Consider the following 138,768-nt stretch of genomic DNA (forward strand, 5'->3'; position numbering starts at 1 on the left):
GTTTTTCAGTACATTAATCTATGTGGTTGTGTTATTTATGCGAGCCCTTTCTTCCTTCCTGATAAATGCTTGCATAGTTGTGAACTTTCCTTCTTGACACTGCTATTGCTGTATTTCATAAGTACTGGTGGCTCAAGTTCCATTCTCACTTGTTTCTAGGAATATTTTGATTTCCTGTCTAACCTACTGGTTTTTTAGTAATGAGCTGTTTAATTTCTAAGGGTTTGAGTTATTTCTCCATTCTTCTTTGTGGTTAACTTTTATTTTCAGTACATCCTGGTTTGAGAAGATAATTCATAGAATTTCTTCCCTCCCTCTGCCCCCTTCTCTTTATTTTTGATAGGGGGACACATCCAGCATGTCTCAGGGTTTATTCCTTGTTCTGCATTCAGGGATCCCTCCTGGTGGACTCAGAGGATTGAATGGGGTGCTGAGAATCGAACCCATGTTAGCTGCATGAAAGGCAAGCATTGTACTGCTGCACCATCATTCTAGTCCCAGTCTATACAGTTTTTATTCTTGACTTAATAGAGGCATGTTTTTTAAATTTAATTTTATTTTTATGAAGTTGTTCATACTTATTAATCCAATACCGATCTCACCAGCATTACACCTACCCACCACCATATTTTGAATATTTATTCCTCTAAACCCTGCCCCCAGGAACTAAATAATATATTTTTATTGCTTGTTATGAATAATCCACTAAAAATTGTCCAAAATATTTCCTTAGAGGAAAGTGTGTAAAGATTGTTTTATTTCACCATGGAGTCATTAAACCCTTGTATTAGGGACAACTAACGTGTGGTTAACAGTTGAGCCTTGTGTGCTTATATATAGAAATATATAGAGAAATCATGAAAGGTAGGGTATACATAGGTGGGGTTGAACATTGTCATAACAACAAACAGATGTAAAGCCACTCCTTCAGGGGAAATTCTAGGAGATTAACTCAAGGACAAGATCTCATCTGAGCATTCAGCACTCTAGATTACTAGGATATCCGCTCAAGGGTGGGATCTCAACCTAGGGTGAATTGCTTTCTCCTTTCCTCAGCTAGTAACCCACTTAACAAATCATAGTATACTTAAGTTCTTATACTATTTCTAGTCATTTTGTTTGAACACAGAAGAGATATATTAAGCGGAAAGTTTGGCTCTTCCTGGGAATATCTCACTATCTATCCCAGATTATAATCCTCAGGTCAGGTTTGTCTTTCCTGACCACAGTAGGATCCTTATTCAATTACTTCTTTCTGGGTCATGACAGAGTTTGTTTCACGGCCGTGCTCTTCACTTATAATACTTCTTATGGCACTTAACTTGTCCCTTTCTGATGTCAAAATATCTTACAGCTTTCCCTAGATCCATCCAGTCCCTTCTCAGGACCCTCCTTTTGGGGGTGTTAGGAAGTAAGGATAACTGAGGCTTAAGTCAAGTAAATATGATGGATGCCCAGGAGTAAATTTTATTTAGAGTCAATTAACTCCCATGTTACAAAAGCATAGCATCAACTTCCTTCCTGTGTCTACACAAAAAGGACAATGCTAAATAAATAATGCAATAATAGAGGAAAGAGAAAAGCAATATAGGATTATCAGTGCCTGATGGAGTTGGATGTGCCTCAGGGGCACTGCTGTGGAGTAACTCAATAAACCTAAGTTCCCTGAGGGAGAAGCAAGGACAAACCAATGTTATCCAACAGATAAGAATGCATTCTGATGGAAAAAAGTACCTGCCCAACGGTCACTAGGTTCTTCAAACAAAGCAGGTCAGATGCCACTCTCAGGGATCAGGGAGGTGCCCAAAGTCTGGAGCAAATGCTTTCATGAAGAAGGTACCATATGTTCCTCTAAGCATGGCCAGGAATGAACCCAACCCAGCTCCAAATTGGAACTTTTGTTTTTTATGTAAAAGATACTATTCCCTACTTGACCCCTCACCTAGAAACTTTGGGGCAACATACAGACTAAGTAAACAGCAGTCCTAAAGTTAGTGAGTTGTCTGAGAGACTTTGGATCTCATTTCTATTACTCAGATTCGAGCAGCTTTGTTTTTTATAGGGCACATTCCTGGCAGTGCTAAGAGCTACCCAGGTCACAATAGTGCTTAGAGACCCTAGAAATACCCCCATTCAGTGCACATAAGTGGGGCCAGGGAGTGTAATTGAAATACTAGGGAATCACCCCAAGAATATTCCAAGCATATTTTCTACCACTTGAACTTCATTTCATTTTCATTTCATCATCCTGTTAATCGTCGATTGCCTCGAGCAGGCCCCAGTAACATCTCTTTCATCCTAGCCCTGAGATTATATTCAGGGCTCTTTAGGAGAATGAGACCCATCATTGTTACTGGTATTTGGCATATTTGGTAGGCCACGGGGAGTTTGCCAGACTCTGCCCTGTGGGCAGGCTACATTCGACAGCCTGCAAGTTTGTCCAAAGTACTGGTGGTAGAAAATCCAGGCCCTTTAAGGATATTTTGAGTTCCTTCAGACCTTACCTCACCTAGCCTCTTGCCCAAGGCTTCCCAGATGGATGTCTCTTCCATTCCTTCCACAGCTGATGTCAGTGAAGAGAAGCTCTCGCACAGAACCACCTCCAATTTACTTTTTTCTCTGCTTCAGTGCCCCAACCATGATCCACACTCTCTGTTGCCTGGGATAACAGAGTAAGAGAGCCCAAGTCTTCACACTCTGCCTTCTGGAGAACCCAGGCTAAAATACTATAAATAAATGTAATCCATGGACCCACTTATTTCCCAGAAACATGTTAACTAACTAAGGCATATGGGCTCATAGGGCTTATGATTCTCCTGAAGACCCGTTTAAGCATCTCAATCTTAAGATGATAGGAAGAAGATACTATTTCTAAGTAGAATCACATTTCCTTTTATCTGACTCCAAAGTACCCTAAGAGTTGGTTGTCATGGTAGAACACAGCCTCAGAAGATCCTCCAAAAGCTGGTACAGGAGTTAGACTCCTCAAAAGACTGCTGAGGGAACCCAATCACCTCCATATTCCTGGCCAATCACCACAGGCTCGGGACAAGCCTCATACATGAGAACAAATCTGCTGGAAGACTCAAGTATGCACGTTTTATGACCAAAATCTCCAGGATCTGACGGAGTCAGGAATGGGTGACATCTCCCTGTTCTTATGAGAGCCTGGCAGCAGTCATGCCCATAAACAGTTTCTAGTCTCTGGTACCATATAAGCTCATTAATGGTCATGATCCAGAGACTCACAAATAAATTTCAGAAGAGAGCTACAAGTTGCAGAGATGCCTCTGGATCCCAAAGTCACCATCCAGTTAAAAATTTAACTCCAGCTATGTCAACCTATTTAAAATTTTAGACTTTCTGGAGCAAATCAGCCACATGACATCTCTACTCCATTGATATACCCGGAGTAGGCGACCACATTGGACAGGGTGTAAAGTAAAAGGCAACTGACATCATCTCAATGAAGAAATATAACATATGTATAGATATAGATAGAGATAAGCATACAAAGCTCAAGCTATAATAACATGTTATTAATTTCTTATACAATGGCTTAATGGTTCAAGGATGAGATACAACAATTTCATGCACTTTCCTCTAAGGAAATCTGTTTGGATAAATTTTAGCGGATTATCCATAATAAGCAATACAAAATAAATTATTTAGGATCTGCTTTGGGGGCGGGCTTGATTGTTGGTGGAAAAATTTGAAATAATGTTGGTGGAAAGATGTAATGGTGGTTGGATTGGAGTTGGAATATTGAATGTAAAACATTATTTATAAAAATAAAGGGCTGGAGAAATAGCACAGCGGGTAGGGCATTTGCCTTGCACGCAGCCGACCCGTTTTTGATTCCCAGCATCCCATATGGTCCTCTGAGCAACGCCAGGAGTAATTTCTGAGTGCAGAGCCAGGAGTAACCACTGAGCATCACTGGATTTGACCCAAAAAGAAAAAATTTTTAATTAAAAAAATAATACATAATATTTTAAAAAAATTTCAAAGACTGCTGAGGAGCCAGGTGTGGATTTGCAATGGATTTTGAAATGAGAGAAAGTGTTTCTCCCCACTTCTTCAACTCTTTCTTGGCCTTTTGTCAAAATGCCCTCAGGGGCTGGAGCGATAGCACAGCAGGTAGGGCGTTTGCCTTGCACGCAGCCAACATGACTGACACAGGTTCGATTTCCAGCACCCCATATGGTCCCCTGAGCACCGCCAGGAGCAATTCCTGAGTGCATGAGCCAGGAGTAACCCCTGAGCATCGCCGGGTGTGACCCAAAAAGTAAAAAAAAAAAAAAAAGTCCTCAGCGTCTTAGCAATAAGTATCAGTATCAGCATGATGAAATGTCCAGAAGACCAATAACAAAAAGAAACTGTCATTGTTGGTCTTACCTCCTCTGCCCTGCTAGGGTCTGTTTTGTGCAGGGAGTTATTTGAATCATTATGCCTGTTCCCGATTCTCCACCAAATAAAGAAGGGAAAGAAACACCTGGAATTGGTGCGGGCTTCTATATAGCACCAACAATGTGAGTATCACAAACAGACACATATTTGCCCTTTCAGAAACTCTGAAAGGAAAAATCACTATCCTTTCGCCTCTTCTCTGTGAAGAGAAACCTTCTGCTGCATCTGTACTTAAGAGGCTGGATGAGAAGATTCACAGGAACTGCAGTAGTCTTGGACACGCATGTTAATCATTCTAACATCCTGCCAAATGCAAACCAACAATGGCATCGAAAAGCCACCCACAGAATCCCAAGAGGCAAGTAGGCCTTAGGGTATGCCCAATGCTGCTGCTGAACACCTGTCTCAGACAGAGAAGACAGATGACTGTCAGCTTTTATCCACTCTAGCTCCTCTGAATACTTCTTACTCTCTTCACAGACCCCACTGCAAAGGCACCTCTGGGTCTTCACTTCCAGCACTGGAAGCAAGTGCCTGCAGCAGGACCTGTCACCAGCCTCCTAAGAATATCAAATCTGGTGGAGTTTTCTCCTACTCAGCCATAAATCCAAATGACAACCAGAACTGTGTGCCTGGCAAATGGGTTCTGAAAATCTCAGTCTCTTGGGAAACTCTCTTGATTTGCTGAATTAGGGATAATGCATCTGGAAACTGTGACTATCAGGCAGCATCTCTTTCCAACATTTTATTCAGATATAAGTTGTGGTCATCTCAGTAGACCCACAAGTATTTCATACCAAGCTACAATGACAATTCCTAGCAGCAACAATAAATAGCAACCTCCAAAAATTCAGGCCACACAGCTAGGGGATGGATGCCTCATTTGCCTGCCCATGTGTTTTTTCAAATATTTACTCTAAAGATGTACCCAGAGACTCACAAATAAACCTCAGAAGAGGGAGAGAGCAACACACCACAGAAATGCCTCCAGACCCTAAAGTCCCCATGCAGTTAAAAATTTAATTCTACTATGCAGCTGTTAGGAGAGATGAAGTCATAAAATTTGCTTATAAGTGGATAGACATGGAGAGTATCATGCTAAATGAAATAAGTCAGAAAGAGAGAGACAGATATAGAAAGACCATTCATTTGTGGAATATAAAATAACGTAACACGAGACTGACACCCAAGGACAGTAGATACAAGGGCTAGGAAGATTGCTCCATAGTTGGAAACCTGCCTCACTGAGGGTTGGGGGGGAGGGGGAGAAGGCAGCTGGAATAGAAAAGGAATCACTAAGAAAATTATGGTTGGAGGGATCGGTTGGGATGGAAGATTTGTGCTGAAAGTAGATAAAGGAGCAAGCATGATAACCTCTCAGTATCTGCATTGCAAACCATAATGCCCAAAAGTAGAGAGAGGATATGGGGAATATTGTCTGCTATGGAGGCAGTAGGAGGGTGGGAAAGTGGGGGTATAATGGGGATATTGGGGGTGGGGGATGTGCACTGGTGGAGGGATAGGTGTTTTATCATTGTGCGATTGTAACGCAAACATGTCACTGTCACTGTCCTCCCATTGTTCATCAATTTTTCCTCGAGCGGGCCCAGTAACATCTCCATTTTGAGACTTGTTGTCACTGTGTTTGGCATATTGAATACATCACTAGGAACTTGCCAGGCTTTGCCATGTGAGCAAGATACTCTCGGTAGCTTGCGGGGCTCTCCGAGAGGGGCAGAGGGATCAAACCCAGCTCGGCCAGGCTGGCTGCGTACAAGGCAAACGCCCTACCGCTGTGCTATCGCTCCAGTCCAACTCAAACATGAAAGCTTGTAAATATATCCCATGGTGATTCAATAAAATAAAAAATTAATTTAAAAAATTTAATTCTAGCTGCATCACCCTATTTAAAATCTTAGAATTCCTGGAGTGGAATCTTAGAATTCTTGTGGCCATACGACATCTCATACACTATAATAGGGCTTAATGGCTCCAGGGTGATACAACAATCTTCACACACTTTCCTTTAAAGAAAGTTTTTTTATTATCTTTAGCAGATTATTCATAAAAAGCAATATAAGGGGCTGGAGAGATAGCACAGAGGGTAGGGCGTTTGCCTTGCATGCAGCAGACCCGGGTTCGATTCCCAGCATCCATATGGTTCCCTGAGCACCGCCAGGAGTGACTCCTGAGTGCAGAGCCAGGAGTAACCCCTGAGCATCGCCGGGTGTGTGACCCAAAAAGAAAAAAAAAAACTGCATTCTGCTTTGGGGACAGGCTTGGGGGATCAGGATGGAATAATTGGAAATATGGTGGTGAGAAGGTGTGATTATGGTGGAATTGGTGTTGAAATATTCAGTGTAATCATTTATGTGAACAACTTTATAAAAATAAAATAAATTTTAAAATAAACAAACAAATAAAGATGCACCCATGAACATTTGTGAAAGCATGAGAATGGAATGCAGGTTTTCAAACTGCTCTACTTGAAAGCAAAGAGTGCTCATAGAATTCTCTATCAACAAATATGAACTGAGCACCTATTCTGCATTACATACTGTTATTGATGCTGAAATACAGTAGTGAATAGTACAAACAATCCCTTTTATGGATTCTCATACTGACAAAGACACCAGACAAGACTAATCTCAGAAGAGAAGCCAAACCAATGAAACTCATGGGTACATGGGTCTTCAGGCTGAAAACTCTGGGACCTTCTTGGGAGGGAGACAGGCAAGTCCATGCCCTGCCAAGGCCCCAACAGCCACACTCACACCCCACAGACTCCAGCATGTAAATGACCCAACTTCACTGCTTCACAGCTAATCTCAGAAGAGACACCAAGCAGATGAAAGTCCCAGGTATACTAGTCTTTCAGTTGAAAAGCCTTCCAGAGTGGAGATGGGCAGTCTTCCCCCACCCATCCTCTTATACAGCCAAAGCCCCACAGCCTCCAGCATATAAATGGCCCAGCTTTAGAGTTTCATGATTAATAAAGATGCCAAGTCAAAGAACTGTCCCAGTTCTGCAGCTCCTTGAGCTCACTACAACACATGCATCCATGTAACACCTCTAAATCCCACAATACTGACAGCCCAATAGGAGCACAACAAATTAGAAGGGAAAGTAGCATAGAAGACAAAAGTGAACGCAATAAGTGAAAACAACAACACAAAAGGCTCAACTAGCAACAAACAACTCAATAGATTTATGACTTTAATAGCACCAGAGCTATAACAATTTTCATAAATTTTCTTTTACTGAAAATTGTTTTGATATTTCTATTTACCATTTTGTTGTAATGAGCAATATAAAATAAATTATTGTGTGCCTGGTAAGGGGAAAGATTTTGGGGGGGGTGAGTGGGAAATTGGGGACAATGGTGGAAGGAAGATCACACTGGTGGTGGGTTTGGTGCTCGAACATTGAATGCTGAAAACAACTGTATTATAAACAAGCTTGTAAACCACAGTGTTTAAATAAAGTTGGGGAGGAGGTGAGAAAACACCAAAATTAAGTTGATTTTCTAGTAAACTAGAGAGTAATAAATACTGAGAAAGAAATAGAGCAAAAGCAGGTAGAGGGGAGGTTGGAACTTTAGATTGGGTTTCTAGGACAGCCTTCATAGAGAGCCTTTCCTGTAAGAGTCCAGTAACACAGCAGTTAGGGAGTGGAATGTGGGGAAGGGAGAGGATGGGAGGGGGACAGAGACTGGGGGTTCAGATGCAGGGTGGGAAACAAGGGCAGGAAGACTGGGTTTGGAGGGGCAAGAGCAGGGTGGGTTATGTCAGATAACAGAGCACTTCAACTATGATAGCCCTATTTTTATATCTGTTGTTTTCACTTATTGAGTTCACTTTTGTCTTCTATGCTACTTCTAAACACTAATGTGATAAATCACATTTTTTTTAGAAAACTGCTAACTGCCAGGTCAAAGAGACAGTGTAGAGAGTAAGGTTTTTCCTTGCATAATCCCAACTCAATCCCCAGCACCACGTATGATTCTTCAAGCACCACCAAAAGTGATCCTTGAGTGCATTCGAGGAGTAAGCCCTAAACACCACTGGATATAGCCCAACTACCCCCTCTTCCCTTCCCCTCTGAACCCCCCCCCCACACACACACACACAAAGTAAGAAAGAAAGAAAACGTCACTGTAAAAAGTGTGGGAGGATAAGTTTTTGAAATAACCTATGTGGAATTAAAAGCTTTAAGAATACATGGGTTGGGGGCTGGAGAGATAGCACAGTGGGTAGGGCATTTGCCTTGCATGCGGCCGACCCGGGTTCAATTCCCAGCATCCCATATGGTCCCCTGAGCACCGCCAGGAGTAACTCCTGAGTGCAGAGCCAGGAGAAACTCCTGTGCATCTCCGGGTGTGACCCAAAAACAAAAAAAACAAAAAAAAAAGAATACATGGGTTCAGGTCCAGGTTAGTGATTTTCTTGAGCTTCCTAGAACTCTCACTTACCTCACTAACCCTTCCTCCCCACATGCCCAACAAGAAACTTAGAGAAAAAACCCTTGGAACAGATTTGGAATTTGTCAGAGCTTGATGGACAATTTTCCTCTCCCTGTCCCGTAGCTGAGCATGAGGAATGTGCAGACATGGGATGCGTCTCAGGAAATGCACAAAGACACATTACATATGACTAACTGAAGGTTTTACATCCAGAAGCTAAAACGATTAGGATCACGAGAAAACCACGCCATGGGCCAGTGGTTAAGGGGCTTGCTTTGCATGTGGCTGACCCAGGATTGATCCAGGGCACCCCAAATGTTTCCCTGAGCCTACCAGGAGTGAATCCTGAGCACAGAGTCAGGCCTAGTGTGGAAAAACACACATACACATACAAAGGAGAAAGCAACCCTGAAAGAGGCCTGAGCAGAGACAAAGACTGTGAGGCACGAGATGAACAGAGGGACAGTAAAGCAGAGGAGGTGAAATTGAGCAGGCAAGATGGGTGTGCAGGCCAGCAGGAAACACATCGGGTGAAGAGAAGGCCCTGCCTTGACAGAGGGAAGAACTGGAGAGGTTCTGTAGTCACATTCTAGACACCCTCAAGGGCTGTGTCAATTTGTTTTTAGAAAAAGTTCTTGAAGATTTTAATTCAAGGGCAGAAACAATCATGAGCACTAACTATTCAGAGAAGCATAAGTCTGGATGAGCAGAAGTAAGATAAAAAGCAGATGTTGGGGAAGCAAAACACCTGCTAAGAGAGCTCAGACAGGGGCTGGAGCGATAGTATAGCAGGTAGGGCCTTGCATGTGACCAACCCGGGTTCGATTCCCAGCATCCCATATGGTCCCCTGAGCACCGCCAGGAGTAATTCCTGACTGTAGAGCCAGGAGTAATCCTGTGCACCGCCGGGTATGACCCAAAAAGCAGAGAGAGAGAGAGAGAGAGCTCAGACAAACAGACAAATTTGAGTAGTAAGTATGTCTTCTCAGGGAGTCAGATCCAGACATAAGACAAGGGTATGAGAAGGTACTGGAATGTTTGAGGGGAACTTTCACAGAGACTACTAGACAGTGAAAACGAGAGTCAAGAGGTCTGGCTGGAAGCTTGCCACAAGTGGTGGAGAGGGCAGTTAGGACAGAGAAGAGACTACTATGACAATAATAGTTGAAAATGATCACTCTGAGCAAGAACTCAGTGTTGAGAAGTGGTAAAGATACACTTTACCACTAGTGATAATCTTTCAGTACTTCATTACAAAACAAGGCCCAAAAGGAAAAAGGGAGAGAGAGAGAGAGAGAGAGAGAGAGAGAGAGAGAGAGAGAGAGAGAGAGAGAAGAGAAGAGAGGAGAGAGAGAGGAAGGGTGGAAGGGTGGGAGGGAGAGAGGGAAAAAGAGGGAGAGAAGAAAAGTGTCTGCCATAGAGACAGGCTGGGGGCAGGGTGGGGAGGACAGAGAGAAACTGGGGACACACTGGTGGTGGAAATGTGCACTGGCAAAGAGATGAGTGTTGGAACACTGTATGACTGAAACCAAATCATGAAAACTTTGTAACTGTGTAACATGTTGACAATTAAAAAAATTTTAATAAATAAAAATACTTTCAAAAAATGAAATAAATTAAATGGGATGGCTAGAGGCCAAAGAGATAGATAGAACAGTGGGTAGGAAACTTGCCTTGCACACAGCTGACCCTGGTTAGATTTCTGGCATCCCATAGCACTAAGCACCACCAGGAGTAATTTCTGAATGCAAAGCCAGTAGAAACTCCTGAGCATTACCAGATGTGACCCAAAATCAAAACGAAAGGAAAAAATGGATGGTTTTCAGAATAAGCAGGATAGGGCTCTTTAGGAAAAATGGGAGTTCTCAGGGTTAGCAGCACAATAATGTGCTTTTGACACAATTCCTCCTAAAGTGTAACTTGTAAAAGACCCTCCTTAGATTCTATCTTTTTGACTGTTTTATGTGGCACAAAAGAACAAATTGAGGAGTGGGGAGACGGGTTGGGAGGGAGAAGAGTATGAAAGAGTCATGATTTTTCTCCTCAATCCAAGCCATATTCCTTTAGGGTAATGACAGGTCATTGGGGGGTCTCACTGAAGCCCATTCTTTTTTTTTATGTAAGAGTAGTGCTATTTATTCAGCCACTGATTAGCTGATTAAATTGGGCATAAACTCCATCTTTTTTTTCATAATTTCATTTATCTATTACATTTTCTTCTCATATTTATTTATTGAATCACTGTGGGAAAAGTTACTAAGCTTTCAGGTTTAAATCTCTGTTACACAATGATCAAATACCTCTCCCTTCACCAGTACTCATTTTTCACCACCAAGAACCCCAATATACCCCCCCACCCCTCCCAATGCCTGTGAGGCAGATGATTTTCACTTAACTATTCTCTACATTGATTACATTCATTATTTCGACAAAAGATGCACCATTATTGTTTAGAATTTACGCTTCAACAATCAGAATTGCTGAAAAGGCATTGTGAAATACTTTGTTTTCTATAGCTGGTTATGAGAATCATATGATCTCGCATGGCCACAATAGCAGCCTCGCAATTTTGGATTTCTGCAAAGAGCCAGATAATCACGAGATTGGTTTCTGTGCGTCTGGTGCTATGGCTGTGCTGGAGAGCCACTTGTGGGGGGCAACTCGTGACCTCAGTAGGGCGCGAAGGACAAGCTGGTACCGCCCCCCCTTCCCATGCGACTGCAGTTGCCCCATCAATGCCGGCTCATACCTGGCTTTCTTATAAGCTCTAAGGCGGTGGCCACCTTGCTGCTGGGGGTTAGTGTGGGGAAGGCAGGAGGGAGCAACACCTTTTCCCTCCCGGGGAGGCATGGCGCCATGGTTTAATGCATGGTCCATTCACTTTTCTGTCGCAAGCTGCTGGGCTCTGGATTAAGTCCTTTTGCCTCTGGAGCCATAGCCTTGCCGGGGAGCCACTCGTGGGGGGGGGGGGCAACTTGTGACCTCCATAGTGAAGTCCATTCTTTATTTGTTCTTGTTTTGGGGCCACACCCAATGGCAGTCTGATCACAGGGATTCCTCCTGGCAGGGTTGGCGGGACCACATGGGATGCTGGAGATAGAACCTGAATTCCAGCATCAGTCACATGCAAGGCAAGCACCCTACCCACTGCAGCTATACTATCATTCTGGCCCTGAAGCTCATTCTTTCATTGGTACCCTTAAAGCCTTCATTCTGAGATACTAACCAGAGCCTGCTCTGTGCCAGGAGACTAGCATGCCCTCCATTGTGCCCTCCATTTCTTAGACACTAAGAAAATGTTTCCTATCCACTATTTATCAACAACGATTGGTGATCAAATAAAAATAATTGTGAGAAAATCAGGAGAGCCTTTTCTCAGGACTATGAACACTTTGGAGACAGCACACTCAACCACGGTGAAAGAATTTGAAGTTGACAACCTTTCCCTAATCCCATACTCACCAGGCAGCAGGTTCATTCACCTGATTCACCTAAACAGTTCTAAACTCCCTGTCCAAGCAGCACAGGATTTTGACTTTGAACCCACAGTGCCTCTATGAGGAATCTGGGAGAATTGCTCTATATTTATCTAAACCCTGGGAGCAATTACTGCTAATCTCTGGTCTTTGTGTCCTTTTTCACAGAAAACAAATAGGTTGAATGCTAGATGGGCTTCCCAAATCAGTGATCCTCCAGTCTGAGTATTTGGCCATAGGGGAAAGAGAAAAACACAGCTTCATTTCCAACTCTGCATACAGCCTATGTCCTTGAAAGGTCACTGGTTAGACACACACTCCCAGTGTGAACAAGAGATATACTTAACCATTCTTACAGGTTCCTGCCAGGAATTTGAAACAGAAATAATTCTGCTAATAGGGAGTATGGAGCTGTTCCACATCATCTCAATCCATTTCTGGTTACCAGAGTTTAGAATGGCTACCCCCGCTCCCAACCCCCCACCGCACACACACACATACACACAGAGTTTAGATTAAGGGAAAGGAAGGTATACAACATGTAAGTAGCATGCAAAAAGAACTACAAGTTATAAAATCAAATTGGGGGCATGGGGAAGGGGCTATTTCTCTTATTTAGCAATAAATCCATTTTGACTGCGGTTCTCTATAGGCTTGGAATTAGAATAGTCTTGGAAGGGGAAAACAAATGGAAGAAAAAAGAAAAGCACCCAAGAGTAATGAGTGGCACATGACACTTTTACCTAGCCAAATAGACAACACCAAGGACAATATTTGTGGGAATCAGACAGGGGACTAACTGGCTAGACAAATCATCAATAGCTTATTTCATGGCAAGCTCGGCCCCAGAGCCAGCACAAGTCAACTGGCATCCCTCTTCAGTTTTCAAGTTTTAATTTCAGTCAATACCAAAACACCAAAAAGTGCTGATACCAAAAGAAAACACCCCAAAAATAAATAAAGTAATAAATAGATAAATAACTACAGTTCTTCCTTATTCATAATAAGGAATAAGAACTATATTTCTAAATCAAAAACTGTTTATGCAGAAACCCTCAAAAAAAAACCCTTAAAAAGCAAAGAAGAAATTTTATGATGAAGCAGAAAAAAAATTGGCAAAGAAAATGCTCTAGCAAGTTCTAATTAAGACTTCCCCCCCCCCCCCCCCCCCGGAAAAGGATTTCACCAGAAAAATGGGTCAAAGAAAAAATTCCCAGTATGGTGTCAAATCAGCAGATAAAAAAGTAGTTGGATCAGAGTGATAGTACAGAAGGTAGAGCACTCAATTTTCATGCAGCCAGAAGCAGGTTCTAACCCTTGTACCACACACAGGAAGTTCCCTGAGTGAATCCTAATACCTGAATTCCTCCCATCTCAAAAAAATTACTTAACAACGTAGTTCAAATAGATGTAAATCAGAGAAAATTCAAATCAACAAAGGAAAGAGTAAAGAATGAGGGAGCAATTTTTGCTGAGAATTTGTCTGTCACATGTAAAATTCATCCTGATTAGAAATATATACGTACTTGTAATTAGAGTGTCGCTGCAAATCACTGAAAAGAAATAGAGCCCAAATTACAGATGGATCTCATATCAGGGTGGATCTAGCCTCTGAGATCTCACCTAGAGGCAAGGGATCTGTATTTGTGGAGAATTCTTGGATAACATTGGGTTGTCCTTGCTCCTCCTACAGGAAGCTTAGGTTTATTGAGCTACTCCCACAACAATGCCACTGAGGCACACCCAATTCCATCAAGCACTAATAATCCTACATTGCTTTACTCTTTCCTTTATGGTACTTGCATAATTTAGCAATGTCCCTTTTGTATAGACACAGGAAGACAGTTCATGATATGCTTTTATAACACGGGAGTTAATTGACTCCAGATAATATTAGTTCTTGGGTAGCACTGTAGCACTGTCCTCCTGTTGTTCATCGATTTCCTCGAGCAGGCCCAGTAACGTCCCAATTTTGAGACTTGCTGTTACTGTGTTTGGCATATTGAATACATCCCGGGTAGCTTGCCAGGCTTTGCTGTGCAGGTGAGATACTCTCAGTAGCTTGCTGGGCTTTCTGAGAGGGGCAGAGGAATTGAACCCGGCTCTCCTGGACTGGCTGCACACAAGGCAAACGCCCTACTGCTGTGCTACTGCTCCAACCCTACTCTTGGGTATCCATCTATATTTACTTGAATTAAGTCTCAATGGCTTTAATTTCCTAGCATTCCGAAAGCAAGGACCCAAAGAAGGAACTGGATGGACCCAGGGCTAGCTGTAAGCTACCCTGGCATCGAAAGGGCTCAAGCTAAGTACCATAAGCATAATAAGTTAAGAGCATGGTCGTGGAACAAACTCTGTCATAATCAAAAAGAAGTAAGTGAATAGGACCCTGCTGGGGGTTAGGAAAGACTAACCCAGCCTGAGGACTGTGGTCTGGAATATATAGCGAGATGTCCCCAGGAAGAGCCAACCTTTAAGCGCAATGTATCTCTTACTGTATTCATACAAAATGACTAGAAATATTATAAGAAGTAAATTTACCATCCTCCACCCAGATCCTCCAAATTCCAGTAGGCGGGGGTCACACCCAACAACTGGCCCCCTGGCGCCGTGTAATCCCATCAACGGCCAAGACTCAGAGACTATAAAAACCAGCTCCCGGAACCGTGCGGCTGCATTCGCGGCCACGCGACATCTTATTATGACATCTGTTATCTCATTCCTACTTTGGACAAACTGGCAGGCTACCGAATGTAGTCTGCCCACACGGCAGAGTCTGGCAAACTCCCCGTGGCGTACCCACTATGCCAAATACCAGTAACAATGATGGGTCTCATTCTCCTAAAAAGCCTTGAATATAATCTCAGGGCTAGGATGAAGGAGACGTTACTGGGGCCTGCTCGAGGCAATCAACGAATAACAGGATGATTTGTGATTGTGATTGTGAAATTTACTATGACTGTTTAAATGGATTACTAGTTGAGGAAAGGATAAAGCAATAAACCCTGGTTGAAGTCCTACCCTTGAGCGGATATCTCCTAGTAATCTAGAGTGCTGAACCCTCAGATGAGATTTTGTCTTTAAATTAATCTGCTAGAACTTCTCTTGAAGGAGTGGCTTTACGTCTGTTTGTTGTTATGACAATGTTCAACCCCGCCTATGTGTACCCCCACCCTTCATGATTTCTATATAAATTTCTATATTTCTGTATGTTGTAAGGGGTAAGAGGGGTAGAGGACTTTAAGGTCTACGAGGAAACTAGGATGATGGAACTATGATGACTGGGACTATGACCAAAATTACGGCTATGATTGTGCTGTAAGGGAGAGATCGACTATGCTGAGGAGGAGAGAGAAATAAACTGTCTACCAACAAGACTGGGGCCCTGTTTCTTTTTTCCTTCCTTCCTTCCTTCCTTCCTTCCTTCCTTCCTTCCTTCCTTCCTTCCTTTTTTTTTTAAATTTAGTGGGGTTGGAGCGATAGCACAGTGGGTAGGACATTTGCCTTGCACGCAGCCAGCCCAACTCACTTCCAGGAGTAATTCCTGAGTGCACAATCCAGGAGTAACCCCTGTGCATCGCCAGGTATGACCCAAAAAGTAAAAAAAAAAAATGTAGGAGTACTGCTATTTGTTCAGTCATTAAGCTGATTGAATTGGGCATGAACTCCACATTATTTTTTTAATTGTATCACTGTGTGATAGAGTTACAAAGATTTCATGTTTGAGATTCAGCCAAACAATGATGAAACACCCATCCCTCCACCAGTGCACATTTTCCACCACCCAAATCCCAGTCCTCATCCTGCCTCTATGGCAGACAATTTCGCCAATACTATCTCTCTACTTTTGGGCATTATGTTTTGCTTGAAATTTCCCACCACCATTCAAGCCTACCTGTCAGGGGCAGATGCTAGATAATTTATTTTCCATTGCTCATTTTTAATATCATGAGAGCTAGCATGGCCGTGATTTTAAACGTAAATTTCTAGATTGTAAATGGTTGGGTTCTAGAGACATCTCTGTATGGCACTAATCCATTTTGGGATTCAATTGGGAGTCTCTGGGCCAGCGATGTTGGTGCACTAAGATGGCGCCTGGAGGCAAATTGTGGGTGTGACAGCCAGTCTGCTAGGTGGGCGGGAACCCGGGGAGGGACAGCCCAGGTCCTATGCCACCATGAAGCCTGGAGATTCAGTCCTGGTACCCGCACACCTGGGCCTTGCTTGTGGAAGCTTTTGGTCACCAGGATTCCATCTGGAGTACACGTGGAGACTGCACCTGTTCCATCTGGGATGGGGCCCTGTTTCTACATTCCCCCCTGTCCTTTGTCTTTCTGCCACTGTGGAATGACCACTGGAATGATTCTCAGTCACCAAATGCTCTCATCCCCCTTGCGCCTCCATGCCTTTTCTTGAAATTCAAAGGGGATCTTTCATATAAGGTTTAGGTCTCAGTCATACAATGAAACACCCATACCTTCACCAGTGCCCATTATCCACCACCAAAATCCCCAGTATACCCCCATCCCTCACCCTCTCCCTACCTGTGGGGCAGATGATTTCCAAATTATTCTCTCTATATTTTGATATATATTTTTCAACATTTCGGCACCACATCCACCATTATTATTTTACCCCAACACTCAGATCTGCCAAAAAGGCAACAGTATACAATTTGTTTTCTATTGCTGGTTATGAATAACGTATGATGTCATGTGGCTGCAGTAGTGGCTGCACAATTTTGAAATTCTGAAATTTTAACACTTAAATCTGGAGGGATTTCTTGCCATAACCTGCTAGGTTTCGAGATTTGTTCCTGAGTCTCTAGGATCATGGCTATTAGGCAGCTTGATCAGGAGCCAGAGAGACCTTTCATGGGCAGCAATTCGGGGTCTCACTGGGCTGGAGAGATAGCACAGCAGGTAGGGCATTTGCCTTGCACGTGGCTGACCCGGGTTCAATTCCCAGCATCCCACATGGTTCCTGATACACAATAATGGTATTAATATTTACCTGTTACCTGAAGGTTACCAAGCTTAGCCCCATTGTGAAGATGTGAAAACCAAGTCCAGTGGGGGCGCTGTCCGGAGCCCCGCAGCTGGGCCTGGGAAGAGCTGGTTTTTAAGCCCAGAACTCTGGGGGATGGGAACCCAGAGGGATCACACCAATAGCAGCCAACTTTCAAGGACCTGTTTAATCTCCCTCTATCCAGATACAGGTCCAGTGGGGGCACCATCCAGGGAGTTATTCTCCCCCCTCCATATCCCATATAAACCATAAATTATCTTCTGAGGTGGAACTTTCACTAGAGCAGCCCGATCACCAGAAATACATTAGGCCAATAATTCATTAGCCCCACCTCAATTAATATTGCACCAAAAACATAACAGTAACAGTGAGCGTGAAAGTCTAAACCACACAGCTCACAATGGTAAAGCAATGCAGAAACCCACCAAGCTAACTTAGTGAAGAAACTGGCCCAGAAGAACCCAACCAGTAATGAAGCACTACACAACCTCTCTGACAAGGAATTTAGAAGGGAACTACTGAGGATGCATAGGGAGCTAACAGAAACAATGGAACACATCGCCAATAAAATACAAGAGGATTTGAGAGCAGAAATGAGGAAAACGCAAACAAAATTACAAACAGAAATGACAGATCTGAAAAACCTGTTAGGTGAATTGAAAAACTCAGTGGAAGGCCTCAGCAGGAGAGTAACAGCTGCTGAGGACAGAATCAGTGAGCTCCAAGATGAAGAGCAGAGATTCTCCAGATAACAGCAGAAAATGGAAAAGAGACTCAAAATGAACCAACAGATGTCAAGAGAAAATCAGGATGTAGGCAAGAGGAATAACATAAGAATTATTGAAGTCCCAGAAGGAGGAAAAAAATCCTAACGAAGAAGAAACTGTCAAAGACATCATTGCTAAGATGTTCCCAGAGCTGAAGAGCACATACGACCAGATTCAGGAGGCCTGTAGGGTAAAAGCTAAAAGAAATCTAAATAAAAATACTCCAAATACATATATATCCTTATCAAAATGATAAGGATATGGATTCTGATAAGGTATGGATATCTCATTCTGATAGAGATAAAATTCTGAAAGCTGCAAGATGAAAGAAAGAAATTTCTTATAAAGGCATCCTTAAGATAATTAATTAAGCCAATGAGGCGAGTGCATCAGCAGTTTCATGTCGCCTTCAGACTTCTAGATACCCCAAAATTGCTGCTGTGCCTTTGACCAGATCCCAAACACTTGGAGCAAAGTTTACCAAGAAAGTAAACGGCCAAAAGTTTACCAAGAAAGTAAACGGTTTGTGGGAGACACAACCACAAACCACCTCCAGCTAAGCTGTATAATTGGAGGCATGGCCTCTCTGGTTCCTAATTAAACTGCTTAATGGCCATCATCCCAGAGACTCAGAAACAAATCTCAAAACCCAACGGCTTTTGGCAGAAATGCGTCTGGCCTGTGCAGTAGGTTACTGTCGTCGGGCCACCCCAGGGGGGAAAGGGTGCTGTCCCTCTGCCTGCACCCCCTAGACAACTCGGTGGCCGCCATCTTCCAGAGGCCATCGGACAGTCAGGTTTGGGCACGCAGTGATGAGACACGTGGGTCCTCACGGGATGGGGGTGGAGGTGGCCCTTTCCTCCCCACCCCAATGAAACCCTGAGTCACTGCCCATGAAAGGCCTCTCTGACTCCTGATCAAGCTGCCTAATGAACATGATCCAGAGACTCAGGAACAAATCTCGGAACCTAGCAGGTTTGGGCAAGAAATGCCTCCAGATTTAAGTGTTAAAATTTCAGAATTTCAAAATTGCGCAGCCACTGCCGCAGCCACATGACATCATACGTTATTCATAACCAGCAATAGAGAACAAATTGTCTACTGTTGCCTTTTTGGCAGATCTGAGTGTTGGCGTAAAATCCCAAATAATAATGGTGGGTGTGGTGCCGAAATGTTGACAAATATATATCAAAGTATAGAGAGAATAATTTGGAAATCATCTGCCCCACAGGTAGGGGGAGGGTGTGGGATGGAGGTATACTGGGGATTTTGGTGGTGGATAATGGGCACTGGTGAAGGTATGGGTGTTTCATTGTATGACTGAGACTTAAACCTTAAAGCTTTGTAACTGTTCTCATGGTGATTCAATAAATAAAATTTTAAAAAATGGAAAAAAAAAGTAAGGTGGAGTTCATGCACCATTCAATTAACCTAATCGGTGGCTGAATAAATAGCAGTACTCCTACATAAAAAAAGAAAAACAAAAGATTGACAGCCGACTTATCTGATGAAACCTTCAGGGCCCAAAGACAGTAGTGGGATACAGTGAAAAAACTCAATGAAATAAATGCCTCACCAAAAATACTTTACCCAGTTAGACTCTCATTCATAACAGAAGGAACAACACACAATTTTACAGACAAACAACAACTCAGAAACTTCATAGACTCAAACCATAGTTACAAGAACAACTAACAGGCTACTTTAAGACAAGACAAGCCCCTCAAGTACACGAAACTTTGGCAGAAAGATGGGACAAAATCCTACAACAATAATCTCTCTCAAAATCAAAAAATGAGCTAAATGCACCAGCTAAAAGACAGAGAGTGGCAGGATGGATCAGAAAACTGAACCCAACATTCTGCTGCCTGCAAGAAAACACATTAGAGAAAATACAGACTCAAAATCAAGGCTGGGAAACAATTCTACAGGGAAAAAACTCCCTCAAGAAAGCTGGGGTCTACCCTAAAATTGCTCTGTGCCTTTGGCCAGACCCTAAAAACTTGGGGCAAGCTTTACCAAGAAAGTAAACGGCCAAAAGTTAGGTATGTGGGAGACACACCAACAAACCACCTCCGGCTCAGCTATATAATTGGAGGCACGGCCTCTCTGGTTCCTGATCGAACTGCTTAATGGCCATGATCCCAGAGACTCAGAAACAAATCTCGGAACCCAAAGGCTTTTGGCAGAAATGTGTCCTGTTCCTGCAGCAGGTTACTGGGGCTGGGCCACCCCAGGTGGGAATAGGTTTTGTGCCTTGGCCTGTTCCCCTTGGCAGCCCAGTAACTGCCATCCTCCAGAGGCCACTGGACAGTCAGGTTTGGGCCTACAGTGATGAGACATGCGGGGCCTCACCAGATGGGGGTGAAACCAGCCCTTTCCTCCCCATCCCCGCGAGACCTCAAGTCCCTGCCTACAAAAGACCTCTCTGGCTCCTGATCAAGCAGAGTAATGGCCATGATCCCAGAGACTCAGAAACAAATCTCGAAACCCAGCGGCTCTTGGCAAAAATGCATCAGGATTGCATACACGGCCATGGCTCCAGAGGCAAAAGGACTTAATCCAGACCCCAGAAGCTTGGGGCAGAAAAGTGAATGGACCATGTGTTAAACTATGGCGCCATGCCTCCCTGGGAGGGAAAGGGTGTTGCTCCCTTCTGCCTTTTTCCCACCAGCAACAAGGTGGCCACCGCCTCAGAGCTTATTGGAAAACCAGGTATGAGCTGGCGGTGACGGGGCAACTGCTGTCTCATGGGAAGGGGGACGGTATCGGCTCGTTCTTCATGCCCTACTGAGGTCACAAGTTGCCCCCACGAGCGGCTCTACAGCACAGCCATAACACCAGATGCACAGAAACCAATCTCGTAATTATCTGGCTCTTTGCAGAAATCCAAAATCATTATATGATTCTCATAACCTGCTATAGAAAACAAAGTATTTCACAATGCCTTTTCAGCAATTCTGATTGTTGGGGGGTAAATTCTAAACAATAATGGTGCATCTTTTGTCGAAATAATGAATGTAATCAATGTAGAGAAGAGTTAAGTGGAATTTATCTGCCTCACAGGCATTGGGAGGGTTGGGAGGGGGATATATTGGGGTTCTTTGTGGGGAAAAATGAGTACTGGTAAAGGGAAAGGTGTTTGATCATTGTATGGCCGAGACTTAAACCTGAAAGCTTAGTAACTTCTCCCACAGTGATTCAATAAATAAATATAAGATGAAAAATAAATAAATAAAACTGAAAGAAAAAAAAGTAAGGTGGAGTTCATGCCTAATTCAATCAGCTAATCAGTGGCTGAATAAATAGCAGTACTCCTACATAAAAAAAAAAGAAAGAAAGAAAGCTGGGGTGACCATTCTGGTATCAGACCACATTGATTTCAGACTGGTCACAAGAGACAGTGAAGGTCATTTCTTATTGATCAAGGGATCTGTACATGAGGAAGAACTCACACTCTGAGATGTATATGCACCTAATGAGAGACCAGAAAAATACTTAAAACTACTACTCATAGACTTGAAGAAAGACATCGAGGTAACACAATACTAGTTGGAGATTTCAACACCACTTATGACCTCTCGACAGATCAACCAGTCTCAAACTTAGCATAGACATACTTTATCTGAGGGAAGAAGTGGAAGAAGGGGGTTTAGTAGATATATACAGGACACTTCATCCTCAAAAAGCTGAATACACATTCTTCTTGGAACATTCTCCAAGACAGACCACATGTTGTGCTACAAAACATACCTCCAAAAAATTAAGAAGATAGAGATTGTATCAATGATATTGTAAGACCATAATGCACTGAAAATATAAGTGAATTACACAAACAGAAATTCAAATCAAAAAACCTGGAAGTTAAACAGCTCACTACTGAACAATGAGTGGCTTAGAAAGGAAATTGAAGAGGAAATCAAGAGATTCCTGGAAACAAATGAAAATGAAGACATGAATTACCAGAACATATGGGACATGGCCAAAGCTGTGTTCTGAGGAAATTTATAGCTCTACAAGCATTCCTCAGGAAGGAAGAGCAAGCCCACATGAGTAATCTAAACGCACAGCTTAAGATCTTGGAGAATGATGAACAAAAGGAGCTTAATCCAGGCAGGATTGAATCCAGGTTGACCACATATAAGGCAAGTGCCTGACCCACTAGATTATCTTTCCGACCTGAATAAATATCTTTTATTTCTAACTTTATTTAAACACCATGGTTTACAAAGTTGTTCATAGCACAATTGTTTGGGGACCAATTCCACCCCTAAGTGTGATCTTCCCTCCACCATTGTCCCAAGTGTCCCCCAACTCTCCAAGCCTGCCCCCTTCGCAGGCAAAAAAAAAAATTATTTTATGTCTCTTGTTACAACAAAATAGTACATTGTATCATAAAATTAATTCAGTAAAAGAAAATCTGTGGAAATTGCTACATCTCACAGTGGTGTTATTCAAGTCATTGTCTGGGAGCTGGAGCAATAGTACAGTGGGTAGGGAATCGAACCTGTGTTTGATTCAGGTTCGATTCCCAGCATCCCATATGGTCCCCCGAGCACCGCCAGGAGTGATTCCTGAGTGCATGAACCAGGAGTAACTCCTGTGCATCACCGGGTGTGACCCCCCCCAAAAAAAAAACAAACAAAACAACAATAACAAAAGTCATTGTCTGAAGATTCACTGAGGTGTTGCTAGCTGAGACTTCTCTCTTACTGTTTTTTGCTGATTTAGCTTAGTGGCTTCTATGCTACTTTCCCAACTAATTTGCTGTGTTTCTGCTGGATTGTCAGAATTGTGGAAGTTATGCAGCTGCTCATCCAGGATTTGAGAACTGGGATGATTCTTTGGCTTCATGTTTCTTAAGATTAGTAATGAAAACCGGGTTGATGAGTTTACATGGTGGCTATGGGACGTGACTTCCTCCCTTTTTTTTTTTTCCTTTTGGGTCACACCCGGGCGATGCTCAGGGCTGACTCCTGGCTCTGCATTCAGGAATCACTTCTGGCGGTGCTCAGGGGACCATATGGGATGCTGGGAATCGAACCTGGGTCGGCCACATGCAAGGAAACGCCCTACCCACTGTGCTATTGCTCCAGCCCCCCTCCCATTTTTAAAGGGGTAGCTTTTTCCTTATAAAGTTCTACTAGTGCTTTTATTATTATCATTATTGAATTTAAAAAGTGTGGGTGCTCAATGCTGTCTTCAGTGGCCGTGAACCACTTCCCTAGGATGGTCAACGGTGGTGGACAAATGAAGGAAGGGGCCACAGGCTGTTTGACAATCAGTCTTTATTTATTTTCATCCTTTACTTCTCTTTTAAAGCATAGAAATGGTGAAGGGTGGGGGTGCACATGGGTGGGGTTGAACATTATCAAAATAAACAGCTGTAAGGCCCCCCTTCAGGAGATGTTATTCTAGGAGATTAGCTATAATAACTTAATCACTTAACTTCCCGTTAGTCGTCGATTTGCTCGAGCGGGCGCCAGTAACGTCTCCATTTGTCCCTGTCGCGTGCTAGTGTAGCCCAATGGCATCTGTTTGCTCCGGGAACATGAAGAGCCTCAAACCAATCGTTTATGATCTTGACGAAGAAGTCTGACCATCTGATAGGTGGGCGGCCACACGGTCTTTTGACATCCCATGAAATCCAGTCGGTAACAGCTCTTGTCCAGCGGTCGTCTTTAAATCTCATTACGTGACCAGCCCACCTGATTTTTGACACCTTGGCAAATGAGACAGCGTCCCTGATTCTTGATCGTCGACAGATGTCGGAACTCCGGATTTTTTCTCTGGAGATTAGCTAAGGGACAAAATCTCATCCAAGGGTTCAGCAGTCTAGATTACTAGGAGATTTGGTTAAAGGTGGGTTGCCTTAGCTAGTAAATTTAATATGATTGATTAAATGGATACTCTCAGTAGCTTGCTGGGCTCTCCGAGAGGGGCAGAGGAATAGAACTCGTGTTGGCCATGTTGGCTGCGTGCAAGGCAAACACCCTGCCGCTGTGCTATTGCTCCAGCCCATATGTGTGTATATAAATGTATACACATACACACACACACACACGACAGCTTTATAATATATTCTGAAGTTGGGGAATTGAAGTCTCCCATCTACTTTTTTCTTTAGATTGCTATTCAAGGGATGTCCAGTACCATTTAATTGAAATTTTAAAAATATTGTTATAGGTTTATTAATAGGAACTGCTTTTAAGATTATCATTTTGATATTATCCTTCCAATCTATGAACATAGGATATGTTTCTATTTTCTATGCCCTTTTAAAAATTTTCTTTTGAAATTATTTACCCAATACCCTTCAGACAAGGGATTAATACCCAGGATGTACAAGACATTAGTAGAACTGTACAAGACAAAAGTCTCCAGTTCTATCAAAAATTGGGGAGAAGAAATAAACAGAAATTTCCTCAAAAAAAATGGCCAAAAGACACATGAAAAAATGCTTTACATCACTAATCATCAGGGAGATGCAAATCAAAACAATAATGAGATATCATTTCACACCACAGAGACTGGCACACATTAAAAAGAACAAAAACAACCAGTGATGGTGCGGATGTGGGGAGAAAGAGATGCTCTTTCATTTTTGGTGAGAATGCAACTGGTCCAGCCTTTCTGGAAAACAATATGGACATTCCTCAAAAAACTAGAAATTGAGCTCCCATTTGACCCAACAATACCACTTCTGGGACTATATCCTGAGGGTACAGAAAAGCACAGTAGAAATGACATCTGCACCTGTATGTTCATTGCAGCACTGTTCACAATAGCCAGAATCTGCAAACAACCCAAGTGCCCGAGAACAGAGGACTGGTTGTAGAAACTATGGTATATCTACACAGTGAAATACTATATAGCACTAGGAAAGATGAAGTAATGAAATTTGCTTATAAGTGGATGGACATGGAGAGTATCATGCTGAGTGAAATGAGTCAGAAGGAGGACAGAGAAAGACTGCACTCATTTGCGAAATATAAAATGACATAATATGAGATTAACACCCAAGGACAGTAGACACAAGAGTAAGGAGAATTGGATCACGATTGGAAGCCTCCCTCATATGCTGGGGGAGAAGGCAGTTGGGATAGAGAAGGGACCACTAAGTCAATGATGGTTGAGGGATCACTCAGGATGGGAGATGTGAGCTGAAAGTAGATACAAGACCAAACATGATGGTCTCTCAGTATCTCTACTGCAAACCATAATGCTCAAAACAGAGAGAAAGTACGAAGAAAATTGTCTGCCATAGAGGCAAGGAGTGGGGTGGCATGGAGGTGGCAGGAGTGATACTGGGGACTTTGGTGGTGGAAAATGTACACTGGTGGAGGGATAGGTGTTCGATCATTGTATGACTGAAACTCAATCATGAAAGCTTTGTAACTGTATCTCACAGTTTTAATAAAAAATTTAAAAAAAAATTTCAAGACATGTCACTGGACCCCGGCTAGCCTGAACCTCACACTGGGGCACCTCAGAGGGGGACAAGTAGAGAGATTCACCTCCCCTAACAGAACCCCTACAGTGGAAAGAATACTTCCAGAACTCTATCACTGCTCAAGGCCAATCTCCACAGGCTCAGATGAGCCTCATCTGTGAGTGCATCTGCTGAAAAACTCAGGCAGGCAGGTTTTGTGACCAAAATCTCCAGGCTTGCATGGCTTGGGAAAGGGCCACCTCCTCCCATCTCCCTGCACTTCCAGGAGCCTGGCAGTCAAACCCATGAACTTCCTCTGGTACCATATAAGCTCATTAATGGTCATGATCCAGTGACTCACAAATCTTGGTAGAGTGCAACAAGCTTCAGACATGCCTCTGGACTCCAAAGTCACCATCCAGGAGATGCATGCTGAAAGTATACACCGAATATGATTGCCACTCAATTCCTCTTTTGCAAACCACAGCACCCAAAAGGAGAGAACAAAAAGGAGTGCCCTTCCACAGAGGCAGGGTGGGATGGGGGATGGGGGGGTGGGAGCAATACTGGGATTAGTGGTGGTGGAGAACGGGCACTAGTGGAGGGATGGGTACTCGATTATTGTATAACTGAAACCCAAGCACAAAAATTTGTCTACAACTGTACCTCATGGTGTTTCACTAACAAAAATTTGTCTACAACTGTACCTCATGGTGTTTCACTAATAAAAATTTTTTTAAAGTTATTGTTCTTAGGGCTTAAAAAAAGATTATTGTTAATCTAACTTTCATTGATGCTTGATGGTATCATGTAATTGAATACTGTCAATCTAAGCTAAGCACAGTGATATGCATTACTTGGGCTTTGTCTTTTTCCCTCCCCTTGGACTGGATACTGATGTGTCCTAGAGGCCACATAGGACCTTTAAGTATGAAGTCACATCTTTCCGAATGGGGTACAGGTAATTGGAAAAAAAAAAGGTGACTTTACCTTTGGTAATGAGTCTAGTTTTATGAATTTTATCTCAGTAAAGTTATAGTTTTATTGGAAATTCTTCAAAAACCAAAATCAGAAACTTAAAACTTACAGATATGATTTTTCCTTGACACTGATTATGAATGTTGTTAGTACTTGCATTCATGTGCACTTGACCTTTTAAGAGAAGCAAAATAAATGAAGTTTAAAAGCAAAAAAAGTCACCATCCAGTTAAAACTTTAACTTCAGCTGTATCAACCTATTTAAAATTGTAGAATTTCTGGAGCACATCAACCATATGACATCTGTACTCCACTGATATACCAGGAGTGGCAGACTACATTCAATGGGGTGTAAAGCAGAAGGCAACTGATCTTCATTAAAAACTACATATAGTTTTTTTTATTAGCTTTTTTACTTTTTTTTTTTACTCTGCAATAACAATATTTATTTAAATTTTTATTAGTGAGACACCATGGGGTACAGCTGCAGACTTACAAATTTTTGTGCTTGGGTAGGAGAAAAGGGAACTCAGAGAAGGGAGCACCAAATAAAGGGTGTTGGGAGGATCCTCCCAGGATGGGAGAAGCACGCTGAAAGTAGACTATAGACCAAACATGATTGCCACTCATTGCCTCTTTTGCAAATCAGAACACCCCCCCCCCCCAAAAAAAGAAACCTATATATAGTTTTTTATATATAATTTATACACACTGGGCTGGAGCGATAGCACAGCGGTAGGGCGTTTGCCTTACACGCAGCCAACATGGCTGACCTGAATTCGATTCCTCCGCCCCTCTGGGAGAGCCCGGCAAGCTACCAAGTGTATCTTGCCCGCACAGAGAGCCTGGCAAGCTACCCGTGATGTGCCAAACACAGTAACAACAAAGTCTCCAATGGAGACGTTACTGGGCCCACTCAAGGAAACTGATGAACAATGGGAGGACAATGACAGTGACAATTTATACACACATATTAGCACACAAGGCTCAACCTGTAGCAGCATGTTAGTAAATCTCTTATACAAGGGCTTAATGTCTCCAGGCTGAGACAACAATCTTCACACAACTTTCTTCTAAGGAAACTTTGATCATTTGTAGCAGATTATTTATAACAAGCAATACAAAATATTTAGGGACTGCTACTGGGATAGGCTTGAGTGGTGGTGTGAAAATTTTGAAATATTGGTGGTGGGAAGCTGTAATACTGGTGGGATTGGTATTGGAATATTGAGTGTAATAAATTTATTGTGAACTTCATAAAAATATTTAAAAAAATAAAATTTTTCTCTTAGCTTTTTATTGGGCTGGAATGATAGCACAGGGGTAGGGCGTTTGTCTTGCACGCAGCCCACATGCTCAACCCGAGTTCGATTCCTCCGCCCCTCTCGGAGAACCCGGCAAGCTACTGAGAGTATCTCGCTGAATTGATGAACAACAGGAAGACAGTGACAGTGACAGCTTTGTATTAAAGCTGATTTCCAGGTATTTAATTTTCTGAGGTACAATTTGTCAAAGTTTGTCAAAGTAGGAATGAGATGTCATAATAAGATGTCGCGCGGCGCACCTACTGGAATTTGGAGGATCGGGGTGGAGGATGCTCGACTCCAATCCAAGTAGGCTTGGAGATCTCGGCCCCGGAACCCACGTGGCTTTGTCCCTCTGCCGCTACCTTCAGGTGTGCGGAGAGTGGTCTCAGCATGGTGGTGGCTGGTCCTGGAGGTCTTCGACTGCCGGGGCCCTGGCCAGGGCGGGGAGGAAAGCTCAACCCGCTCCCCTCCAAGGGGCCCCGGCGAGGAATAGCCAGGCGCGGAGGCAGGAGACTGCGCTCTTCTCCTCCAGGAGCTGGATTTTACAGTCTGTGACTCTTGGCCGCTGATGGGATTACACGGCGCGAGGGGGCCAGTTGGTGGGTGTGACCCCCGCCTACTGGAATTTGGAGGATCTGGGTGGAGGATGCTCAACTCCAATCCGAGTAGGCTTGGAGATCTCGGCCCCGGAACCCACGTGACTTTGTCCCTCTGCCGGTACCTTCAGGTGTGCGGAGAGTAGTCTCAGCATGGTGGTGGCTGGTCCTGGAGGTCTTCGGCTGCCGGGGCGCTGGCCAGGGCAGAGAGGAAAGCTCAACCCGCTCCCCTCCAAGGGGCCCTGGCGAGAAATAGAAAGAAATAGAATGGCGAGAAATAGAAATTTCTTTCCCTTCTTTTTCATGATTTTCATGTTTCAAGATCTAGAAAAGCCAGATTTCTGTGCATTGATTTTGTAGCCTGCCACTTCACTGTAAAAGTCTATTATTTCTAGAAATTTTTGTTTTGTTTTAGAGTCCTTAGGGTTTTCTAAGTATCATGTCATCTATGGATAATGAGCTTTACTTATTTTCTGATCTGCAAGCCATTTACATCTTTCTTGCCTGATTCTTATGAGCAGGACTTCTGATTATTGAATAGTAGTGGGCAATCTTATTTTATGCTTGATCTTAGAAGAAATGCTTTCATATTTTTGCCATTAATTACAGTGTTTGCTATGGGCTTTTGCTAAATTGATATAACTATGTCAAGGAAAGTTTCCTCAACTATCATTATATTGGGAGTTTTAATCATGAATTGATATTGGGGCTTCTTAAATGCTTTCTCTTCATCTACTGATATACTATTTTTATTTTTCCTGGTATTTATATGGCATACTGATTTACTTGCATATAAGTCAGCCTTGATAATAAATTCGACTTGATCATAGTATATGATTTCTTTTTATTGTTGGTTTCCATTTGCTAATATTTTGTTGATGGTCTTTGCATCAAGGATATAGATTTATGGTTTTCCTCTTTTGGTGATATCTCTGCTTTTTGTATCAGAAAAATGTTTGCCTCATGGAAATTGTAAGAATTCTTGTTTCTTCAACTTTCCGAATGAGTCTTAAAATGATTTTATGGATGTCTTATAAATGTTTGGAAGAACTCACTAATAAACACATCTGGTACTAGGGAAAACTTTTTTCCCCACACTGAACAGTTCTCAAGTCTTATTCCTGTCTCTGTGCTCAGAGTGGTGCTTTGGCATCCATATATGGTGCTGGCAGTTAAACCTGGGTGGGGAATATTCAATGTATTAATTTACTTTGGTTTGAGGGCCACACTCAGTGGTGCTCAGAGTTACTCCTGACTCTGCACTCAGGTATCATCACTCCCGCCAGATCTTGTGGGACCATATTGGGTGCATTGGATCAAACCAGTATACCTGCCTGCCAGGCAAGCACCCTACCTGTTGTACTATTTCTCCGGCTCCTGGGGAGACTTTTGATTGCTGTTTCGATTTCTTTAATTGGCCTGTTCAGGTGCTGTTTCTTCTTGATCAAACCTTGGGAGGTTGTGTAAGTCCAACATTTATCTATTTCTTCTAGATTCTCCTTCCAATTTCATGACACAATGGCTTTCAAAGAAGATCCTTGAAATTCTGTGGTATCTGTTGTGACTCCTCCCCTTTCATTTCTGATGGTTTACTAAGGTTTTCTTTCTTTGTGAGTCTTGCTAATGGTTTGTCAAACTTGTTAATTCTTTACAGAACCAGCTCTTGGTTTCACTGATCATTTTTTGTTTTGTTTTGATTTCATTAATTTCTGTTCTCAGTTTTATTATTTCTTACCTTCTGCTTGCATTGGGTTACTTTCTGTTGATTTTGTTCTAGCTGTTTAAGCTGTGCAGTAGGGTTTATGTAGTCTCTTTCTTGCTTCCTAATGCGTGCTTGCACTGCTATGCATTTTTTTCTTTACACAATATGATCCTAATTCATCCATTTACCTGAAGTGAAAAAGGCAAACTTCTACATAGTTCCTAGTAGGGAGAAGGAACACCAAAACACTGGATGGAGACAAAATCTACAACTGGGACAGACACAAGAAACTCTGCAATTATTTTATTTAATTCACTTCATTACGAGTCAATTTTCGGGGCTCTATTACAATTCTTATTACATTAAAAAAATAAACTTAAAAAGTACTCTAAAAATTATTGTAAAATACAGTAACATTACATTAATCCAAAGAGCTTTCCACATATGCAAGTTACAACATTTAAAGTCTTTCATTTTTTCATTCTTTGGAGCCAAAAGACATTCTACATGGAGCTAAAGACATGTCACATGTCTATAATGCAGTCTTAAGCAGTGTATCTTTTCTCTCCTTCGTGTTTCGCCTTATGGTACTTCATGTAATCATTGTAGAGCTCCTTAAAGACATCTCTCATTCCTGGATGCAGTGAAACTCGTAAGAACTGGATGTCACGCTCAAGGCAGAGGTCCAAGATTAGATAAATGCCTTCCTGCAGAAGATTTTTCACCGCTGGATACAAGGTAACCTTGGGAAGGAAGATACATCTTTGTAAGAGTAAACGGGCTACTATAGGAAGCTCTGGTAAGATTTAAAAGGAAATTTTAATTTCTACTCCAACCTGAGAAAACACATCCTTTAAAAAAAAATCATGCTGCAAAAGAGAGGAAAAAAAAAAGTGCCTGCCATAGAGGCAGGCTGGGTGGTAGGCAAGTGTCAGGAGGAAAACTGGGGACATTGGTGGTGGGAAATGTACACTGGTGAAGGGATGGGTGTTGGGACATTATATGAATATGCACGTTCATGAAACCAACTCATGAACAATTTTGTAACTATGTATCTCACAGTAATTCAATTAGAAAAAATAATAAGGGGAAAAATCATGCAGCTTGCTCTTCAAGCCCATGTTCTCCCTTGAACATGTATCTCAGTTGGTTGTTTCTATGTTTCTTTGCTTGTCTGTTCTGATTCTGGAACAGCCTGTGTTCTCGCTTGAACACACACCTTTAGCTTTCTCTCTCCTCACATCTTTCTAAAGAAGTTTCAATATAAACTATCTTGCAACACCTAAATCATGTTGAACATCACCTTAATTTCCAGTTTAAATTTTGTTTTGTTTTGTTTTTTTTGGGAGGAGTGTGTGGGGTGGGGGGGTGTATATTTGGCCACACCCAGTAATACTAAGGATACTCCTGACTTTGCACTCAAGAATCACTCCTGGCAAGCTTGGGAGACATGGGGTGCTGGGGATCAAACCCTGGTTGGCTACTAATAAGGCTAGCTCCCTCCCCACTGTACAATTGCTTGGCCCTAAATTTTTTCTGAGGGAAATAGAAGCCACTCATGCAAACAAAAACCTGGAATTAAGCATCATATGGATACGTTTCAACAAATGATTCTATGTATTTGCTAATATGGCACTTTAAAGACAAGTCTTTAGATTTAAAAAACCTTGTAGCATGAGTCACCTGCATATTAAATTTTTCCACATGTCTGATCAGGTTGAAGCTATACTAACTATGGGATAATGGCACCAACAGTTACAACATTATAAATGTAATACAGTCCACTATACCCTTTTCCATTCCAAGCAAAAGAGACAGGCAGGTAGACTTTGATACTCTCCAAACAGATCGCTGATTACTAAATTATCAGTTAGATCTCATCAGCCATCATTAATGTGATTTATGATAACCAATTAATAATTTTATTTCTGTTGACAATAGCACATAGGTTGTATATTCTCAAATAACCTAGAATGGTTGAACTGGACCCTAAGCATTCCCTCCCTAATACTCTAGTTTTGACTGAAACTGGCAGTCCACTTTTTAACAGAGTAGGCAGTCCACCTCAAACCAGGCTATATTAGGGTTTGGGGAAGTTTTGTTTTTCAGGGTATTCTATATGTGTGTGAACCAAGATAGTTTTTATTGAAGCTTAAAGATGTGAGAGGAGAGAAAGAGAAGTACTTCTACTCAGGTTTCAGCAGAAGCTGGTACTTCAGTGCAAACTCTGAATACCCCAGCAGCTGAAATATAAAAGCAGTAGGAAGGTGATAGCTGACAGATCTGGGCTAATTCTTTATTAATGTCCTGATGACCTGGAAGTATTAATGTCTCTCTAAAGTTTCTAGTGAAGATATATTTCATTAACTAGAAGTCTGATGCTCCAAGAGGATTACTGAGAGTTATGCTTCTAAAGAAGAGATTTGCTTCTGTCCGTACAATGTTGCTCTAATTTCAACTGCAAATCATTAGGGAACAAGAGGTAAGAAAAATAAAATACAAGAACAATCCTTAATTTCACTAGGAGGTAAGGAATTTTTAAGTTGATTGCTATTTACTCAATCATCAATCACCAAACAAATAATTTCAGTGCCAAAGATAAAAAGAAAATTTTAATTGCATGACTGAGATCTGAACGTAGGCAGTCTAAAGCAGAATCCAGAACCCACATTCTTCACAATTTCTTCCCATGGCATCTTGTATATGGAAGAACAACCCAGAGCACAGAGTTCTGTTGAGAATGAAGGCCAGTAGTATTGACCACATACTCAAGGCCAGGGAATAGCACAATAAACTACAGTTTATGCTTTGCATGCAGGAGGCCTGGGTTTAATCCCCAGCACCACACATACTCTCAAGCCCCTGAACACTGAGTAGCCCCTGAACACTGCACTGAGAATGGCCAAAAATGGAAGCAAAGAATACACAACCAATTCCCATCTTTATGTCTAAAAGATAAAGATGGGGAACAAAAAAGAAACAAGGGCAAGAGAGATGGCACAGGGGTTAAAGCATCTGCTTACACGTGGTCAAACCCAGCACTGCTGGATGGGGGTAGGGTGCGATAAACAGTTAATTTCTGCAACATAAGCAGGGTAAGAGTACTCCGAGTTACCAAAACTAAGGGACAGTTGTAAATTTGATCTACAGGCAAAAAAAGGTTAACAGGAGTCATCATTCTCATAATACACATTCCTCATGACACATTATTGCATGGTGAAGACAGGAACCATAGCCTCTCTTCACAAACGCTGTCCAATGCCCCACTCCTCAAAAACAGTAGGGGGGAATGCAAAGGAAATTAAGTTACACTTGCTATCTAGCACTTAAAATTAAAGGAGCTGAAGTGATAGTACAGCAGATAGGGCATCTGCCTTGCACAAGGCCAACATGGGTTCTTCGGCATCCCATGTGATCCTCCAAGCACTGCCAGGAGCACCTCCTAAGTACAGAGCCAGGAGTAAACCCTGAGCATCACTGGGTGTGACCCCAGAACAAATAAACATAAACAAAATTTTAAATAACTTTCTGGTCTAAAGAGATTTATGGGTTTCTCAGTGGAATCCCCTAATGCAAATGGACTATTTTCTTTCTTGCCAAATTAAGAATAAATGAATAAAATATAATACTGTCCTGCCAATGGATTCTGGGATACCACAGCTGCTTTAAATGATTACCCAGAACTCTGGCTTTCAAGAGTAAAAAGTCTTATAAACACACAGCCTTATGGAATTTTGAATCTAGCATACTGACATTCCATAATAAAATGACTATTAACTATTGGACTATCCAAAAGTTAGATTAACAGGGACAAGCATTTTGTTTAACCTAGCTAACAAACTTATCAGTATCTCTATGCCATCTACTTTGAGTGCCTGAGGTAGATTAAAAAGGGGCCTCAAAAGTCGTTAAAAAATTCCCAAAGTTCAGAAACCCCAAAACCCTTCTTTCCAATAAGCCTAGTTCACTGGAAGCTCCTGTTATTGGACCTGGGTAATATCTCATCTCAATTACTACTAATGAGGTAAAGTTAAAGGTAAAGGCCCTCCCGTTGATCGTCGATTTGCTCGAGCGGGCCCAGTAACGTCTCCATTGGAGACTTTGTTGTTACTGTGTTTGGCATATCAAATATGTCACGGGGAGCTTGCCAGGCCCTGCCGTGCGGGCGAGATACTCTCGGTAGCTTGCCGGGCTCTCCGAGAGGGGCGGAGGAATCGAACTCGGGTCGGCCATGTTGGCCGCATGTAAGGCGAACGCCCTACCCGCTGTGCTATCGCTCCAGCCCACTACTAATGAAATGAACCAAAATAGTCCCAGGAATTTTGTGCTTGAATATGAAAAGATAAGTTACTGGGCAGCTCCTATAGACCAACCAGGCCTGCAGCCCTTTGAACATCACTTGGTTTATTTCTCTCAGGGTTAACTAGAAACACCAGATGTCCCAGCAGCCCATCATCACAGTGAACAAATGATAATGGATAAAGAGGCACTGGGTTAAGAAGTCCTGCTACAAGCAACAATAAATGAAAGCAATAGGGAAGACAGTTCTGTTTACCTTCTGCACCTCAGTCAAATACTGGGCCACCATGAATGGGGAGAACACTGTGAACTCTTCGGTTTGAGCTGCAATATGGCTGTACATCCTTTCCACCAAGCGGGCACACTCTAGGATCACTGGCAGGTCATCAGTGCCTCCTGCAGAAGAAGTCTGTTTATTAGTGCAAGTCCCGTACATTTTAAGTATAAGTCTCTGTTTCTGTCAAACCATCTACTTTACTCAGAAAGTCTTGAACAGTCAGGGGGAGTTATGTCCTTATATTTTTGTCAATAACAAAGGGGAAGAAACTTAAATATTGAAGAGTCCATGGGTTTTTTTTTTTTAAAAAGTCTAACTCTAATAATTTTGGGCTGGGGGGGAGTCATAATCTGGCTGCTCTCAGGGAACACTTCCGGCAGTATTTGGGGTACCATATGTGGAGCTGGGAACAAACCTGGGTCAGCACTTGCAAGGCAGATGCTCTATTCAGTGTACTATCACCCTGCTCTCCTAATTATAATAATTTTAAGGAAAAACTATAGGATTACTATTTTTAAGGGATGCTTTAACATGGAAAAATAAATACATATTATCTTTAAAGCATAGTAATTTTGGGGGGCTAGAGAGATAGCACAGTGGGTAGGGTGTTTGCCTTACACGTGGCCGACCCGGGTTCGATTCCCAGCATCCCATATGGTCCCCTGAGCACCGCCAGGAGTAATTCCTGAATGCAGAGCCAGGAGTAACCCCTGTGCACCGCCAGGTGTGACCCAAAAAGCCAAAAAAAAAAAAAAAGGATAGTAATTTTTAAAATACAACCAATTTTGGGTCAGGGAAGAAAGCTCAAAGGGCTAGAGACCATGATGTGTATACACTGAACCTGCTACACACAACCCCCAAGACTAGACCTCAACCACTGTACCCACCCCCGAAAAACATCAGATTTTAAAAATAAAATACTGTTTTTGATCCTCAAGTTCCAAAATTGCATAGGATCTTTTTCTCTAACAGGCTGATACAGATGACTTAGTTATAATTTTAAACCCTCTATCTTCCCAGATTTATTTCTGACTCCTAGTTCTTTCCATCTTAAGAGGTCAGGACCACCCAGGGATTTTTAACTCCACTCAAGAATTCTAACCAGGGACTGGAGCAATAGCACAGTGGGTAGGGAGTTTGCCCTGCACACGGTGGACCCGGGTTTGATTCCCAGCATCCCATATGGTCCCCCGAGCACTGCCAGGAGTAATTCCTGAGTGCATGAGCCAGGAATAACCCCTGTGCATTGAATTCTAACCACGTGGGGCCAGAGTGGTAGTACTGGTAGGGCACTTGCCTTGCGTGGCAGTTGACCCAGGTTTGATCCTGGCATCATATAGGTTCCCTGGCATCATATATGTTTCCCCCAAGCATCGCCATGAGTGGCTCCTGTGTGCAGATCCAGAAGTTAGCCCTGGGTCAACCAACAGGGTTGACCCCAAAACAAATGAAAAAAAAAAAAAATTCTAACCACCTGAAATATATGCACAGCCTAGGTCCCACCTGTCTTGCTAGAGTTCACAACAGAACCTGGTAGTAAAATGCACAAATGCCAGAAAGTCTTTCCCTACTGGTTCACAACTTAGTACAGTGATAGAACTACTTTTATTAAAATATTAAGAGGACTGTTTCACATAGGGTGCTGTGGATGGGTGCAGATGAGACCTCCTTGGCGCCCCTAGGGACCCAACCCCGGCAGCTGAAAACCTCCAGAACTCAACTGCTGCCATGCTCACGGCTGCTCTCCACATGCTCAGGCCGACCCTCACCCACAAGTGAACCTATTCCTGGACCGCGTGGCTGCGACACTTCATACCACACACCCCACCCATACTCCAAGATTATCAAACTATATTTGATGGGATTCAAAGTAGGAGGCAACCAATCTTAGAGGGAAACACACACACACACACACACACACACACACACACACAAGCACACAAAGGCTCAAATTTTAACAACAGTTAAAATTATAGATCTCTTATAGAAGGGCTTAATGGCCTCTGGGTGAAATACAACGATCTTCACACCCTTTCCCCTAAGGAAACTTTCTGGGACCATTTTCAGTGGGTTTTCATAACAAACAATATAAAATATAATATTTCGGTTCTACTTTGGGGCTCGGGATGAAAACATCCAAAATATGGTGGTGGGAAGGTATAATGGTGGTGGGATTGGTATTTGAATATAAAATGCGATCAAATATTATGAACTGTCGCACTGTCTTCCCGTTGTTCATTGATTTGCTTGAGCAGGCCTAGTAACATCTCCATTGTGAGACCTGTTACTGTGTTTGGCATATCAAATACGTCACAGGTAGCTTGCCAGGCTCTCTGAGAGGGGCGGAGGAATCGAACCCGGGTTGGCCGCGTGTGAGGTAAACGCCCTACTCACTGGGCTATCGCTCCAGCTCATTGTGAACTACTTTTTAAATTTAAAAAGTTAAAAAATATTAAAGGACAAATACAGACACTAAAAGCAGATAAATGCTGGGGCTGGGGCTAGAAGGGCAAATGAACTATAGAAGTTTCTTTAGTAAAGTAAAGTAAAGTAAAGGCCCTCCCGTTGATCGTCGATTTGCTCGAGCGGGCCCAGTAACGTCTCCATTGGAGACTTTGTTGTTACTGTGTCTGGCATATCGAATACTCTCGGTAGCTTGCCGGGCTCTCCGAGAGGGGCGGAGGAATCGAACTCGGGTCGGCCATGTTGGCCGCATGCAAGGCAGACGCCCTACCCGCTGTGCTATCGCTCCAGCTCCAGTACCTGCTTTTCTATTTCCCCTACATCCTTTTGATATTTTACTATAGAGCAATAGTCTTTGGTTAAACACAGAAAGACCATAAATGCTATGCTCCTAATAATTGGGAGTTGACTGACTCTGAACCATATCTACTCCTGGGCATGATTACTTGGTCATAATTACTTGACTCAGGCTTCAGTTGCTATCGATCCTAACACCCCAAAAGGGAGATCTCAACATGGGACTGGGATAGACCCAGAGCAACTGGCAAAAGCTACCCCGGCAACAAAATGAGACAGTCTAGAAAGCAAAAATGCAAGCTGTTATGACTTAAGAGACAGGATCCCCATAATGAAGGACAAGTTGAACTGGCCTGAGAACTTAGTCTGGGATTTACAGTAAAAGCCTTGCTTGCTCTCAGAGCCCAGAGAACTAAGTGTTGGGATCTTCATCTCTGTGTTTATTCACACTACTGCAAGTACTGATAACTTATACAACTAGAGGGAAAGATAAAAGCAATATAAATGTCCCTAGGAGACAGAGTATCTCCTTGCTTTAATCTCCACAAAAGAGAATTTCCTATGTTTTATCTATGTAAGTTTCCAAATATCTTACCTATGTAAATGATCAATCACACCTACTTTCTTACCTCAACCCCTGCCTCAGATGTTCTATAAGTATGCTAGCAGCTCTGCATTAAATGGGCCATTTTCACCACCAGGCTGTGGTTCCCCATTCTGTCTCTCTGCTGGGGAGGCCTGGGGAGGACAGGAGACATGTCAGGGCCCACCAAACACACAAGCATCACAGCATCAGCATTCACTCTTATTTTGTGAACTCACAGTATAGTATGGGCTAGAGTGACAGCACAGCGGGTAGGGCGTTTGCCTTGCACCCAGTCGACCCGGGTTCGATTCCTCCATCCATCTAGGAGAGCCCAGCAAGCTACCGAGGGTATCCTGCCCGCAGAGCAGAGCCTGGCAAGCTCCCTGTGGCGTATTCGATATGCCAAAAACAGTAACAAGTCTCACAATGGAGACGTTACCGGTGCCTGCTCGAACACAATGAAAGGACAGTGCTACAGTACAGTATTCAAGGCACTTGCCTTACATGCAGCCAACCACAGTTCGATCCCAAGCACCATACCACATATGGTCCTCCAAGCCCTGCCAGGAGAGATCTTTGAGCAGAGTCAGGAGTAAGCCCTGCAATGCAAGGTCCTTAACCCCTACACTATTTCTTCAGTCCCCACCATGTCTTTCATAAAACTTTTAATGTGTCTTACGTACATAATATACATCCATAGAATTTTATGAAATTACGTAAATTAAACACTAAACTTAGGCTGGACTGTACAGTACTTGCCTTGCATGCAACTAACCTAGTTTGATCTTTGATCCCATCACTCCATATGGTTGCCCCAACATTGCCAGATCCCTGGACAGAGACTCAGGAGTAAACACCTCAGCACTACCAGGTGTGGCCCAAAATGAGAGAGAGAAAAAAAGTAAAAAGTGAATAAAATTAAGAATCCACTGAAAACAGGCCATATACTTTATAATCAACTTTCATATCCAATATGAAACATTTCTTCTCTCTCAAGACTATTAAACATGTGCATACATTTCAAAAATTACCTGGCTTTTATTACTAAAGCCACAAGTTTAATAAAGGTCACTAAAGAGCACATTAGATTATCAACAAATAGTTAAAACTTTACATCAGACAATCAAGTCTTGGCACACACAACACAGATCTACAAACAAAGAATGTGCTCTGTGTTCCCATGACTCCCTCAGAACACATGGCAAAGGACATGCATTAACAACTAACCATCAGGTGTGTGACCAGGACTCAGCTCCATGAATGCTCTGAGTCCTAGGCCAGTCCTCCCCTATACTGCCCTTCTCATCTCCTATTTAGATAGTCAGAAGATAGATTCCTTCTTGTAGAGGCCCCAGAGGAAAATAGGTTACCACCCACCAAATAAATGAAGCTGATTCAGGATGAGATGTATTCTGCTGCTCAATGCTCCTAAAAGTATTGATATACTACACTGACCTATTCTCTGCATCAGGAATGTGAGAAGTGAATACCTATTTCTGCCACTGACTTATCCCCAAACAAGGCAAAATAATTTCATAATATACCTTAATGCTAACTATACCTTTTCTCTTTGCTCAAATGTTAATTCATTCAAGTAGCTATGACTTAAATCTACACGTTTTGATCTATAAAACCTATGCTCTGTACTGGAGATAATTCCTGATGATGCTTTGGTATAAAACCAGGATCTGTCACATGCAAGGCAAGTGCCTTAGCCCCCATGGTATCTATCCGGTCCCAAAAGAATGACTTTTACATCTCCTTGATTGTACGTATGTTCCTAGAAAAATTAGGAGATGTAAAATGCATTCATTTTTTGTGAATAAAAAGAAAACTACTGGGGCCTAGAGCGACAGCACAGTGGGTAGGGCGTTTACCTTGCATGCGACCAACCCAGGTTTGATTCCCAGCATCCCATATGGTCCCTCCAGTACGCCAGGAGTTACCCCTGTGCAATGCAGGGTTTGACACGAAAAGCAAAAAAAAAAAAAAAAACCAAAAAAAACAAAAAAAAAACAAAAGTTGTTTCAGTATCCATTACTCACTGAATATTATCTTAGTATTTCCCTTACTTATAAATGGTTTAAATTTTCAGTAAATATGTGGCCAGAGTCACATGGTCAAGATACTTGAAACTGTACATCTATTACCATAAATGATTTACCTTTGTCTTTCTGTCGTCCTTCATGAATAACCGAAAAAACCAATCTATTAAAACAATTTAAGAAAGAAGGGATGGCTTTCAGCATTACCTGTAATAGTAGAAAAAAGCATATTTAAAAAACGTAATTGCTTCAACAACTTTTACTTTATAAGTTACCCAAAGTTAAATGAAGTGTATCTTCTCACCTCCTCCTTCATACACAAGAGCAGCCTTAAGGTGTGATCCAGGGCTCCTGCACACAAAGCAGTAACTTTTTTTTTTTTTTAGCTTTGACCCATACCCAGCAGTGCTTAAGGTTTACTCCTGGACCAGTCGGCTTCCATTTAGGATACGTACCTTAATCCTGTACTATCTCTCCCGTCCTCCCTCAGTTTCATTTTTATCAAAAACTGATGGACTTCACTGCCAGCTTTCAGAGGTGGGTGGTAAACATCCCAGGACCTCCTTCCCTGTACGAACATAGATTTGGACCCCATGCAGCTTCTCAGATTGTGTGAGAGTTGGCAGATGGTACCTAAGGTATGATTTCCCTTCCTAGATATACTCAAAGGAACCCAACGCTCCTCATCCCTGAGCCACTATGGAATTCCTTTCCTGAAACCATGTGGGAGCAAACTCCTATCATATACCTGCTGGAAAATCATAGAAGCTCACTGCCACTCAGGCTACCCCATGATTGCCCCCAATTAAATCACAGGAACCCCTGCTGTTCACCTCTTCTTGGCACTGCTGACTCCTATTACCTCTCATTCAGCCACCCACAGAGGCAACCTTAGATTCTAGGCGGGATGGGGGATGGAATCAGCTGGCTGGACCATGTGTCTTTGCCTGCAGGTAGAGGTGCCACCTCCATCACCGTTGATCGAAGAGGTCAGAAATTCCTTCCCCCTATCTCTCCTACCTCTGCTTCTTCAAGCCTCTGTAGCTGGGCTTTTGTATTCTGAGGTACAATGCCCAGAGTTAAGCACTTTATGCACTTATATCCAGGAGGCCCAAAGAGTCCCAGGCAGATACTCTAAATAGACCCAAACAGAAAAATTCCAAACATGCTATAATAACAAAATCCAAAAACAGAGACAGAATATTGAAAGCAGCAAGATCAAAACAGGAAAAGTCCATAAATGAGACTCTAAGACCCAGAAGAAAATGGTGGAATACAGTTTATAAAATCACTGAAACAAACACCTCTCCAAGAATACGCTATCCAGCTAGATTATCATTCGACTTAGAAGAGCTTCATGGGAAGCAACAGCTTAGGAAATTCAATGCCTTGAAACCAGTTTTGCAAAAAGCATTAAACAAGTCAGAGAGGCTTGAGCTAGCACAGTGGGTAGGATGTTTGCCTTGCACGCGGCCGGCCCGGGTTTGATTCCCAGCATCCCATATGGTTCCCTGTGCACCGCCAGGAGTAATTCCTGAGTGCAGAACCAGGAGTAACCCCTGTGCAATGCCAGGTGTGACCCAAAAAGAAAAAAAGAAAAAGAAGAAAAAACCAAGTCAGAGATACAGAGAGAGCACAGTGGGCAGGGTACTTGCCCTGCATACAACTGACCTGAGCTCAGTTTCGTCCCCCACGTTCCACCAAAAGTGATCCCTGAGTGCAGTGCTAGGAGTAAGCCCTGAGAACTGCCAGGTATGGTGGAATATAGTTTAAAAACTCAAAGAAACGAACACCTCTCCCAGAATACTCTATCCAGCTAGATTATCATTCAACCCCCCCCCCCCCAAAAAACCCCACACATAATATATCTTTTTAAATAACATTATATATTTTAAAAACAAAAAAATATATATTTAGAACAAATAAGAGACAGGACAAACTTGCCTTGAACACCACCAGGTTTGATCCCCAGCAGGAATGACTCCTAAGCACAGAGCTGGGAATGAGCTCTGAGTTCTAGCAGGTGTTACCTCTAACAAGAAATTTATTAGAACAAAATTATTCTAATAAAATTACTTGCCAGAACAAAAAAGAGCATTCAAAAAAATTTGCATACCTCTAAAAAAATTTACTTTATCAACTTTTTCACAATTCTGTGGAATTTTAGGAAATTAGCTCTTTCTATATGTGTGCAAGCACGACCACTTTTACAGTAAGAAAAAAGATCTCTCTCATATGTAGGATAAAAAGAAAAACAGTAACGGAACACCAAAAGGCCCAAGTCATCAGGCTTGAAAGACTAAAACTGAGCTTACATGTGAGTCGGGAAGACTGGGAGGGGGCAGATAATCCCATCATCGGCCACCATCCAGATTGCATGGCTTTCTCTACCAGAAGGGCGCAACATGACCCTGCCATAGCCATACCACTGGACCCCGCCCAGGCTGCTTCACTCAGGGTGCCCAAGAGGGGGGAGAGTGAGAGCCCTCCCTGCCCCTAGGGACCCAGCCCGAGCAGCCGAAAACCTCCACAACTCAACCACTGCCATGTTCAAGGCTGTTCCTCACCTGCTCGGGCCGAGCCTCAGGAGTGAATTTATTCCTGGATTGCAAATGCGGCCACACCACACATCATAAGACACTCCCTACCCATTCTCCAAGAGTACCACACCACATCTGGTGGGGTTCATATAGTAGGCAATCAATCATTGAGGAAAATATATACAGATATATTTTTTCAGATATATATACGAAAGTTCATATCACTCAACCTTTAACAACATATTAGTAATATTAGTAAGTGCAGTCTTCTGCCCCCGCGCCTGACTGTCCTCGCTCGCCGGGACCCCTTGGAGGGGAGCCGGTTGAGCTTTCCTCCCCACCCCGACCAGGGCACCCGCAGCCAAAGACCTCTAGGACCAGCCACCACCATGCTGAGACCACTCTCCGCACACATGAAGGTACTGGCAGAGGGACAAAGTCACGCGGGTTCCGGGGCTGAGATCTCCAAGCCTACTCGGATTTGGGCCGAGCATCCTCCACCCAGATCCTCCAAATTCCAGTAGGCGGGGGTCACACCCACCAACTGGCCCCCTGGCGCCGTGTAATCCCATCAGCGGCCAAGACTCAGAGACTATAAAAACCAGCTCCTGGACATCTTATTATTGACATCTTATTATCTCATTCCTACTTTGGACAAACTGGCAGGCTACCGAATGTAGCCTGCCCACATGGCAGAGTCTGGCAAACTTTCCGTGGCGTACCCAATATGCCAAATACCAGTAACAATGATGGGTCTCATTCTCCTAAAGAGCCTTGAATATAATCTCAGGGCTAGGATGAAAGAGACGTTACTGGGGCCTGCTCGAGAGAATCGACAAATAACAGGATGATTTGTGATTTGTGATTTGATATACGAAAGTTCACATCACTCAACCTTTAACAACATATTAGTAATATCCTATAGAAGGTCTTAATGGCCCATGACAAAATAGAACAATCTTCACACTGTTTCCTCTACAGACACTTTTCTGTTGCATTTTCAGCCGTTTCTCATAACAAACAATACAAAATATATTATTTCGGTTGTGCTTTGGAACAAGGATTGGGGCTTGGGATAGAAAAATCCCAAATATGGTGGCGGGAAGATGTAATGGTGGTGGGATTGGTGTTTGAATATTACATCAAATATTGTGAATTACCTTATAAAACAAAAAAATTAAAAAAAAAATAATGGTTCTGGCGAAACTGCACAGCTACATGCAAAAAATGGGTTCAGACCTCTATGTAACAGCATGCACAAAAGTCAGATCAAAATAGATTAAAGACCACATTATCAGACCACAATCCATAAGGCAAATGGAAGAAAAGGTTGGCAAAACCCTCCACAATACTGAAGCTAAAGGTATCTTCAAAGATGAAATGCTACTGACCAAGCAAAGGGAAACAGATATAAACAAATAGGGCTATCTTAAACTGAGAAGCTTCTGCACCTCAAAAGAAACAGTGACCAGGATCAAAGACAGCCTACAGACCAGGAAAGGATATTCACCCCATACCCTTCTGATAAGGAGTTAATATCAAGGATACACAAGACACTGGTTGAACTCTACAAAAAAAAAAAAAAAAATCAAATCAGAAAATGGGGCAATGAATTAAACAGAAACTTTTTCAAGGAAGAATTCTGAATGGCCAAAAGGCTCATGAAAAACTGCTCTTCTTCTGGGGCTGGAGTGATAGCACAGCGGGTAGGGCGTTTGCCTTGCATGCAGCCTACCCAGATTCGAATCTCAGCATCCCATAAGGTCCCCTGAGCACCACCAGGAGTAATTCCTGAGCAACACCGGGAGTGACCCAAAAAATGGGGGGAAAATGCTCTTCATCACTAATAATCAGGGAGATGTAGATCAAAACAAAAATGAGATATCATCTCACACCACAAAAACCAGCACACATTCAAAAGAAAAAAATCATCCGGTGTTGGCATGGATGAGGGGAGAGGGAGGCTCTCCTTAACTGCTGGTGGAAAACAATATGGACGTTTCTCAAAATACTAGAAATTGAGCTCCCATTTGACCCAGCAATGCCACTTCTGGGAATATATCCAAGGGATGCAAAAAAAGCACAGAAGAAATAACATCTGCACCTGTACATTCATTACAGCACTGTTTACAATAGCCAGAATCTGGAAAAAACCTGAGTGCCCGAGAACAGACGAGTGGTTAAAGAACTTTGCTACACCTACACAATGGGATAGTATGCAGTTATTAGGAAAGATGAAGTCATGATTATAAGAGGATGGTCATGGAGATTATCATGCTGAGTAAAATGAGTAAGAAAGAAAGGGAGACATAGAATAATTGAACTCATTTAAATCTCCAAGCCTGCTCGGATTGGGACTGCTCGGATTGGGATCCTCCACCCAGATCCCCCACCTTCTAGTATGTAGTTGCTACACCCACCAACTGCCCCCGGTGCCATGCAATCCCATCAACGGCCAAGACCCAGAGACTATAAAACCCTGCTCCAGGAAGCGCGCGGCCGCATTTGCGGCCACACAACATCTTATTAACTAGTTGTTACTCTGGACAGCCTGGCAGACTACCAAAAGTGTCTTGCCCACACGACAGAGTCTAGCAAACTTCTCGTGGTGTATTCAATATGCCAAAAACCAGCAACAATGATGGGCCTCATTCTCCTGACCCTAAAAGAGACTCGAATGTGGCACTTTTTAAAATCTCAGGTCTAGGACAAAGGAGACGTTACTGGGGCCTGCTCGAGGCATCGATGAACAACAGGATGACAGTGACAGTGACAGTGATTTGTGGAATATAAAATATCATGAAACTAACACCCAAGGACTGTAAGGGCCAGGAAGACTGTTCTACAGTTGGAAGCCTGCCTTATGAGGTGGGGGAGAAGGCAGCTAGGATAGAGATGGGATCGCTAAATCAATTATGGTTAGAGAAATTGCTCGGGATGGGAGATACGTGCTGAAAGTAGATAAAGGACCAAACATGATGGCCTCTCATTATCTGTATTTCAAACCATAATACCCATAAGTAGAGAAAGAGAAAGAGGGAAACTGTCTGTCACAGAGGTTGGGGAAAGGGTGGGATAGGGGTGGGGGGGAGGAAGGGATACTAGGGACATTGGTAGTGAAAAATGTACACTGGAGGATGCGTCGGTGTTTGATCATTGTATGACTGAAACTCAAACATGAAAGTTTTGCAACTATAGCTCTAAGTGATTTAATTAAAAAAAAATTTCAAATATTTGATGGTGCCTGTTTATTTGTCCTATTTATATATTCTCATGAATTACATCTATAGTAGTAGCTCAGTGATCAAAGAAAACAATAATCTAAGATTTTGATTCAGATGACAGATTTTTTTTTTTTTGCTTTTTGGGTCACACCTGGCGATGCTCAGGGGTTACTCCTGGCTCATGCACTCAGGAATTGCTCCTGGCAGTGCTCAGGGGACCATATGGGGTGCTGGGAATTGAACCTGTGTCAGTCATATTGGCTGCGTGCAAGGCAAACGCCCTACCCGCTGTGCTATCACTCCAGCCCCAAGATGACAGATTATTTAGCTGTTCTAAGCCTCAAGAATTACCACCACCTTCACAAACATTAGAGAATGAAATGAGACATCAAGAAAATGCGTAACCAATGTTGACTGGACTTTTCCTAGTCTCAGTTTAATATACTGTTAAAGCAAGCACTCAGGAAACCTTGCTCCCTGTTTCCATATTTGAAACCACTTCAGCCCTGGAAATTACTGGAATCAAAAAGTGTACAATAACAAATCATTATTTTTATTACCCCATACTACTTCAGTTCACTGCTTTATGAAGACTGAATCCCTGCAACTAACAAAACAGTGCCCTGTTCTTCCACCTCACCTTCTGATGACACTGCAGGATTGTGAAAAGCACATTATGTACATTCAGGAAGATGCTTCCATACTCGGGAGGCTTCAGGTGGTCCAAGGGGACTGTCAACAGGATGCTGAAGGCCAGGCTGACATGGTGTGGGTTGCTGATGATCTCCTCTCCCTGCCGCAGCAGTGTGGCCAGTACATCCAAAATGGGCATGACCACCTTGACGGGCACCGGCTGTTCCTGACAAGCCTCTCGGTTTTGCAGCTACAGGACAAAACAAAGGTGATTCTCCAAAGAAACAACACAAAAACTTTAAGACTTTCAGAAAGATGTGATAAATCAATGAAAATCCCAATATGAAAGATATAAAAATGTATAGGCGTCAAAATAAATATGGTCAATGGGTAGCTGGAAGACACCAAGGAACCAGGATTCATCCATAAAGGGCAACCTACTATATATTTAACTGTTTTGGTCTACACTTTTGGTTGAGTTCATTTACCATGAAGAGGAATAATTTCCTATTAAAAAAACTGACTCGTCCAATTTCAATTTTATATCAGTTATACATATATTTCCCCCCAAAGATCATCAGTTCTACATGTCTACCCATAGTACAATACATAGAACTGAGGTTTGTGTGTTCATGCCCAATTCAATCAGCTTAATCAATGGCTGAATAAATAGCAGTATTCCTACAGTTAAAAAAAAAAAAAAAGAACTGAGGTTTGCTCAGTTTGTTACATTTCTTAAAAATTAGCTTCAGCTACAGACATACTACACTATATATAGCCCCATCTTGTCTGATTTCAGAAGCTAAGCAGGGTCAGTCCTGCTTAAGACTTGGATGGGAGACTGCCTGGGAATACCAGGTGCTTTAGTGCAGCAGGTAAGGCATTTACCTTGCAACCGTCAACCTGGGTTCAATCTCCGGCATCCCACATTGCCCCCAAGCACCTCCAGGAACAATTCCTCATTACAGAGCCAGGAGAAACCCCTGAGCATTAGGTAATATAGGGAATTATCCATTAATGCAAAAGCCCAGAAAAGAACAAAGCAACAAAACAGATCAGAAGAAAACATAAACTGTATTTTTGTGACTCTTTGTCCTTCATATGCACAATCAAGGTAACTCTCAAGCAGCATAAATTATGTTAGAGCTAAGTTCAAGTACAAGAATACTCATTAGATTCATAGTCTTCAACTGCTCATTCAAGTTCCAGTCCTCAAGTATAAGATTAAAAAACAATGGCCTTGGTTATGTCCAGCATCCAGTATTCAGGACTGGTGGCAGTCCACTGATGTAAAAAGGCAAAAAACCTACATTAGCTTTAGGAAGCAGAAATCCTAAGACAGGCACAATACAAACTGGCATTTATTTAATAGTGAAATCATTTTCCTTTGTTTTTTTGGTCAAAGACTATAAAGGCTATTTTCAAACAGGTTAATGTACATCAGGTATAAAAATGTAATAGCTGGGTGGAATTCTAACAATCTGCAACATGACTATTCCAGTCTACAAAGCCATTTTCTTTCCTGCTTTAAACACTCTCTTAAGCACATTCCCTTCACTCACACCACTAATATGAACCTATGCATTAAAATTTTGTGGGGATAAGTCTACCCCCGGAATTCTTCTCATCTCATCTCTACAGGCTTCCCTAGTAGTCTAATCTTGTGACCACATTCCTTCTCTTACTATCCTAATGCCTGTCAATGCTCAATTTCCCTCACACCAACAAGTTCTACTGATGATACCAATCTGCAGACAAAGGCACTGACAGCACAGCTCTTCTCTGGATGTAGTCTCCAGAAGCACATTCTGCATAAAGCCCCAGAATGACAGAACCAAAGATGAAGAAAACTGTGAAAAAGGGGATGAGAAGCACATAACTGGAGGTTGCAAGGGGCAGAAGGTGGGCAAGGCACTTGCCTTGCACATAGTCAATCCTGTTCAATCCCAGGAGCTACTTTGTGGCCCCTCAAGTCCTGCCAGAAACGATCCTCCTAACACAGAGCCAGAAGCTTCAACACTGCTGGACATGTCCCAGAAACCAAAAACAAAAACTCCAAAGGGTACTCACAGTTAGAGCTGTGATGATCTGAGGGCTTGCACGCCAGAACAAACTTGCTTGGTCTCCATTAAAGGGGCAATTCAACAGCAACTTGATCAAAGTAACAGTTGACAGCATAGCCTAAGGGAAAAGAAAAACATGTCAGCAAAAAAAAAAAAACAAAACAAAACAAAAAACCCAGCTAACAATCCTAGATGGCTTGTTTCTGGTACTGACATGAAACTGCTGACCCCATTGGGTGCCAGGAGCACGGATAAAACCTGGTTTGGGTAAAATCCCACGGTTAATCCTCTTTATATCGTCAAGCACTTTGGGAAATTACAGCAAAGTAAATGCCTTCTCAGAGGCAAATCACTAAAGAGAACATAAATATGCCAAGACAGGAAAGAGAAGATCACATATGTACCTCAGGATCTAATTATAGAGATCCTGTCTTATCAAGATAATGTCGAAAGAGTAAGGTTATGTAAGAACATAAGTTTATGGATAAAAGGAAGGCAGAAACATAACCAAATAAAATAATCAGATTAGCATCACAAGTGATGGTCGAAAATCAAGGGATGGGAACTAAAGTCACTGAACCAAATGACCCTATACTCGGCACTTTATACCCACAATTTCACCTCATACCAGCCTCTTCCTCTCGTAATAGTTCAGACCTATAAAATTCTACTTTTTGTACCCTTTGCCTTCACTTCCCCTAAAACATACCCTAACCTGCACATACCCCTAAACCTTCCAACCCCATTGGGAACCCTACCTAACTCCTCCATCCCTTTCTGGTTTAGGTGCTATTCTCCTAATCACCTGCAAGATGAGCGATCCCTACAAGAGAATCTGTATGCAGCAGGATGCCCATCCATTTTCTCTCTCACACGCATCCTCTGCTCCTAGAAGTCTGACACACTAACTGTACGCCCCCATCTCCACAGCAATATTTCTCACTCCAGACCCAAGCAAATCCTCTCCAGCTTTAAGCATTCAGCTCAAGTGCCTCACTCCTCCATGAATCTTCCCTGAGTAGTGTATTTAAATATATCTTTTATTTAAAAGAAGAAAACTAAGAAATTTAAAAATGTCTTGTTATACCTTGGTTTGGGGAAGCTAAGGTCTTCTCAATGCTGTAGCACAATCAATCGTGCATGAATAAACTTTTAGGAGGGGTCGAATGAAAGCAGTCCCAAGGGCAGCAGGGAAGGGGCTGTCGGGAAGCAGAAGAATTGGAGTCCTGCCTAATCTCATCAGCCTTAAGCATTCATGAAGGAGGTATGAGTTCTCCCAGCTGCCCTGCTCTGACCTGTATTACCTTATCCAGCTATCTTCCCACCCAAATTAGACCCAATTCCTTTGCAAATTATAATCAGGAGTCAAAATTATCACTTGAGAGGCAGAGAAAATTCAGAAGAATCCTGAAGTATAAAATTCCAGCCTGGCCCCTTCACCTCCAGTGCAAGGCAGGGACAACATGTGACTGACCAATCCAGGAGCTAACCAAATTTCCTTCAGCTCATGAGCTCAGTGAAGAAGTTTTTCAAAACAGGTATGGCCAAATGCAAATTCGGGTCTTTATTACTAACTACCAAATAAACGAAGGGGAAAAGAATGAAAAGAGCATGTTAATCTGATTCTCAAACAAGATCCAGGTGGTGTGAATGAAACAAGTAAAATAAAGTATGAGGGGTAGAGGTCTTAGGCAAAGAAACAGAATTTAACATTTTTGTATCAATACTCTGAGTGCATTATTTAGTAGTTCACATAAGGACATATTGTTGAATAAAAAGAGTTTCCCACTGGTAAATAAAGCCATACACTAAGTTCCCAGATCCCTTCTGAGACATTTTAGTGGCCACACTAGATCTCAAATAAGTTTTCCCACTTAAAGTTACTATTATTTATGTGCCCGCTATGCAAGAGAAAGAGGAGTAACCCACCTTCACATCTGCTTTCCACATGTTACTGGTGTCTAATCCTTGCAGAACATACTGCATCACCATCCGAAAGTCCTCTATAGTCCCAACCGCTAATATTTGGCTGAACAACATTTTCAAATGAGGTTCAATATCCTGAATTACCTGAACTGAAATTGCAGGATCTGCATGAAAAAAACAAACAAAGAAACAAACAAACAAAAAAAACCCCAAACTGTGAACATGTGGAAGATGAAATAAATGAGAGCAGTTGTGATGAAATGATGCACAGTTATTGAAAGCTACCACTGTAGACCTGCAGACTAGTACCAATTTTCAGCCTAGAAGCTGAAATCCACTGACAAAGAATGCATACATTGCACAGGCAAGGCTTTGGGCTCAAAACTCCAGTACTGCATACCCCAAATGACACCAAACACCACCTCCTGGGCCAGACCACCACAGGAAATGGCCCCCACAACACAAAATATTTGTAAATTTTCAATCTTTAAAAGCCCACCACTGGGGCTGGAGCAATAGCACAGCGAGGACCTCTGCCTTGCATCCAGCCAATGTGGGTTCGATTCCCAGAATCCCATATGGTCCCCCAAGCACCACCAGAAGTAATTCCTGAGTGCAGAGCCAGTTGTAACCCCTGTGCATTGCTGGGTGTGACCCTCCCCCCCAAAAAAAGAAGCCCACCATTACAAGAACACTGAAAACAAAGAGCACAGGACACACAGTATTTACAACATGATGCCATTGTGCAGTGACTCCAAGCACTGTGCATACACTGCCCAGAGGACCTGAGACACACACAGCGGTGTGCAGCATTGCTGAACTGTCCCACCGCAAACTATTGTTACTTTCTTTAACCTTTTTTCTATTTTCCTTTTATAAGAATATTATGTATAAGGGACAAAGGAGCGGGATGGTACTTTTAAAAGAGTAATATTAATGACATTAAAACTCTTGGAGAACTGCCTATAACAGCCATTTGGGTCTCACTAATGCATGTAACTTTTTCACTATCCCAGGTTATCTGGCCCAAGGTCTCATGATAAGAGTTCAAAGTTACTAAGATCGGGACTGGAGCGATAGCACAGCCGGAAGGGCATTTGCCTTTCACACAACCAACCCAGGTTCAATCCCCAGCATCCCATATTGTCTCTCGAGCACCGCCAGGAGTGATTCCTGAGTGCAGAGCCAGGAGTAACCCCTAAGCATCGCTGGGTGTGACCCAAAAAGCAAAAATTTAAAAAGTTACTAAGATCTAGGGGCCAGAGCAGGAGTACAGCAGATAGGGCATTTACCTTGTATGCAGCTAACCGGGTTCAATCCCAGACATCCCATATGGTCTTCCCAAGCACTGCAAGGAGTAATTCCTGAGCACAGAGCCTGGAGTAGCCCCTGAGCATTGCAGGGTGTGACCCAAAAAAGCAAAACAAACAACCAAAAAACCAAAGTGCTAAGCACCCAGACTTACTCGGTGAGCCCCATTCTCAATCTATAAAATATGCATAACAATACCAACTCCATAATAATACCAACTGTGGTGCTAGCAAAAAAGGTATCTGACATATGAAATATTCAGCATTAATTAGCTTAATTCAAATTATAAAGCCATTATTTATAAATGTTTTGTTTGCATGCAATCTCTCTAACCACAGTTCCGGTTTATAGTATTTAATTATCCTCTGATTTGTCTAATATGTGTGCCTAGTTAGAGAAGCCAAAGTAAACACCTCATTCATCCCCAGAAGAGGATATACAGTTCCACATATACATAAAACATCTTTTAAGCAATGAACTGAATTGAGATTATCTCACCTATTGTTACAAAGCATTTATTATAATGCATTTATAATGCATTTATTAAAATGCTCATTTTATGAATTAGTATAAACCACCCTTGGGGGCCAGAGAGATAATACAATAGATAAGGTGCTTGCCTTGCACACAGCCAACCCGGATTCAATCTCTGGCAACCCATATGGTCCCTGAGAACAGAGCCAGAAGTAAATCCCAAATACCAGAAAAGGGAAAAAAAGTAATAATTTAAAACAGCTTTTAAATAAACCACTCCTCGGGGCTGGAGAGATAGCACATCGGGTAGGGTGTTTGCCTTGCATGCGGCCAACCTGGGTTCAATTCCCTGCATCCCATATGGTCCCCTGAGCACCGCCAGGAGTAACTCCTGAGTGCAAAGTCAGGAGTAACCCCTATACATCACCAGGTGTGACCCAAAAAGCAAAAAAATAAATAAACCACTCCTAAAGACAAGTTATTCACAGACAACCATAACAGTCTTGGTATTTCAAAAAAAAAAAGAAAACCAATAATAACCAAAGTCTTGGTATTCTTCCATACTTGGCATCTCATTCTCTAGAGTCTAGCAGCTTAGTTAGGTTTAAGAGAGCATGATGTCTGGGAGCACAGCTTGAGGGGGATTTGGGCTGCTGCCTTGCCCCTCTACTACCATGATAAGGTTCTGCCCCCCAGGGTATCATAAATCTTGTTTCATGAAGGCCATGCTTTGCTGGCCTGGAAAGATGACATCTGACTAAAGTACCACCATGTCCAGATGATGGGCTGAGCCTCTGCTCAATCAGTATCCACAGTCCTTACCAGTTCAGGTACCACTGAAATCTAGAGGCTGAAGTCCTGACCTTAAGATATTTTGGGTGGTTTCATGTGAATCAAATCATGTACAGCACTGTAATCCTGCTGTTCATCGATTTGCTCGAGCGGGCCCAGTAACATCTACATTGTGAGACTTGTTACCGTGTTTGGCATATTGAATATGTCACGGGTAGCTTGCCAGTTTTGCCGTGAGGTACATTAAAAAAAAGAGAGAGAGAGATTTTTAAAATCTTTTTTCCCCCTAGGTTTTTGGACTTGCAGTGCTCAGGGCCTACTTCTGGCTCTGTGTTCCTAGTGTGCGGTGTTCAAGGAACCATATACAGTGCAGGGACGGAACCCGGATTGACCATATATGCAAGGCAAACACCTTACCCACTGTACTACCCTTCTGGCCCCCTCTGTATCTTTGAGTCAACAAGAAAACTTTAAATCCTGATCCAGAAATAAGAATGAAATGATCTATGATGACATCCTGGGGGTCAGACAGATAAAGGCTTAAAAAGAGATCACAAAACTATAAATCAAGACTATTTCCAAAAACAGTGGAAAAACTACAGTGCTAAACAATAAACTTAGCAGGTTACCCTATGGGTAAATAACCAATTTCAAAGATCACCACTTACATGAACAGAGAATGCTGGCACTGGGTACAAGCTCCTGAAAAGTGAATGGGCGTAAGATTTCCAAACCATTCATTGTCATATCTTTTGAAGTACTTATTCCAAAATGGAGCGGCAAGGATAGAAACTCACCTTGCCGGACATTTAGCTATCTTCTACTAAAAGTGCGACAGTACAGAATTAGCTCTAGAGAAAGTATCTTACCTGTAAGAACTTCTCTCACTGAATTAAAGATGGAGGTAAAACAGGAATCCTTCGTGGGATGTAGTTCCGGGGCCAACAAGAAGACAGTTAAAAATCGAACAGCTGCCTGAAAAGATGGAATGTTTCCTGCTAGGGATGGCAACCCTGTCAAGATCTTTGAGTACATGTTCTGGTACAGGGCAGCACGAGGGAGCAGCACCTTGTCGGCAGCTGGGGAAAGCTCTGTCCTGGGACTGGAGTTCTGGTGCACATCCGCTTCCAAGAGGGTGACAACTGAGGAGATGAAGGCAGAGGAAAGGCACTGACCTGAGGTCTCACATGTCAGGCAGAGCTGGAGCACAGTCCCTGTGTGGAGAATGGCTTGCTCCAACAGCTTCTGCAGAGCTTCCAGTGCCTCATGCTGCTGTTTCCTCTCTCTAACGAAAGGCCCTAGGACTTGGCATAACTTAGTAAAAGACATCAGAAGGAGCTGTCTACACAGAGGTTGCTGATTTTCCGAATGTTTGCTTAAAGGTGCTTCAGTAGACAGTTTGCACTGTGAGAGGAATGTGATGATCTTCCCAAAATTTATCACCAAATTCAACTTTATCTGTATAAGCATCTGCATTAGTTGTTCTAAGAATGTCTCAGTAACTTGGAGGAACTCCATCCAAGAGGGGTTATCCATATCGAAGAACAATCTACTTACTTTGAACAATGAGGTCAGTATGATCTCAAAAATATCACTTACATACAAGATCTTGAGCACTGACTTGGCACTTTTCCCCCTTTGAAGATAACCCAGAAGTTTATAACAAGTCATCAAAAATTTGAGAGTCAATGAAGAAGAGCAAGAGTGCCCGAACTCAGCTAAAACCATAGACAGTAATAAAAGGAAATAATGTACATGGTAGGGCGTTAAGAGGCTATCCAATTGTAGAGTAGAAATAATTTCTAAAAGTTCCAGGAGGCTTTCTAGCTGTTCTTCCTCCAGCTGGATCGGAAAGTCACTCTTCACCAAGGACAGTAAGTTCTGGGCAATTTCTCCTTTTGGTTCTACACCTTCAGGCCCAGATTTTGCAAACCTGTTTTCCAAATGGGCCACAACTGTGTGGTTCTTTTCAAAAAGCCAGGGTAACCAGTGCTTAAGAGAGGACTCATTCTGGACATGAGAACACAAAATGCTAGAACATCTCACAGATAGGCACATTAAAAAAGCAGAATGAAGGGATTGTAATTCTGGAAAAAGAGGACTATAAAGAATGCTCTTAGATAGCTTTTCAAGTGTAATGTGCTGTTCTTCGTCTACCAAGCCTTCCTGGGCTTGACTCATTGACAAAGTGCTTAGCAGGACACTGGCCAGGTATCTCACGTCATCTGAACATAGATAGGACATTAAAATGGTAAGATTTGACACAATCAAGTGCCAGTGTGCCACAGGGTATGCAAGTGCACTCAATGTTGCTACCTGGCCATCCCATGACGTTGTTGATCTCTGATTAAAGCTCTCTCTGCCAGAATCAAGAATGAAAGCAGCATCACCCCTCAAAATGCAGAGGGTTTCTTCAGACTGGTCACTAGTTTGCATTAAAATCCTTTTCATTCTCTGCAAATGGAGTAGCTCTAAACAGTACTTGCCAAGAGAGTCAAACTGCACGATCAATTTTTCAATCTTCTCCCAATGATGTGTTTCTACACCTGAGAGCAACAAAGGGTAGCTTGAGTTCTTCAGAGCATCACATGTGAGGGTCCCTGACACAGAGCAATACTGGCTACAGTTTATACTGAGCATGGTGTCCACCTGAGCCCAGGTGTAAGCAAGCAGGAGTGCAGAGTCACTAACCTTCTGCAGCCACAGCTCAGATTCTGGGACTTGTGAGACTAAGAGAAGGTCCAGCTTGGGCTTCACAAGCCCCTGGAGAACTCTCTCCATCATACACTGCATCCGTTTGATGATGGGCTGAGGTGTGCTGCTGTCCAAACTCTTCATGTTAAACATGATGCAGTGTAGCAGAGAGCTCAGGGACAGTGACTTTAGGGCCATGTCTACATCACCCTGCAAGTAAGGCAAGACCAGAGACTGGAATTTATCTAGAAGGAGGGTACATGTGTCTAAGATCTGGCTCAGTGGTAACTCCAAGAGACACTCACAAAGCACCTTGGAAGGGCCAGAGGCCAGTACAGGCTGTCTCAGTGCTTCTGCAGCTGGACGACAGAGCACTCCCAAAATCTCCTCAAACAACCGAGGCACTTGCCGGAGTTTGGCATACGTCTGGAAGAGAGCATGAATGAGCATCTCCTGGGCTTTTCTGGTTCGATACTCTGTTACTTCTGCGTCAATCCAAGCTGAGGACAACAGGTCATCCAGATCTGGCTCCAAAATCAAGTGATTCAGAGACATCAAAACCTTGAGGCAGCGGAACCAGGCTGGCACAAGTGCTTGTGAATGGTTTATCAGCAGCTCAGCCACACGACGGTAAAAGTGGAATTGAGCCTCTCCATGCCGGATCCTATCAGCTGCTATATTGTAGATATTGTGATTGGCCACAAGGTTAAGCAGCTGCTCCACTACCAGTAGTTCAGCAGTCCAATCTGATACAGACAGAGCATTTACCTGCTTCTCCTGCAGGTGTGAAATCCTCAAGCAGTCAAAGAGCCTAGGGAACACCTGGAAGCAGAGAAACTGGTTCCCTTCTTTGAAATACGCATCTAGGAAGAGCTTATACAGCAAAGTCACCGAGCTGGTTATAACGGCAACATGAAGGGATGGTTCACAGTAGCTAGAATCCACCAGTGCAGCAATCACAGTGTCTGCTGGAGCTAGAAGAGTCTTCATGGCCGCCATCTTTGTGTCCTCTTGTTTGTGGTCCAAGAGCTCCTCTTTGTAGGAGGAGAGCAGTTCTGGCTGAAAAACTCCACCTTGAAGCATAGCCTCAATCTGACTCCGAATGTCTCTGCTCAGTGCCTGCCACTGCTGACCCTGGCTTGCCTGCGTCCATGTGCCTGATGACAGCAGGTGTCTCAGGACTAGGCAAGGCTGCAGCAGGTGCCCAGTCACCTCCCCAAAGGCACGTCTTGGGTTGACCTGCTGCTTCTGGATCGATAAGTAATGGCCAAGAGCAAGATGAATAAGCTCAAATAACTGGGCTGGCACGGGTTCCTCTGGCTGTTTGCAGGCTAACTTACACAGCTGACTCAGCAAGGTCACAATCAGCTCCTGTTTGGCTGTGTAAATGACAGCAAGGGCAGGTGTGGAGAGGATGCCCTGGCAGCAGCTCAGCACAGCACAGATGTTCCTTTGGGATCCCGAAAGAGAGAACTCGGTTATTCTCTCATTTATGATCTGAATATTAAAGAAAGAAAACTCATTACTCTTAAACTCACACATAAAGAAAAAATACAATAGAATCAATGAATACACACCTTGCCTGCATATTCATATGAAAGATATCCCCAAATTATCTGAATGACCCAGACATTTGCTTAACTCACCAATGAAGGCAAAGCATATTTTAATTCCTCACACATCCAACTCCTACCAATACAAATTCAGTACAATTGTCAATCTACTATCCTTTTTAAAGCGCTAGGTTTTATAAGGAATAAATTTCAAAGATCACTTCTTAGACTCTAAACCTGCAGTTCAGCTTAGATGCTATAGGTAGGGGAAGAGTATCCTTGGTTGCGTACTTATAGTCCAAACACATTTTTGTAGTGTTTGTACTTAAAAGGTAAAGCAAAAGGCTTTCTTAAAAGGTAAGCAATGTTGTCTGTTGCAGCCCCTGTGGAAAATATTATGGAGATTACCTTAAAAAAAAAAAAACCCTGCAACAGAACTCTCAAATGACCCAGCAAGCCTATTGCTTCTTATCTATTTCCAAAACACAAAAACATTTATTTGAAAAATATCTAATGACACCGATTACAGCTCTTAGTACAAGAGTTACGAGAACGGAAAGAACACAGGTGTCTGGCAGAAGAGTGGATAATAAATTTGTGGGAACTAGAACTATATACAATGGAATAACACTAAGCAGTAACAAGAAATGATGAAATCATGCAATTTGCTACACTTGAATAGAACTGGAGGTTATCATGTTAAGTGAAATCAGTCAGGAGAAGATGTTCTCACTAATAACAAAATAATGTGAAGGGGGTGGGAATTATCAACGATAAAAGGCAAAACACTGACTCTAGATTACAGAAACAAAAATGCCAAGGAGGAAGATAAACGATGATGGAGCAAGAAAATTAAGTCTGGAAACAGCATAACATTGGGCTGGGGCCTTGAAATCCTCTGTGGCATAGAGGTGAGGGTATCTGGACATAATTAATCTACTAATACAACACTACTTAAAATATGGCACCCAAACTGCAATAATTAAATTTAAAAATGTATCTATGAATCAGCTGGGAATATTGGTGGTGATGGGGTGGGACTGGAAGTGGAAACATTGCCTGAAACCCTATTGTGAACATTGTAAATCATGGTGCCTAAATAAAAATAAAATTTAAAATAAAGAAAAGCACATGTTTTAATTAGCTATTTATTATACAAACGCCCATAATATACTATTTCCATGGCAGAGTCTGGCAAGCTCCCCGTGGCATATTCGATATGCCAAAAACACGGAGGCGTTACAGGTGCCAGCTCGAGCAAATCAATGAACAACGGGAGGACAGTGCTACAGTGCTGTACTATTTCCAAAATTCTGAAATGCATTAACAACAGAATTTTTAAGGATCAAAAAGATCCTTAATTTCACTCCTAAGCTAAGTGACTTGCTCCCAACCTTCTTTATAAAGCATCTAAGAATCAAATTATCTTGTGTGATAAACTACCAAGATACAATGACATAGGTATGATTTTCTCCATTTAATTAGTTGTTGGGTCTGGAAAGGTAAAAGGTAAAGGTAAAGGCCCTCCCGTTGATCGTCGATTTGCTTGAGCGGATCCAGTAACGTCTCCATTGGCGACTTTGTTGTTACTGTGTTTGGCATATCGAATACGTCACGGGGAGCTTGCCAGGCTCTGCTGTGCGGGCGAGATACTCTCGGCAGCTTGCTGGGCTCTCCGAGAGGGGCAGAGAAATCGAACTCGGGTCGGCCATGTTGGCTGCGTGCAAGGCAAACGCCCTACCATTGTGCTATCGCTCCTGGTCTGGAAAAGCTAAAACAAAATTAAATGCCAATACAAAACTGATTTCCACACTTCTTTAACTATACAAATCATCTGCGAAATATTCCCACATTCACAGTTTGGTAGAAACAAAGGGCCAAAGGGAACACAATGGGAGAACTGAGTTTCGGGGAGAGTCTGGACAGATATAGTACAGCTCATAGGGTGCATGCCTTGCACATGCTGACCAAGGTTCGATCTCTGGCACCACAAACAAGAAAAAGATAAAATCGACAACCTTTAAATGTCTGAAGAACCAAAAACAAATAAATCCAAAAGCAAGTAGAAGAAAGAAAATACTAAGAATCAGAGCAGAAATCAATGATATAGAAGTCAAGAAAGCAATACAAAGAAACAACGAAAGCAGGAAATGACTCTTTGAATGAATAAACAAGACACACAAACCTTTGGCTAGACTCACAAGGGAAACAAGGGAAAATGCTCAAATAAACTGAATCTGAAACAAAAGAGAGAATTTACAACAGAACCCTCCCAAAATCAAAGATATCATGAGAGCTGACTATGAACAACTCTTATCTGTTAAGCTGGAGAACCTAGAAGAAATGTACAGATTCATAGATATCTCTCAAAAGTAAAGGAGGAGGAAGTAGAAGCCTGAAGACCGCAATCACAAGCAAGGAAATTGGAACAGTAATAATCTCCCCAAGAGGGACCAAAACAATAGTACATTGGGTAAGGTGCATGTCTTGCACATGGCTGACGCAGGTTCGATTCTTAGCATCCTATATAGGCAGAACACCCAAGACTTGGAGTTTTCGATGATACTATGCCATTGGCAAAGGCTACAGAATCAAAAATAAATGGGACAACATCAAATTAAAAAGTTTCTGCATGGCAAAAGGAGCATGGATTAAAACTAAAAGACAGCTGAGTGGAAGAAAATACTTGCTCTCAATACATTAAAGGGATGATATCCTGGATCTATAAAGTACTCACAAAGAACAACAACAAAAATCTAAAAGCACCATCACAAAGAGGGGGATGGAAATGAACAGATTTCTTTGAAGAACAATAGATAGCTAACAGGAACATGAAAAAATGCTCTGCATCACTTACTAGGAAAATCCAAATCAAGATGACAATGAGATCTTATACTAGTAAGAATGGCACATATCAAAAATACTGGAAAAAAATTTGTGTGGGTGGAAATGTGGTGAAAAAGGAACTCCCATCCACTGCTGGTAGTAATATTGTCTGGTTCAACCCCTGTGAAAAACAGCATGGAAACTTCTTAGTAAACTTAAAATTGAGCTGCCATTATGACCTAGTAATTCCACTTTTGGCTACCCCAAGGACAGAAAAACATTCCTTCAAAAGGATGTATGCATAATACCTGAGACCTGGAATCAACCAGAATCCAGGCTGGAGAATAGCACAGCAGACACAGTGTTTGCCTGGAATCAACCTATATGTCCAACAGCAGATAAGTGGATCGTGGTATTTATACACAACAAAATACTACACAGCTATAAGGAATGATAGAATCATGCAATTTACTGCAACATGAATGGGACTGGAAGATATGTTAAATGAAATCAGCCGGAAGAGGGTTAAGCACATGATGATATCACTTTTATGTGGTATTTAGAGTAACTGGATGAGGAAATGCAATGGTTTAAAGTGAGGCAGGCCTAGATCACCCCTGGTCCCATAATACAGGGAGTAAAAAGAAATAGAGTGGAGGTAGGGAAAAGAGATAGATAAGTAGTGGTGGGAGGAGGGGTCAAGGGGATTCAGGTACATCAATGGTGTTAAGGAACGAGACAGCTAAATATCCAAACCACAGAATCAACAACACTGAAACCATGAGCCCCAAACTTTAATAACCAAATTTAAAAAGGTGTCTTGTCAATATGGCAGGTTGTGGGGGACGGGCCTGGGGAGAAAGCCTGGGAACATTTGGTGGATAGACGTTGATACTGGTGGTAGGATCTATGCTGTAACACTGTATATCTGAAACTCAACTATGAAATAACTCCACAAATTACAGTGTTTAAATAAAATTAGCCTGAGAGATAGTAGAGCAGGTAGGGCACTTGTCTTGCATACAGTCAACCTGGTATTAATCTCTGGTATCCCACAGGCCTCCTCCAGCACTACCAGGAGTAATTCCCGAGTGCAGAGTCGGGAGTAACTCCTGAGCATCACCAGGTGTAGTACCAAAACAAAAACAAAAAATAACCTTCAATGTGCCAAAAAATGAAAAACAGGAGACTTTAAAAAAAAAGTTGTAGGAGTATGTATGTATACATAAATATATGTTAGATTTTATAGATATGACAAAAACTTTGGCTATGTTGTTTAATGAATATTTCTATATATGGTAATACTTTCATGCTAATTAACAAAAAGTGAAATAATTGAATGTATACTCCAGTCTATCTGTATTTATGTATCAATAACTATGATTCCTGATTATAAACAAACTTTTATAAAACTACAAAAAAATTTAAAAAAAAAAGTTGTAGGAACCAATAAAGTCACCAATAGTCAAGCAGCTAAACTATTTAATTCTGTTACCAGCACTACTTTTTCTTTCTGCCTGAACATTCATAGGGCAAGATGACTAGAAAATAAAAGCATAGACTTCCTAACACAACCTAACAGTTCTAGAAGATAACACCAAGTCACTTTATTTCTTTGAGTCTGGCACAAACTACATACTCATTATCAGTGCTTATCAACAGGTATTCTCAAGATAGTCAAGTTTTAACTTTCTTGTATGCTTTACAAAAATCACTCAATGAAGTTTTAACAATGAGGTTCATAATTTTAATATGATGTTAAAAACACTTTCAGACAAAAACTTTAAAGCAAATTCCAATCTACATTTGACCTTTGATCTCCCCAACAAAAAGGTTTGAGGGGAACTGGGATAGAAAGACTCCAAAGTATAATTTTCAATCTAACTTTCCCAATTAGGGGCCAAAAAGATACTATAGAGGATTAGAGTGCATACTTGCATGTGGCTGATCCCCAGCACAATGCGGTCCCCCAGAGGCCTCCCCATGCCCTATCCCTGCACCACAGCGCCAATGCAGCATGGAATTCTCAGGTCCTCACTCTGAACCACTGGCCCAGTCAACCTAGTATGACCAACATGAGCACCACTTGGGAGACTCAACCAAATGTTCTTTTTAACAACAAAAATTAAAAATAAAGGTAATCAATTTTGAATTAGTTTTTCTTAAATTGTAAGTAACTGCTTAACACAATTTAGAGCATATTTGTGCATTTGATTATTACAATTCTAAAAATACTATTTACTTTTACTGCGAAACTGCTTCAGTTTCATTTTTCAATTCTGAAACAAAGAAGCCAGGAAATTGAGGACACTGATGGTAGAAAATTTATACTGACTCCAGAATAAATGGATATTGGAACACTGTATGACTTGGAAACTCAATTGTGAACTTTGTATATTAAGGTGACTCAATAAAAATTGTTTAAAAATAAATAAACAAATAAGCCTCCAGGGGCAGAGTGATAGTACAGCAGGTAAGGTGTCTGCATTCCATATGGTACTCCAAGTGGACCCTGCACAAAAGCCAGAAATAAGCCCTGAGTACTGATAGTGTGGCCCAACCCCTTCAGATCTGTTCCCAAAGCCCCCAAAAGACAAGTAAGCCTCCAGCATTAGCAGAAAATCAACAGAAATATATAAAACATATACAGGAAACTATTAGTTACCTTGACTAGGGAAAGCTGAAGGTCAACTGTCTTTCCATTCTTAAGCAGAGTCTGCAACTTCCTGCTATGCAGAATGTTATCTATATAGATCCAAAGTCTTTCAACAATGTCTTCCTTCAGTTCAAGTTTTTTCTTGTAAAATGCAACCAATGTCTGTCTGGCCCAATCAAGTAATACCTAAATTTTAAGAAATATACATATAAATAAAAGATCTTTTAAATCAAGAAAGCCACTGAAGAGTCACAGGAAAATCCCATGCATAATCAAATCCATCAGCAGAGAAAGGAGGATGATTCTCCTTTCAAGCCTATCTCTGGCAACCTGAAAAAGCCTACAGTTAAAAGAATTATTAAGAAACTAATTTTGCCTTCAGCTTGTGCCAATTAAAAGTTTCAAGTAAAACTCTAAGTTTCTACTAACTTCCCTAAAATTTTACTGAATTTTAAAAATCACAAGCACAACAACTGAATAGCCACAAAATGATTCAAAGGTAAAAGTACAGAATCAAAAGACAAGGTTCAGGCAATTTGCAGCTCAATCTCTAAATGTGCTTACCTTCCCTAGATATAACAGTGTTCTGTAAGATAAGGTTCTACAAAAAGAAGGTATGACACATGTCTAGAAGTTTCCGTTATAGAGACATTTCCTTACTCATAAACTTGAGGAAAGCTGATAAAGGCAGAGCTCATGAAAACAAACTTCAACAAAATACGAACAGCAGCAAATGATAAACAAATTAAAACCTCACATAAAGACTTAGGATTAAGATACAGACCTTGATGCACCTGCCTGCCATGACATTTCCTTTGGTCACACACACTCAAGAAGAGCATTTGCCAGGAGATTGTCAAATTGCCAAGTTGATTTTCAAGTCAACAGGTTTAGAAACTACTAGATACACTAATACTCTCCATACTATACCTCATCACCAGTAAACAGACATCTTGAACGCATGCTGCTTCTTTAGTAACAAGCATGTAAGCATAAATTAATCCAATTTCATTAGCTCATCAACCTACCAACAGTATTTTTTCAGCTAGGTTTGAGAAATGTTTAATAAGAGGGCTTACCTTCTTGGTTCCTAATATATTTCTAGACAATAATACAAATATTAAATCTCCTCTATTTTCCAATTCTTAATTATCAAATTCTGGAGATGTTTAACTTATGAAGCATAGTTTCTACTTATAAGGAGCTATCAACAAATTAACCTATTTCCAATTTGTCCCCGATACAATTATTGAGATAGAAATGTAAGATGTTTCCAAACATAACACAAATGCTGTGGTTTTGAAGCAAACCAAAAAAAAAAAAAAATCTTCCAATGAAAGTTCTGATATTACTTTTAAAGTCAGTAAAGTCAGTAATATTTAACAAATGTTACTTTGCGGGGCTGAGAAACAGCATAGCTCCAGGCACACTGCTGACCCAAGGTTCCATCCCCAGCATCCAATATGGTCCCCCTGAGCACCGCCAGGAGTGATTCCTTGAGTGCAGAGCGAAGAGTAACCCCTGAACACTGCCCGGTATGATCCCCCAAAAGCAACAACAACAACAAAACCCAAACCAAATGTTATTTTTAGCTTCCAATGATCTTTTTGTCATTGGTCTTCAAACTTTTAAAATCGCAACTGAATGTTAAAAATACACTGTATACACACGGGAATTTTCTTAGACTATAAATATTTAAGTCTCTCATTAAACTTACTTCTGGGAGAGAGCTGGGCTAGACTGTATGCTTTTCATGTAAGAGGACCTGGATTCAATTCCCAAAGACAAGCAGCAAACCCCCAGTACAGAGCCAGGAGTAACCCCAAGATCATCTCCTAGTGTGCCCCCCCAAAACAAGAATAACTTACTTGCTCTTTATTTGGAAGAAAACACTGGTGGGAAATCCAAGCAAAGTGAGCTAGTTTTAGTTTATCTTCCCAGGAAGTTGACTTGCTTTTAAGTTTAAGGGAAATGCCAGAATAAACAGCAGCCATTGTTACACTTTATCTGTAAATTGAAACAATTCAAAAATATTATACTAAGATCAAACTCAATGTGTATCAGAAAATGGATATTATGTATCTTAATGTCTACATAACAGACATTAGAGAGTGTTATATTTCTTTAAGGGTGGGTAAGATAGAAGATCCAGCATACATACTTTGCATTGCCAGAGAGGCATGATGAATCCCATAAGGTCCCCTGGGCACTGCACTGACAGGAGTGATTCCTGTGTACCGGGCCAGGAATAACCCCTAAGTATCGCCAGGTGTGCACCCACCCCCCCCCAAAAAAACTGAAATGACTGTAAATAAAAACAAAACAAGATCCCCCAAAATACAAAATGAACATCGCAACCTGTAACCTGTCAAACAGCTTTGGTTTGACAACTTGTTAACTATCAACCCAAAATATTTTGCAGTACTGATGGCACAATATGCATATTTTTAAACTTGTGGGGCCTAAAACCTCACAGACGTCTTCCTGAAGGTATTTCCAATATACAAGAAATGAGTGAACAGTGGGGAGGACACTTAATTCAACGCCGTGGCCTTCAATCTATTACAGAAAAGAGGGGCGGTTACCAGTTTTCCTATTTCTCAAAACTCTCAGTGCCCTCCCAACAACTTAATTTCTACCAACGAACAGCTACAAGTTCTTTAATAGCAGTCTGCAGCATCGGCTGCTACAAAGACGCTCACCGGTCCTGCTGGTCTCTGGCAGCGTTCCGTTACCTCTGGTCTCCACGGTAAGACCTCCAAGACCTCTCCTCTTAGATCTTGGAAAGGAAGGACCAGGGAAAAAGTCCAAAGTAGATCACAAAGCTGTTCTTACGCGGAGGTCGAAAGCTCATGGTCACCTTCTCCAGCCTGCGGAGAAACATGAATCTGAGGTGCGCAACTGAGCGCTAAATAAGAGGCAATCACAGGAGCGAGCCCGGGAGGCTCTGAGCGGGGGCAAAGTGTCCTTACCAGGTAAGACGCTCACCTAGGAAACAACACTCGGAGGGACGGCGCGCGCGACAGAGCGCCGGCCCCAGGTGGGTGCTCAGTCCTAGTGCCAGGCAGCTCAAGACTCACCTGTGGGGCCGGAGCGATAATACAACGGGCAGGGCGTTTGCTTTGCACGCGGCCGAACCGGGCTAGATTCCCGGCATCCCATAGGGTCCCCGTGCACCACTAGGCGTAATTTTGAGTGCACAGCCAGGAGTAACCCAGAAAACATCGCCTGGTGTGACCCAAAAAGCATAAAAAGGAAGAAAAAAAAAAGGAGGGAGGTGGGAAAGGACTCACCTGTAGGCCGTCCTCGGGTTCAGCTGTCACCCCAAACCCCCCACTCCGAGGATGGACGGCGGGCAGTCAGTCCCCGGGCTGCGACGCTCCCTGCCAGCCCCAGTCCGGGAGAGACTCGGCAGGTGGAGACAGCTGAGGGCGGCCACCCACCCGGGCTCCCCAGCGGCCCCACCACGTGGACCCGGCTCCCGGGCTCCTTCCGCCCGACGCAAGCGGCGCGGCGGGGCGGGGCGGCACGCACGCCAGGCATTGCCAGCGGAACGCCGAGGCGCCTCGCCCATTGGTGGAGACGGTTGCGCGTTGGAGGCCCGAGCGGCCCGGCCCGCTCCGTGTCAGTCAGTCATGGAGCAGCCTCCCAGAGCCGCGGCCGCGGGGGCGGCGGGGCGCGGGGCGCGGGGGCCCGGCTGAGCCGGCAGTCCAAGCTCGAGCCTGCGGCAGAGACGACGGAGGCGGAAGCGACCGGATCACGGAGGGAGCCGCGGCGGGAGGAGCCGGAGCCGCCTGGGATGTTCAGTGAGCGCGGGGCGCGCGGGCAGGGAGGGACGGAGGAGGAGGGGGCGGGGGGGGTCGCGAGCCGAACGCGCGCGGGCGGGCGGGCGGGCGTGCGGGCGGGGGCCGGGGAGCGCGGCGCGGGCTGCAGCTCTGCGGCGCGCTGCGAGGCCTAGGCGGGGCGCGCGCCCGCAGCTCCCGCCGGCGGGGCGGTGGGGGCGGGGCGCGCGGGCGGGGCTGCCTGTGCGCGGGCGCGGCGGCCGCGCCTCCGCCCTCGGCCTCCCTGTCCCGGGCGGCCGCCGGCGGCGTGGCCTCCAGTGGGCAGCCACACCTGGAGGAGATCTGCATTCCTCTCCAGAGGTGGATCCTCCCGGCCGGCTCCTGGGTACCCGCCGGGGAGGGGTCCTGAGCGCCGGACAGCCCGACGGGAGCATAGGTCCAGTTCTCTTATCATTTCATGAAAAGGGACATGTCTTTTGGGCGAATTCAAGATTCAGCTTCGCACATGGGGATTGTGGGTGGATGGGGGTGAGATTGACCTCTCCCTGGGACGCGGGGAGCTCCAGAGTTAGACTAGTTGTTGCTAGAGGATACAAGGTTTCCTTTGAGATGGGCTCATGACAGGTTTCTGTGCTTAGGCGACCCTCGCAATGCTCCCAGACTCAAAAAACGTGTAAGATAAAGCGTTGTTCCCAAAGTGGCTTGATGGTTAGAAATAGTGGTGTCATTTTAGACTTGGCGGAAGTAGAGTACAGAAAAGCTGTGTGCAGTTCTCTCATCAGTTGTGAAAGTGTCGTTATGATGCGGATCTCGCAGCGTGTATGGTTCTAGGATCTAAAGGTAAGTCTCCCGGTCCCGTGAGTCCTTAGTCGTAAATTACCCAAACTCTATCCTTGCAGATTAAGATCTTGGAATGGTAACTCCCACTTACAAGTGGTTGGATGTGTTTTCGGGAGGAACTGGAAAAGCTGAATTTGTCTTCTGTTAGATGATACAGATGTGTGTGGTATACCTGAGTTGTGGGGGTGAGGGACACACAGCAGCCATTCGCCGATATAATTAATACTTGAAAGTGAGCTAGAAGGGGAAATTGTATCACTTACTCAAACTCAGAGAAAGGCAGTAGTCGTAGGTAGGGCTTTGTGCCCAGACCGAGTTGAAACCATGAACTCTCTGTGTAACTCCTTTGAGCCGTCTTTTCCTCTTTGATGAAATGGGAGGCCTAGGATTTTGCGCTAAATGTGAAGCATGCTAACTTTAATTTTCTTTGAGTTACATTCTTATTGCCTTAAAAATCAGGGATAACCTGAAAAGCCAAGAAAGGAGAGCTAGTTTGCCTTGGGCATTCTTTTTTTTTTTGTAATCTACAACAAATCAGTGCATTTTGAAATAGTTTTGTTGCTCCTGCTTCTACACGTGATTGTTTACTTGTGCTTCTGTCACCATGAAACTAGGTGAAGATCTAACTTAACTGCTCAATAACTGGTTGGGAGAAGGGGTGTTTTTCTCGGGATGTCCTTCATAACACCTGTGAAGGATGCCTTTGAAAATAGGGAGGTGCTGTTTTATATTGAATCATTTCAGCTGGAAGTCCTACCTAGGGAAACTTAAATTCGCCTCATTCAGTGGAAAAGTACTAAGAGCCACATTTTCAACCTGTCTTTATGTGACAACTTCTCAGGTAATAATTCCTAATCATTGTCTCAACCACTGTCTTGTAAACTTTCACGGTTTTGTCCCAACAAGGCTCTGAGCCACAGGAGTACTCGGCTCAGGTGACCTGAATTCCTATCCCAACACTCAAACCTTCTGCACATAGTTTGACAAACTTTGGACTTCAGCTTTGCCATCTAAAATATATTAAGTCTAACTCATAAAGGAGATCATTGTAAAGCTCTTAAAGTTTTGTCTTGTGTCTTTTTTTTTAGTGTTGGTGATGGTATATTCTTTGTGTTAGGGTGGGTGGTGGAAACAGATGAACAGGGTCACAAAAACCATGATAAAGTTTTGTGAATAGGTTTCATACTTATCTAGACTGAAGTTGCACTGTGAGGGTGTCTCTAGTTACTGGGCACTTGGGAGGGGGGTTGATCTGTGCTGCTACCTGATTTAACCTAATCTGAAGTGAGATGGTAGGGTTGCTAGAGAAACCAGGTGTTAGAGAAATAACATGTTTTAAACCCACACTTTGGAGGCAAGAGAAAGTTTTTTAAATGAACAAAGATGTCATCAAATTCACTTTTTACAAAAATTGTGTCTGCAGTAGTGTGGGACTGGATTGAATCGAAGAAAGACCCATCTACTACTCCTGGCATCTTTGTATTTGTTTTTAACTTCAAAAACAAGCAAAGCTTGACAGAAACAAACTTTTAAATCCATATCTGGAATCTTAGCTCCTGGGGAAGACATGACAAGACCCATAAATTGTTTGTGGGAGGCTTCACTCTTCAGGAAAAAAAACAAAAAAACAAATTATTTTCAAGGACAGAGCTATAATACAGTAGGTAGGGCACTTGCCTACCACATGGTCTACCCAGGTTTGATCCCAGCGTCCTCTTTGGTCCCCCAAGCCCTGCCAAGAGTAAGCTGTGAGCACCACCAGGTGTGGCCCACAGACCAAAAAAGTTTCAAGGGAGGAAACATATTCGTCAGGCATATAAGACTGTGTGGAAAATGACTATTCGGTTTAGCAAGGATTGTGGAATCTCAAGTCCAGAGTTAAGAAAAAGAAAAAGCAGAGCCAGCTGACTATGTAAACAGACTACACCAATTTGGAATGGCTATGGTGGGAAGCTAGGACGATAGAAAGTAGTCAGCAAGAAAAGATTTTTTGGATCATGGAGGTTTTGGTTGATACTGGAGAAAATCTGTTTTTTAGTTTCATGCCTTCCCTCCCCTGTACTCTCCAGGTTCTGTATTGCATCCTAAGTCCCCAGCAGTGGGCCTTATTTATATGCCACTCATTTCTTAGATCACTATGGAAAAGAGTATGACTTCTAGTTCAAGTGTGTTCACATCAGTATGTGTCCGAGCAAAAAATAAATAGTAATGCTTGAATGACTTAGGATGCAGTCTGTAACTAGTAAAGACATTTACTCAGTGGGAGACCCATATTATCATCGTCAGAGGCTTCCAGAGTTCCATGTAGCTTTGGTACCATGTACCCCACCACCACCACCACCACCTTTTTATTTGTTTTTGTTTGGGCACCGCACCTAGTGGTTCCCAGTCTTACTCCTGACTGCTCAGCAGTTACTCTTACTGGGGCTCCTAGTGGGGCTCCTAGCTTAGCCGGGGTCCTGCCAGCTGACTCGGGCTCTATCTTCCGCATATTTCTGGGGTTAGCGTGTGACTGTGTTCTTTTTCCTGCAGATTTGTTACTTTGAGACAAGAACAAATCACATCCACATTTTAGGAAGCAAATTTGTTGAAGTTCAGTTGTTGCCAATTTAACACTTGGCAATGTGTTAGAAATAGATACATGTTATACAGTATATCAGTTCCCTTGTTAATTTCTAGAACTACTTAACAGAATGTGAAGGAAAAATATGTGGTCTGTTTTTACCTCTAAAAGTTATGTTAGGGAGCCTGAGCGATATGATAGCCAGTAGTACATTTGCCTTGCAAACTGTGCGACTGACCCGAGGCTCAATCCCTGACACCCTATATGATGGCCCCTAAACCCTGCCAAGAATGATCCCTGAGCATTGTCGGTATGGCCCCAAAACCACTTTTTACTTTTTGTAAAAAAAATAAGATAAAGTTATATTAGAACTGGAAAGTAGCTCAGAAGGGTGGAGTACGCCCCCCTGCCTTAGTCACCTCTGGGAGTAACCCAGGACAAAGCTGGAAGTAGCAGCCCCCCACCAGATATCACTGGGTATGCCCCAACAACAAACCCCAAAGCTATGTAAATTGAAAATTATGAGGAATCCTGAAATTTTAACAAAGATATAATTATATTCAAACTCAATTGATATTTTGAAGATTTTATAGAGGCTGGAGCGATAGCACAGCGGGTAGGGCCAAACGTGCATGCAGCTGACCCAGTCTCAAGTCCTCCGCCCCTCTTGGAGAACCTGGCAAGCTACCGAGAGTATTCCGCCTGCATGGCAAAGCGTGGCAAGCTACCCATGACGTATTCAATATGCCAAAAACAGTAACAACTCCCAATTTGTTGTGAGACATTATTGGTGCCCGCTCGAGCAAATCTGTGAGCAGTGTATTTATAGGAAAAGTTAACCAGGCAACTGAACATCAGCATTAGTCTGAGTCTCTCAGAAGACAGGTCTATTTTACGTTTATTTTCAGTGTCCATTTATAGATATTAATATTACAGAGATCCTAGGGAGAGGGAACTGATTTTCCTGCAGAACTTTGTTAATTATTTTGCTGGAAATATGTAAATATGTATTGGAATCAAGTCTAATGAAGTCATTGTTAGGGTGTTTCCATTGGATATGATTGTTAAAAGAGTTGAAGGCTGCTTTCCTGACCTTGAGATCCTTGGCCCCTAGTTGGCGAACTGTCCATCCTCAGAGAAGATCCCTTTGTCATAAATTGTTGATTATATTTAAAGAATCTGCCCTATTGGATGCATCTAGATTGAATCAGTATGAACAACTAGTTTCTAGCAATCCAAAATAGTCTGTATTTACTATTGTGTGTTCTCATTATTTTCTGTTTGCTTTTTTTTTATAGCTTTAACCTTCCTCAGACATTCTATGTACATTGTCCCATCTTGACAGCACTGTGATATTCAAGTCAAGTTTTATGTCATTTTTCATATCTCTTTTTGCATACTAAGTTTCTTGTCAGAGAAGTGCTTGGAATATTAGACTTACCTTGGTAGACACCTGCATTTCCATAGCAGAAAATCTGAAAAAGTTTGTCTCAGCTAAAATATAAGAAAGTTACTTATTTAGAAGAGTTTCTAGAGGAGCTTCTGAAGTTAGATTATAAGCAACTTTAGTGTCCTCTTTGCAAAGGTTCCCAAATTCATTGGCCTTCAACTCCCTTTTAAGAAAAAGCTTCATTCAGCATCCCACTCCCTCAAGAAAAATGCCTTCTCTAAGCCAGCAAATAACACCCCCTAGTTGCACTGAATACTTCCTTCCCATCTGTCATTTCAGCACCCCTAATTTGGGCAGGGGGAAGGTAATTAGATTGACTGGAGTAACCAGGCCAGACTGGGTAAGGACAGTGCTGTCACATCTCTGTATGCATTTGAAATACTACAAGTATAAAATATTAATAATTGTACTATTGTTTAGTCAATCAATTTTTTTCCTTTAAATTTAACACTGAATTAGTATCTCTAGGGCTAAAATTATTTATACACACACTCAGGAGATTCTTATGTTTAAAGCCAAGTTAGAGAACCATAGACAATCACTTGATTACATCAACAATAAAGTAATGATTATTAGTAACCACAAAAATGATGTTTCTATTGATGAAAAGAAGCAGCTTTATAATATCCCATATCTGTAGACTTTATCACCAATGAAAGCCAAGCTTTTCAGCACCATTTAGTAGGTCCTCTTTATCTATTTTACACTCACTCATCATCTCTGGTAACCACAATTGTACTAGAATCTAAGAAAAACTTTTTGTTTTTCATTGTTCATTTGCTTAGCTTTCACATGAATAAGAGCATATATGGTACTGTCTCTTTTCATGTGACTTATTTAAGTATAGTGCTCTTGGGCTGGAGCTATAGCACAGTGGGTAGGGCGTTTGCCTTGCAACTGACCCGGGTTTGGTTCCCTGAGCACCGCCAGGAGTCGTTCCTGAGTGCAGAGCCAGGAGTAACCTCTGTGCATCGCTGGGTGTGACCCAAAAGGGAAAAAAAAAAGTATAGTGCTCTTTCCCTTGGGCCAGAGCAATGGTACAACAGTTAGGGCAGGGCATTTGCCTTGCGCACAGCCTACCCAGGTTTGATCCCTGGCATTGTGTGTGTGTGTGTGTGTGTGTGTGTGTGTGTGTGTGTGTGTGTGTAAGTAAAAATTCCCCAGCGTGAGCCTCGCCAGGAGTAATTCCTGAGTGCAGAGCCAGAGTAACCCTTAAACACCATCGGGCGTGGCCCAAAAACAAAACAAAACTTTAAAAAATGTATAGTGCACTCTACTTTTTATTTTTTTTTTTTTCGGTAACTATGCACATTTTTATAGCTTAGTATTTGGTTGGGCTGGAGCAATAGCACAGCGGGTAAGGCATTTGCCTTGCACGCAGCAGCTGATCCAGGTTCGATTCCTCCATCCCTCTTGGAGAGCCCAGCAAGCTACCGAGAGTATCCCGCCCGCACACCAGAGCCTGGCAGGTTCCCTGGGGTGTATTCGATATGCCAAAAAAACAGTAACAACAAGTCTGACAATGGAGACCTTACTGGTGCCCGCTTGAGCAAACCGATCAACGGGAGGACAGTGCTATAGTATTTGATTATGGTTGTTTATGCTTTCATTGCCATATCCGTTGGTTATTTTGTTCTCTCTCCTTTTTTTTTCAATGTTTCTTTGAGGGTTTTTTTTTTTTTTTTTTTTTGTTGGTTGGTTTGGTTTTAAGACCATACCCACCGTGCTAAAGGCTTTTCCCTGCACTCCTGGCAAGGCTCAAGGGACCGTGTGTATGGTGTGCTTAAGATCAGCCTGTACTTTACAGGCAAAGTAAAACCCTTATCACACTGTACACTTTCTCTGGCCCCTCCTTTGAGGTTTGATGCCCTTTTTTTAGTGATAAATTTAAATCCCTTTTTTATTTCCTTATTTTCTCGTGTGTACTTTCTGTGATGCTGTTCTGTAGTCATGGAACACGGAGTAGATAAAACTTTGTGTGTATCATGTTCTATCTCACATTTGATCACATTCCAAACTTTACATTTTTGCTCTTCCACCACTTTGTTTTTGATCTCTGATATCACATCCTTAGTTCAAAGTAACTGATCTTTTCCCATGAAATAGATTTTTAATGTATGGCTTCTGGATATTAGAACTATTTCTTTTTAGTGTAGAGAAAGTCTCATTAACATTTCTCTTAAGATCAATTTAATATTCATGATTAAATTCCTTTGGCTTTTATTTATCTGGGTAACTCTGTCTCGTGTTTTAATTCTTAATGTTAACCCTGCCAAATACGGCATTCTCAGTAGAAGAATTTGTTTCCTTTTTGCATGTCTGAAAGGAAGTATGTTTTGTCACTCTCTCTGTCTGGTCCCTAAAATTTCTATTGAAAAATATGGTCTTGGGCCAGTGAGATAGTACACAAGAAGGATGCTTGCCTAGCATGAGACCTACCCATATTCAGTTCCTGGGACCTCACATGGTTGCCCTGACACTGACAGAAGTAATTCCTGAGCATAGAAGCAGGAGTAAATCCTGAGAACAACTGCATCTCCCCTACCACCTGGAAAATTAAAAAAAAGAAAAATACGGTCTTAACAGTGTTTTTTCCCTGTTATTTTTATGTAACAATTTTTCTCCTCCTTGTAGCTTGTAAGATTCTCTTTGTAAGATTTTCTTTTTTTAACTTTTGCCATTTTATTTCATTTGGGGGGTGGGGGTCACACCTGGTGGTGCTCAGGGTTACTCCTGGCTCTATACTCAGGGATCACTCCTGACATGGCCTGAGGGACCATATGGTGTGATGGCAATCAGACCGGGTCTGGCACATTCAAGGCAAGTGTCCTACCCACTGTATTATCTCTGTGGCCCTTAACTTTTGCTATTTTAATATACCTTTGTGTGTGTCTTTTTTTTTTTTTTCTTTTTGGGTTACTCCTGGCTCTGCACTCAGGAATTACTCCTGGCTGTGCCCAAGGGACCATATGGGATGCTGGGAATCGAACCTGGGTCAGCCGCATGTAAGGCAAACCTTACCTCTTGTGCTATCACTCCAGCCCCTGTGTGTCTCTTTATTTGGAATTCTCTGGGCTTCCTGTATCTGAATGTCTTTTTCTATTTCCAGATTAGGAAAGTTTTCTACCATTGTTTCCTCAAATTGTTCTGCCTAAATCTTGTTCTTCTTCATTCCATATAATAAGAATGTTATTTCCAAGAGTCTTCAAGGTATTTCTTAGTTCTTGGTTTGTTTTGATTTTTTTTTTTTTTTTGTCATTTTATACTGTGATCCAGCGCTGTTGCTTTGTCTTTTACCTGGTTTGTCTACTTTTTTCGTTTGGCCTACTGTTGAATTCCTTAGTATGTTGAACCATTATCATTTGAATACTGAATAGCATTTTGCAGCTCTGTAAACTTCTTTTTTTGGGGGGACTGGGAAGGCGTGGCAGCTGGAAGCTGGAGGTGTGGAGCTTCCCAAGGCTTTCTAAGAGAGACACTTGGCCACTTCCAGTAATACCCAACAGCCAGGTAGCCCAGGCAGTTCATTGCTTGAGCCCAAGGATACAAGAGGCTGCTTGGTCAGTGTGGCATCAGGGTTTAAACTCACTTTCCATGTACCCCCCTCTCTGCTGAACTATCTCTGCATCCCCCTTTTCTCATTTCTCTACCATTCTATGTAATTTATTCTCCCAATTTTAATTACCGTTTTTATAATCATTTTTATAGCCATTACTTTGAACTCAAGTTTTTGTCCTGCTCTTCTGGGGCTTGTTCTGCATAATTCTCTATGTCCACCTCTATGTGTTGTGCAACTCTGTGACCTTTCCTGGCCTTAGTGATTGTCCATGGGTGGGTTAAGTCCCCTATATTTCAAAAGCAGTATTTTCTATCCGCCTGAATCAGCTGCTTTTGTTTTCTTCACAGTCTGGCTCAGCTGCTCCATGTGGTTGAGCTCAATGAACACATGTAACTGAGTAGGCAGTGCTGTGCTTCTGTCCCGCTGCTGTTGCTCATTGGCTGGCTGATACTGCTAGACATGAGTAGGGCCCAACACTGGGCATCTGTTGAACTTGTGAGATGTGACTGGGAGACGATGCTTGAGAGATAAATGCTTATAGCAGGTAATCCCACTCTCAAAGTATCAGAAGCCTTGCTCCAGGAATTTTAAAATCTTAATTAGAAAATTATTTAAATCAGGGCAAGAGAGATACTACAGCACGTTAAGTGTTTGCACACAGCCGACCTGAAATCCCGTATGGTCCCCCGGCATTGCCAGGAGTCACCCCCTGGGCATTGCCAGGTATAGCCCAAAAACAGGAAGGGAGGGAGGAAAGAGGAAGGAAGGAAGGAAGAAAGTTCATGGTAAAAAATAAGTATTGGTAAAGGGAAATGTGTTTGATATTTGCATGACTGAGACATAAACCTGAAAGCTTTGTAACCTTTCCCACAGTGATTCAATAAATAAATTTAAAAAAAAAAAAAAAAAAAAAAAAAGAAAGTTGTCTAATTCAAAATATGTGAAAAACAGCTACTGTGTCATGTCATAATCAATTAAGACAAATTCCATAATGAAAAGATGGTTTGGTATTGGGAGTAACTTTATTATAATATCACTGAAAGTCAACCAGATCCAGTGCCCATTTGTTTGTATTTTAATTGACCACCCCTAGAGGTTCTAGGGATCAAACTCAGTGCTTGCACCTACCAGGCATGTACTTTACCGCTTGAGCTACTTCCCCAACTTCTGTGCCCATCTTTTTGTTTTGTTTTTCGACCATATCTGGTGGTGCTCACGTCTTACTGGCTCTCCACTCAGGAATCACTCCTGGAGGTGTTCATATGGGGTGCTGGAGACCAAACCCATGTCAGTGCGTACAAGGCAAGGGCACCCTATCCACTGTACTATCGCTCCAGCCTGCCCATTCTTTTAAACAAATAATTGTATTCTCTTGGTAATCCAGAAATAAAATGTGTATACAATTTAATTTTTAGATACAGGAACTCTAAAATGTCATGTCCTTACCTTATGTTTATATACAGATAATATATTTTTAACATATGAGTCTTCAGCCTTCACTGTTTGCTTTGGTATATGAGTTTTAGGATATTAAAAAGTGGATATTTATTTGGTTATTCACTGTGGATCATCATACACGAAAATTTCAGCTAGGAAAATATCCCAAGTAGAATCCTTGCATTCCCCAGTCCCCCATACCCAGAATCACCAGGTATAGTACTGGTCACTCTCACACTGCTGGGCCTGAGCAACATCTGGGAAAGTCCTTATAAAAACATAAAATCACAGGTATATAGATACAAATAGATACAAATAAACTTTTTAAAAAAAGAAGTTAAAGGAGGGGCGAGAGTGATAGTGCAGCAAGTACTTGTCTTGCATTTGACTAGCCCAGGTTCAATCCCCATGTTCCCTTATAGTCCCCCAAGCATCTGCCAGGAGTGATCCCTGAGCACAGAGCAAGGAATAAGCCTTGAGCACAGCCAGTTGTAACCCAAAAACAAACTAAAGATTAAATCTTGCCATATTCACAATATGGATGGAGTTGAAGAATGTTATACTAAGCAAGATTAATCACAAAGTAAAACAAAAATATCAATTGATTTCATTCATAAGTAGGATAAAAAGCAGGTAAGGGAGGGAGCTGGAGTGATAGCACAGCGGGTGAGGCATTTGCCTTGCACGCAGCCAACCTGGGTTCGATTTCCAGCATCCCATATGGTCCCCTGAGCGCCGCCAGGAGTGATTCCTGAGTGTAAAGCCAGGAGTAACCCCTGAGTATCGCCGGGTGTGACCCCCCCCCAAAAAAGTAGGTAAGGGAACAGACAGAACCATTCATGCTTATCCTAGGATCCTCCTCATAGAACTAAAGAAGTTCTGTGTGTGTCCTGAGTAAATCCCCAGTACCACTTACTGTGACCCCCAGGAGTGATCCCTGAGCACAGAGCAGGGAATAAGCCTTGAGCACAGCAACAACAACAAAAATATTGAAGAGGCTGGTAGATAACTTACAGGATAAGAATACATGCTTTGCATATAAGATACTTTGCAGGTCCCAGCACTACATCATCCCTAAGCACTGTCATGACTACTAAGCAACCTGCCATGAAAATGTTTTAAAATGTTTTATAGGGGCCAGAGTAATAATACAATAGGTAGGGCATTTGCTTTGCACGTGTCTGACCCGGGTTTGATCCCCAGCATCCCATATGGTTCCCTGAGCACTGCCAGGAATAATTCCTGAGCAGAGACAGGAGTAACCCCAAAGCAATGCTGGGTATGACCAAAAAGAAAAAAAAAAGATGCTTAATGATATAAGAGACCCTAAGGTTATATATAAGTTTTTGGAGCACGTGTGAAGCCATAAATTCAATCCAGAACAGCATGGTACTGGAATACTGCCACAGTGACCCTGGAGATCCCCAGCACTGCAGGGCTTGAGCACCTTCATGCTGGGGAGAGTTTTTTGAGCTACTCGCAACTGCATCCAGGGCTTATTACTCCTGGTTCTGCACTTCGGGATCACTACAGGCCATAGTCAGAGGACCATGTGGAATGCCAGGGGTTGAACATTGGTCAAGACAAGTGCCCTAACCACTGCATTCCAGCCCTGACGATGGACCAAGTATTTCCAGCAGTGGCCTGTAGGACCCCTAGTACCACAAGCAGCTCCCTCAGAAGTGTTCAGGTTTAATTTGGGGTAGGGGTTACCCAAATGTTACTCAAAAGTGGAAGTGGGGGAGGGCCACCTATTCTCACTCAACTGGGCTGACTGTTCAGTGTAATACTGACGTGGGTGTAATACTACTCTTAATAGTCTCCAGGGCTGCTCCTGGTGATGCTGCTTGTTTTATCTGTGTAATGTCCTTGTTCAGTTTGGGATCCCTCCCCTTCCCCTCCCCCCCAGAATATCAAATAGTTCTACAATCTGCATCCTGTGGTTCCCTCCCAAAGGTCATGAAACGAGTGCGCACCGAGCAGATTCAGATGGCAGTGTCCTGCTACCTCAAACGCCGGCAATACGTGGACTCGGACGGTCCCCTCAAGCAAGGACTGCGGCTTTCACAGACTGCTGAAGAGATGGCAGCCAATCTCACAGGTAATAGGGGAAAAAACTAGAGCAGAAAAGCTGGGGTTAACAGCCAAAGAGATTTCTCCTCCACCTCTTCTGGCGATAACTCGGCAGACTATCCGACTGCCTGAGAGGAAGCACCCAGTGAGTGTAGGCCACGGAGATTGCTAACTGTTCATCAGAGCAATGCCATAATCTAAAGTTATTTCTTAATGCTTCCTGTTTTGGGAATTCTTCCTCGGAATTCTAAATTATTTTGGAGACTGAAGTGATAGTACAGCAGGGAGGGCATTTGCTTTGCGTGCAGTTGACCCAACCTCAATCCCTGGCATTCCATATTGTCCCTTGAGCCTGTCAGGAATGACCCTTGAGCACAGAGCCACAAGTAAGCCCTAAACACTGCCAGGTATGGCCCAAGAACAAAAATAGCAAAAGAGAATTCATAAAAAATACATAACATAATTCTACATTATTTTATCAATAACTTGGTGCTATATGCAAATTGTTTTCTTCCTACATGACCTGTGGGGCAGATGGGACTGATTCTGTTGTTCAGAAATAGAAGCAAGGATTATTAAATGGGTTTCTGGAGCTTTATTATTTGATATCTTGGTTTATATATCATGGCTTATTTGGAGCATTGCTTTTGTTTCTGGAAAACCACCAAGAAATGCGAGAAATGTAAAATATGGTAGCCATTAGATTTGTTCTGCATCTTGGTGTTGTGTAATCTGAACATCTGTGTGCCAGATACAGAAAAGTTCTAGAGACAACTAAGGTTGATCCTTGCTCTAAGGAGCTTAACATTATAGTCAGGAAATGAGGCAGGTTAAACCAGAGATTATAGAAGGGCATGATGTAAATCTGTGAAGGGGGGAAAAAACCTTGAATTCTATAAAAACAAAGAAGGGAATCACCTGGAGGTGAAGTCAGTCTTCCCAAAAGATCTTGTGCTTCCAACTATATATAAGAATTTAGTAAATGAATGCGCTGAGTTTTAAAAAGGACATACCAGGATGGGAGAAGCATGCTGAAAATAGACTATAGACCAAACAGGATTGTCACCCATTGCCTCTTTTGCAAACCACAACACCCAATAAGAGAGAGAACAAAAGGGAATGCCCTGCCACAGAGGCAGGATGGGATGGGAGTTGGGGGGTGGGAGGGATACTGGGATCTGTGGTGGTAGGAAATGGGCACTGGTGGAGGGATGGGTATTTGATCATTGTATAATTGAAACCCAAGCACAAAAATTTGTAAGTCTACAACTGTACCTCATGTTGTCTCACTAATAAAAATTTAAATAAAAAAGAGTTTGGTCTTTAGAAAAAGATGAGATTTATGTAATATATTTTTGAAGGAGAATAAAAAAATTGTACTAACAAAAAAAAAAGGACATACCTGAAGGCGTTGTGGAGAAAGATGTCTAAGTTACGAAATGTGAGTTTTAGAAAGATTACTCTGGTGTTATGTTTATTGAGAAAGGCCCAGATTTGAATCAGGAAAACTAGTTTGGAGCCATTAGTGTGTTCCAGTGAGAAGTGAAGGTGACTCAAATTGAGGAAATGATATTAGGAAATGAGAGGAGAAGGTACATTTTAGGAAGCTCATAGGACTTCATTACTGATTAACTCAAGATGAGTGCAGCTTGGACAAGAGGGAGGAGCCCCATTCTTTTCGGGGTAGCCTTCCAGCTTATTCTCCCAGTTATAGTCAGTTTATAAAACTAGATTTCTTGGTTCTTATTTCTATACTGTTTAGATGGGGCTTTCTCCCTCAGTTTTGCTGCTTTAATTCCTATATCCACATTCTATCTTCTGAAATATAGTAATTCTGTCTTCTGAAATATAGTTTCTCCTTTCCCCAGAATTCCTGACCCCATGTACAAAAGGGTAAGGAAATATTGCTTTTCTTCATAGAAAGCATAACAGCTCAGAATAGAGCAAATTAAAAGTTTACATACCAAGTATTTAGAGACGCCAGACTCCCACCCCCCATTTCCACAGCCCAGAGTATTTGCCCACTCAAAGCTCATATCCAGTAAAGCAATTTAAAAATTTTTTCCTCAGGGCCACAGTGATTGTGCCGTGGTTAGGGTATTTTGCCTTGGACATAACCAACTTGGGTTCACTCGCCAGCATTGCATATGGTTCCCCAAACACCGCTAGAAGGAGTAATTACTGAGTGCAGAGCTAGGAATAACCCCTGAGCGTTGCTGGGTGTGACCCAAAAAGAAAAAAAGGAATTTCTTATGAATCTGACCTTCCCAAGGAAAGGACAAAAAGATGTTGACACTGTAAATTTCTTTATCACATCATCCTAGGTGAGTTTCCATCAGCTCTGTAGTTTTTCACATAACACAGTGAAAGGGAGCTGACTGTTAGGAACTCAGATCCTGAAAGAAACTAATGTGATCACTTTGAAAAAGTGATGAGGGACAGGGTGGGAGCGATAGTATAGCGGGTAGGGCACTTGCCTTGAACACGGGTAATCTGGGTTTAATCCCAGGCACCCCATAGGGAACCCCCTGCCTGGAGTGATCCTCAGCTGAGTACACTCACGCAAGGAGTGAACCTTGAGCTTAATGGGATCATAAACTGGAGGATGTGTACTGAGAGTAGCCAAACAAAAAACAAACACACACACACACAAAAAAAAGGGGGGGGATTTAAATAGTGAGAAACAAGTTGCAGGAAGTAAGCAGTAGAGAAAAGAAAACTTTAGAAAATTATTAATAGTTTTGAAAGAAGACAAAATTTCTTTTTTATGAAAAAGAATGCTCAGAGAGCAACAAAATCATAAATGTAAGTACATTATCGTGAAACTGAGAAGTAGAAGGGTTGAAAGCTGAGAAAACCTCCCAGAAAGTCAAGAAATGAGCGGAAAGACAAAGAAATGAAACATGCAAATGAAATTCAAGAATCGTTCAAGAGATCTAACATAAAGGGAGTCCTAGAAAGAGAAAAAAAGAGAAACTTTTTTTTTTATCAGCTGGTTACCTTTTCATTCCTTGGATGTCATCTTATTGGGTATCAGTAGGGACAAGAAATAGAAATGTGTCATCAGCCTGTCATCATTAATTAGGAGTCCTAATTTTCTTTGAAAGTCTTCTGAAATGTACTTGCCATTGATACATACTCACCATGCTCTTCTACTCATGTCACCACATATGGGTTAATAATTTTTCTTGTATATTTTCCTTGTAAATTTCTTTGTATATTTCTCATATATTTCCACCCCTTCTTGTATATTTTCCTCCTTAGTCCAATCAGAATCTGGTTGTGCCAACATAGTGTCTGCAGCCCCTTGCCAGGCAGAGCCGCAACAATATGAAGTACAGTTTGGACGACTGAGGAATTTTCTCACTGGTGAGTGTGCAGCACTAAGAACTATCTCTTATTAGGAATAACACATGTTCCCCTTAGAACTAATGTTGGGCTGGAGCGATAGCACAGTGGGTAGGACCTTGCATGAGGCTCACCTGGCCGACCCAGGTTCGATTCCTCCACCCCTCTCGAAGAGCCTGCCGAGCTGCCGAGAGTATCTTGCCCACACAGCACAGCCTGGCAAGCTACCCATGATGTATTCGACATGCCAAACACAGTAACAAGTGTCACAATGGAGACGTTACTGGGCCCGCTTGAGCAAATCAATGAACAACAGGGGGACAGGGTGTTAGATTTAAGAGATTCAGTGGTACTTTATCATAGTTCATGCATTCAAAATTTTTGTCTGTGGAATTCTGGGGAGAATTAAATGTCAAGGTTAAAATTTTCAGCAGACCCCTGCTGTTGAATAAAAAATTCTCATCTGGGCCAGAGCACAGTGTGTAAGGGCTCTTGCCTTGCACACAGTCAACCTGGGTGCGATCCCCAGCATTCCATATGGTCTTCTGAGCACTGCCAGGAGTATTTCCTCAGAGCAAAGCCAGGAGTAATTCCTGAGCATTAACCAGGGTGACCCAAAACAATAAAACAAAAAGGAAAATCTTATCAGCTACGTAGGAAATACCTTCCGTAAATGTAGCATGCTTGAGGCCAAAATAGTGCAGTGGGTAGGGCTCTTGCTTTGCAATCAGCTGACCTAGGTTCAATTCCCAGTATCCCATATGGTCCCCCTAGCCCACCTGGAATAATTCTTTGAGTGCAGAGCCAGGAGTAACCCCTGACATTACCAGGTATGGCCCCCCCCCCCCAAAAAAAAAAATTAACGTAGCATGCTTGAGCCAGCAATATCCCTTAGTGGTAAAACATTTCTCTGTATGTGTGAGGTACTAAGTTCAATCCCTGGTACTACTAGAAGAAAGAAGTAGGCTGAACATAGCATTGTGAGATATACTTTGATCTCACTACTACTAATACTTTTATTAGTAACTATTTCCCCTGGTTAAGTGGAAATAACCAAATTGAAAGTACCAAAATCACAAGATAATAGTGCCCATGAATCAGCAAGATTACTAAAAAATGCAAAGTTGGCGTTGAGACCATTTTGTCAGTATGTCATAATCATTAAAACACAGTGTCAGTATCTATGGCAATTCTAATCATTTCTCATTTTATAATGTCTAGTCATTTTTAAAAATAGAATTTGGGTCAGAGAAATAGTACAAAGATTAAGGCACTTGCCTTGCATGCAGCTGCACCTACAATAATACATGTTCCAGCATTGCCTATGGTCCCCGATTAGAGAACCAGATATGACCCCTGAATGCTGCTGATGGGCCCCCCCCCCCAAAAAAAAAAACAAACCACAAAGGACTTATTCTTTTCTCTCTCAAGCAAGATAGTTTTTGTTGAGATTCGTTTAGAAAGATGTGAGAAGAGTGAAAGGGAGAAATGTTTGTTGAAGAGAGAACACAGTCTTCTCCAGAGAGGAAATGGGCAGGCAAAGAAACAGACAAACAAGTGAGATATGTGTTCAGGGGAGCACTGTAGCACTGTCCTTCCGTTGTTCAGTTTGCTTGAGCGGGCACCAGTAACATCTCTATTGTGAGACTTGTTACTGTTTTGGACATATCGAATAAGCCATGGGGAGCTTGCCAGGCTCTGTCGTGCGGGCGGGATACTCTCAGAAGCTTGCCAGGCTCTCCTGTTCTTCAGGGGAGAACATGCTGAAAGTGCAAGCCTGTTTCCTCCCCCTTTTTTTTTTTTTAATTGAATCACTGTGAGATACAGTTACAAAGCTTTCATGATTGAGTTTCAGTCATACAATGATCAAATACCCATTCCTCCACCAGTGTACCTTTTCCATCACAAATGTCCCCAGTATCCCTCCTGCCTCCCCAATCCCACCCTACACCTTGCCTCAATGACAGACAAGTTCCTTTCTGCTCACTCTCTACTTTTGGGCATTATGGTTTGCAGTACAGAAAATGAGAGGCCATCATGTTTGGTCCTTTATCTATGTTCAGCACACATCTCCCATCCTGAGCAATCCCTCCACCATCATTGATTTAGTGGTCCCTTCTCTTTCCCAGCTGCCTTTTCCTCCAGTTTGTGAGGCAGACTTACAGCTGTGGAGCAATCTTCCTGGCCCTTGTCTCTGTTGTCCTTAGGTGTTAGTCTCATTTTATATTTCACAAATGAGTGTAGTCCTTCTATGTCTGTCCCTCTCTGAATACTCTCCCTGTCCATCCACTTATAAGAAAATTTCATTACTTCTATCCTAACAGCTGCATAGTGTTCCATTGTGTAGATATACAAAAGTGTGTTTAACCAGTCATCTGTTCTTGGGCACTTAGTTTGTTAACAGATTCTGGCTATTATGAACACTGCTGCAATAAACATACAGGTGTAGATGTCATTTCTACTGTGCTTTTTCGGACCCCCGGGATATATTCCCAGAAGTGGTATTGCGGGGTCATATGGAAACCCAATTTCTAGCTTTTTGAGGAATGCCAGTATTGTTTTCCAGAATATTGTTTGACTGCTGGACCAGTCAGCATTCCCACCAACAGTGAAAGAGAGTCCCATTTTCCCCACATCCACAACAGCACTGGTTGGTTTTGCTCTTTTTTGATGTTTGCCAGTGTCTGTGGTGTGAGATGATATCTCATTGTTTTGATTTGCATCTCCCTAATGATTAGTGATGTAAAGCATTTTTTCATGTGCCTTTTGGCCATTTGAATTTTTTTTTTTTTGAGGAAGTTTCTGCTCATTTCTTCTCCCCAATTTTTGACGGGGTTGGAGGTATTTTTCTTGTACAGTTCTACTAATGTCTTTTATATCCTTGCTATTAACCCCTTATCTATGGGTATTGGGTAAATAATTTTTCCCATTCCATGGTCTCTCTGTGTATTATTGTCACTGTTTCTTTTGTGATACAGAAACTTCTTAGTTAAATGTAGATCCATTTGTTTATGTTTGTTTCCATGTGTTTGTTTCCATCTGCTTCAGTGGTGTTTCATCCTTAAAGATGTCTTCAGCTTCAGTGTCATGGAGGGTTCTGCCTACATTTTGCTCCATGTTCCTTATGGATTCATGTCTGATATTGAGGTCTTTGATCCACTTTGATCTGACGTTTGCTTGGCATTAACCCATTTTTTTGCAAGTAGCTCTCCAGTTTTCTCAGCACCATTTGTTGAAGAGGCTTTCCTTGCTTCACTTCACATTTCTTTGCTCCTTTATCAAAAGATAAAGTGATCATATATTTGAGAATCTGTGACAGTTGTTGCAATAGTCAGATGGGGAATGAGGAGCCACAAGCCTGAGGTCCCAAATCTGTCATAAAATAGTGATGAACTTACTCCTTGCACTCAAATCACTAGATTACTTTTGTTCTGGAAAGTGCATACTTGCATTCTGAATTACATTCAGGTGCCCATAGTGACACTGTATAGATCTTTGTTTATACTTTTTAATCATGGACACATCACTATAATAAAATAGATTCACTGAAGTAATTTCATTGACTTCTGCAGTGAAGAAGTAATACATTTTAATTATTTTGATTTACCTGGTGCAGGGCGGAGTGATAGCACAGCATGTAGGGTGTTTGCCTTGCATCCGGCCAACCCAGGTTCGATTTCTCCACCCCTCTTGGAGAACCCGGCAAGCTACCAAGAGTATCTTGCCCACACGGCAAAGCCTGGCAAGCTACCCATGATGTATTCGATCTGCCAAACACAGTAACAACAAGTCTCAATGGAGATGTTTCTGGGCCCACTCGAGCAAATCGATGAACAACAGGAGGACAGTGCTGCAGTGCTATCCTGGTGCAAAGTTTTCTGTTCAAATTTATTTTAGCTCGGGTTCCAGAGTGTTGGTACAGTGGGTAGAACACTTGCCTTGCACACAGCCAACCCAGATTCCTTCCCTAGCACCACATATGGTCCTATGATCCCACCAAGGGTGATCCCTGAGCACCACCAGGTATAGTGAAAACCAAAGCAAAACGACAACAAAAAGTTATTTCAGGGGCCAGAGCAGTAGTATAGCAGGTAGGGCGTTTCATTTGCCCTGTACTCAGCCAACCTGGGTTCAATCTCTGGCAGCCCGTATGGTCCCCCAGTACCACCAAGAATAATTCCTGAGCCCAGAGCCAGAAATAATCCCAGAGCATTGCCAGATGAGACCCAAAAAAACAAAAACAAAACAAAATTTATTTTGGGTCTTTGACATTTTTCTTAGGGCTGGAGTGATAGCACAGCGGTAGGGCATTTGCCTTGCGCGCAGCCAGCCCAGCCGAGCCGGGTTCGATTCCTCCACCTCTCCCGGAGAGCCTGGCAAGCTACTGAGAGTATCTCACCCGCACGACAAAGCCTGGCAATCTACCCATGATGTGTTCAGTATGCCAAACACAGTAACAAGAAGTCTCACGATGGAGACATTACTGAGCCCGCTCGAGCAAATCGATGAACAATGGGAGTTCAGTGCAGTGTTACAGACATTTTCTTAAATATTTACCGGTTTTAACAATAACCTATTGATCTCCTTGTATTTGGTGGTAACATTTGGCATCTTCTTTACTCTGCTCTCAGAAGGTATGTGAAATCTTTGTCTAGAACCTTACATGTCAGTAAATTCCAGTCAGCTTTCCCTTTGTGATTTTTTTCACTCAATTGAGAATTGTTATTCTGTTTTTAGGCAGTATGTTCTAGATTATTTGGAAGGGCAGATACATGATTTTTCCTTATGAACAGTTTTTCTTGAACAATTTTTCTCTACCCACAGTTATCTGAAAAGCAGTCAGCCAAATCCAATGCACTAATATTTTCTAGAGCAAAATAAAATTGCTACTCTGATAGCAAATTAGCATGAAAAAACTAAAGGATTTTTAGTAAAATTTGAATTTAGTGTGTCTTCACATGAAATCATTTGCTGAACACTAGTAATTGAATTTGGAATAAACAAGAAAGTGACTTAGAGGGGGAGTACTCAGAAAGGCTTCACTCAGTAGGAGCTAGAATTTTAAGTTAATTCTTGGAAAGAAAACCTTTTCAGCACATGTTTCTTTTGTAATTAGAAAAAATGTATTTTAAATGAGTCTAATTTCAGTAAAATATAAAGTGTTTGTTTTAATTACAAAAGAGGAGAAAAACTGAATCTTAAAATTTCTCTGGGTTTGGAAAACAGTATGGACAATTCTCAAAAAATTAGAAATTGAGCTCCCATTTAACCCAGCAATACCACTCCTGGAAATATATCCCAGAGAGGCAAAAATGTATAGTCGAAGTGACATCTGCACTTGTTTGTTCATTGCAGCACTCTTTACGGTAGTCAGAATCTGGAAAAAAACCTGAGTGCCCAAGAACAGATGACTGGTTAAAGAAACTTTGGTACATCTACACAATGGAGTACTATGTAGCTGTTAGAAAAGATGAAGTCATGAAATTTACATACAAGTGGTACTACATGGAAAGTATCATGCTAAGCGAAATGAGTCAAAGAGAAGGATAGACATAAAAAGATTGCATTCATCTGGGGGACATAAAGTAACAAAATAGGAGATTAATACCCAAGAATAGCCAAGATCAGTACCAGGAGGATTATTCCATGGCTTAGAGGCCAACCGGGCATTCTAGGGGAAAGGGCAGCTCAGATAGAGAAGAGAGCACCAAGTAAAGGGTGTTTGGAGGATCCTCCCAGGATGGGAGATGCAAATTGGAAGTAGACTATGGACCGAACATGATTGCCACTCAATGCCTCTTTTGCAGACCACAACACCCAAAAGAAGAGAGAGAACAAAAGGGAATGCCCTGCCACGGAGGCAGGGTGGGATAGGGGGTTGGGGGTGGGAGGGATACTGGGATCCATGGTGGTGGAAAATGGGCACTGGTGGAGGGATGGGTATTTAATCATTAATCAAAACCCAAGCACAAAAATTTGTAAGTCAACAACTGTACCTCATGGTGTTTCACTAATAAAAATTTTTAAAAATAAAATTTTGATGGGATGGGGGCGGGGAAGGGTGCTGAGAGAGATAATTCAGCAAGTAGGACATTTGCCTTGCACACAGCTGATCCGGGCTCAATTCCCAGTACCACATATGAGTGCTCCCTGAGCACCACTGGGAGTGGCCTAAACCCCATCCCCCCCAAAAAAAAATTTAATGTGGAGCTTCAGAGATAGTACAGGGAGTGAGGCCCTTTTCTTGTATCCAGCACTGATAGGAGTGGTCCCAAACAAAGAGTCAGGAGCAGCTCCTGAGCACTTACCCAAAAGCCTTACTCTGCTTCTCAAATAGGATATTGATGTTGATTGAATTTTCTCTCTCTTGCATTCTATTTTTTTGTTTCATTTTCATTTGGGGACCACACCCAGTAGTCTTCAGAGCACACTCTTTCCTCTGCTCTCAGGGATCATACCTGGTTATATTCCAATAAAAGAACAATTAAGTAGTTTTGAACTATGAATGGAAATCATGAATTTCAATAAGTTTTAAAGTAATCTGTCCTTGGGGCTGGAGCATTTTTACAGTGGGTAGAACATTTGCCTTGCACACAGCTGACCAGAGTTCTATCTCCAGCATCCCCTGAGCCCCACCATGAGTAATTCCTGAGTACAGAGCCAGCAGTAACTCCTGAGCATCGCCAGTTGTGACCCCCCCTCCCACAAGAGAAAGGTGATCTGTCCTCTGGCTGGAAAGATGGTAGTATCAGAGTTAAGGTGCTTGCTTTGCATGCAGCTAATTTAGCACCAGTGTGAGCAACCCCCAAGCATAGAGCTGGGAGTAGCTCTCCACCACAAGGTGTGGCCAACTTCCTTATCTGATACAGTATCTATCCTTACTCTGGATGGCTATTTTTTCCTAAATATACTAAAGTCTTACTATAATTTTGGTGCAGAATTTCTTGAGGTCCTCTAAAGAAGTAATTGTATTTTAAAAAATAACCAAGATGACATTGTATGACCTCGAACAGCTTTGTAGCTGTGTATCTCATGGTGACTCAAAATAATAATAATAATAATAATAACCAAAATGTGAAGCCAGAGCAATAGTACAGCAGGTAGAGCCTTGCATGTAGCTGACCCACATTTGATTTCCAGCATCCCATATAGTCTCCTGAGCTTGTCAGGTTCTGTCCCTGAGTACAATACTAGGACTAAACCCTGAGCATCACTGGATGTGGTCCCAGAACAAATAACCAAAATGTCCTTTAGCCAGGGTTTTCTAGGGAAACAGAACCAACAGGAATTATGGAGAGTGCGGTTTATTTTAAAGATTCAACGCATGTATTTGTGAAGGTGAGTTTAGCAAATTCAGAATCCGCAAGGCAATTTAAAAAGTAAGTAAAGCACAAGCAAAGAACAAAAGCAATAAAGCTAAAATTTAAAACAAGTGAAATGTCACTTTTTATATGTTTGGGGGCCACACCCATCAGTAATTGAGCTTACTCCTGGAGGCTCTTAGAGGCCATACATGGTGCCACAGATTGAAGCAGGGTTAGCTGTGTGCAAAGGCAAACCCCTGCTGTACTATCTCTCCAGTCCAAAATGTCATAGATTTTGTGAGAATTTGCTGCTCTAAATGGGATGGTGCTGGCAGTGGTTTAGACCCATTGCTCTCATTTGCTTATGTCACTCAATTTTTCCTTATGATACAGCTTTGTCTTTAGTCCATGATAATTAAATATGTATACCTTCTTAAACATCCCTTGTTTAAGGAATGATACTGAAATCCCCAATTAGTAAATAGTTTGCTTCTAATGTCATGAAAATATCTCATTTGTAATTTATTTTTACAAAAGAGAATTTTTGGTTTTTTTGACTTTTGGGGTCATACCCCATGATGCTCAGGGGTTACACCTGGCTCTGCACTCAGAAATTACTTTGTGGTGGTGCTTTGGGGAACCTTATAGGATATTGGGGATCGAACCTGGGTTGACCGAATGCAAGGCAAATGCGCTACATGCTGTACTATTGCTCTAGCCCCAAGAATATTACTTTGAAATCAAAATGAGTGTACTAACAGGGAATAGTTAATGGATGTTGTTAGCTGTGTTTTGTTTTGTTTTTCAGCCACACCCTATTGTGCCCAGGACTTATTCCTGGCTCTGTGATCAAGGATCACTTGGTGGAGCTTGGGGGACCATGTGTGGCTCCAGGCATTTAATTTGGGTTGGATGCATGCAAGGCAGGCACCCTACCTGCTATACTATGTCTTCATCCCCAAAGAACAATAATGGATGAATTTTGCCATCATAACTTTAGAACATGCCAACCTAGACAAACATGTTAGTGAACACACTAAAATAACTACTTGCTACTGCATAGGTTAATCACAAAGCAAAATATTGCACTAAGATGGAGAAATAGCACAGGGGTTAAGACTCCTTGCCCTCATTGAATCCCTGGCACCATATTGTCTCCTGAGCAAGCCAGTGTGACCCCAAACCCAAAAAGTTTGGGTTTAGAAATTTTTAATTCTAAAATTGCATGTGAGCATTTTCTTGCTAGAAGCTGTGTTATATATAACTCTGAATATGCTTTGTGTTCCTGGTGCATTTCATTATAATAGTGAAAAGGTTTCTATGAAGAGCTCAGGCTCAAGAGATACCTGAGAAACACTAATGGAAAATTACTAAACTTTGGAGACCTGAATACAAGCTACTGAATTGTGAGGATTTATGCAAGAAACTTAACTTTTCTGAGCTTTAAATTTTTGATTTGTGCTTACTTCAAGTCCAGGTTTGCTGGACTTGGAGAGCATGGGCTCCATGCTCTTCCTTCTTTACTCTGAAGGGTTGGATCTGAATTTCCAGAATTCTGTGTTAGGCTCCAAAAAATAAGGTCCTGACAAAATCTTAAGTGATAGTGCACTCCCCAGAAAGATCACGTTAATTCTTTGAGATTGTACTGTTTATAAAGCTCTTGCCTTTTTTCCATTATAGATTCTGACTCCCAACATAGCCACGAAGTTATGCCTCTCCTCTATCCTCTCTTTGTCTACCTCCATCTAAACCTGGTCCAGAACAGTCCGAAAAGCACAGTGGAAAGTTTTTACAGCCGCTTCCATGGAATGTTTCTACAGAATGCTAGCCAGAAGGATGTCATTGAGCAGCTACAGACCACTCAAACCATCCAGGACATCCTGTCTAACTTCAAGCTTCGAGCATTCCTAGATAACAAATATGTGGTCCGTCTCCAAGAAGACAGCTACAACTACCTTATCCGCTACCTCCAAAGTGACAACAACACCGCTCTGTGCAAAGTCCTCACCTTGCATATCCATCTTGACGTGCAGCCCGCCAAGAGAACAGACTACCAGCTGTATGCCAGTGGCAGTTCCTCACGAAGTGATGGCAATGGCTTAGAGCCCACTGACATGCCTGCCCCCATTCTTCAGAACGAGGCTGCCCTGGAAGTCTTGCAGGAGAGCATTAAGCGTGTCAAGGATGGCCCTCCCTCCCTTACCACCATCTGTTTCTATGCCTTCTATAATACAGAACAGCTGTTGAACACTGCAGAAATCTCCCCAGACAGCAAGTTGCTTGCTGCTGGGTTTGACAACTCCTGTATTAAACTGTGGAGTTTACGATCCAGGAAGTTAAAATCAGAACCCCATCAAGTTGACGTTTCCCGCATTCACTTGGCTTGTGATATTTTGGAGGAGGAGGTAAGAATATGATTTTTTCTTTACTACACCTGCTTACTAATTTGCATAGGATATGCTTGCCAAACAGCACTTACAGAGAATGGACTTCATCATTGCCCTCAATCATATAACTAAAACCAAACTTCTGCCTTGTAACCTGTAGGTCTTGAATTCTTGCTTATGCCTAACCCTGGAAGAGATTAAAAACTATTTTTAACAGTACTAACTGAATATTATGAGTGAAATCTGAAATGTAGATAACATTCTAATCCTAATTAAAGACCTTTGACTAATCATGAGATTTACCACAAGTGTGTGTGTATCATTCATGTAAATAGAAACAGAAGTAGTATTATGGGGTAAGTGGGTCTGCATTCTGAATTATGAAAGTATTGTCATCTTCCCCTAAACAGTTGTCTATTTCCAGTCTTATCAACAGCAAATGAGAACACTGGATTTCCCCACCCATACCTATACTGGATATTTTTATTACCAGCCTTTTTGGGACCCCAGGCTTCAGGTGCCCAAGGCAGTCCCACGCTCCGCTCTGTAAAATATACAGATGTAGCTAGCATCTTATCTGTTGGTCAGTACAGCATTCTTTGTTGTTTTGGAGTCATGGAAAGAGGCCAGAGGGGCTAGCTTTCAGGCATGATGAATCACTACCTAAGAAGCATGTAGACAGAGGGAGATAGAAATTGAACTTATGTGACTTAATTTTCCAGGACAGTATCCCTACCAAAGCTGTGGACTAGAATATTTTTATCCTATCACCAAGAAATTCAGAAAGCTGTCTGTCAAGTTCCTTTGAATGGAAGACACTTTGCACAGGGTTGAAAATTAAGGAATAAAAAAATGAACCATTGCCAGTTGTTAATTAGGATATTAAAAACACTGAATGTGTATATTAAACTCCCTTCTTGTTCATATTTTCTGAGTCATCTTTGTTTTTTTTTTTTTGTTCTTTACAACTTAGTGTAACTCGAAAATTTTGTTATGGTGAGTGAAGGCTAAATTCCAATGTGCAAATTTAGATTTTCTAGAATTTTATGTTACATTGGACAGGCATTTAAATTATGACATTTCAGGCCAGAGAGATAATATGGCAGCTTGCACACAGCTGATTTGGGTTTAATCACCAGTGCCACACCTGGTCTCTCAAGCACAGCCAAGTGTGATCCCTGACCATAGAACAGGAAAGAGTAAACCACAAGAACAGCTGGGTGTGGCCTAAAAACAAAACACATAATAAATTATGAAATATCTTTTCCTCAGAGGCAGTTCTAGCTCCTTGGAGATTTCTCACATATAATTGAGGAATACTTCCCTCATTTATTTTCAGGTTTCTGTAAATAAAATTTATTCTTCTTATATTTGCTTTGATGATTACTGATGTTGGAGTTTATTGTAGGCATTAAAAATTAAAGATGGGAGGTGGGCTGAGGTAATAGTTCAGCAGGTGAAGCATTTGCCTTGCACAGCAAACCTGGATTTGATCCTCAGCATCCCATATTGGAATAATTTCTGAGTGCAGACCCAAGAGTAAACTCTGAGGAACACAAGGTGTAGTCCAAAACCAAAAAACAAAAAAAGCTAAAGATAGGAACCAAAAAACTAGTACAGCAGGTAGGGCTTTTGCCTTCCAAGCAGCTAACCTGGGTTCAATCCCCAGCACCCTATATGGGTCCTTGAGACCACCAGGAGTGATCCTGAGAACAGCTCTAAGTAAGCCCTGAGCATGACCCCCCTAAAAAAAAAAGAATTTAATATGGATACAATGATGAGTAGAACAGCCTAAAATGAAAATAATAGTAATAATAAGAGTCTACCCTGGATGCTGCTGAAAATTAGCTGTGAAGTTACTCTGTGAAAGGTTTCCACGCATCAGAAGGTGTATTTTTGTTGAAAGTGAAGAATAACGTGATAAATTCCAGGATGTGAAATAAATTAAATATGGCTACAGTTAGGAGGGCCAAAGCAAGAAACAATATGCTGCTGCTGTATATTCATTTGAGCATGGTAATCAGAACCCTAGGGTAGTGACAGTCAAAAAGAGAATGTAAGTCCATTTAGGGCCATGTAACCGATACAGAGATTGGAAAACATTTGGCAACAGTCAAGGCTGGCAAGATAGCCTAGCAGATAGAGCATTTGTCTTGCACATGGCAGACCTGTGTTCAGTCCCTCCATATCGTCTGGTATGTTCCCCTGAGCTTTGCCAGGAGTGATCCCTGAATGCAAAGCAAGGTGTAAGCTCTGAGAACTGCTGAGTATGACCCCAAAACAAACCGATAAGCAGGGTTTCTAAACATGCAACAACTAAGAATTAATTCAAAATTACCTACATAATAGTTGGGAAAAGTTTTAGAGGCCATAGAATGGACAACAACTTAGCTACTGCAAGTCCTGAGGGAAAGAATTAAAAATAACATCTGTATCTCAGGCTCAAACACTTTGATGAATCATGAGAGGTACTATGCCCTCAAACAGAACAATTACCCATTTTTAAGGTACTACATGGAGATTCTAGCCTCTGTTTTTGCTTGAAAACATTCCTGTTTACATTAGAACTAAAATTCAGTTCCTCATGTTTTGTTGTGGAGGGGTTTCCTGTTTGGATGATATACCCCACACCACTTCTGTCTCCACCCATTTTGCCACTGCAGTTTGGGGACATTTGGTTTCTCGGTAAGTGTTATTTTGGTTGGGGACTGAAGCAATAGTACAGTGAGTAGGGGTTTGCCTTACATATGGCATACCAGAGTCTGATCCCTGCACCCCATATTGTCCCTCAATACTACCAGGAGTGATCTCTGAGCAATGCCAGATGTGTACCAAAAAAAAAAAACACAAGGGGCTGGAGCAGTATTACAGGGAATAGGGCAAATGCCTTATACACAGCTGGGTTTGATCCTCGGTCCCCCAAACACTGCCAGGAGTGATTCCTAAGGGCAGAGAGAGGAATAACCCTTGAGCACTGCCTGTTGTGGCCCAAAAAACAATAACAAAAAAAATAAAGTGTAATTGGCAGAATAGCAAAGTTTGGTTGAAGTTTTCATTTACTTCAAAGAGAATTATGACTTTTCTCTTTGTGTAATTCATAAAATCAAGATTCTAATGTAAAGATAACAAACTCATGGCCATAAAAATCAAACAGATAAAAGTAAATGGCAGTGCCACCTTGATGTAGTAAGAAATCACTGTAGAAATTAAATTATCAAGCCAGTTTCAATATCTGCCTTTTCAAAGCAATGAAACTTGTATCTGTTAGTAGTATTACTAATATTAATATTTTAATAAAGGTCTCAACAGTGAAAATACCAGTCAACACAAAAAGTTGTACCTAGCATTAATTATAATAGCAAAAAGTAAAAACAGCCCAAATGTTCATCAGCAAAGTGTAAATAAAGTACACTATGGATATGGTAATACACCAGAGTATACTACCATCAAAAAGAATAGGACACATAGTATACATGATATAATTGGGAACTTTATGTTGAGCTAAAAAAAAAAAAAACAACAAAAACTAGACATTGACTGAAGAGATAGCTCAGCTGGAGTGCATGATTTGCATTTTGGAGGCCCAGGTTCTATCTCTAGCACCATATAATCTGAGCACTGCCAAAAGTAGTCTGAGTACCGTCAGATGTGGCCCAAAATTAAAAAGAAACTAGCAACCAGAGGGATAGTTCAGAGGGTAGGATATTTGTCTTGCATGTGATTGACCCTGGTTCAGTCCCTGGCACCCCATGTAGTCCCCGAAGCCCCGAGCACTGTTGAGTGTTGCACACAAAAACTAAAGATAAAAAGAGCAGCAGCTCGTCACAAAGGACTGCAGAGTTTATAATCCACTTTTCAGGCAATATTCAGAATAATCACATCCATAGAGCCAAAAAGTAGATTTGTGGTTGCAAAGAGCTGGGAACAGAGAAAAGGGGAATAACTACTAATGACAACAGGAGAATTTTTTAAGATGGATGATGAAAATATTTTAAATGAACAATGGGCTTTGGGGATGGAGCGAAAGTACAGCGGGGAGGGCACTTGCTTTGCACACGGCCAACCCGGGTTTGATCCTCGGCGTCCCATATGGCCCCCCATGCACCAGCAGGAGTAATTCCTGAGTGCATGAGCCAGGAGTAACCCCTGTGTATCGCTGAGTGTGACCCAAAAAGCAAAAGCACAAAAAAAGAACAATGGGCTTGTTCTTTAAGCACATATTCTCTTTTAAACGTATCTTGCTTGTCCTGCTTTTTTTAGTCTGGAGAAACCATGTTCTCTCTTGAACAAGTACTTCCTCTAGTTCTCATGTCCTTCTCAGTTTCACTCAATAAAAGCGATCTCGTGGAGCCAGAGAGATAGTACAGTGAGTAAAGGCATTTGACTTGCATAGTGCCAACTGGATCCCTGGCATCCCAGGTGGTTCTCCAAGCACCATATGGAGCAGTTCCTGAGTGCAGAGCCAGAAGACCTGAAAAATAACAAGAACAGTAATCAAAAGCTCTAAGCATAAAAAATTTTGTATGCAAAATAAAGTTGGGTTTACAGCACTTTCCTCTATGTCTACTGTCTCCAAGTTGAAAGTAATCTGATAATCAAATACTAGTCTTTGAAAATCTGACAGTCGTCAAAGCAGTTTCTTCATAGCCTTGTCTTTTATTTATGATTCAGTGGAGAGTGAGAAGTAAGACCCACTCTGTTCATCCTTTCATCCAGATAAAATGGAAAAAAGTGAAATCCAGCTTTTATTGTGTTGATTGGTTAACTTGTATTTTGTATTTTTTCATATCTGAGCATTGTGACAAAAATGCAGATTCCGGATCAGGGATTTACTCTTTTTTTGTCATTTCATTCTTAGTCCAACAATACAACACCTACGTTTGTTTTATTTCCTGTCTAAGAAATAAATTTATTTCCCTGTTCTTTTTTTTTTTCTTTTTTCTTTTTGGGTCACACCCGGCGATGCACAGGGGTTACTCCTGGCTCTACACTCAGGAGTTACTCCTGGCGGTGCTCAGGGGACCATATGGGATGCTGGGAATGGAACCCAAGTCGGCCACGTGCAAGGCAAACGCCCTACCCGCTGTGCTATCTCTTCAGCCCCAGTTCTGGTCATTTTTAAGTTTGTAATGTAAAGAAGTATGTAAGAAGTAAATTTATATAAGCCATGTATATAAATTTAATAGTCAATTGATTTTAGTGGTTTTTGTTCAAATTCAATATGGCTAAAATATAAACAAAATTTAAATAATCATGTAATCAATACAAAATAAGATTAATTTTGTATTGGCTTGTCTAACATCTTAGAAAACCAGTATTTTCTCACTACTAGTACATGTCCCTTCCCATTAACCAATAGCATGTTTCTTATTTTACTTAAGGCATTTTTCATTCTCACATAGAAAGCAGTGCCTTACTTGCATCCACATCTTAGCCCACTCCCAAGCCTAGCCATACTTAATTCCCTTCAGTTCCCTTAAGATCCTTGTTGAAGAGGGCCCAGCAAGATGATACAACTGCTTGTTTTGCATGCAACTGACCTGAATTTGATCCTTGAGCCCAGAACCAGGAGTAAGCCTGGGCACAGTCAAGTGTGCCCAGACCCCTCAAAAAAAAATAAATAAATAAAAGCACTGTTCTGAAAAAGAAACACTGAGTAAGGTGAAGCACTTAGAACATCCTAGTCCAGAAATAGACCCCATACAAATCTATAATTTTCAGGGGCTCCATGGTCCAGAGCAAGAATCAATAAATAAAATTGCATAAGGTAATAGTTGATGATTAATTTCATTTTCAGATTTGTACTTTATGCATGTTTCACAATGTACAGTTACAGGTACATAATACATTATAATGTACATTATTGTACATTATAGTTACATTATTTATATGCATGCATTATGCAAAAATAGTTCTTGCTTAGGATTCTTGTCCATTTTATATGGTGTAAGTCAAAATTATAGAACAGTTGTGAAGGGTTGTCCTGTTAGCATGAGAGGAAAGAGAATCCAGCTGACCATATATGAATCAGTTGATTTTTCAGAGTTTCAGCTTAAGGTCTTTGTGGAACTGGATTGAACCACCAAAGAAAATGTGGTTAGGATATTTTTAGCTGTGAACCTGTTAAAAAATTCATAAGGAAAGCCAATGAAACATTCTGATGTACCCATTTCTTGGTTTACATCTTCAACTAAACACTTCCATATGCTTAAGATGATCATCAAGACCTGGAGGGGGCTGGAGCAATAGCACAGCGGGTAGGGTTTTTGCCTTGCACGTGGCCAACCCAAGTTCAATTCCCAGCATCCCATATGGTCCCCCAAGCACCGCCAGGAGTTATTCCTGAGTGCATGAGTCAGGAGTAACCCCTGTGCATCACCGGGTGTAACCCAAAAAGCCAAAAAAAAAAACAAAAGCAAAAGACCCTGGAGAAGTGCCAGTTGGACTCCTGATGACCCTTTGCTCTGTTTCGAGTACACTATATTTACCTCCTCAAAGAGAATTGAATACCCGCTTTCATAACTTCCTGTTTTCAAAGACAATGTAATCCTCAGAGATAGTCACTGTCACTGTCCTCCTCTTGTTCATCGATTTGCACGAGCAGGCCCAGTAACATTGTGAGACTTGTTATTGTGTTTGGCATATCGAATACGGCTCAGAGATAGTGTATCATTTGACAAAATTTCAAATAATTTTGATAAAATTCATCTTAGACCCTTTTACCTACTCTTTTTGGCTTTTGAATCATATCCACCAGTGTTCAGCAGCTACTCTGAACAAATTGCTCAGGATTCTCTTGTGTTCAGGGGACATAGAGTGCCAAGGACCAAATGCATGCTTCCTGCACACAGAGCAAACATACTAATCCTTTGAGCTATCTCTACAGCCTGGAGTGGTTGATTTTTGGCTCCCACAGTTTTTATTATAAACTTTCTGGTATGGTGTAGAATAGCAATGAGTCATTCTTGAGGTTTTAAAGTGTTTTTGCAACCTCTGAAAAGGAAAATTACAGATATTTTTGCTAACACCCATTAAAGCCTTTAGCTGCTAAATGTTAATAAATGCTAATGTTAAGTGTCTGAAATTGCTATTTGAGTATTCGTGGATATCATGTTTATTTCCTCTTATGTCCCAGTATATGAACATTGGGTGGGGAGAGAGGGTTTGAATCACCATGAATTACAAAGGTACAAAGATATCTATGGTTGAATTTCAGTTGTATATTGTAATAACACCAATTCCTTCACCAGTGCCCAAGGTCCCCAGTTTCCCATCCACCCCCATGCCCGCCTCTGTGGCAGGCACTTTCCCCCTCCCTTATTGTTCTAGTGTTCCCTTCTCTAACTTATTTCCCTCACCCCTGTCCCTATGCCAAGCTTCCTACTGTTGACCATTTCTTAGAATGCCAGTGAGCATTTGATTTTATTAAGAGTTTTCTGGGACCAGAGGAATAGTATAGCGGGTAGCGCGTTTGCTTTGTCAGCGGCCAACCTGGGTTCAATCCCTGGTATCCCACATGGTCCCCTGTGGTCTCCTGAGCACCACCAGGAGTAATTTCTGAGTGCAGAACCAGAAATAACTCCTGTGCATCTCCAGGTGCAACCCAAAAAGTTCCCCCAAAAAAAGTTTTCGAAGAGAAGCGTAAAGGGAGCTCTTCTCCAATATAAGAACCCAAGACACTGAAATATTGATTACTTTAAGAATCTTTATCTTGGGTGGAGAGCTTATACAGCAGGCAAGACAGGTATATGTAGCCTACCCAGGTTCGATCCCTGGCATCCCATTTCGTCCCCCAAACCCTACCAGGTATGAACCCTGAGCAACACTGGGTGTGGCCCAAAATAACAAAACTCATCTTACTCGTGTTTCTTATAGTATTATGAGGTATTTTGTTGGCTTTTTGTTGATTGGTTGTGGGGTGGTGGTGTTGTTTTTGTTTTTCATAAGTCAAAAGTGGGAATCATATGCTCTACTCTTGAGCCCTCTTGCAGAATATAATTAAAACCCACCTTAACTTATGAATCCAAGGGTAAAATCAGCTATAGATTTGAGAAACTTGTCTATAAGAGAATGAAAGGAAAAAGATTTTGAACACAAATAGTGAACTTGTGTACTTGTACTCATCTTTCCTCAATTCCATTCATCAGTGAGGGTCTCCCTTTCTATCCCCCCTCCCCCACTTGAATTTGTTTAGCAGTTCTGGGATTCATGCCTTGTTTTTTTAATCTGGGAAAACATTTGAGACTCTCAAGGAAATCTTCGTTATAAAACTTTTATCTCTTTTTCTTTTGGGATGCTTACAATTTGTAGCTGGTCACAGCGTCTGATAGTAATTTAATGATAATTGTACCTTTCTGGTACAATTCTCATATATGTAAATTTTATTTTGGCTGAACACCTGCAGTGATTCTATATTAACTTTAAAGTGATGGGATCAGAGTGGGTTGGGCACTTGCTTTGCACATAGCTGACCCAGGTTTGACCCCCAGCATTCATATAGTACCAAATCCTGCCAAGAGCAATCCCTGAGTTCAGAGCCAGGAGTAAACCCTGAGCATTACTCCTAAAAAAAGAAAGAAAAAGAAAGAAAAAGAAAGAAAGAGAGAGAGAGAGAGAGAGAGAGAGAAGGAAAGAAAGAGACCATGTAAATCTGAGAATTCATAAAGTTAAAAGTAATTTTTTTACATCACAAATCAGTTAATTACTTTTGCAATGTGTCTTTAAGATTAAGGCCTACAATCATTGTTCTTTACTAGTAGTGATTCATTCTTGTTCCTTTTGATTTGGCTTAGCTACAAGATGAATAGAAGGAGAGCAATTTATAAGTAGTAAAATATATTATTCAGTAACGCAGTTATTGTGAGTTTCCCTGTGGTTGACACTGAGGGCAGAACCACTGTTGTTTGCTGGGTAAATGCTATTTCTCAAACCATGACCTTTTTTTTTTTCCATTTCCCCTAGACTTTTTATTTTCCACAGCAGATTACTAAATGTTATTTTTGTGTCTCTTTGCCACCCTGACTCCCGACATTCCCAGGATGATGAGGATGATAATGCAGGCACAGAAATGAAGATACTACGGGGGCACTGTGGACCAGTGTACAGCACAAGGTTCCTCGCAGACAGCTCAGGGTTGCTCTCTTGCTCAGAAGACATGTCCATTAGGTACTGGGACCTTGGGAGTTTCACCAACACTGTGTTGTACCAAGGACATGCCTACCCTGTGTGGGACCTGGACATTAGCCCGTACAGCCTGTACTTCGCCAGTGGTTCTCATGACCGCACTGCAAGGCTCTGGTCATTTGATCGGACGTACCCTCTGAGAATATACGCAGGACACCTGGCAGATGTGGACTGCGTCAAATTCCACCCTAATTCAAACTACTTAGCTACAGGCTCTACTGACAAAACTGTTCGACTGTGGAGTGCTCAGCAGGGGAACTCAGTGAGGCTCTTCACAGGCCACCGCGGCCCTGTGCTCTCTCTTGCCTTCTCTCCCAATGGTAAGTACTTGGCGTCCGCTGGCGAGGACCAGCGTTTGAAGCTATGGGACTTGGCATCTGGGACCCTTTACAAAGAACTGAGAGGCCACACAGACAATATTACGAGCCTCACCTTCAGTCCAGACAGTAGCCTGATTGCCTCTGCATCCATGGACAACTCCGTGCGCGTCTGGGACATTAGAAACACATACTGCAGCGCACCTACTGACGGCTCCTCCAGCGAACTTGTGGGTGTGTATACTGGGCAGATGAGCAATGTACTGAGTGTGCAGTTCATGGCCTGTAACCTCCTTCTAGTGACGGGAATCACACAAGAAAATCAGGAACATTAATTTTTTTTTAATCTTCATTTTAATGAAATGGGGCTTTGGTAGGCCTCCAGATTTCGTCTTAGGACAGACTGAGATTGAATCACTGGCTGACTGTGAAAGACTTCCCCACTTCTCCTCCTACTGTGCAACCATTCTGAGCACACCACCCCTTCACCCTGCCCCCCTAACCCCAGATGGACTGGGGTGTGAGGGGAAGGGAATTTTAAGTGGGCATGAGATCAATTAGATGCTCTGGAGGTCACGTTGCAAGTTCTTAGAAAGATCCCACTGTCATCATGCAAGCGCCTTGTCTCTGTCTCATTTCCCCTTTGTAAAATCAAGATGCTGCTTACCTTCTCTGGTACTGCATTTGGTCTGAGGTTTGTGGCAGAGCATTCTTGGAAAAAGCAGTGCAACAGGGTCAGACAAGCATCAGTTACTTGGGTGGAAGGGAAGCCTTGCTGGCATAGGAATGTGGGGTGGGAACTAGGAGAGGGGGTAGGGACAATCTGCCCTCCCACCTCACCTCAAAAAAAAAAAAAACACTTTCCTTTTTTTGTAATTACAGAGAACCAGGATTTTTTAAAATAATTGTTATTATAATTATTATTATTTAGAAAAGGAAAGCTAGCACTGGCAGAGGGTGCCTTCTCTGCTCTTATCTTTCAGGTTTGACTCCTGGCATGAGCTGTGACACTTGGAATTTTGAGGTTCAGGGAATTCAGAAAATCTAGTAGCACAGTGTGTTAGGAGAAAGGGAAAACTTCTGGGAGAAAAACTGAGCACTCTAGCTGATACGTTTCTATAAATGGGTGAATGGAGTTGAATGAGAATGTCTTGGGCTCTTGCAGTGATGGTGGGAAAAAAGATTCTTTTCATGGCTGCATTTCTGTTAACAATTTTCTCCCCTAAAAGGACAAATTGTGAAAAGAAATTAAAATAATTACAAGGGGTAGGTCACCAGATAGAAAATGTTGAATTTCCAAAGTGATACTTCACTCAAATGTGTGGCTTTTTCAGTATATTTTTTTCTCTCAATATCATCAGTTCCCACCTTCTGCATTGCAATAGCAGTTTAATGAACACTTTGTGAAACAAATTGTAAGTACATACACATGCACATAAAATGATGCTTTGAGGATAAAGCAAGTTCTAATTTGTGGGAAAAGAATTAAATATTTTTGTTTTCTGAAGAGAGTTATTTTGTATTTTGTTTTCTATTAAAAAGTATTTAGTTTCAAAAGAAAGTGCTGGCATCTCGTTTAAACTGTGAGGACAGTCAGGTGTGTTGTCTGTTCAGGTGACAAGCAGCTCAGCTGAATTCAGGTTTCTAGCCAGTTATGAGGCCAGACTAGCCCCAGCAGAAGTATTTTCTTGTCTGTTTCTAGACTCTGTTTAGCTTACTTTGAGTCATGTTTCATTTTAGCTCTCTTGGATTATTGAAAGCATTTAATGCTATTTATACATCCAAAATTGCCAACTGCTGGCCCAATATACCATATATTTTACTATCTGGAATTATTTGATAAGATCCTGTTTCCTAAATTTCTTTAAACGAATCTAGGAACATAAGAACTATGTTATTTGATTAATTTAAACTTTTTATTGAGCAATTCCAGATAAAGGACTCATTCAAAGATTAAATGATGCCAAAACTTCATACTTTGAAACATAACTTTCTGGTAAGGATTCTAAAAATTACCAGAAAATGAAATAGGAAGACTATAGAATTCTATGCCAAGATTTTTTTCACTTATGGAAGATGCTATGAAATGTTTTTTTATTCATAAAGGCTCATATATTTGATACAATGTAAAAAATCCAGCCGATCAGACACTATCATCTTCTACTTGATCTTCAGTAAAATCTAAAATTCAAATGGGTTCTTAACTGTAATAAATGAATTCTTAAATTATATTGTGTCATATATTACTACAATGATATACCTAAATCGGGCTGAAAGGCTCTCAGATGTGAAAACAACACTGATTCAATGTGACTTGAAAAGGTTTTGTTTATTAATGAATTTCTTTGATTATACACAAAAATGTATTGGGTTGGTCAGTTTTTACTAGTCATGTAGATACTTTGTGATTTCAGTTCAAGCTCTTTATTATTTGTATATTTGGCCTTTTTTTTTTTTACTTTTGTGAACTAATTTTAATGTGGGGTAATTTATCTTTATAAATTGTCCCTCACAGCTTCCCCCAAATCTTGGAAATACTGTAAGATGTATGTATGTATGTTTATATCCACAAGGATCTATAAAAATATAATTACACTCTTGCACTGTTTTATCTTCAGAGCAATCCTGTGAGGTGGACAGGACTAGTGATGCTGCAGGTTTGTAGATAAAATATGAACAGCCAAGAAAAGCCACATTATCTCTCCACACCCAAAATGAAATGATCACAAGTCTTAGGCATGTTATAGAGAGGGTCTGTATTCGGCATCCTCAAGTTCCAGCTGCAAGGTGTAACTCTGAAGGTAGTAAAAATTCATAGTTCTCCCAAAGGAAATATAAATGAAAATTATTTAACAAGTGTATACATATATATTTACATATATGTATATATAGTGTTTATTATCTTCCAGCAGCCACAAAAGAAAAAAACAACTATATGAGACATATATTTCCATAACAACCCTATGAGGGTGAGTTCCGTTTTTATCCTCATTTTATAGATAAGGAATCCGAGGCACTGACGATCTTGCCAAAGGTCATGCACTAGTGATCAGTAACCTGAAATTTGAACCTGGGTCATCTGATTACATCCATACTATTTTCCATATTGTCTCCATTCACACAGTTCCAGGGAAAGGGTGATCAGAGTTTAAGAGTAACTACAGGTTCTTGGCAATAGTTATAAAACTGATGCTTCCTTTTGCCAAATAAATCGGTAAAATATGGGATCAGGTGCTGGCAGTAAGAAGGAACTTAATATATAGCTAAAAGAACCAGAATATTTAGTTACTTGGACCATAATAAAAAATATTCTCATGTACATAGATGGGGGAAAGCAGTTCAAGCTTCTCAAGACTGAAAGATTCAGAAGATCTGAATGTACTTTTAATTTAGCAGTAGACTGACCAAAATAATGAAAATTAGGATAAAAGAAAGTAATGAATAAAAGTGCAACGGGAAAAAATTTTTTATAATTTTTATATTCAAGATTCAACTTCTAAGGATATCATGATTATTTGCCTTTATTTGTTTTATTCATGTATTTAAAATGTCTTGGTTATATAAAAAATTTATTGCATATTTAGGGTTCTAATTTTTCTATTGCTTAGATTGGTATTTAAGTATATGGATTAAAAGATTAGTCTGTACTTCAACTTGTCTTTCAGTTGCATGTTTTTAAAAAGTATCTGCCCATATCAAAAATAACTGTTACTGACACATGTGGCTGCAAAGTGACTGTGAAAACTACTTTATGTAAATAGAAAATTACCATTCTAGAATGCGAGATGCAAATGTTCCCTTCAATTTGAGCTGTTGTAAAACTTAAATCCTGGCCCAAAGGAGACTACCACAGATAAGGCATCTTGCATGCACCTGACCTATTTCAATGCCCAGCACCACATATGGGCCATTGAACCCTGTTAGGATTGATCCCTCAGGACAGAGCCAGGAATTAGCCCTCAGCAGTGTGTGGCAAAAAGAAAATTTAAAAAAAAACCTTAAATCCAGGGTCAGAGAGCTAATATAGCCTTGCATGTAGCCAATTCTCATTTTTACCCCTTCGTCCCATAAGGTGTGTGTATTTCCTCTCCCCACCCTCCACATTGAGCCTGCCAAGAATGATTTCTGAGTGCAGAGCTAGGAGTTATCCTGATTACTGCCAAGTGTGCCCCCCCCCCAAAAAAAAAACTTAAATCCTTGCTGTGACTGAAATATTAATATGTGAAGATTTGTTACGATGTTTTAGTGGGTGAGAAAAATACACTGGTAAGCAAAACTGATACAGTCCCTGGCTTGAGTTTATAGTTTAGAAAGGGGACACATATTCAATCATAAATATACCATTTCAAACTGTAGCAAGTGCTGGATGTTATGGAAGAATATAGCCAGGGATTTGGGAGAGGAGGAGGAGGGAGGGACTGGGGGTACTCCTGGCAGTATGAGGAAATGCATCAAGCTTTCATGGAATGCTTCCTGAAGGAAGAATAAGCTGAAACCTGGAGGGTAAGTATGTTAGCCAGGCAGTCTCATCCTTAAAACTGGAAAGAACCTGGAATACTCAACGCTTTTCATCGGAGCTAAGGCAGTGTGGGTAAGGAACAGAAGATCATGCCATGAATTTAGATAGTTGATCTGGGCATTGTCAGGAGTTTGGCTTTTTATCTCCAGTGGGATGGAAGCCATTGAATGGTATAGAATTGGTATAGAAAAAATACAATCTATTTTTCACCTTCAGTCACTGGCTATAAGTAGACATAGGCATTACAGTTAAGAGCTGGAATCCCACCTGAACATCAGGATACTGAACAACGTTTACTGAGCCAAGGGCATTGCTGAATGATAGACACCAGCTACTATGTGGTGGCTGTCCGTTAGAGTGGCTCCTGGGACAGTGAATTGAAAGCAGCCTCAACCAGCACTCCACGAGGGGTTGTATCCTATTAACAACCACATGAGTATGCTTAGATGGAGATCTTGCCCCTGTCAGGCTTTCAGATAATTATATGCCCTTGGACACCTTTATTGCTGCCTGCTTATAGACCTTGCAAAAGGCATATAATAGATTCTGCCTCAATTCCCAATTCACAGAAACTGAGGTCTTAAATGTGACTTTTATCGCTGGCAGCTGTGGAGAACATGGGCTACGAGTGGGAGTAACCAGCTAAGATTATTGCAGTCAGGCCTCGGGAATGGCTCACTGGCTAAAGATGTGGGGCCACAAATTGAATTCCTGGTGCCACCATGTGTGCCAGGCATAATCCCAGCAGGTCTCTGTCCCCAGAGCCATGACAGAATGTGCCATCAGCAGCACACAACCAGTTGTGTGCAAGTACTGTGACTAGAAAGAAAAATGTGCAACCTCCAGTGAAAACCACAGCTAAGGATGTGCTAGCGCCAAGGCCAGGACTGCAATTTTGTTTTTGTGTTTTAACTTAAAGATGCTTCACTGGTGATGGGTGTGGTGTTGAAATTAACTGTATGACAAACCATTACAAACAGCATTGTATACCACCAATCAGCTCTTATGAACAGTTCAATCCCTGGCAATCACTATAGCCAGAATGTGTTCAGCTGCACAATTCTGAATAGACCATTGAGGTGTGTACTTTAAATGAATGGGTTATATCTTAAGGCTGATTAAATATCAAAGCTTTTAACAAAAATATTCAAAAAAGGAGCTGGAGCAATAGCACAGCAGGTAGGGCATTCGCCTTGCACGCTACAGACCCAGGTGCGATTCCCAGCATCCCATATGGTCCCCCAAGCATTGCCAGGAGTGATTCCTGAGTGTAGAGCCAGGAGTAACCCCTGCGCATCACCGGGTGTGACCCCCCCAAAAAATTTAAAAGATAAAACAATGCCTTCAAATAATATAATTTATTTATAATGGCACGTCAATGCTTATTAAATTAATGAGTAGCTAGATTGATTGCTTTTAATATTTTTATTTAAAATCATGGATTTATTTTTGCCCATTTCTCTGTGGTAATGAGGGACCTCGGTCTCTCTCTTTCTCTCTCTCTCTCTCTCTCTCTCTCTCTCTCTCTCTCTCACACACACACACACACACACACACACACACACCCCTGTATTCACCCATTATAGTGGTGTGCACCAGTAGTCATGTGAGGTTGTAGTGCTTGCACAGACTACTGCAATGCTCATCAGGTGTCACTGTGGCATTCACACATCTTTTAGTGGTGCTCATCAGGCTTCACACCCCCTTCTGTTCTGTTCAGAACTACCTGACTGTGATGCAGCTGGAAATCATTTGTACCAGAGATCACATAAACAGTTGCCAGGATTAAAGTCACCACATATGGTGACTCTAGGGATCAAACTAACAACATTGTACTTGCCGAGAAGGCTTTCTAAGCCTCTGAACTATCCCCCAGGCTTCTGGTTGGGTTTGAGTTTTGTTTTGGGGATTTTTTCGGGTTTTTTTTCTTTTTAGGTCACACCCGGACATGCTTAAGGGTTACTCCTGGCTCTGCACTCAGGAATTACTCCTGGCAATGCTCGGGGGACTATAAGGATGCTGGGGATCGAACCCGGGTCTTCTGTTTGCAAGGCAGAATACCTACCTGCTGTACTATCACTCTGGCCCCTTGCTTTTATGTTTTAACTTAAAGATGCCTCACTGGTGATGGATGTGGTGTTGAAATTAAATATAGGACAAACCATTACTAATAGCATTGTAAACCACAGAATCTCAATTTTAAAAAAAAGTGCCACACCCAACAGAATTTGAGGTGACCAAAGTCACTGATAATAGTGCTGCAGGTCACCAGGGTCAAATCTACAGGAGCTAAGGGGCCACTGGAACTACACCTAGTAGTGCTTGGGCAAGTTATGTATTTCCAAGGACCAAATCAGCCTTGCACATGTTAATTCTGTGTTCTACCCCTTAGATTCATCTCTTTTGTTATTTTAAAATAGAATATAACTGCATTAGAGCATTTGCTGTGCGTGTGTTTGAGCCCCAGGACCACCAAAAAAAAAAATTAGTTTTCTAAAGATATCTCATTTTTTTTAAATGTGTTTGTAAGTCAGCCTAGTTATCAAAATTTAAATCTAAATTGACCTAAAGTTGAGTTCGTTGATGAAATACTTTGGTTTCAGAAACCCTTAGGAAAATATAAGGGTCAAAATACTCAAATTCAGAACAGTAAAATGTAAGTTATTTGGAGCCAGAGTACAGTGGATAGGGCAACTGCTTTGCACACAGCCAGCCCAGGTTCAACCCCCGATGTCCCATATGATCCCCCAAACCCTGAGTGCGGAGCTGAGAGTAAGCCCTGAGCACCACTGGGTATGGGCAAAAAAAGAAAATTATTTGGGGAAATATAAGCTGTAAGCCAAGACCCAGGTTTGATCTCCAGCATCCCATATGCTCCTCTAAGCACTGCCAGGAGTTATCCCTGAGCACTGAGCCAGGAGTAAGCCCTGAGCATCATCGGATGTGGCCCAAAAACAAAACATAAAAAGAAACTGCTTCAAAGACATGCAGATGGCCTAAAAATACATGAAAAATGCTCATTAATGATCAGGGAGATGCAAATCAAGACAACAAAGGGATATCCTCTGACACATCAAAAAAAAAAAACAGTGATGGTTTTTAATCCACTTATAAGTGACTTAAATCCTTGTAAAAAGAATCCTTATTGGAACCAGAGAGATGATAGTGAGTAGGGCGTTTGCCTTGCACACGGCCGACCCGGGTTCGATCCCCAGCATCCCATATGGCCCCTCAAGCACTGCCAGGAATAATTACTGAGTGCAGAGCCAGGAATAATCCCTGTTCATCACCAGGTGTAACCCAAAGAGAAAAAAAAAAAAGGCTAGGAATTAATTTCCCAATAGATGCAGAAATTCCATTTCTTGAATCGACCGAGAGCACAAAACATCAATTCAGAAAAGATATCAGTACTCATATGTTCATTGCAGCACTATTCACAGTCGTCAAAATCTAGAAAACAACATACCTGTCCAAAAACAGGTGACTAGATGTGGTACATATATACAATGAAATACTATTCAGCTATAAGAAGCAATTTTCAATTTGCTGCATTGAGGGTGGATCTGGAGAGTATCATGCAGAAAGAAGTCAGAAAGATACAGGGGCTGAGGTGGCCGACCCGGGTTCAATTTGCAGCATCCCATATGGTCCCCTGAGCACCGCCAGGAGTAATTCCTGAGTGCAGAACCAGGAGTAACCCTGTGCATCGCCGGGTGTGACCCAAAAAGCAAAGAGCTGGGAAAATAGTACAGTGGGTAAGGCACTTGCTTTGAACACAACTGACCTGAGCTCAATACCCAGCATCACAAATATTTTTTTCTTGATTTTGTTCTCACTAGACTGTATATTTGTAGGCTTTATCTCTTATATGTAACATTAAATGTATTAGCATAGGTAGCATAGAATTATTCATACTATTAAATTTCTTTATAAACTGTAAGAAAAGGTACACCGTTTGTGAAAAAAATCAGTTTATCATTGATTTACAGTATTGTGGAATTTCAGGAGTTTAACCTTATTTGTCTATATTTGTATAGGTGTGATATACCCCCCCCCCACACACACACACACACACTCCACAATAAGGAAAAAAACAGGTCTCTTTTAAAAGTGGGATATGAAGAAACATAGTAAGGGAACAATAAATGGCCAACATCATTGGAACAGAGATTATATCTCTAGAACTGAGCTTACATGGATGGGGTTGGCTGGGAAAGCCCCTTGGAAGGCTGGTGGAGGAAAGCAGGCACTGGTGATAGGTGTGGTGTTGGGTTGATGTATGAATGAAAAGTATAATTAACAGTACTACAAAAAAAAAAAGTACTGTAGATCGAGTAGCACTGTCCTGTAGCACTGTCGTCCCATTGTTCATTGATTTTCTCAAGCGGGCACCAGTAATGTCTCCATTGTGAGACTTGTTGTTACTGTTTTTGGCATATCAAATATGCCAAAGGGAGCTTGCCAGGCTCTGCCATGCGGGCAGGATACTCTCAGTAGCTTGCTGGGCTCTCCAAGAGGGACGGAGGAATCAAACCCATTTGGCCATGTGCAAGGCAAATGTTCTACCCACTGTGCTATTGCTCCAGCCCAATATCTCATAAAAATGGGGAAGGCAAGGAAGGAAAGAAGGAAAGAGAAAAGAAGAAGAAGGGGAGGAGCAGGGGAAAGGGAAAAGGGAAAAAGGAAAAGGAGAATAGTCCCTTACAGGCACCATCTTGGTGATCTCAACCTTGCTGAAAGCAGTGCTGCTGGACATGAGATTGGAACTCATTTTTAAGTAACAGATACCCTGAAGGCAAATACCTGAGGAGAGCCCCCACCCACCCCTAGTAAATAGCTGGGGCAGAGGGCAGAGAGTTGTTTACTAAGAGGGCCAAACTCCTACCTGACAAATACAGTCCCTCCTCAGGCTGGAGTATAGTAGTGGGTAGGTCCAACGCCCACCCCACACACACACCCCACCCCCGCATCCTGTATGGTACCCTAGCCTCCCAACCAACCACCAAGAGAGATTTCTGGGAGCAGAGCCAAGGATTAGCCATTGAGCATCACTGGGTGTAACCGAAAACAAAAAAATAGACACAGCTCCTCCCATCTAACTGCTAACTAGCCACACCTTACAAAGAAAATACATTCCCCCACTACCTAGCATAGAGTAAGGGATTGCCACTTGCTCTGTCTCTTCTGTTGGCCCTAATGATGCTCAATGAAAGAAACCATTAATAGGGGCTGGAGCGATAGCACAGCGAGTAGGGAGTTTGCCTTGCATGCAGCAGACCCGGGTTCAATTCCAGGGACCCCATATGGTCCCTCGAGCACTGCCAGGACTAATTCCTGAGTGCATGATCCAGGAGTAATCACTGTGCGTTGCTGGGTGTGACCCAAAAAGAAAAAAATTTAATAAAGGCTGAAAATATCTCAAATAGGAATCATAGAGCTAAAGAATATAGTAACTGACTACAAAATCACTTGATATCCCATTACTCATCAATTTGCTTGAGCGGGCACCAGTAACGTCTCCATTTATTTGCTGTCCTGCTAGTGTAGTCCAATGGCGACTGTTCACTCCAGGAACATGAAGAGCCTCAAGCCGTTTGTTCAGGGTCTTGATGAAGAAGTCTGACCATCTCGTAGGTGGGTGGCCATGCGATCTTTTGATGTCCCGTGGAATCCAGTTGGTAACAACTCTAGTCCAGCGGTCATTTTGAAATTGCATTACATGTCCAGCCCATCTGATTTTCGATGCCTTGGCAAATGAGACAGTGTCCCTGATTCTTGATCGTCAACGGAGGTCGGAACTCTGGATTCCTTCTCTCACTTGAGTGAAGCATGATACTCCAAGTATAGCTCTTTCGATTCCTCTTTGGGTGACCCGAATAGAGTTCTCAACCTGTTTTCGTAGGGCCCAGGTCTCTGAGGCATATGTTAGTGCAGGGAGAATGGTGGGATCGAAGAGATTTGCCCAGAGCTGGAGGTTCTTTGTTCTCTTAGCTATTTCTTCGACACTCCTGAAGGCATTCCACACAGCTCTCTTTCTCCTGCACAGCTCAGGTGCCAGGTCATTTGTCATGTTGAGTTCTTGACCTAGGTACACATAACTGCTGCATTCAAAGATGTTCGTTCCATTGAGAGTGAATGGAAGATCGGGAACTAGTCCATTTTTCATAAACATTGTCTTTGTGAGATTCAACTGCAGTCCAATCTTTCCACAAACACGGTCAAGGTCAGTCAGCATTTGTGCCACTTGGCTAATGTTTGGTGTTATTAGAACAATGTCTTCAGCAAAGCGGTGGTGGTGTAGTTGCTGACCGTCTATCTTCACTCCCATTCCTTCCCATTCCAGTCTTCTCATGATGTTCTTGAGGGTGGCACTGAAGAGTTTTGGTGAAATGGTATCGCCCTGCCGAATTCCTCTCTTTACGTCAATTTCCTTGTAGACTGGTGAGATCCTGGTGGTGAATCCATAATACAGCTCACAGAGGATCCTGATATACTGATTTTGAATGCCCTGTTTGACTAGGGCTTTGATGACCGTTTCAGTCTCAACAGAATCAAAGCCTTCTTTAAATCGATGAACATTAAACAGAGCGGCATCTTGAACTCCCAAGAAACCTCAATGAGCTTGGTCACGGTGTGGATATGGTCAATCGTGCTGAATCCTTTTCAGAACCCGGCTTGCTCACATGGTTGCCCTTCATCTAGTATTCTGCCTATCCTATTCAGGATGACTCAAGTCAGCTTGTAGACAGTGGACAACAGGCAGATCAGGCGATAGTTGCCAATGTCATGGATGTCTCCCTTCTTGTACAGTAGAACGGTCCCGCTGGTTTTCCATTGGGATGGAACCTTGCATTCAGACAGGTAGTGTGTGAAGAGTTGAGCCAGTGTATTGAAAAGTACTGACGGCAGATTCTTCAGGTGTTTGGGTCTGACCTTGTTGGACTGGATGGCTCTACACTTCTTTACCAACAAAATGGTATCTCGGATTTCAGAAGGGAGAACGTTGGGAGCAGCATATTCATCCTGCGGAATTTGCTATGTGTGCCATTGTGTGGCTATCAAAGAGATCTGAGTAGAAGTTACAGATAATTTTCTCCATTGCCCTTCTGGAAGATGTGATCGATCCATCAGAATGTCGGAGGGCAGTCATCTTGATCTTGTAGTTGGCAAAGGATAGGTGGGCGTTGCGAATATTTTTCCCGGCTTCAGCCGTATCAGCCAGCACTGCTGCTCTTCTCTTTTTGAGGTCTTTCTTTATCACTTCTCTGCACTGCTTTGCGAGCTCGGACGTTAGCTTTTGGTTGCCTGAGGCTCACGCCAAGCCATGTTGGTGAATGAGCTCAAGAGTTTGTGAAGACAGACATCTTTTTGTGGCTTTCTCTCTCTCCGTATTCCTCGCACAATCATTGAGGTGCTGAACCAGTCGATCGTATTCCTCATCGATGTTGTCATCGATGGCATCTTCCCAGGTTGCCACAATAGTGCCAAATAGCTCCCAGTTGGTGGTTGTTCTGGGAGTTCTCTTCTTCTTTTTTTTTTTTGCCTTTTGGGTCACACCCAGCGATGCTCAGGGGTCACTCCTGGCTCTGCACTCAGGAACCACTCCTGGTGGTGCTCGGGGGACCATATGGGATGCCAGGGATCGAACCAGGGTCAGCAGTGTGCAAGGCAAACGCCCTACCTGCTGTGCTATTGCTCCAGACCTGGGAGTTCTCTTCTTAAACTTTGCAGCCTTTTCTCCCCGCTCTGTGAAGTAGAATTTTGTATGAAGGAGATGGTGGTCTTATCCAGTTTGGAATTTTGGGACAACAGTGACATCAGTCAGGCAAAATTGTCGATTGAATATGATGTGGTCAATTTCGTTGTGGAACTGTCCACTGGGAGATTCCCATGTTCAACGTATAGATTCAGCTTTCTGGTAACTGTGAGTTACCATGGATGGTTTTGGTCGACATGATGAACTCAAGACAGTCTCTCGCCCTGTTCATTCCATTATAGATCATGGGTCCTGATGTGGAGTTCTTTGAGTGATCTTCTTGGTCCTATCTTGGCATTAAAATCATCAACAATGATCTTGTAGAAGATGTGGTCTTTATTGAACTTCTCCAGCTCCATGTAGAATTTTTCAATTTCTTCTTCATCATTGTTGGATGTTGGTGTGTACACAACAAAGATAGAAACTGCTGGCAGTGAGCCATATCTATTCAAGCATAAATGTCCGATTCAGGATGTTAGGCATTCGAATGAATCAGTGCTCACGACCAAGTTCGTGTTAACGAGGACACCAATACCAAGAAATTTCCAAGCCAGGAAAGGGATGATAAGACAAATAGTTAAGAAGGAAGAAGATAAAGTTCTCTCTCACTTACTCTTTGCCTTCTCACCTACAGATCCTGACAGACAGTGAAACCAGTCATAGCTCTTATGCTGGAGAGACTGTGGAATCTTATGCTCAGTCAGATCACAGAACCATGCAGGATGCTTACAACCAGGAATTGAGAAGGTACGGAGCACAAGATCTCACCCATGCACATGTGGCCATGGCTGGAGACCAAGAAAAGTGGAAATAACAGAAATAGCTGGGATGTCCTTAGAAACACTCCAGCAAACAATTACAGAGCAGCAAGCCTCAACAAGGAGACAAAGGTGACAGGGTTCCTCTCAACTGGACATTCCAGATCAGGACTGCATATACTCATGGCAAGAATAGTATAGGGACGAGACCAGAGATAAAGAGAGATAGCATGTGTAACCTCAAACACGAAGAACCTGGACTCATCTACTTGAACTGTTTAGTAAATTTTAGCTTCTTAACCACCTGAATTTTGTATGCAAATCTTTCATAATTTTCAAGAACCCAGTAGCTAGGCAACCACCTGCTTCACTTTTGTGCTAACAGTATGACCATTATGGAGCTTAAAATGCATGAAAATGAGAAAGACAGCACCAGTAAAGCTAAAATGGATTCTAGACATCAGGTTAAGAAATTTTACAGAGACTGGAGCAATATCATAGCAGGTAGGGCATTTGCCTTGCACGCAGCCAACCCGAGTTTGATTCCCAGCATCCCATATGGTTCCCTGAGCACCACCAGGAGTAATTCCTGAATGCAGAGCCAGGAGTAACCCCTGTGCATTTCCAGGTGTGACCCCCCCCCCCTCGCAAAAAAAAGAAAGGAAGAAAGAAAGAAAGAAAGAAAAAAAGAAAGAAAGAAAGAAAGAAAGAAAGAAAGAAAGAAAGAAAGAAAGAAAGAAAGAAACTGTACAGGCTCAGCCTGCACTCCTAGAATTTATCAGGACAGGTGAGCATAAATGCTTCCAGAGTACTGAATGCTAGTCCTGCCAGAAAGATTTTTTTAATGGTTATATTGGGTCAATACAGATACTTTGGAAGACCATAAAGAACCCTGTTGCAAGATGCTGAAAGTCAGATTTGTATTCCTGGATACTGAGGAAAGAGGACCAAGTAAGTATCCCAAATAAAAAAAAGTGTCAGCCTGGAAGATCCAGGCTGAGTCGATCCTGGTAGGCCCTTTATCCAGACCCAGATCTCTGGAGCCTTTTTGGAATGGGCAGGCCATATCCCCACCATACTAGAAGGCCCAGCACTCTACCCACACCCGACTTTCACTGCTATATTAATGTACCAACTGAGACACCATGCTGCTGAGTCAACCACCGTTCCACAGCTCCTGGGTCACATAGCCACATATGCAGCTGTGCAACATCCCCAAACTTCAAAGTACTGATAACCCAGTAAGAGCACAGAAAATTATATGGAAAGTTTTATAGAAACCCACTAAGCTCAATGGGCAAAAACAATAACAAAAGGTTCAACTAGCACCTAACATCTGAATAAATACTCGATGACTTTAGTAACATTATCATGAGGTATGTGTCGTAACAAGCTATTATAAAGTAAGTTATTTTATGCCTGCTTAGGGGACAGGCTGGGGGATGGATATTGGTGACATTGGTGGGATTGGTATTGGAACATTAAATAACCTAAAATGATTATATTATAAACATCTTTGTTACTGTAACAGTAACAATGATCGTCCTCATTCCCCTGATCCTGAAAGAGCCCCCAATATGCCATTGGGCTACACTAGCACATGACATGGATAAATGGAGTTGTTACTGGTGCACACTAGAGCAAATCGATGAACAACGAGATGACAGTGATACAGTGATAAACAGCTTTGTAAATCAGCAGAGTTTCAAACAAACAACAACAACAATTAAAAAATGCATCAGCTTGGATCAGAAGAACTAGGAAACCCAGAACTTTGAGAATCCAATAGAATCACCTACAGAAAACAAATACTATTTGTCAGTTTATCTGACCTGGTATCGGGAGGAGGAGGACACAGAATGAAAGAAATTGATGGGAGAATAAGAGGTAGAAAGGCTACAACAGGGAGCAGGGGTCAAAGGGTGCATCGGTAGTTTAAGGGAGTAATCTAACTAAATATTCAAACCACAGAGTCAACAACACTAAAAATAAGAGATCAAAACTTCAATAACCAAACTTAAAAATGTACCTGTCTAGGTGGCAAGCCGGAGATGGAGGGGTGGGAATGAATCTGGGAACCCTGGTAAAGGGACAATGATACTGGTGGTGGGATTGGTGCTGGAATACCATGCCAAAAACTCAAATATGAGTAACTTTGTAGATCATGGTGCTTTAATAAAACTAAATAGATAAATAAACATCTTCCTTCCTATCTCTCATTTTCCTCCCCCTTCACCAGACCTGGAGAGGATTTAAGAATTTGAGTGAGGTTGAGGTGGGAATATGAGGGTGGACTGGGAGAGAAGAGGCTGAGGGCAAAACAGAGAAACAGTGAAGAAACCAATCAAATACCCTGATCCATGATAGGTTTCCCAAATCTTTGTGACTACCTGCCGTTGCTCCCAGGAAAAGATTACCTCTGCTCAATAAGTCCTTCTTACATCTTCCTTTCTAAGTGTTGCTGTTGTTCTTATGACATAGTTGATTGGATACTTACTCCTGGCTCTGCACTCTGCACTGGGACCAAATCTGGGTTGACTTTGTGCAAGGCAAATGCCCTAGCTACTGTACTATCACTCAAGCCCCTGGATTATAGGAGTTTAGTTAGGGTGGGTTTTTTTGCTTTGCTTTTGTTATTTGGCCACGCTTGGGAATGCTAAGGTCTTACTCCTGGCTCTGCACTCAAGGATCACTTTTAGCATGCCTGGGGGACCATATGTGGTGGCAGGGATCAAACAGACAAATGTCCTGCCTACTGTACTATCTATCCTGGACTGAGTTATAGGTTTAAATGTTAATTTGTTGTTCTGATTTGTTGCTCCAATCATAAGAATTTTATGCCCTCTTTAATTATCTTCCATTCTAACGTTTTACTCTGGTTCTTTCACTTTTGTCTTTTTCTCATTTTTATCTTTTTGTTTTGGGACCACAGTCAGCTGTTCAAAGGTTTACTCCTGGCTCTGAGTTCAAGGATCACTTCTGGATGGGCTTGAGGATTATATAGGGCACTGAGAATAGAACCTGAGTCAGCTGCATGCAAGGCAAGCACTTTACCTGCTGTACTATCTCTCTGATATTTTTACCCCCTCCTCTTTTTTTGAGTGGGTTAGGCTACTGAGTGTCAAGTGTAGGGCCTCATATAAGTAAGACATGTGTTCTACCACTGAGCTGCACCCTGGACTTATTTTTATTCTTTTGGGAGAGAGGGTTAGGCTACATCTTCAGTGCTCAAAGGATCATGTGATGCCAAGGATCAAACCCTGACTTCCTGCGTGTGCTGTTCTTTTATTTATTTATTTATTTATTTATTTAGCCTTTTGGGTCACACCTGGCAATGCTCAGGGTTCCTCCTGGCTCTCCTCATGGTGAATTATTCCTGGAGGTGCTTTGGGGCGATCATATGGGGTGCCGAGGATCGAACCCGGGTCTGCTGCATGCAAGGCAAATGCCCTACCTGCTGTACTATCACTCCAGCCCCTTGTGCTCAGTTCTTTTTATGTATTTATTTTTTTATTTAATGAGTCACCGTGAGGTACAGTTACAGACTTATGAACTTTCGTGCTTACGTTTCAGTCATACAATGATAGAGTACCCATCCCTTCACCAGTGCCCATTCTCCACCACCAATGTTCCCGGTATCCCTCCCATCACCCCCATCCCATCCTCCTGACCCCACCCCACCTCTGTGGCAGGGTATTCCCTTTTGCTCTTATGGGTGTTATGGTTTGCAGTACAGGTATTGAATGGCCATCATTTGGTCTGTAGTCTACTTTCCCATGTGCTCAATTCTTGAAGTTATCTCTCCAGCCCTGTAATTTTATTGTTTTTATAGTTTTTCTTTCTCTCTTTTTTTTTCTTTTTGGATCACACCCGACGATGCACAAGGGTTACTCCTGGCTCTGCACTCAGGAATTACCCTGGTGGTGCTCAGAGGACCATATGGGATGCCGGGAATCGAACCCCGGTTGGCCACATGCAAGGCAAACTCCCTACCTGTTGTGCTATTGCTCCAGCCCCAGTTTTTCTTCCTCTTTTCCCTTTTCATTCTGCTTATTATCATCATCATCATTATCATTAGTATTGGTTTCGAGGTAACACATGGCAGTTCTCAGAGCTTACTCCTGGTTCGGCGTTCAGAAATTACTCCTGGCAGTGCTCAAGGAAACCATATGGGTTGCAGGGGATAGAACCTAAGTCAGCCACATGCAAGGCAAGCACCCTGCCTGCTGTAGTATCTCCCCCAGACCTGCTAATTATTTTTTTATTTGAAACTATTTTGCCTTGTGTATTTTGTCATTTCATCTCCAGTTATAAGATGATTTTCATTTTCTTCCATTTCTTTGTGAGCTTTCTTACTATTGTGTGTGTGTGTGTGTGTGTGTGTGTGTGTGTGTGTGTGTATTCTGCTCTAGGTTAATTTCTTTATTGTGGGTGATGTGGACCACACTCCCACAGTGCTCAGGGTTTACTCCTGGCTCTGTACTCAGCCATCAGTCCTGGCAGGGCTCAGAGATTGAATACTGTCAGCCATATGCAAGGTAAGAACCCTACCCACTGTACTATCACTCCAGCACTAGGTTTATTAATTTCTCATCTAGGATTTTTTTGTTTTTATTTTTGGGTCACATCCAGCTATACTCAGAGCTTATCTCTGGCTCTGCACTCAGAGCCTATCCCCCACCCTGCACTCAGACATAACTCCTGAAGGAGCTTGGGGAACTATATGTGGTACCAGGGATTGAATAATAGGACGTGCAAGGAAAGCACCCTACTTGCTATACTATTTCTCAAGCCTCATTCAGGGTTTTGTTTTTTTTTTAATTCTAAATACTTGTTTGAAGACATTCAAGTTAATTTTGTATTGCATTATAATATCCTTATATTTTGTCATCATTTGTGGGGGAGGGGGGAAATATTTTCTTGGCCTACCAAGAGATGTTCAGGAGTTCATTGGTGTCCTGGGAATTCTCAGCCAACCTAGCTAGTGGCCCACAAATGTGAGGATACTAAGGCTTTAAAGTGCCAGGGATACTTGAGGTCCGCCCTAGTGATGCTTGGAGGATCCTGTTGTCTCAGGAATCGAACCCAGGTTAGCCACGTGCAAGGCAAGTATATTATCTCTCCAGCCTCCTGTAGAAGAAATTTTTATCAATTGTAATGTTTTTGTTTTCCTTTTCTGTTTCTGGCACATTGGTTTATGTTGATAGAAAACATTATATAATCATATAGTATATATAGTGAAAAATATATACATAAGATTTGTGGTTTGGATTTGGAGCCAAGATTATTCTAGAGCTACCTCTTTTGTTGTTGTACTAAAGCACAATTCTCCTCTACCTCCCTTTCCTCCTCTTTCCTACTTTTTTCTTCTTCTACACCCAGCAGTATTCAGAGCCTCCTTCTGGCTCTGTGCTGAGGGATCATGCCAAATGGGGCTTCAGGACCATATGTTGTGTTAGGGATAGAAACCAGGTCAGCCACATGCAAGGCAAGTGTCTAACCCATTGTACTGTCTCTGACTCCACTTTTTCTTTCTTCTTTTTTTCCAGAAAGCCACATATAAACAATGCATCTCATTTATTTTTTCTTTAATTTGGGAGGGGGCAACTCCTGGCTTGATGCTTGGGGGTGGCTCCCAGAGTTGATAGGGGCACCATGTGGTGCCAGAGATAAAACACAGGGCCTCACACACACAAGGTTGAGCTATGTTCCTGGACCCTTTTCTTTTTAGCTCTCTTTCCCTCTTTCTACCCCATTTTTAGTCAATTATCTTGAGTTATAGTCTTTATTGAAAAGAAAATGGTTTTAATTTAGAAAATATTAAGTAAAAGTAAAGGCCCTCCCGTTGATCATCGATTTGCTCGAGCGGGCCCAGTAACGTCTCCATTGGAGACTTTGTTGTTACTGTGTCTGGCATATCGAATACTCTCGGTAGCTTGCCGGGCTCTCCGAGAGGGGCGGAGGAATTGAACTCGGGTCGGCCATGTTGGCCGCTTGTAAGGCAAACGCCCTACCCGCTGTGCTATCGTCCTAGGGCTGGAGCGATAGCACAGCGGTTGGGCGTTTGCCTTGCACGCAGCCAACATAGAAAATATTATAAGAAAGAAAGAAGTCAAGAACAAATCTCATAGAGTTAAATAAAGGAATTCCACTCCCCACATTGGGGTGTGGGTGATTCCAGAGTGGAATACAACTAAGTTCTCATTCTTTTCTTTAGTTAGCATTTTGATCCAACAAAACTCTCTTTATTAACATATTTTTATTCTTAACCTATCCTCTATCTTGTGATTTTGATTCAGCTTTTTATTTGTTTGCTTTTTTGGTTTGTTTTTGGGCCACACCTGGAGGTACTCAGGACTTACTTCTGGCCCTGATCCAGAGATCACTCCTAGAAGTGTTTTGGGGGACCATTTTGGGTGTCAAGAATAAAATCCGGGTTGACCACATGCAAGTCTACCAGTTGTACTATCTCTCTGGTCCTAAATTTATTACCTTTAGACCTCCATCATCATCTCTCTTCAGTTTTTCTAAAATCCTTTTATAATGTATATAGGAAGCTTCATATTTAAGTGGCTATAATTGCTAGGAGTTTCCCTTGAGGTCAAGTTGTAGTTAAGTGATGGAGCCTCACATGTGTGATGTTATGGGTTCAATCCCTGGCACCGCGCACACACACACACACACACACACACACACACACACACAATTTCCTTGGGCATCTTAATTTGTTTCTTTGATACTAAAATCACTTTAGTGAGTCAAACCTATGGGAATTAGTTGGAATTCTTTTATATCTACAGATTAATGTAAAGACCTAATCTGGCTATATTATGTACGTTCTCTGAGAGCTGATTGCTGGAATTCAAATCCTACTCTGCCACTACCTTTTGTGTGACCTTGGGAAATCGCTTCAGCTCTCCAGATCTGCAGTTTCTTTCCAGAAAGGAGCCAGAGCAATATTACAGTGAGTAGGGCTTGCCTTGCACACAGTCTACCAGGCTTTGATCTTTGTTCTCCTGTAACCTGCTAGGAGCGATCCCTGATTACTGCCCGGTGTGACCAAAACAAAATCAAACTTAAATTAAAAAAATTGCATAATCATAATAGTGTTTAACACAAAATCTGATGTAGATCAAGTAATTACTATTTATTTTTAACTAGTCTTTACATTCAAGAAAATTTTTTCTCTAACTTGAGTCTTCTGATTTCTTCAATAAAATTTTGTTATTGTCTTCATATCTGTCTCGCATACCCTTTTTGTTTGGTTTGGTTTGGGGTCACATCCAGCTATGGTTAGGGCTTACTTTTGGCTCTACACTCACGGATCACTCCTGGCAGTGTTCCAGGGATTATATTGGGTTCCAGGGATCAAACCCAGATTGGCTGCATGCAAGGTAAGTACCCTACCCATTGTACTATCTCTCCTGTCTTGTATATCCCTTGTTTTTTGGAGAGAGGAGGGGGTCACACCCAGCGATGTTCAGGGTTTACTCCTGGTTCTGTACTCAGGAATTACTTCTGGTAATGCTCAGGGGCCATATGAGATGTCAGGGATCAAACCTGGGTCTTCTGGGCTATGACTCCCACTCCTAGTATATCTCTTAATTGGTGACTATATATTGCTATTGTAACTTCTGTATATTCTTTTTATTGCACTTTCTGCATATCTCTCTTAACTATATGGCTTTAGTGGCTTTATATTACTACTGCAACTTCTAATGTCATTTTTGACAATATATCCTCTACTGTATATACAGAAAAACTACTGATAGATTTTGTTCATTTTGAATTCAACTTGTAGAATTCTACCTTGTAGAATTCTCTTAAGTAAGTAAGTAAGTAAAGGCCCTCCCGTTGATCATCGATTTGCTCGAGCGGGCCCAGTAACGTCTCCATTGGAGACTTTGTTGTTACTGTGTTTGGCATATCAAATACTCTCGGTAGCTTGCCGGGCTCTCCAAGAGGGGCGGAGGAATCGAACTCGGGTCGGCCATGTTGGCTGCGTGCAAGGCAAACGCCCTACCCGCTGTGCTATCGCTCCAGCCCTAAATTGTTTCATTATTTATTATTATTATTATTATTATTATTTTGGTTTGGGGACAACACACAATGGTGACCGGGGGTCAATATGCATTGGGAGACAATATGCATTGCCAGGGATCAAACTGGGGTCAGCTATATGCAAGGCGAGCTACCTTACCCCTTGTACTGACTTTCTTGCTTCATTATTTTTTCACTTAATTTTTTGTCTTATTAGATGCAATTGCTAATTTGCCTGAAATGATAATTTTCAATTTCTGATACATGTAACTCCTTTATTTTTGTTTTCTCTTGACTGAGACATATAGCACAATTAGTAAATTTGCATGAAATGATTATTTTAACTTTCTTGTACATATAACTCCTTTTTTTGGTTTTTCCTTTGACTATGACATATAGCACAATTGGTACTGATTTTTTTTTTTGCCTTTTGGGTCACACCCAGCGATGCTCAGGGGTCACTCCTGGCTCTTCACTCAGGAATTACTCCTGGCGGTGCTTGGGGGACCATATGGGATTCCAGGGATTGAATCTGGGTCGGCCACATTCAAGGCAAACACCCTACCCGCTGTGCTATTGCTCTGGCCCCTGGTATTGATTTTAGATAAGAATTTCTCTAGTGGTTTATTGTTAAGTAAGGTATTCATATATATATATATGTATATATATATATACTTCATATATATGATATGATATAGATATTCACTATCAGAGTGCTAAATTGTACAATGTGACGGTTCTTGTTATTTTGTTAGTTGTGGGTATTCTGTTGTTGTTTTGTTAGATGTGGGGATCATATTTCAGAGAGTTAAGAGGGTCAGGGCCATGCCTGGCTGTACTGGGGGGAGGGGACATGTAGTGCTGATGACTGAATCTAGGGCCTTGATCATGAAAGTCATGTGCTCAATCATGTGAATCACATCCACTAGCCTGAAAATTCTAATCTTACCATGTAGCACTGCGACTTGCAAGGCAAACGCCCTAGTACTGTGCTATCGCTCCAGCTACTTTCAACTAGTCCAAGAGTGGTGAGTGGTTGCAAGGTCAACCTAAAGTCAACCTGCAGCAAATCTTACCATGTTAATATAATAATAATTTTGGGGGGAGGCGGAGCTATAATATAGCAGGTAGGGTGTTTGTCTTTACATGTGGCTAATCCGGGTTCAATCCCTAGCATCCCATATGGTCCTCCTAGCATTGCTAAAAGTAATTCCTGAGTGCAGAGCCAGGAGTAATCCCTGACCAACACTGTTTGACACCCCAAGCCATAATAATAATAATAATAATAATAATAATATTTAAGTCTTTTAATATTCCACTGGATAATATTTGTTCTATTTGATAATTTTCCATTTATATAGTGATATTTTGCTTTTGTATTTGAGCTTTCTATGAGGGCTAAAGAATTTTATAAAATGTATTCGGTCTAGGGCTAGAGATATAGCTAAATTTGCACGCAGGAGGCTTGATTTTTATCTCTCCACTGCATAGTACTGCAAGTATTGCCAGGATCATCCCTGAGCCCACAAACCAGGTCTATGGCATGCATCTTTTTTTTAGACAAAAATATTTTATTTTTGAATTTTTTTAAAATTTTTATTAGTGAAACACCATGAGGTACAGTTGTAGACTTACAAATTTTTGTGCTTGTGTTTCAGTCATACAATGATCGAGTACCCATCCCTCCACCAGTGCCCATTCTCCACCACCACTAATCCCAGTATCCCTCCCACCCCCATCCCCCCAATTCCACCCTCCCTCTGTGGCAGGGCATTTCCTTTTGTTCTGTTTCTCCTTTTGGGTGCTGTGGTTTGCAAAAGAGGAATTGAGTGGCAATCATGTTCGGTCTATAGTCTACTTTCAGCATGCATCTCCCATCCTGGGCGGACCCTCCCAACACCCTTTATTTGGTTCTACCTTCTCTATCTGAGCTGCATCACATGCATCTTTCTGACCCAGAAAATTTATTCCTTTTTTGGGGGGGGGCAGACCTGGTGATGCTCAGGGTGCACTTGATTCTGCACTCAGCAATTACATCTTTTGGTTTCAGAGACCAAATGGGATACTGGAGATTAAACCTGGGTCAGCCATGTTCATGGCAATAGCCTTAGCCACTGTAATAATTTATTATCTATTGTAATAAATTTATTACAATAAATTGATTAAATGTATAAATAATATAACATATTCTACTAGTCTATTATATTGTATAATAAATTACATTGTAATATATTGTATATTAAAATCCTAATATATTATATTATATATATATTATATTATAATATATTGGGCTGGAGCGATAGCACAGCAGGTAGGGCGTCTGCCTTGCACACAGCCAACATGGCCGACCCGAGTTCGATTCCTCCGCCCTTCTCGGAGAGCCCGGCAAGCTACCGAGAGTATTCGATATGCCAAACACAGTAACAACAAAGTCTCCAATGGAGACGTTACTGGGCCCGCTCGAGCAAATCGACGATCAACGGGAGGGCCTTTACTTTACTTTAAAATCCTAAACTCATTTATTAAATTTTATTAAATTAAATAAATTTATTACACACCGTAATAAATTCTCCAGTCCCAGAAATTTAATTCTTAAAAGAACCTGCAAAGCACATTTTTCTTTTGAGAAACGCTCTGTATTTTTAAATTTTTCTTCTCTCTTGAAGATTACTTATTGTGGTCAGCAAGAAGGACATTGCCTTTCACACAACTGACCCAGGTTGAATCCCTGGCACCCATATGTTTCCTTGAGTACCTACAGGAGTGATCCCTGAATGCAGACCCAGGAAAAAACCATGAGTACTGCTGGTGTGGCCCCAAAACCAAAAACCGAACAGAAGTATTTCTTTTCCCCTTTCCTTTGCTGCTGTTGTTGTGATGATGCCTGGGCGGATCACACACTTTGACTTGGCACTTACCTCTAGTTGCAATAATCACATATGCACTCAGAGTCACACTCCTTCAGTTGCAGTGCTTGCACACACCTGAGGTCACACACTCTGTGCTGTCACAGTACTGAGGTTCCTGACCTCAGAGCTAATGGAACTGCTCAGCACATTTAAGCCTCAGACTTGCCTGGCAAGTGCTTCTAGTCACTGAGCCAAAAAGGACCACTGAAGTATAAATTTTTTCTTACACATAAAGTATAAATTTTAGTCAATAATTTTAACCTACTGGGGCTGGAGCGATAGCACAGTGGATAGGGTGTTTGCTTTCCACATGGCCGACCCAGGTTCGATTCCCAGCATCCCATATGGTGTCCTGAGCACCGCCAGAAATGATTCCTGAGTGTACAGCCAGGAGTTACCCCAGAGCATCGCTGGGTATGACCCCCCAAAAAAGAAAGCAAAAACAAATAATTTTAACCTACTTTTAAATCTGATTTTAGCCATCCACTTGTCTCCAGAGGAAATCACTGTTATTTGTATTACAATGACTTCCATGACTGCATGAGTAGAATTATATTTGAATACGTGTATTTATTCTTGTCTTTGGAAATGAGGAGGAATGATACCAGAGGGTTCAGGGTTTACTCTTGGCTCTGATCAGAAGTCACTCTCAGGGTTACTGGAGACAATATGTAGTGCCAGGGTTTGAACTGGTGTCAGACAGCACACAAGGAAAGCCCCCTAAACTCCTGTATAATCTCCCTGGCTCTATATAATTATATGATTTACACAAATTGAACAGTCTATGCTTTTTTCAATTCTTGGAGCGATAGCATAGCGGGTAGGGCGTTTGCCTTGCACGCAGCCAACATGGACGACCCGAGTTTGATTCCTCCGCCCCTCTCGGAGAGCCGGGCAAGCTACCAAGAGTAACTCGCCCGCAAGGTAGAGCCTGGCAAGCTACCCGTGACGTATTCGATATGCCAAACACAGTAACAACAAGTCTCATGATGGAGACATTACTGGGCCCGCTCAAGCAAATCGATGAACAATGGGAGGACCGTGACACCTTAGTATATGGTTCCAAATTTGGTGCATATAGATGTGCCTCATTCTTTTTGTTGTTGTTGCACCCAGCAGTGCTCAGGGCTTGATCCTGGCTCTGCATTCAGAGGTCACTCTTGATGGTGCTCAGTGACCATATGAAGTGTTGGGAATAGAACCCAGGACCACACATTCAAGACAAGTGCCAAAGGCACTGTACTATCACTCTGGCCCTTTTGTTTTGTTTTGGGACCCTACTCGATAGTGTTCAGGGATTATTTATGACTCTGCAAAGAAATCACTCCTGGAGGGCCAGGGGACCATGTCAGCACCATGTCAGCACCTGTGATCAAACCTGCATCCATGTGCAAGACAAGTGTGCTATCTACAGTACTATTGCTCTGGCCCCTGCTCCCTCATTTAATTATTTTTTCATTTTTAATTAAATTTTTTTCAGTATTATTTGGTTTTTGGCTCATGCCCAGCTGTGCTCAGTACTCACTCCTGGCTCTGAGCTCAGGGATTATTCCTGGTGGGACTTGAAGAATCATATGGGGTGCCAGGGATTGAACTCAGGTTGGCTGTGTGCAAGGCAAGTGCCCTAATAAACTGTACTATCATTCTGACTTTTTAATTTTATGTTACTTTAGATACATGATATACAATACTATTAATGGTAGAGTTTCTTGTATAAAACATTCTACAACCACACCCTACACCACCTTGTATGGTCTTTCATTGCCTAATTATAACGGACTTTTTCAGGTATTAATGCCCTAAAGCTGAATCGTGGTTTACAGTTGTTTGCTGTTAAAAATAAAATTAATGGGGCTGCAGCAATAGCATAGCGGGTAGGGCATTTGCCTTGCATGCAGCCGACCTAGGTTTGATTCCCAGCATCCCATATGGTCCCCCAAGCACCGCCAGGAGTAATTCCTGAGTGCATGAACCAGGAGTAACTCCTATGCATCACCGTGTGTGAGCCAAAAAGCAAAAAAATAAAATAAAGTTAATATTGGGCTGGAGCGATAATACAGTGGGTAGGGCATTTACCTTGCATGCAGCCCACCCAGGTTTGATCTCCAGCATCCCATATGGTGCCCTGAATACCACCAGAAGTAATTTCTGAGTGCAGATCCAGAAGTAATCCTTGCATATCACTGGGTGTGACTCAAAAAGCCAAAAAGAAAAGAAAAGATACCAACCAAACAAAAAACAGTTAATGCAATAAATTCTTTTTTATATATTTGATCTATACATGTGTGATTATATATATAACTTAAATTCCTAGAAGTGATTCGTGTATTGTAATGACTCAGATTCAAAACACTCACAACTGCCAGCTGGTGAAGATGTGAAACAACAGAAACTTTGGTGGAGAAAATACAAAATTTTGTTTTAAAAGAGACTCCTCCCCCATGTGGGACCAAATGAAGAATTCTTGGGTTTTTTGGGGGGGGGATATGCGGGGGGGATAGGGTGGTTGGGGTTGGCCCAAGATTGTTTGGGCCGCACTCATCAGTATTCAGGGTCTGTTCCTGGCTCTGTGCTCAGAATGACCCCTGGTGCTGCTCAGAGGATCTTATGTGATGCTGGGATTAAAACCCAGGTCACCTTTATGTGCAAGGCAAGCACATTAACTGCTGTACTATCTCTCCAGCACTCCTTGACTTTTTAAAATTACCCTTAGCTCTTTAATTTTTTTACTGCAATCAGATAAGTATTTGGAACATAACTTTTCAACACTTTGTAAAATTCAAATTTTAGAATCCTCTTTGGAGCAAAACAGGCTACTTGTGAGGCTTCTGATCTGCACACATTCCTCCTTCCCTCCCCTCCCCCCTGTATCTCCCATTCAATCTGGGCTGAATCTGTCATACAATCAGCAGAAAGTATGATCCTATTTATTTTTTTGTGTAGGAGTACTGCTATTTATTCATCCACTGATTAGCTGATTGAATGGTGCATGAACTCCACCTTACTTTTTTTTTCATTTTTTATAATTCTATTTATTGAATCACCATGAGAGCAGTTACAAAGCTTTCAGGTCTAAGTCTCAGTCATACAATGAAACACCCATACCTTCACCAGTGCCCGTTCTCCACCCCCAACAACCCCAATATACCCCCATCCCACACCCTCCCCCTACCTGTGGGGCAGATGATTTCCACATTACTCTCTATATACTTTGATTACATTCAATATTTTGACACCAGACCCACCATTATTATTTGAGATTTTACCCCAACACCCAGATCTGCTGAAAAGGCAACAGTAGACTATTTTTTTTCTTTTTTTTTTTAATTTTTATTAGTGAGACACCATGAGGTACAGTTGTAGACTTACAAATTTTTGTACTTGGGTTTCAATTATACAATGATCAAGTACCCATTCCTCCACCAGTACCCATTTCCCACCACCACAGATCCCAGTATCCCTCCCACCTCCCAGCCCCCTCGTCCCACCCTGCCTCTGTGGCAGGGCATTCCCTTTTATTCTCTCTCTCCTTTTGGGTGTTGTGATTTGCAAAAGAGGCAATGAGTGGCAATCATGTTTGGTCTATAGTCTACTTTCAGCATGCTTCTCCCATCCTGGGAGGATCCTCCCAACACCCTTTATATTGCTGATGTCACATATGATGTCATGTGGCTGCAGCAGTGCCCGAATGATTTTGGAATTCCAAAATTTTAACAATTAAATCTGGAGGGATTTCTGCCCAAACCTGCTGGGTTCTGAGATTTGTTCCTGAGTCTCTGGGATCATGGCCGTTAAGCAGCTTGATCAGGAGCCAGAGAGGCCGTTCATGGGAGGTGACTCAGGGTCTCATTGGGATGGGTATGAAAGGGCTGGCTCCACCCCCACCCATGAGGCCCCATTTGTCTCGTCACTCAGGGCCCAAACCTGACTGTCCAATGGCATCTGGAGGATGGCGGCCACCGAGTCACCTAGGGAGCACAGGCAGAGGGACAGCACCCTTTCCCCCCTGGGGTGACCCGGCGACAGTAACCTACTGCAGATCTGTACGCATTTCTGCCAAAAGCCACTGGGTTCTGAGATTTGTTTCTGAGGCTCTGGGATCATGGTCGTTAAGCAGCTTGATCAGGAGCCAGAGAGTCCATTCGTGGGTGGTGACTCAGGGTCTGGTTGGGGTGGGGAGGAAAGAGCCAGCTCCACCCCCATATTGTGAGGCCCCACGTGTCTCATCACTGTGGGTCCAAACCTGATGGTCCAATGGCTTCTGGAGAATGGTGGCCACCGGGCCGCCAGGGGGAACAGGCCAAGGCATGAAACCTATTCCCACCTGGGGTGGCCAAGCGCCAGTAACCTACTGCAGGGACTGGACGCATTTCTGCCAAAAGCCATTGGGTTCCGAAATTTGTTTCTGAGTCTCTGGGATCATGGCCATTAAGCAGCTTGATCAGGAGCCAGAGAGGTCTCGTTGGGACAGGGAGGAAAGGGCTGGCTCCACCCCCATCCCCGTGAGGCCCTGCATGTTCCATCACTGCGAGCCCAAACCTGACTGTCCAATGGCTTCTGGCAGATGGTGGCCTCTGAACCGCCAAGGGAGAGCAGGCGGAGGAACAGCACCCTTTTCTCCCTGAGGTGGCCTGGTGACAGTAACCTACTGCTCGGTCCGGACGCATTTCTGCCAAAACCCACTGGGTTTCGAAATTTGTTTCTGAGTCTCTGGGATCATGGCCGTTAAGCAGTTTGATCAGGAACCAGAGAAGCCATGCCTCCAATTACATAGCTGAGCTGGAAGTAAGTCCTGCACATCACTGGGTGTGACCCCCAAAAAACAAAAACCAAGTTAGGTTTGTGGGTGTTTCTCCCACGTACCTAACTTTTGGCCGTTTACTTTCTTGGTAAACTTTGTCCCAAGTTTTTGGGGTCTGGCCAAAGGCACAGCAGCAATTTTGGGGCATCTGGAAGTCTGAAGGCGCCATCAGGCTGCTGATGCACTCTCCTCACAGGTACAGATTGACCTGCTGGCAGCACCATACCCTCTATGATCCTATTTCTTGTATCTGCAATGGAAGCCTTAAGAAATGTGAGAACATTTACAGTCACTTTGAAATTTTTTGAGAGTTTCTAAACATTCTTTTATCAGAGCTGGAGCGATAGCACAGCTGGTAGGGTGGTTGCCTTGCACACGGCTAACCCGGGTTTGATTCCTCCATCCCTCTCGGAGAGCCAGCAAGCTGCTAAGAGTATTCTGTTCGTCCGGCAGAGCCTGGCAAGCTTCCCATGCCATATTCAATATGCCAAAACAGTAAGAACAAGTCTCACAATGGAGACATTACTGGTGCCCACTCGAGCAAATCAACAAACAATGAGAGGACAGTGCTACAGTGCTTTTACCAGATACATACATCAATCATGCCCCTTTGTGTTTATACAGGTTGTTGGAAAATGTGCATCTACGTGTGCATGAATTTTTTAAAAATTTTTATTAGTGAAACACCATGAGGTACAGTTGTAGACTTACAAAGTTTTGTGCTTGGGTTTCAGGTATACAATGATCGAGTATCCATCCCCCCACAAGTGCCCATTCTCCACCACCAATGATCCCAGTATCCCTCCCACCCATCCCCATTCCCCCATCCCACCCTTCTTCTGTGGCAGGGCATTCCCTTTTGTTCTCTCTTTTTGGGTGCTGTGGTTTGCAAAAGAGGCATTGAGTGGCAATCATGTTCGGTGTCACTGTCACTGTCACTGTCCTCCCGTTGTTCATCGATTTGCTCCAGTGGGCCCAGTAACATCTCCATTGGAGACTTTGTTGTTACTGTATTTGGCATATCGAATACATCAGGGGTAGCTTGCCAGGCTCTGTCGTGCGGGCGAGACACTCTCGGTAGCTTGCCGGGCTCTCCGAGAGGGGTGGAGGAATCGAACTCAGGTCGGCCATGTTGGCTGCATGCAAGGCAAACGCCCTACCGCTGTGCTATTGCTCCAGCCCATGTTTGGTGTATAGTCTACTTTCAGCATTGCACATGAATGTTCATAGCAACTTTATTTATAACTTCTGAAACTTGGAATAACGAAGAAGCCCTTTAGTGTATAAATGAATAAACTCCTGTATATCAGACAATGCAATATTTGTCAGCACTAAAAATAAATGACGGGGCTGGAGAGATAGCACAGCGGGTAGGGCATTTGTCTTGCACGCGGCCTACCCAGGTTCGATTCCCAGCATCTCATATGGTCCCCTGAGCACCGCCAGGAGTAACTCCTGAGTGCAGAGCCAGGAGTAACCCCTGTGCATCGCCAGGTGTGACCCCCCCCAAAAAATAAATAAATAACATTTAAAAAATAAAAATAAAAATAAATGACGTCCTGAGTGATAGTACTGCAGGTAGGTAGGGCATTTGTCTTGCATGTGATCAACCTGGGTTCAGTCCCTGGCATCCCATATGGTCCTTCAGGCACTGCCAGGAGTAATTACTGAGCACAGAGCCAGAAATAAGCCCTACACATCATTGGGTGTGATCCCCCCAAAAAACAAAAACCAATAAATAAAAATAAATTAAAAACAAACAAATGAGTAAGTCATGAAAAGATATGGAGAAAACTTAAATAACTTTAAAAATTAAAATAAAATAAGCCATTATGAAAAGTCTATATATTATTCCCACTAAGCAACACTTTTTTTTAAAAAAAAACAAAACTTGGGGGCAGAGCAATAGTACAGTAGTTAGGGTGTTTGCCTTGCATGTGGCCGACCCAAGTTAAATCCCCAGCATCCCATAAGGTCCCCCAGCACCACCAGGAGTAATTCCTGAATGCAGATCAAGGAGTAAACCCCTGAGCATCGCCAGGTGTGACCTAAAAAGAAAAAAAATGCAAAAATATAAAGTTAAGTGGTCAGTGATTTCCAGAATTAGAGGGAAATCCCCCTTTGGCATAGATAATTTTTGCTCGAGCTCGAGCGAGCGAGCGGGCCCAGTAACGTCTCCATTGGAGACTTTGTTGTTACTGTGTCTGGCATACCGAATACTCTCGGTAGCTTGCCGGGCTCTCCGAGAGGGGCGGAGGAATCGAACTCGGGTCGGCCATGTTGGCCGCTTGTAAGGCGAACGCCCTACCCGCTGTGCTATCGCTCCAGCGATATTAATAGATAATTTTTAGGACACAAGAAATACTCCCTATAATACCATATTAGTGGACACTGCATGGTATGTTTGTTAAAGTCCATCAAATGTATACCACCAAGAGTGCACCCTAATTTAAACTATGAATTTGAAAGGTACTTATATGTTAATATAGGCATCTGAAGAGATGCCTCTGATTCCACACGAGGCTGTCTTATCCGGGGCAGTTTGGAGCAGGGCGGGTGACTCCACCCACCCTAATAGAGCCCTGGCAGCTGAAAACCTCCAGAACTCAATCACCACCTTGCTCACAGCCAGACTCCAAAGGCTCAGACAAGCCTCATCCATGAGGGAATTTGCTGAAAAATTCAGATATGTGGTTTTGTGGTTGAAATTTCCAGGCTCACACTAAGTCAGGAATAGGCAACCTCTCCTCATCTCCTTGTTCTTCCTGGAGCCTGTCAGTCACACCCACAAACTGCCTCTAGCGCCATAGAAGCTCATTAATGCTCATGATCCAGAGACTCAGTCTTGGAAGAGGGCAAAAAGCTGCAAAGTTTCCTCTGGACTCTATGCTGTCTCATCCAGTGCAACTCGGAGGGGGGCAGGTGAATCCCTCCACCTGCCTCTAGAGACCCCCAGCCACTGAAAACCTCCAGAACTCACTATCACTTTCCTCCTGCTGTTCATTGATTTGCTCAAGCGGGACCAGTAATGTCTCCATTTTGAGACTTGTTGTTACTGTGTTTGGCATATTGAATACGTCACGGGTAGCTTTCCAGGCTTTGCTGTGCGGGCGAGATACACTCGGTAGCTTGCCGGGCTGTCCGAGAGGGGTGGAGGAATTGAACCCAGCTCAGCCAGGCTGGCGGCGTGCATGGCAAATGCCCTACTGCTGTGCTATTGCTCCAGTCCCAGAACTCAATTATATAAAATATTTAGGTATGTGGTTTTGTGGTTGAAATTTCCAGGCTCACACTAAGTCAGAACGTTACTTGGTCCTGCTTTGGGGGCAGGTGTGGGGGATGTTTAGAAAAATTTAAAATATAGAAGGTGGTGGGATTGGTTTTGGAATATTGAATGTAATAAATTATTGTGAACAACTTCATAAAAATAAAATTAAGGGGAAAAAAAAGATCCCACTCCTTTGGGGGATAATGGGAGGTCATGATTGTATCAGGGCACTTTGGAGATTCTCTTTACCTTCCTCTTCAATTTTTTAATTGTTCAAAATAGAGTTGTTACAGGTGTACAAAATGTTATAATACCAATACCACTACCAATGTTCCATTCCCCCCCATCAAAGTCCCCAGATCCCCAACCCACTCCCAGCCCACCCACCACCCACCCCCTTGGAGCATATAATAAATTTATTTCATATCACTTGCTCAAACAGAATGTAAAGAAATGGAATTATCATAAAATAAGTTGTGAGGCTGGAGCGATATCACAGCAGGCAGGGCGTTTGCCTTGCACGTGGCCGACCAGGGTTCAATTCCCAGCATCCCATATGGTCCCCTGAGCACCGCCAGGGGTAATTCCTGAGTGCAGAGCCAGGAGTAACCCCTGTGCATCACCAGGTGTGACCCTAAAAGCAAAAATAAATAAATAAGTAAATAAATTGTAATGATTATTATATGATTTTGACCTATGTAAATAAGTCGTCGATTCGTCGATTGCCTCGAGCAGGCCCCAGTAACATCTCTTTCATCCTAGCCCTGAGATTATATTCAAGGCCCTTTAGGAGAATGAGACCAATCATTGTTACTGGTATTTGGCATATTGGGTACGCCACGGGGAATTTGCCAGACTCTGCCATGTGGGCAGGCTACATTCAGTAGCCTGCCAGTTTGTCCAAAGTAGGAGTGAGATAATAAGACGTCATAATAAGGTGTCAGCACTGTTCTCTTCCGGGAGCTGGTTTTTATAGTCTCTGAGTCTTGGCCGTTGATGGGACTACACGGCACCAGAGGGCCAGTTGGTGGGTGTGACCCCCGCCTACTGGAATTTGGAGGATCTGGGTGGAGGATGCTCGACTCCAATCCGAGTAGGCTTGGAGATCTCGGCCCCGGAATGTAAATAAGTAAGAATAAGAAATTCAAGCACAGTGGGTAGGGTATTTGCCTTGCACGCAGCTGACCCGGGTGACCCGGGTTTGATTCCTCCACACCTCTCGGAGAGACCAGCAAGTTACCGAGAATATCTCACCCTCAGGGCAAAACCTGGCAAGCTACCCATGACATATTCAATATGCCAAACACAGTAACAACAAGTCTCACAATGGAGACGTTACTTGGTCCACTCGAGCAAATTGATGAACAACGGGAGGACAGTGCTACAATGCTTTAATACAATATAATACTTATTCTCATTTCCATAGCTAAGTTTTCAACTTTGGCACCTAAAGTATATTGAGTTCAATTTTGTTTGTACTTGAATTTGTTTTTGTTTGGGAGACCACATCTGGCAATACTCAGGGGTTACTCCTGGCTCTGCACACAGTAATTACTCCTGGCCAGCCATATGGGATGCTGGTCATTGAACCCAGGTTGGCCAAATGAAAGCCAAGCACCTACCCACTGACTATCTCTCTGGCCCCTTTCACTTATATTTTATTGTGGAAATTATTATGTCTTTCCTGTCTTTAAAATTTTTATAATTTTATTTTTATTAATTCTTATTTCTGGGGCCCACCCATAGGTAGGTGTTCAGGGCTTACTTCTGGTTCTACTCTCAGGAATCATTTCTGGGGATTAATTGGACCACATAGTTTTCAACTGTCCTAACCCATATTGGTACAATCAATATGGTCAATCTGAGGGGCTCAGTCGACCATATAGGTTGAAAACTTCTTTTTAAATTCTAGGCTGGAACAATAGACAGCAGGTAGGGTGTTTGCCTTGCATTCAGCCAACCAAGTTTCAGTCCCTGCCAACCCTTCCAGGAATGATCCCTGAGTGAAGAGCTAGGAGTAAGCCCTGAGCACCACCTGATGTGACTCAACACCCCCCCCAAATTAAATGTTTTTTAAAAATATGTGCTAATATATTTTAGAATTTTCATGAAATAGGTAAAACCTACAAGTGTAAATTTTAGTAAGAGAGGAGAGAATTAAGAAAATCTTGGAGCCAGAGAGATAGTGCATTTGGTAGGGCATTTGTTTTGCATGCAGCAGATTCTATCTCTGGCATCCATATGATCCCCCAACAACTTCCAGTAGTAATTTCTGAACACAGAGCCAGGAATAACTCTTGAACACTGCTTTGTGTGGACCAAAAAGGCAAAAATAAGAAAAAATATTTTTAAATTTTTTAAATTAAATCATAGCGAGATACACAGTTACAAGGCTGTTCATGATTGGGTTTCAGTCATACAATATTCCAACAGCCATCCCTTCACCAATATACATTTCTCACCACCAATATCCACAGTTTCCTTCCTGAGCCATATACCACCACCGTTTCCCGGGCCTGGAAAAAATTTAAATTGGAAAATTATAAATAGGCTTATAAAAGTATAAATTGTTTTATCTTAAGGAGGGAATATTGGTTTTATGTCAGAAGTATGTCCTGAGCACCACTGGGTGTAAACCCAGAACAAAACAAAGTAAAAAGATGCTGAGATTTTCTAAATTTTCACAAATAGTACATTTGGCCAATCTGAATCATATTACTAAGAAATCAAATTACAGCTTTATGTTCACTATAAACATATGGTGGAGCCGGAGTGATAGCACAGCAGGTAGAGCATTTGCCTTGCACATGGCCAACCCAGGTTCAATCCCCAGCACCCCATATGGTCCCCCAAGCACCGCCAGGAGTAATTCCTGAGCGCAGAGCCAGGAGTAACCCCTGAGCATTGCTGGGTGTGATCCAAAAATAAAACAAAAACAAAAACATATGGTGCAAATATTGTCTATGCTTTACCAAAAGGTCAATCAAGGCTCCATAGGAATTTACATAGAGTAGGGATTTCTACCCTTTTCTTGGTTTATGTTTCATTAACACATGTTTTTTCTTTATCTATCAACTAGTCATTGTGCTCGTGAAGGAACAAGCTGAAAACTTGACCTAAAAATATACATATCAGGGCCTTGGAGATAGTACAACAGTTAGGGTACTTGCCTTGCATGCTGTAACCTAGGTTTGATCCTCAATACCACATACGGCCCCTAAGCACTGTTAGGAGTGATACCTGAGCAGAGAACCAGGAGTAAGCTCTGAGAACCCCTAGGTGTGGTCCAAAATCCAATAAATGAATGAATAAATATACTGGCCTAGAGAATAGCACAGCGGGTAGGGCGTTCGCCTTACAAGCGGCCAACATGGCCGACCCGAGTTCGATTCCTCCGCCCCTCTCGGAGAGCCCGGCAAGCTACCGAGAGTATTCGGTATGCCAGACACAGTAACAACAAAGTCTCCAATGGAGACGTTACTGGGCCCGCTCGAGCAAATCGACGATCAACGGGAGGGCCTTTACCTTTACCCTTTAGAGAGTGTTCAATGGGCTCTAGTACATGCTTTTATATACAAGAGGCTCGCTTAGAGTTGGTTCTTGTTATCACATGGTCCTCTGAGCACTACCAGGGGAGAAACTCCCAAGAACTAAATTGGTAGTAACCCCTGAACCCCACTAGATATGGTCCCCCAAACAAAACAAAGCAAAGCAAAAAAAATAAATTTCTCAAAAAGGGTCAAATGTCTTCTCATCAAATCAGACTGCAGGCCTGAGATTCTTGTTTGCTTTTTATACTTATTGTGCAACTCCTCCTAAACCTTCATTATGTACACATTTTTTGCCTTTTGAGAAGGACTAGAATTGCTGTAAAGCTTCTCTTGAAGTAATTCCAACTGCTCTCAAATTTCAGACAAAAGCTATCCTTTCTGAATTTGACACCTGTTGGCCACTAACCCTTTTGAGTCTATTGACTGAGGTCTGGATTTTACCATTGTTTAATCATACTTCCACTGAGAGCCTTTTCTGTTTCTCTATGGACAGGATTTGAACTTTGCTTCTTGTCCAGGACTAATCACATATATTAATTCACTCCCTCCTTTCTTTTATCCTCCTTCCTTACTTTCTCTTAGAACATTTTGGGTACATTTCTTTATTCCTTTGGTTTTGGGACCACACTTCCACGCTTGGTGGTGTTCAGGGATTTACTCTAGGACCTGTATTCAGGGATCACTCTTCACAGGCTCAGAGGACAATTTGTGGTGCCAGGGATCAAACCTTGGCTGGTGGTATGCAAGGCAAAGGCCCACTGTACTCTCTCCAGCCAGCACTTCTGGTCCTTTCCAGCACCCAATGGAATTTTATTCTAATTTCTTAAAAGGCAGTGGCAGGTTCATGGTCACGGTTCTCCCGTTATTCATCGATTTGCTGGAGCGGGCCCAGCAACGTCTCCATTATGAGACTTGTTGTTACTGTGTTTGGCATATTGAATACGTCACGAGTAGCTTGCCAGGTTTTGGTGTGCGGGTGAGATACTCTCAGTAGCTTGCCGGGCTCTCCGAGAGGGGCGGAGGAATCGAACCCGGCTTGGCTGGGCCGGCTGCACGCAAGGCAAACGCCCTACCACTGTGCTATGGCTCTAGCCCCAGTGGCAGTTTATCCCTGTTAAAACATGTTAATTAAGGGGTCAGAGAAATAGTACTTGCCTTGCATGTGACTGACCCGAGTTTCCCGAGTTTGATACCCAGAAAGTCATATTGTCCTCTGTGGTGATCCCTGAGCACAGAGCCAGGAATAAGCCTTGAGCACAGTAGGTGTAACCCCCTCCAAATTTCTTTTAGAATACAGCATGTTATTATTATTATTATTTCTTCCCATTATGTAAACACACATTTACAGCTGTTCATACTAGGGCAGTGTGTGTGTGTGTGTGTGTGTGTGTGTGTGTGTGTGTGTGTGTGTGTGTTTGGGGGAATGCATATTACTGTTGCAGGCAGATAGAGGGTCCTGGTAATGAGTTTCCAAGAAATAAGAAAACTAAAAAGAAATTGATTAGTCCTGAATAGCCCAAAGACATGAGGAACACATTCTTCTGAGATTAAAATCCTGAATTCTTTGGGTTTTTTTGTTTTGGAACACATCTAGTGGTGCTTAGGGCTAACACAGGGATCAATCCTGGATGGTTTGGGGAACCGTATGTGATGCCAGAGATTAAACCTAGGTCAGCTACATCCAAAGCAAGAATTTTACCCAATGTACTATCTCTCCAGTTTAAGCTCTTCAGAGATAGAGAAACTGAGGAACTTCCCAGAAAAGAGTGGGACCCCTAAGAAAAGAAGCAGCTACAAGAAGTTCCTGATAATATGAAAGGACCATCCAGAGCCCGAGGCATTTCCTGTGTGACAACACACAGATGTGTGCAGAGAATTCCAGGCCAGGACAATTTGGAGTAATTGTATGTAACCTTCCAAAAGCCTGTCTCAGCTTTTCTTCACTATGAAGAAGCCCAGATTCTCTCCTGAGCATTTCTCTCTCTCTCTCTCTCTCTCTCTCTCTCTCTCTCTCTCTCTCTCTCTCTCTCTCTCTCTCTCTCTCTCCTTTCTATTCTGAGGGGCAGCCTTCATTTCCACCTGAGATGTGTACTCTCAGCTCTCTTT

The 138,768-nt window shown here is 42.3% G+C and overlaps 2 protein-coding genes across 2 annotated transcripts; one reads left to right on the plus strand and one right to left on the minus strand.

The window, feature by feature from the left end:
• Positions 1 to 30,446: 30,446 nt before the first annotated feature.
• URB2 (URB2 ribosome biogenesis homolog) lies at positions 30,447 to 65,575 on the minus strand. Its single transcript, XM_056130695.1, has 10 exons — positions 65,520 to 65,575; positions 64,686 to 64,824; positions 62,827 to 63,003; positions 53,958 to 57,279; positions 50,515 to 50,675; positions 48,593 to 48,703; positions 46,530 to 46,772; positions 40,245 to 40,332; positions 34,714 to 34,853; positions 30,447 to 30,901 (listed from the first exon to the last, which is right to left on the minus strand). Exons 2-10 carry the CDS (start codon positions 64,809 to 64,811, stop codon positions 30,704 to 30,706), a joined length of 4,566 nt encoding a protein of 1,521 aa, XP_055986670.1. The 5' UTR covers positions 64,812 to 64,824; positions 65,520 to 65,575; the 3' UTR covers positions 30,447 to 30,703.
• A 784-nt stretch (positions 65,576 to 66,359) lies between these two features.
• Positions 66,360 to 104,713, plus strand: TAF5L (TATA-box binding protein associated factor 5 like). Its single transcript, XM_056130726.1, has 5 exons — positions 66,360 to 66,623; positions 78,405 to 78,549; positions 81,786 to 81,890; positions 90,854 to 91,578; positions 100,598 to 104,713. The coding sequence occupies exons 2-5, from the start codon at positions 78,408 to 78,410 to the stop codon at positions 101,393 to 101,395; spliced, it is 1,770 nt and encodes a 589-aa protein (XP_055986701.1). The 5' UTR covers positions 66,360 to 66,623; positions 78,405 to 78,407; the 3' UTR covers positions 101,396 to 104,713.
• Positions 104,714 to 138,768: the final 34,055 nt, after the last annotated feature.

This window comes from Sorex fumeus, unplaced genomic scaffold, assembly GCF_029834395.1.
Source record: "Sorex fumeus unplaced genomic scaffold, SorFum_2.1 ptg000007l, whole genome shotgun sequence".
Lineage (NCBI taxonomy): Eukaryota > Metazoa > Chordata > Mammalia > Eulipotyphla > Soricidae > Sorex > Sorex fumeus.

Bases quoted from the DNA above. Each gene is read 5' to 3' on its own strand.
- TAF5L (XM_056130726.1), top strand. From the start codon at position 78,408: ATGAAACGAGTGCGCACCGAGCAGATTCAGATGGCAGTGTCCTGCTAC. The intron at 81,891-90,853 runs GTGAGTGTGCAG...TTTCCATTATAG, and splicing joins ACTGAGGAATTTTCTCACTG to ATTCTGACTCCCAACATAGC. The intron at 91,579-100,597 runs GTAAGAATATGA...CGACATTCCCAG, and splicing joins GTGATATTTTGGAGGAGGAG to GATGATGAGGATGATAATGC.
- URB2 (XM_056130695.1), bottom strand. From the start codon at position 64,811: ATGGCTGCTGTTTATTCTGGCATTTCCCTTAAACTTAAAAGCAAGTCA. The intron at 48,704-50,514 runs GTGGGTTACTCC...CTTTTCCCTTAG, and splicing joins TGTGGAAAGCAGATGTGAAG to GCTATGCTGTCAACTGTTAC. The intron at 46,773-48,592 runs GTGAGTACCCTT...TTTGTCCTGTAG, and splicing joins AGATCATCACAGCTCTAACT to CTGCAAAACCGAGAGGCTTG.